General features: G+C 32.9%; 10 protein-coding genes, 1 long non-coding RNA gene and 2 other non-coding genes across 17 annotated transcripts; 8 read left to right on the top strand and 5 right to left on the bottom strand.

Moving 5' to 3' along the window:
• Positions 1–9,220: 9,220 nt before the first annotated feature.
• TRNAQ-UUG (transfer RNA glutamine (anticodon UUG)) lies at positions 9,221–9,292 on the top strand. Its single transcript has one exon. It is a non-coding gene; the product is annotated as a tRNA-Gln (tRNA).
• Positions 9,293–34,059: 24,767 nt separating this feature from the next.
• Positions 34,060–34,131, top strand: TRNAQ-UUG (transfer RNA glutamine (anticodon UUG)). Its single transcript has one exon. It is a non-coding gene; the product is annotated as a tRNA-Gln (tRNA).
• A 1,486-nt stretch (positions 34,132–35,617) lies between these two features.
• On the bottom strand, positions 35,618–39,221 carry LOC112784085 (early nodulin-like protein 20). Of its 2 annotated transcripts, XM_025827198.3 has the most exons (3): positions 39,140–39,221; positions 38,840–39,040; positions 35,618–36,151 (listed from the first exon to the last, which is right to left on the bottom strand). In XM_025827198.3, exons 2-3 carry the CDS (start codon positions 39,024–39,026, stop codon positions 35,793–35,795), a joined length of 546 nt encoding a protein of 181 aa, XP_025682983.1. In that variant the 5' UTR covers positions 39,027–39,040; positions 39,140–39,221; the 3' UTR covers positions 35,618–35,792. The 2 variants fall into 2 exon arrangements, with proteins under 2 accessions (XP_025682983.1, XP_029152342.1); XM_029296509.2 differs by lacking the exon at positions 39,140–39,221 and having other exon boundaries at positions 38,840–39,129.
• Positions 39,222–47,503: 8,282 nt separating this feature from the next.
• LOC112783105 (replication protein A 70 kDa DNA-binding subunit B) lies at positions 47,504–53,074 on the top strand. The gene is made up of 12 exons (XM_025825882.3): positions 47,504–50,121; positions 50,247–50,340; positions 50,496–50,763; positions 50,857–50,950; positions 51,066–51,193; positions 51,282–51,366; positions 51,458–51,590; positions 51,662–51,819; positions 51,908–52,031; positions 52,161–52,341; positions 52,418–52,483; positions 52,566–53,074. The coding sequence occupies exons 2-10, from the start codon at positions 50,329–50,331 to the stop codon at positions 52,248–52,250; spliced, it is 1,092 nt and encodes a 363-aa protein (XP_025681667.1). The 5' UTR covers positions 47,504–50,121; positions 50,247–50,328; the 3' UTR covers positions 52,251–52,341; positions 52,418–52,483; positions 52,566–53,074.
• Positions 53,075–53,722: 648 nt separating this feature from the next.
• Positions 53,723–54,484, top strand: LOC140182581 (uncharacterized). Its single transcript, XM_072229675.1, has 2 exons — positions 53,723–53,916; positions 54,035–54,484. The coding sequence occupies exons 1-2, from the start codon at positions 53,842–53,844 to the stop codon at positions 54,338–54,340; spliced, it is 381 nt and encodes a 126-aa protein (XP_072085776.1). The 5' UTR covers positions 53,723–53,841; the 3' UTR covers positions 54,341–54,484.
• Positions 54,485–54,679: 195 nt separating this feature from the next.
• Positions 54,680–55,458, top strand: LOC140182582 (uncharacterized). Its single transcript, XR_011878472.1, has 2 exons — positions 54,680–54,908; positions 55,012–55,458. It is a non-coding gene; the product is annotated as an uncharacterized lncRNA (long non-coding RNA).
• Positions 55,459–80,653: 25,195 nt separating this feature from the next.
• Positions 80,654–81,755, top strand: LOC112786433 (uncharacterized). Its single transcript, XM_025829809.1, has 2 exons — positions 80,654–81,025; positions 81,108–81,755. The coding sequence occupies exons 1-2, from the start codon at positions 80,654–80,656 to the stop codon at positions 81,753–81,755; spliced, it is 1,020 nt and encodes a 339-aa protein (XP_025685594.1).
• A 136-nt stretch (positions 81,756–81,891) lies between these two features.
• LOC112782897 (uncharacterized) lies at positions 81,892–86,308 on the top strand. 4 transcript variants are annotated; one of them, XM_072229801.1, is made up of 4 exons: positions 81,951–82,637; positions 83,933–84,266; positions 84,346–84,429; positions 84,909–86,308. In XM_072229801.1, the coding sequence occupies exons 1-3, from the start codon at positions 82,122–82,124 to the stop codon at positions 84,393–84,395; spliced, it is 900 nt and encodes a 299-aa protein (XP_072085902.1). In that variant the 5' UTR covers positions 81,951–82,121; the 3' UTR covers positions 84,396–84,429; positions 84,909–86,308. The 4 variants fall into 4 exon arrangements, 3 of the variants coding, with proteins under 3 accessions (XP_025681342.1, XP_072085902.1, XP_025681344.1); XR_011878599.1 differs by having other exon boundaries at positions 81,892–82,637; positions 83,933–84,429; XM_025825559.3 differs by having other exon boundaries at positions 84,346–86,308.
• Positions 84,763–86,117, bottom strand: LOC112782898 (early nodulin-like protein 17). Its single transcript, XM_025825560.2, has 2 exons — positions 85,931–86,117; positions 84,763–85,413 (listed from the first exon to the last, which is right to left on the bottom strand). Exons 1-2 carry the CDS (start codon positions 86,115–86,117, stop codon positions 84,902–84,904), a joined length of 699 nt encoding a protein of 232 aa, XP_025681345.1. The 3' UTR covers positions 84,763–84,901.
• An 897-nt stretch (positions 86,309–87,205) lies between the features above and the next one.
• LOC112782900 (early nodulin-like protein 17) lies at positions 87,206–89,904 on the bottom strand. Its single transcript, XM_025825561.3, has 2 exons — positions 89,373–89,904; positions 87,206–87,901 (listed from the first exon to the last, which is right to left on the bottom strand). Exons 1-2 carry the CDS (start codon positions 89,545–89,547, stop codon positions 87,561–87,563), a joined length of 516 nt encoding a protein of 171 aa, XP_025681346.1. The 5' UTR covers positions 89,548–89,904; the 3' UTR covers positions 87,206–87,560.
• Positions 89,905–95,642: 5,738 nt separating this feature from the next.
• On the top strand, positions 95,643–97,881 carry LOC112784589 (ferredoxin-dependent glutamate synthase, chloroplastic). Its single transcript, XM_025827852.2, has 4 exons — positions 95,643–95,881; positions 96,843–96,972; positions 97,276–97,334; positions 97,474–97,881. Exons 2-4 carry the CDS (start codon positions 96,913–96,915, stop codon positions 97,592–97,594), a joined length of 240 nt encoding a protein of 79 aa, XP_025683637.1. The 5' UTR covers positions 95,643–95,881; positions 96,843–96,912; the 3' UTR covers positions 97,595–97,881.
• Positions 97,882–99,419: 1,538 nt separating this feature from the next.
• On the bottom strand, positions 99,420–104,094 carry LOC112783825 (chorismate mutase 1, chloroplastic). The gene is made up of 6 exons (XM_025826896.3): positions 103,677–104,094; positions 103,046–103,271; positions 102,734–102,820; positions 100,770–100,913; positions 100,189–100,281; positions 99,420–99,862 (listed from the first exon to the last, which is right to left on the bottom strand). Exons 1-6 carry the CDS (start codon positions 103,859–103,861, stop codon positions 99,626–99,628), a joined length of 972 nt encoding a protein of 323 aa, XP_025682681.1. The 5' UTR covers positions 103,862–104,094; the 3' UTR covers positions 99,420–99,625.
• A 16,867-nt stretch (positions 104,095–120,961) lies between these two features.
• Positions 120,962–124,782, bottom strand: LOC112786434 (DEAD-box ATP-dependent RNA helicase 5-like). The gene is made up of 9 exons (XM_072231275.1): positions 124,693–124,782; positions 124,432–124,547; positions 122,898–122,974; positions 122,555–122,612; positions 122,230–122,298; positions 122,059–122,152; positions 121,313–121,477; positions 121,127–121,219; positions 120,962–120,973 (listed from the first exon to the last, which is right to left on the bottom strand). The coding sequence occupies exons 1-9, from the start codon at positions 124,780–124,782 to the stop codon at positions 120,962–120,964; spliced, it is 774 nt and encodes a 257-aa protein (XP_072087376.1).
• Positions 124,783–144,179: the final 19,397 nt, after the last annotated feature.

The following is a 144,179-nucleotide window of genomic DNA, read 5'->3' on the forward strand; positions in this document are numbered from 1 at the left end:
GAGCCACGAGCTTCACTTGGGCTTTAAGGGCCTCTTCAGTCATCAAGATGGTGCTCTTCCCCTACTTCACGGTCTCTTTGTACTTCTTCCTAAATTCTTCAGCTTCAGTTTGAGCGGTCTTGGCCAATGAAGCGGCCTCATCGCGTTCCTTCTCCAAAGCAACCACCCGACCCTGTGCAGCATTGAGCTGGCTCTCCAAAGTCATCTCCCGCTCGGTTAGCCGGGAGATGGTGGCATCAGAGGTCTTCAATTTTTCCTCAGCGGATGTGGCATTTTCCTCGGCAGCCTTAAGCTTCTCCTCCGCTTGGGACAACTGCTTTCGAAGTGTTTCAACTTGAGTCTTGAATTAATTGTTGGCCTTAACAGCATATTCGAGCTTCCTATGCATCGACTGCATTTTCGACAGCTCAAACTCGACCTTCCGAGCTATGGCGGCGCCGCGGAGGAGGGTACGGTACATCCACCTCGCCTGCCCCGCAAGGTCGGAGCCATGGAAATGTTTCTCCGTGCCGGGAAGCAGCTGGGAGTCTATAAAGTTTCCGGCTTCGAAGTTCCTCTCCATCATGGTGAGGGCTCCTTCAGGGCTGGAAGACGACTTCTGCCTCTTGGGGTTGTGGATAACCTTCAAGTCATCCTCCTCGACTTGTGGATTGGAGGTCGAGCCCCCAGTACCGACCACCTCCTCACGAATAGGAGAAACACGCGCCTCGTAAGCATTGCGGTCCGGCATCTCGACATCACGAGGTGGAGACACCACCTGGTTCTCCTTATTTTCAGGTGAGGCCTCCGGCTTCTCGTCAACAGTCTCTTCATTGCTGTCACCAGCCAGAAAGGTATTGTACAAATTCTCAAGACTTGTCACCTCGACAAACATTCCTACTACAACAAAATAGTAAAGCAGGTTAGTCGCGAAATCAGCATAACAAATCGAAGCAACAATAACGCAAGGAATGCAAGTTAAAGCTACTCACAAATATAATTTCTAGTGACCTCCCGGTCACCCATAAAGAGGTGGGAATTCACGTGGTTTCTCTCAAAGACGGCCAACAACATGTCGGCAATCTTTTTGTCCACAGCGGACATCTCCTTGTAGGTCACCTTAATAAAGATGTTGGACCCCGCCCCAAAACTCCAATACGTCGGGATGAGGCGTTGCCCTTCTAACGACAGCCAGAAGGGGTGGCGACCTTTGACTGGGCGCACTTTGAAGTACTTGTCCTTAAACCCATGGTAAGAGTCTTCGAACAAGCCAAAAATCTTCCGACCCGGGGCAGATCGGAAGGACATGAACCCCTTCTTCGCTTTTCCTTCTTTGGAAGGATTAGTGAGGTTGAAGAGATAAAGGAAAACGTCGACAGACACCGACAGCTCTAAGTATTCACACACCATCTCGAAATAGCGGATGAAAGCCCAGCTGTTCGAATGCAACTGAGACGGAGCCACGGAGACTCGGTTAAGGAGCACCATTTGAAAAGAAGAGAAAGGAATGCGAACCCCCAGCTGGGTAAACATTGCCTTGTAGAACCAGATCCAGTCGGCAACTCGGGGGGAGTGGAGGTTGAGTTCGTATAACCGTTCATTGGGAGCGGGGACGAAAACATCATAGTTTGACTCCTTGTCAGTCCCGCCGCACAAGTACTCGGCTTGTCAGAACTCAGTCAACTCCTCCTCGCCCATTTGATTTGGGGAGTCCTTCACGTCGGAGGTCACCCAGGCATATCGGTCATAACCCGCGCTCGAGATAGAGTATCGTGAGACGTGACGAGGTATACCTACAGTGGGGGCACCACTCGGTTAGTCTATGAGGTCGGAAATTCGGAAAAGGTCCTGAAACTACATTTTGCCCTTTCGACAATTGGAATCAAGCATGGCCGAAGCCAATCCTAAGACAAAGCCTAAAAAACTAACACCCTGGAATGGCAACCCCCCTAATGAATCTACCTAACGCTAGCAGTGTCTACTACGCAATCCAGCCCAGGAAAAATAACACACACGCACAGAAATGGCACAATTACAAAGCAAAACTAGACAAGTTGAAGAAGGGGAAATGAAACATACCTGGATACTTGCGTTGGAACGAAGGAGTCGAAGGGATTAGAGAGGCTGGAGAGAGGAAGGGAGACTGCAGCGGCAAATTGGAACTAACAAGGAGAGTGATGAGCAAATTGGAACTAACAAGGAGAGTGATAAGGGGATGTGATGGTAGCAAAACGAAAACCAAATACCAAATGATGAATGAAGGAAACTGAGGGGATAACTGACGCGTGAAGAAGCGCGAAAGACAGGGGTAAAATAGTCATTGCACGCGGGGTTTTGAATTTTCCATTATGAGCATTTAATGCTCAGCGCGAGAAACGAGGCGAGAAGCGGCGCACCCCTGCCACGAACAAGCCCACGCGGCCAGAAAACGCGCCCCTGTCACGATCACTCAACCAATCGACACCTCATGTGAAGAGGAACAGAACGCGCCACCCACGACACTCACGACCCCAACTGGCTCGTTGTAGGCACTGTTATGGCCCAGCCCAGCTAGACATAATGGCCGACCCGACCCGGAGACCTACCGGTCCGTTTGGGCGGGTCATCGCACCCGTTTGTCCGCGCGACCCGGCCACGTGCCCTCCTTGCCAGCTGCACAACAGTTGGGGAGAAGAAAACTTTATGGAAGGAGGCCTTCTCCTATGGGGGCCACTTTTCTGACAAGGTATATAAGGGGAGGGTCCTACCCCTTTTCCAAGGTACGTCACACACCATATTTCCCTACTTTTCGCCTGCACACCTGACTGACTAGAGCGTCGGAGTGTCTTTGCAGGTGACACCCCCCTCCACACAAAGAGCTCGCGTCGTTGGCTACTCCACCTCAAACCCCGCAACCCGGAACCAGGCGATTCCCCATCCTACCAACCGAAGTATCACCCCAAACCGTCCGGTACCCGAGCAACCGAACACAAACGCATCCTTAAATAACATCACAACACACACCTAGTAATCCTAATAGACTATTAACATAATTAATTTATAAAATTAGATCAAATCAATTGCAAATTGAGAGTTTCCAATACTTTAAGTTATTCTCTCAATTAGGTTTTGATTTGATATAATTTTATAAATTTATTATCTTAATAGTCAATTAAGATTAATAAGAGTTTGTTGTGGTGTCAGTTAACATGCTACGTTAGTAAATTTTGATACCTATCAACAAAAAAAGTCACGAAATAATTAATATAAATTATTTAAAATTTTTAAAATATGAATTTAATTGAAAAAAATTTAAAATTAATTTAAAGAACGAATTTTGGAGACTAATTTGATCATTATTTACTCATATGATCGAAGATCATAATTTACGGATGGGGAAGAACATGATGGGTTGGTAAAGGGAGACATGTATATGGAACACACAAAGTACATACATATCATGCGAGGAGGGTGGAAGGAGTTACCACTAACAGTTGTGTATTTTGTGTTTGCTGATGGTGGTGAATTTTGAGCTGCATTGTCTTGTGATCATTTTGTTAAAAAATAATGTTAAGTAATCAATTTTTTTAGTTAATATCAATTAATTTTTTTAAAATTATATTATTTATTTAAAATTATATATCTTAAATCATAAATATTTAATTGTAAATTTTAAATTATAAATTTAAATATTAAAATAGACTAATAATAACTAATTAAAAGTTGAGAAGTTTAATTGGGAGCAGTATTATTGTTAGTTTGTAACATCTTGGTTCTTGGTGCTGTAATGGCTGACAGCCAACTTTTATCTCTCAACCGAAATTCAGGAAGAAATTTTATGTAAACGAGTTTAGGTGTAGTTTATACATAAAAATTATTTAGATAAATTTTACCTTCTACTTTTACCTTCAACTAAACTTACATTTATTTGGTAATAGTAGTTTAATCATTCATAAAATAAGATGGCCTGAATTTATATTTAAATTTATAGAGAGAGAAAATAAGCCAAGAAGACAAAAATAAAAGAGAACAAATCATAATGTATGTAAATTAAACTTTTAATAAAACTTTAAACGCATAAATTCAAATGTCGTTTTTTTTTTATCACACAACTACTAGTTCCACCATATGCCATATAAAATTGTTTATGAACTTTTATGGACAAATTACGGATAAATTATTAGGTAAAATTACAATTTTTTGAATTTTATTAGGTTAAAAATTATTGAATTTAAATATTTAAAATTATATATTAAATTTTTAATAATTTTATTAATATTTTATTAAATCGGTTGAAATTCAGTTGAATTCTGATTGAACTATTAAACCAATAAATCAGTTACTTCACGATTTATTGATTGTTCCGGTTTTTGTAACTTTGAATTTAATCATTAGAAAAATAATATTGAAGAGTATTTTAGTTAAAAAATAATTTAATTATTACAAAATATTTTAAAAGATATTTTGGTAAAAATACTATTTAATCACTAGAAAAATAATTTGTTAAAGAATATTTTGGTATATAAAATTTAATCGCAAAAAATAAAATTTTTGTTAAAGAATATTTTTGTAAAAAATAATTTATTTTTTTAGAAAAATAGGTAAAATTAATATTAGTTAATATAAAAATTTTAAAATAAGTTAAAAAGGAGATTTTTTAAAATTAAATAAAAGAATATTTTTTAGCATGTTTTAAAAAAGAGAAATAAAATTTTCTCCACAAATTAAGGAGCAGGTAATTTGAAACGAAAATGTTTGGTAACCAAAGAAAATCAGCCAGTTATAACTTGTCTTATTTAGTATTTATTAATTGTTGTGATAATTAATTAATGTTAAATAAGACAAATTCTGGCTATTTTTTGTCTACCTAACATTACCCATTTAAAAATAGCAATGTAAAATTGGCACTTTGCACATAGTTTCTAAATAAAAATATGGTACCAAATTTTTTATTTTTACTGCGACAAATAAAAGTAGATATTAATGAAAGTAGAATATGAATAAGGTATTATGGAGATAGAAAGAATATAAAGACGAAAGATCACATGATAAAGTTTTTTTTTTGGAGCTTTTTTTTATGGAAAAAGTATCTTTTGGACTTTAAAGGATCAGATAATAAAAGAAGTTAATAAAAAAATATGGGGCGATTCACAAATAATAAAAAGTAACATTTAGAACAAATTTGGAAAAAAATAACCATGTTATTTACTATATTTTACTGTTAAACATGTTAATTCACATTTTTTGGAGATTATAGTCTTCTATTATAGCAGGTATTTTTAGTTCTTGCAATTATAAATTGATCTAAATAAATGTTGCTATCAGCAATGGCTGATGCCAGTTAATCACAAAAGTGATAGGAGCATCATGGGAGACAGTTGCCAAAGAAGTAGGAAACACTTTTGGCATGTGGTTAATAGTAAAGGTAAAGCCTTTGCGATTGAAAAATTCTAAAAAAAAGTGCGATTTGAATGGCTACCAGAAGATTCAAAGTGGGTCCGATTTGGCGGTGTTAGCGGCGGCGATGAGATATTCAAAGAAACTTTCGACAAACGCCAATTTCGAAAGCAAAGGTATTGAATAGGACTAACCGGAAGCTTGAACAAAAAAGCGAGGAAGGCAAAAAAAATGCAACACCAACATCTCCTTCATGTGGCGGTTTCATGGTGTCTCTTCATAAAAACTGAGTGACCCAAAGTCTAGGAGGGAAATGCAGAAAAGATATTTTAGAGAAATTTTAGGACAATATGCTCAATACGTCAAAGGAGATGGATTTACCATTGAAAGGAGTTTTGTAAACATAGTCATCGAGTATTTGAGTTACAGTGACTGTTGGGGATCTAGGTTGAGGGTATGGGTTAGAAATGGGTGTCTGATAGAAAATTAGGGTTGGTAGTAGCAACTTAAGTTTTTTTTTTAAATTATTATTATTATTATTATTATTATTATTATTATAGCTCTTTAAAACCCAAAACAAATAAATTACGTTTATTTGTGATGCTAGTTATCCTGTCAATGGTGCTCGAGTTGGTTTTGCTTGTGTTAGCAAAGATTGGAAGGGAAGGTGATAATTAGGCTGTCTGGGAACAATTGAGAGTCGTAACATTTTACAAGGAGAGTTGTTTGCTATTTGGAGAGGCTTTCTTTTAGCATTGGACTCGAGACAAAGAGACATTATTTGCGAGACAGACTGTGTGGAGGCTTTTACTATTGTCAATAATTTATAGGATTGCTTTGAGTTTATTGATCCTTTGGTGTTAAAAATTCGAGATATCATGTTTTGGAAATGGCGTACTGATCTTCGGTTGATTTTGAGAAATGCAAATACAGTAGCAGACATCATGGCAAAGACTGTAATGAGAACTCTTTCTCCCTAAGTGGAGCTTCCGTTACCTTAAAAGAAGTTTGAGAGTAGTATTCAACAGAATTGTCTTTCTTAAACAGTTTCTTGTTAATTTTTTTTTCTTAGTTACTTATTTTCTTTTAAGTCACCAAAAAAATTAAATTACGTTTAGATTATTAAAATTTTTTAAAGTCCAAAAGTCACTCAGCCCATTAAACTAAATACCAACATTTTCTTCCAAAAAAAAAAATTTAAACTAGTTATCATGTTATGTTATCAGTCCAACCAACCCATAATGTAGGTTTATAATTAGAATAAGTGTTGGGTCACATGTAATTATGGATAATTTATACACAGATTTAATTTGAGCCGCACATTAAAATTACTCTTATTTAGTCCTTATTCTTTTCCCATCAAAAACATTCCCATGTTTTCATGTTTGAAGGAGTTTTTTTTATGGCGGTGAAAGTATCTTTAAGATCTTAAAGAATTTGAGTATAAAAAAGAATCAGAAAAAATTAGAGGGATTAATTTATAGATATATTATTTTCATAAAAGTTTAAAATTCAAAAACAGTACCATACAAAAAATTTGATTTATTACTATATCGATATATCAGCATATCTTAGTATTATTTATCTATTTTTCAGTTATATTATTATTATTATTATTATTATTATTATTATTATTATTATCTAACTTATTAAAAATTTTTCTACTATAATATAAAATAAAGATTTTTTTTATTTCATTGTTTCAAAAATACGTGTATATTTTTTTTACAAAGACTAAAATAATTTATTAACTATTTTAACCACAAATAATTTTAATTATTGATTATTACTTATTTATCATTACTAAAAATTTACTAAATTGTAACAATTAAATATTATTTAATTTAAATTGATATGAACAATTTTAAATATAAATAATTAAAAAATCATAGTTAATAATCATAAATGTATTTAAATTCTAAAATTTATTAAATTTACATTATTGAATAAAAAAAATTTAGATTTTTTTTTTAAACTTAGGAGTTTGATTTGACCTCGAAATTTATAGGTAAGAATGGAGAGGCTTGCCGTATGAACTATAGTTCATTGGCAAATTTAGAATTTAGATTACTCATTATCAGTTGTAACTATTAATACAATAAAAAACTTTTAAATTTTATAAAAATATTTATAACAATTATAAATACACAACAGAATCTTGATTATTAATAAAATTAAAATAATGATTATAACTAAATATTTAATTTGTTTATAAAGTTCAAAAATTTTATTGTATTTGTTATTTTCAATCTTATTTATTATTTTAGTTGTATTCATTACAAAATATAACAAGTGCAATACAAATTTTGAAACTTTATACAAATAAGTACAATAGTTACAGAAAACAAATTCTTATAGCAAAAAATTTCAAATTTTATAAAAATATTTATGGTGATCGTTCTTTGCAATTTTTTCAATCCGTTTTAACTTAAACAAAGTTTCATTCATATATGATATTAAATTAGGCTAAATCTAACACCACCTACTTAAAATTCATGATACATACAGGATCAAATTTTCAATTACCAAATTTATGGTATGGACTCATATAAGCCACTAGTATAGAATTTGAAACATTAGTTTATAAAGGTTCAGTCTCTACATTTTTTGCCAAAGACAAAACCAATTTTAAAATTATTACATAAAGGATATTTTGGTATTTTTATGTTTAATGTGAAAAAATATTTACTTTTTAAAAATAAATCTGGAGTTCTAATATTTTAAAATTAAAAATTAAATTTTAATTTGTAATACAATTAAACAATTTTATAGGTAAAAGGGTATTTTTTATTTTTTATAATTTATAATATCAAATATTATTTATTTATGATTAACAAATTAAATTACTAACTATTTAATTTATCTAAATTACAAAAAAATTAAATTACTAACTTGATGGCACTAAATATTTGTATGTAAAACAGAACATTTTAAATTTAAATCTTTATTTTTCATTGTATGTATATGTATTTTTACGAAAATACAAATTTTATATTAAGAGTGTAGTTTTTGTTAATATATTATTTTTTATTAATTTTAAAAGAACTACGTAATCAATATATGTGTAACCTCTTTGTATTTAATTACTATATTAATTTAAATCAAGAAAAGATTGAAATTTTTCCATCTTAAATATATAAAAAAAATTAAAAGATTGACTATATTTACTTAATTAATAGAATTATATGAATAATAAATTAAATAATATCATTGTATTATTAATAATGGTATTACTCATGACATATGTAGTTACCAATATTTTATCTACTAATTAATTTGAATATTTATAAATTACATAGTTTGTAAATAACAATTTTAAATTTAATATTTATTTTTTGGTGATAATTTTGTTAAAAGATATGAATTAATTATATATTTTTTTGAAAGCAATAAAACAAAGTAAACAAAATTGATACCATTTTCTTTTCTTTTTATCAATATAAAAAATAAAGAGATAACTGATTTTTTTATTTAGATTTGATATTTACTTGTATATATATAATAAATTAATTTTATTAAATACATATTTGTCACAAATAAATTCATATTTTTCATTAAATTTATTCCTACAATTATTAACATAATTGAGCTATATTCTAATTCACTCATTATAATTTTATCAATTTAGAGGTCATTTACATAATATTAAAAATTAGTATAAAAAAATCATCGTAGCCAAGAAAATGGCATATTCTCTTTGATCCTTAAGAACTAATTTATATTTTCTCAACTATAGACAAATCCATGTTTAAAAGAGGGTTCTAGCATGGAGAAAGTATTTTCTGATTCTTATGGTTACATTTATTTTTTAAAATAGAACAAGACAAGATATTAAGAATAAGATATAAAAAACAGAAATACATTCGGTTCTATGGTGTAGTGGTTAGCACTCTGGACTTTGAATCCAGCGACTTGGGTTCGACTCCCGGTAGGACCTCCATATAATTTAAGGTGAAATTTCATGTTCTTCTAATAATAATAAGATTACTCAAAAATAAAACAATTTCTTTTTTATATTCAAAATTGGAAAAAATACTAAAGAAACGAAAAGAAAAATCGATTTGAAAAATAAGAAATGTTTCTTTTTTTATTTTAGTAAAAGCATAACATTACTTATGATAAAGTAGAAACTAGAATCATCTTTAGGTCAAACAAATTTGATCAATTAGAATATTTATATATTAAAAAAATATAAAATGAAAATTATATAAATAGAAATGTCTGTTCACAACACAAAACATGAATAGGAATAAATGAGATTTGTGGATGTGGATAAAGAAATGGTTATGATACTATAATTTACGTTTTATTGAATTGAGTATCTTTTTCCAGTTTTTGTGTTTATTCTGCAGAAGCAAATTAAATCAAAGGATGCTATATTATGTTTTTAAATAAAAAGCCTAATGGATATAAAAAAATAAAGTGCACAACTAGGGCATATCATTTTATGTAAAGTAGTGGAGAATTATGGGACAAAAAATAAATCCGCTTGGTTTTCGACTTGGTACAACTCAAAGTCATGATTCTCTTTGGTTTGCACAACCAATCAATTATTCAGAGAATCTACAAGAAGATAAAAAAATACGAGATTATATCAAGAATTATATAAAAATAAATATAAGAATATCTTCTGGTGTCGAGGGAATAGCAGGGATAAAGATTAAAAAAAGAATTGATTTGATTCAAGTCATAATCTCTATGGGATTTCAAAAGTTATTAATTGAGGGTAAGCCTGGAAGAATAGAAGAGTTACAGATGAATTTACAAAAAAAACTCAATTGTGTGAACTGAAAACTGAACATTGCTATTACAAGAATTGCAAACCCTTTTTGGACATCCTAATATTCTTGCAGAATTTATAGCCGGGCAATTAAGGAATAGAGTTTCATTTCGTAAAGCAATGAAAAAAGCTATTGAATTAACTGAACAGGCGGGGACAAAAGGAATTCAAGTACAAATTGCGGGACGTATCGACGGAAAAGAAATTGCACGTGTCGAATGGATCAGAGAGAGTAGAGTTCCTCTGCAAACCATTCGAGCTAAAATTGATTATTGTTCCTATACAGTTCGAACTATTTATGGCGTATTAGGGATCAAAGTTTGGATATTTGTAAACAAAGAATAATCCAATTCTCCTTTTCTTTTTCTTTAAGGTTTCTTGTTTCGGTAAAACAAAAAAATGATCATTTTCAAAATTTTATAAGATTGAATAAAAAATATCAATTAATTTTTTTATATAAATATAATTGCTATGCTTAGTGTGTGACTCGTTGATTTTTTAGAGTGGTTCGAGTTCGACAATAAAATAAATGACTTATAGGATGAATTCATTAATAACTAAGTACTAACCAACTCATCGCTTCGCATTATCTGGATTTAAAGAATTAATCTAAAAATTGAAATAAAATCAAGATATCATATTTTGGTAGTAGAATTATAACAACTGAGATATTGGATAAAAAAAACGAATCTGATTATAAGTTGTAAAGCAATAAGAATATACAGATAAAAATAAAGGGTGAAAGAAAGAAAAAAGATATATCAATGATATAGAATTCGAATATGTAAAGGTCTTATGGTTATCTCATAAAAAGGGAAAGTGTAATAAAGCATCAACATTAACTAAATCCATATATATATATATATATATATATATATATATATATATATATATATATATATATATATATATATTCCCAAAATAAACAAATCAAGAGTACCGAGTCAATAAAAACTGAGAAGGTTGATTCAAGAAAAAAAGAAATATATATATATAATTTGGAATTGTATTTGCGAGGCTCCTTTGTAGAATTCTAGACCTAATCATCAATCGCGATGGAAACGACGAAAACCGTGAATACCTAAGATTCATTTGACGGGAGGGATGGCGGAACAAACTAAGAACCAATTCATTTTTTTGAAGAGTCACAGGATAACCTTAGATTACATCTAAAATAAAATGAATAAGGAGTAAATATTCGTCCGCAAAATCTTTGTTTTTTTATTTCGAAATTGAACCAATCCAATACCACCAGAAATAAATAAAATAAGGATTTGTTAGAATCTTATGCTCTAATAGAACAACATTATCTAGTTATATATTTAACTATATATAGGGGGTAAATTTTCTAATAAATGTCTAGTTCTATATAAAAATCAAAACAAGATATACTGATTTCTAATTGATCAATCAATCCTATGAAATATTAAAATAAAAAAACCTCGTGATTCAATTATTCATTAAACATATGTATATACGGTATATTTTTTTATTGGTATTGGTTAAATCTATTTTTGTAATTGTTTTATTCGCGAGGAGCCGTATGAGGTGAAAATCTCATGTACGGTCCTGGAATAGTGATGGAATTTCTAAACAACCATCAACTATAACCCCAAAAGAACCAAATTCCATAAGCAACATAGAGGAAGAATGAAAGGAATATCCTATCGGGGTAATCATATTTTCAGACAAACCAGTTACGACCAACCGAAACGCGTATGGGTTCGGGAAAGGAATCTCCCGAATATTGGGTAGCTGTCGTTAAACCCAGAAGAATACTTTATGAAATGGGCGGAGTCACAGAAAATATAGCCAAAAGGGCTATCTCAATAGCCGCATCAAAAATAATATAAAAAGATAAATTAAATTTTTTATTTTCAATTTCTATTAATTTAATTATTTTATTAAATTATTTTTAGTAATAATATGCAAATAATTGTACCATCCTATAATTACCGTCTTTGCATTTACATTAAAATTCCGGCTAATAGAAAGAAAAAAAATACATGTAACTAGTTTTAACCATAAAATATATCTGTAGATTCCGTATAGACGAGTGAATTTTTATACTAGTTTTACCCACAAATAGAAAGAATATAAAGACCACATGATGATGTATGTTTGAAATATGTATTGTTGTTTTGATGGCTATGCCTAAAAATAAAGGAGAAATAATATATCATTAAAAGTAAATAGTGAAATTAATTTTTTAAAAATTATTTAATTTTTAAATTAGTTTTTTTTTTAAATTTAATTAAATTTATTCTTTAAATATTTTAAATTAGTTATGTTAGTTATTTTAAATTAAGCTGTGTTTGTTTCTGAAAACAGGATAACATAAGATACTGAAAACAAGACCTGAAGGACAAGACACAAAATTTTGTGTTGTATTCTATTTAGTGATAAACTAGAATAAATTATGAAAATCCAATTTATTCTCATTTTTTCATTCAAAAAATTTGAGATGAAAAATATAATAATAAAAAATATAATTATAAAAGATTAACAAGAATGATGAAAGAAAAAATAAAATATAAATTGTATCCCTTTTTAGTGTCTCTTGACACATTGTCTTTATCCATGTCTCATCTGTCAAATATAATTTAGTGTCTGTCTTAATCTTAATTGACTATTAACATAATTAATTTATAAAATTAGATCAAATCAATCGCAAATTGAGGGTTGATGGTTTCAGTGGCTAAGGGAAGGGGGGTTGAATCTTAGCCCCCTTTTGCTTGCTAACACTTACTGGACTTAGATGAGACTTTTCTATTTTTAGCTCGTTCCTAGCCACGAAACTTTTTTGTTTTGTCTCGTCATTTGGCACGAGACATTTTTGGTTTTTGCTCCTGTGCAGTAGAAAAAAGAAATGAAGTAGGAGATAAGAAAGATTACACCCAGATATATCCTGGTTCAGCTGCTAAGTGCAGTGCAGCCTACATTCAGTCTCCATCACAACAATGATGAAATTTCACTATAATCTTCCAGATTACAAACTGTAAAGTGCTAACCCAACTTACAAGAAGATTCCCACAGAATCATGAAACACAACATAGATGAACAAAGGAACTCTAAGACATCTATGGCTTTTTCTTTTAATTTTGCACTCTCTGCCTTTTTCCGCTCTATGGCTTTTTCATACAAACCTCACTGTTTGCCTTTTTCCATGAGACTCAAGACATGACAAAATTAAACAGAAAAATACAAAACAGAATACATTGAAGGAGAAGAAAATCTGTAAGCTTAGGTAGCTCTGAGAATCCTGTGCCTTGCACTCTCACTGCTTACTTCTAACTCCTTACTCCAAACAGTGGCTGTTCTCCCTTTTTATAGAAGAGAGAAGCCTCCACAATTGAAGCCAAAAACCCAAGCCAACTTCTTCTTCCTTCAAGAAATCGGTTCGGCCACACAGAGAGAGAAGAGATAACCATGCAATAACCAACATGCAATTACCTCTAGTCCTTCCTTGGTCATCACACTTCATCAATCCGAGCTCTCCATCCTTGACTTGCTCTCCAAGATGGATTTCTGGCCCTTGATGCTTCATGATGATGATGACTTCATCTGCTTCAATCTCTGCCTCTACCATCACTTCGCCACTTTAGCTACTTCCTGTGGTGGTTGAGCAGAATCAAAGACAAGCCATCCTCCAAAAATCTCACCCTGCTGGCCGAGATCTTCTTCTTCCTTTTTGAGCATGGAGAAGCCAAGATTACCTCACCAAATCTATCCAAATTTGGTGATAATCTCAGCCACAGCTCTTTTTTATTTTAGTATGTTTTCTTGCCATCATTGTGATGGTCTTTAGGCTTGCTCTCTCTTCCTTTCGGTAGCTCATTTTTGCTTCCATGGCTGTCAATGTTTTCTGTGTAATAACCGAAGAGAGAAAGAGATGAGAGAGAAGAACCAATCTTGAAAGAAAAGCAATTTTATGAGATAAACAAAATTAATTTGATAAAAGGTTGCTTTTACTTCCCTTTAGGTGGAGTAGCGTGAATCATAATGATTCCCTATCAAATCAAAGTCAAGTTCTCTCTCATGTTCCCAGTGCTAGTGAATTAAATTTCAAATCTTTCCAAAGAGTGAAATGAAATCCGTTGGAAGCATTGAGGCTTTTTCTTTGCTTCATGAATTCGGTCAAAGCACGAGGAACTCTCATCTCAAATGGAATTGGACTTGGTTGCTATAATTATTAAATTTCTGGCCCAATAGCAACATTTGCTTTCCTGATGAGTTTTGGAACGGATCAAGCATAGGAAAACATTCATCAAAATTAAATATAGGCTTGGTTGCAATAACATTGAGCTTGGCCCATTAATACAACAATTCAGCCACATAATTGGAAACATGTAGCAAGGCTGATTGTTGGTTTTAATTTGGGCTAGCAACATTTTTATTTTCCGGCCCAATTAAAAACCTGCATCACAAAATTATTAATTAACATATGTTATATGAAAATCAAATTAATAATTTTGTAATTTAAATATTTTAATAATGTTTGTTCATCATCAAAATTAAATTAGAATTTTCCAAACTCATCAAGGGTTTCCAATACCTTAAGTTTTTCTCTCAATTAGATTTTGATTTGATATAATTTCATAAATTTATTGTGTTAATAGTCAATTAAGATTAATATGAGTTTGTTGTGGTGTCACTTAACATGACACATTAACAAATTTTGATACCTATCAACAAAAAAATGATAGAAGGAGTAACATAACTCATTTAAAATTTTTAAAAGACAAATTTGATATAAAAAACTTTTGAAAACTAATTTAAAGAATGAATTTTAAAGACTAATTTGATGATTATTTACTCATATGATCCAAGATCATAATTTACGGATAGGGAAGAACATGATGAGTTGGTAAAGGGAGACATGTATATGGAACACACAAAGTACATACATATCATGTGAGGAGGAGGGTGGAAGAAGTTACCACTAATAGTTGTGTATTTTGTGTTTGCTGATGGTGGTGAATTTTGAGCTGCATTGTCTTGTGATCATTTTGTTAAAGAATAATGTTAAGTAATCAATTTTTTTTAGTTAATATCAATTAATTTTTTTAAAATTATATTATTTATTTAAAATTATATATCTTAAATCATAAATATTTAATTATAAATTTTAAATTATAAATTTAAATATTAAAATAGACTAATAATAACTAATTAAAAATTACTTATATTTTTTTTTTTTGAAAAGTTTAATTGGGAGTAGTATTGTTAGTTTGTAACATCTTGGTTCTTGGTGCTGTAATGGCGGCTGACAGCCAACTTTTATCTCTCAGCCGAAATTCAGGAAGAAATTTTATGTAAACGAGTTTAGGTGTAGTTTATACATAAAAATTATTTAGATAAATTTTACTTTCTACTTTTACCTTCAACTAAACTTACATTCACTACAAGAAAATAGAGTTATTTTAACACTTTATTTTTTAATACCATAATTAAATGTCAAAATTAATATATATTTTTGAAAAATATCACAAATGTCAAATTTTCTATCTTTTCTTGATGAATAATTTGACCGTAGAAAATTACTCCTCAATTTTGATACTCATTTGTTTTCAATTTACTCCACTATTTTTCTTCTTCTTTGAGCTTTGTTAATTTTGACATCACACTGCTTTCAGTTTAGAATTATACTACTCATTCTTTATCTTCAAAATCTCAATTTATTCTTTAGTTTCAAGATCTCATTTCATTCTTTGTTAAAATTTTTTGTTGAAAATATTTTATAGTCAATAAGTGTCAAAATAAATAATATTTTTGACAATTAATACGTATCACAGAAAATATGTTCTCATCAAAATTTTTTAACAAATTATTTTTGACAGCTAATATTTATCAAAATAAGATTTAAATTTTTTTCACAATCACTTATATGTTAAAAATACTATTTTTGACAAAATTTTTATTAATATATTTTCATAGTTAAAATAGTGTCAAAATTTATTTTTTTGACAAATTTTAATTTTCTTTTACACATTATAACCCTAAAAAATAATCTATATTGTTGTAGTGATTTATTTGGTAATAGTAGTTTAATCATTCATAAAATAAGATGGCCTGAATTTATATTTAAATTTATAGAGAGAGAAAATAAGCCAAGAAGACAAAAATAAAAGAGAACAAATCATAATGTATGTAAATTAAACTTTTAATAAAACTTTAAACGCATAAATTCAAATGTCGTTTTTCTTTATCACACAACTACTAGTTCCACCATATGCCATATAAAATTGTTTATGAACTTTTATGGACAAATTATGGATAAATTATTAGGTGAAATTACAATTTTTTTATTTTTATTAGGTTAAAAATTATTGAATTTAAATATTTAAAATTATATATTAAATTTTTAATAATTTTATTAATATTTTATTAAATCGGTTGAAATTCGGTTGAATCCTGATTGAATTATTAAACTAATAAATCAGTCATTTCACGATTTATTGATTGTTCTGGATTTTGTAACTTTGAATTTAATCATTAAAAAAATAATATTGAAGAGTATTTTAGTTAAAAAATAATGTAATTATTACAAAATATTTTAAAAGATATTTTGGTAAAAATACTATTTAATCACTAGAAAAATAATTTGTTAAAGGATATTTTGATATATAAAATTTAATCGCAAAAAATAAAATTTTTGTTAAAGAATATTTTTGTAAAAAATAATTTATTTTTTTAGAAAAATAGGTAAAATTAATATTAGTTAATATAAAAATTTAAAAATAAGTTAAAAAGGAGATTTTTTTAAAATTATAAAAAATATATATATTTTATAAATAAAAAAAGAATATTATTTTAGCATGTTTTAAAAAAGAGAAATAAAATTTTCTCCACAAATTAAGGAGCAGGTAATTTGAAACAAAAATGTTTGGTAACCAAAGAAAATCAGCCAGCTATAACTTATCTTATTTAGCATTTATTAATTATTGCGATAATTAATTAATGTTAAATAAGACAAGTTCTAGCTGTTTTTTTGATCTACCTAGCATTACCCATTTAAAAATGGCAATGTGAAATTGGCACTTCGCACATAGTTTCTAAATAAAAATATGGTACCAAACTTTTTATTTTTACTGCAACAAATAAAAGTAGAATATGAATAAGGTATTATGAAGATAGAAAGAATATAAAGACGAAAGATCACATGATGAAGTATGTTTTCAGGAGCTTTTTTTTATGGAAAAAGTATCTTTTGGACCTTAAAGGATCAGGTAATAAAAGAAGTTAATAAAAAAATATGGGGTCGATTCACAAATAATAAAAAGTAACATTTAGAACAAATTAAAAAAAAAATAACCATGTTATTTACTATATTTTACTGTTAAACATGTCAATTCACAATTTTTTTGGAGATTATAGTCTTCTATTATAGCAGGTATTTTTAGTTCTTGCAATTATAAATTGATCTAAATAAATGTTGCTATGAGCAATGGCTGATGCCAGTTAATCACAAAAGTGATAGGAGCACCATGGGAGACGGTTGCCAAAGAAGTAGGGAACACTTTTGGCATGTGGTTAGTAGTAAAGGTAAAACCTTTGCGATTGAAAAATTCTAAAAAAAGTGCGATTTAAATGGCTACCGGAAGATTCAAAGTGGGTCTGATTCGGCAGTGTTAGTGGCGGCAATGAGATATTGAAAGAAACTTCTGACAAACGCCAATTTCGAAAGCAAAGGTATTGAATAGGACTAACCGGAAGCTTGAACAGAAAAGCGAAGAAGGCAAAAAAAAAAAAAAAATGCAACACCAACATCTCCTTCATGTGGCGGTTTTATGGTGTTTCTTCATAAAAATTGAGTGACCCAAAACCTAGGAGGGGAATGCAGAGAAGATATTTTAGAGAAATTTTATGGACAATATACTTAATACGCCAAAGGAGATGGATTTGCCATTGAAAGGAGTTTTGTAAACATAGTCATCGAGTATTTGAGTTGCAGTGACTGTTGGGGATCTAGATTGAGGGTACAGGTTAGAAATGGGTGTCTAATAAAAAATTAGGAATGGGTAGTAGCAACTTAAGTTTTTTTTTTTTAAATTATTATTATTATTATTATTATTATTATTATTATTATTATTATTATTATTATAGCTCTTTAAAACCCAAAACAAATAAATTACGTTTATTTGTGATGTTAGCTATCCTGTCAATGGTGCTCGAGTTGGTTTTGCTTGTGTTAGCAGAGATTGGAAGGGAAGGTGACAATTAGGCTGTCTGGAAACAATTGAGAGTCGTAGCATTTTACAAGGAGAGTTGTTTGCTATTTGGAGATGCTTTCTTTTTGCATTGGACTCGAGACAAAGAGACATTATTTGCGAGACAGACTGTGTGGAGGCTTTTACTATTGTCAATAATTTACAGGATTGCTCTGAGTTTATTGATCCTTTGGTGTTAAAAATTTGAGATATCATGTTTTGGAAATGACGTGCTGATCTTCGGTTGATTTTGAAAAATGCAAATACAGTAGCAGACATCATGGCAAAGACTGTAATGAGAACCCTTTCTCTCCAAGTAGAACTTCCGTTGCCTTAGAAGGAATTTGAGAATAGTATTTAATGGAATTGTCTTTCTTAAACAGTTTCTTGTTAATTTTTTCTTTCTTAGTTGCTTATTTTCTTTTAAGTCACAAAAAAAAATAAATTACGTTTAGATTATTAAAATTTTTTAAAGTCCAAAAGTCACTCAGCCCATTAAACTAAATACCAACATTTTCTTCCAAAAAAAAATTTAAACTAGTTATCATGTTATGTTATCAGTCCAACCAAACCATAATGTAACGGTTTATAATTAGAATAAGTGTTGGGTCACATGTAATTATGGATAATTTATACACAGATTTAATTTGAGCCGCACATTAAAAATACTCTTATTTAGTCCTTAAAAAATTAGATTATTCTTTTCCCATAAAAAACATTCCCATGTTTTCATGTTTGAAGGAGTTTTTTTTATGGCGGTGAAAGTATCTTTAAGATCTTAAAGAATTTGAGTATAAAAAAAAAATCAGAAAAAATTAGAGGCGTTAATTTATAGATATATTATTTTCATAAAAGTTTAAAATTCAAAAACAGTACCATACAAAAAATTTGATTTATTACTATATCGATATATCAGCATATCTTAGTATTGTTTATCTATTTTTCAGTTATATTATTATTATTATTATTATTATTATTATTATTATCTAACTTATTAAAAATTTGTCTACTATAATATAAAATAAAGATTTTTTTTATTTCATTGTTTCAAAAATACGTGTATTTTTTTTTTACAAGACTAAAATAATTTATTAACTATTTTAACCACAAATAATTTTAATTATTGATTATTACTTATTTATCATTACTAAAAATTTACTAAATTATAACAATTAAATATTATTTAATTTAAATTGATATGAACAATTTTAAATATAAATAATTAAAAAATCATAGTTAATAATCATAAATGTATTTAAATTCTAAAATTTATTAAATTTACATTATTGAATAAAACAAATTTAGAATTTTTTTTTTAAGTTAGGAGTTTGATTTGACCTCGAAATTTATAGGTAAGAATGGAGAGACTTCGCCGTTTGAACTATAGTTCATTGGCAAATTTAGAATTTAGATTACTCATTATCAGTTGTAACTATTAATACAATAAAAAACTTTTAAATTTTATAAAAATATTTATAACAATTATAAATATACAACAGAATTTTGATTATTAATAAAATTAAAATAATGATTATAACTAAATATTTAATTTGTTTATAAAGTTCAAAAATTTTCTTGTATTTGTTATTTTCAATCTTATTCATTATTTTAGTTGTATTCATTACAAAATATAACAAGTGCAACACAAATTTTGAAACTTTATACAAATAAGTACAATAGTTACAGAAAACAAATTCTTATAGCAAAAAATTTCAAATTTTATAAAAATATTTATGGTGATCGTTCTTTGCAATTTTTTCAATCCGTTTTAACTTAAACAAAGTTTCATTCATATATGATATTAAATTAGGCTAAATCTAACACCACCTACTTAAAATTCATGATACATACAGGATCAAATTTTCAATTACCAAATTTATGGTATGGACTCATATAAGCCACTAGTATAGAATTTGAAACATTAGTTTATAAAGGTTCAGTCTCTACATTTTTTGCCAAAGACAAAACCAATTTTAAAATTATTACATAAACGATATTTTGGTATTTTTATGTTTAATGTGAAAAAATATTTACTTTTTAAAAATAAATCTGGAGTTCCAATATTTTAAAATTAAAAATTAAATTTTAATTTGTAATACAATTAAACAATTTTATAGGTAAAAGGGTATTTTTTATTTTTTATAATTTATAATATCAAATATTATTTATTTATGATTAACAAATTAAATTACTAACTATTTAATTTATCTAAATTACAAAAAAATTAAATTACTAACTTGATGGCACTAAATATTTGTATGTAAAACAGAACATTTTAAATTTAAATCTTTATTTTTCATTGTATGTATATGTATTTTTACGAAAATACAAATTTTATATTAAGAGTGTAGTTTTTGTTAATATATTATTTTTTATTAATTTTAAAAGAACTACGTAATCAATATATGTGTAACCTCTTTGTATTTAATTACTATATTAATTTAAATCAAGAAAAGATTGAAAATTTTCCATCTTAAATATATAAAAAAATTAAAAGATTGACTATATTTACTTAATTAATAGAATTATATGAATAATAAATTAAATAATATCATTATATTATTAATAATGGTATTACTCATGACATATGTAGTTACCAATATTTTATCTACTAATTAATTTGAATATTTATAAATTACATAGTTTGTAAATAACAATTTTAAATTTAATATTTATTTTTTGGTGATAATTTTGTTAAAAGATATGAATTAATTATATATTTTTTTGATAGCAATAAAACAAAGTAAACAAAATTGATACCATTTTCTTTTCTTTTTATCAATATAAAAAATAAAGAGATAACTGATTTTTTTATTTAGAATTGATATTTACTTGTATATATATAATAAATTAATTTTATTAAATACATATTTGTCACAAATAAATTCATATTTTTCGTTAAATTCATTCCTACAATTATTAGCATAATTGAGCTATATTCCAATTCACTCATTATAATTTTATCAATTTAGAGGTCATTTACATAATATTAAAAATTAGTATAAAAAAATCATCATAGCCACAAAAATCGCATATTCTCTTTGATCCTTAAGAATTAATTTATATTTTCTCTACTATAGACAAATCCATGTTTGAAAGAGGGTTCTAGCATGGAGAAAGTATTTTCTTATTCTTATGGTTACATTTATTTTTTAGAATAGGATAAGATAAGATATTAAAAACATGATATAAAAAACAAGACACATCCGGTTCTATGGTGTAGTGGTTAGCACTCTGGACTTTGAATCCAGCGCTCCAAACAATGGTTGTTCACTCTTTTTATAGAGAGGGAAGCCTCCACACTTGAAGCCAAAATCCAAGCTTAACTTCTTCTTCTTCAAGAAACAGAACCGGTTCGGCCACATAGAGAGAGAAGAGATAATCATGCAAAACCCAACATGCAATTACCTCTAGTCCTTTCTTGGTCACCACTCTTCATCAATCCGAGCTCTCCATCCTTGGCTTGCTCTCCAAGATGGATTTCTGGCCCTTGATGCTTCATGATGATGATGACTTCATCTGCTTCAATCTCTGCCTCTACCATCACTTCGCCACTCTAGCTACTTCCTGTGGTGGTTGAGCAGAATCAAAGACAAGTCACGCCTCCAAGAGTCTCCTTCATGCTGGCTGAATCTTATTCTTCCTTTTTGAGCATGAGGAGCTCAAGATTACTTCACCAAATCTAACCATATTTGGTGAATATCTTAGCCACAGCATGCTTTTATTTTGATATGTTTTCTTGTCATCATTGTGATGGTCTTTAAGCGTGCTCTTCCTTCATTTCGGTAGCTCAGTTTTACTTCCATGGCATCCATTGTTTTATGGTTAATGACCGAAAGAGAGAAAGAGATGAGAGAGAAGAAACAATTTTGGAAGAAAAGCAGTTTAATGAGATAAACAAAATTAAGTGAGAGAAGGTTGCTTTTACTTCCCAATGCTAGCAAATTAAATTTGAAGTCCATCCCTTAAGAAATGGAATCCGTTGGAAACCATGGAACCAATTTGCTTTCTTTCATTATGTATCGGACCAAGCATGAGGAACTCTCATCAAATGTAACATTGGGCTTTGTTGTAACAACATTTAATTTCTGGCCCAATAATAACATTTGCTTTCCCAATGAAATTTGGATCAAGCATTGGTTTACCAAACATGGAACATAGTTGGGCTTTGGAGCAATGAGATTCATTCTGGCCCAATTGATAAAACTTTTTTTTTTCAGCCAACAATCATATAACAAGAATTATGTAAGGCCCACATCGGTTGGAGAGGGGAACGAAGCATGCCTTATAAGGGTGTGGATACCTCTCCCTAGCATGACGCGTTTTGACGAGTGAGTGTGGGGGGCTTTGGCCATCATCCCTATCGTCAAAGACAAAACCGTGAGGCCTTGTGTGCTAAAGCGGACAATATCGTGCTAGCGGGTGGTCTGGGCTGTTACAAATTACATAGGGCTGAATTTAATTTTTTATTGGGCTTGGGATTTCTCTTTCTATTTCGGCCCAAATAAAAACCTGCATCACAAAATTATTAATTAACATATGTTAAATGAAAATCAAATTAATAATTTTGTAATTAATTATTTCAATAATTTTTGTTCATCATCAAAATTAAATTAGAGTTTTCCAAACTCATCAATCTCCCCCTTGATGATAAACATTATTAAAATTGAAATGGAAAGAAATTCTAAAGATTGGAGTATAGAGTACTCCCTTTGAATATTTGAATTTCTCCCCCTTTCTAATTGTCACATGGCTCCCCCTTAATATATGCTGTTTTTACCAAGGGAAGTACTAACCTGTAACAATTTTAATCAAACTTCAAGTAACAATGTTATTCAACATATTAATTTTGAAAATATTGAATGCTTGATTTATGAGCAGAATTGGATGATAATCAAAACTCATTTGTTATCAATAAATTGATTTTCTGCTCAAACTACACCATAATCAACCAAAATCTGTTTTTGGCAAAAGACTTGCTGTTCAAAAATATTTTTCAATTAATCAGAGCAATCTTTGTAGGAAAAATATTTTTCAATCATGATTTAATCTTTTCAAACACAGCAATTTTCATCATTAAGAACCAAAGGAACTGCCAAAAATAAATCCAACATAAATCAGTATTTTACCAAGATAAACATCAAACAATGGCAGTAATCAATATGAATCAAATGCATTATCATTTATCAAAAATAGTATACCAAATGCATTATCAACCAACATAAACTAAATGCATAAACCGAATGCATTATCAAGCAATCATTAACAGAGGTGATCATGAATTCTTTTCTCAAAGAATTTCATCCCTTGTTCCAGTTTCAATTTTTTTTGGATTATTTTCCTCCCCCTTTTGGCATCAAGGGGCACCTGCAAGAGATATTGAACATGGAAACATAATATGCAAAATATAACCCAGAACATAATCCAAAGGTGTTTAACAAAGTGTCACACAGTTATACGACTATCAGTTTGCAACCTAACATAACAAAATAACAAATTGAGGTAGATTGTGCCAATATCAAATAGTAACCAGAAAGTTAATCATCAGAAAGATTAAAGTCAGATCCCTCAGCTCCTGCAGCACTGCCAACTTCATCATCAAGGCTTTCAAGCATTAGACCGACCCTTTCTTGGCATTTCTTCCAGGCCGACTCATTTTCATATGCAAGTTTGCGAGCAGACTTGTGAAATTGAATCATGAGGTCGGATATGTTGGAGAATTCTGTGAGGATTTCTCTGAGGAAACCAGTCGTCTTTGAGGATTCTGGGCGGCCCTCAAAGTCGTCATCAGAAGCCATTAATTTCTTTCCCTTTTTAACAGCCCCGCCTCCTTTGATCATAGAGACCTTGTTCTCTACATCATCATTGGTTAAATTTACCTTAAAGTACTCAAAAATACACGTGAGAAACATTCCATAAGGTAGATTAGCCTTTTTTGTACTCTTCACAGACTCCCACATGTGTCTAATCATAATATAACTAAATGAAATGGAAGATGAAGTAACAAGAGCAAATATTATGAGACAGTCAGATACAGTTATCCTATTGTGAGAACCACTTTGAGGAGTGAGAATGTGAGTTATGATGCGGTGCAGCAGGGAGTTAGTTGGACCCAAGGCCTTGTGAGTAGGAACAGTTCCATCTAGGCCAGACAAATTTTCATAAATTTGATGAAGAACCTGCTTGTATGTAACCCCTACATGTGAATCCCATTTATCACTCATGTAAGCCTTTGGCCCTTCATCAATGTATCCAAGGGCAGAAGAAATGGTTTCATAGTTCAAGGTGATATGAACCCGTTTCACGTAAGAATGAAGGCTACCATCAATAAACCTCAGATTTGCATAAAACTGCCTCACCAAACTTGGGTACACCATTTTATGAATAAGGAGCAATGGTGCCCATTTGAGACTATCAAACAGGGGCTGGAGATTGATTCCTTTGGAGGCCAGGGACTCGAGATTCACGAGGTAAGAGGGGCACATGTGCCGTTTCTCCAAAACTTCTTTGTGAAATTCAAAGAAAGCGCACGTGGAGAACCTTGAAGGATCAAAGTGTGAGTGAGGTTTGTGAAACTTGTTCTTGAAATCCATTGAACCAAGGTTAGTGGGTTCTTTGATTTCATGAAGCACGAAACTCTTGCCCTTGTGAGAACTCTTTCCGGATGCATGGGGAGTTGATCTCTTCGGTGGTGATGGTGGAGGAGAAGGAATAGGTGATATATGAAACTCTTCTTCTTCTTCCACGGGAGCCGTTCCTTTCTTCTTTCTTGAGGAGGTTTTTGTGGCAATGACCTTTCTTCTCATTGTGTCTGTTTGTTTTGAGGGAGGTGAGGGTGATGATGATGATGTAGAGTGAATGTGAATGTGAGTGTGTGATTGTGGAGTAGACTATTTTTGAGAGAATAAGAGCCTTTCACTTTTCCTAGGAGCAGTTTTCTTTTTCATGGTTAGGAGATAAGAGAAGTTGAATATGAAAGAGAGAGGGAGGCCGAAACGGAGTGAGGGAGGAGGGAGGTTAGTGGTGCAATAAATGTGGAGTGGAGAGAGATAATGGAGGGAGTTATTAACCATTAATGGCGCAGTTATTAACCAAAGGGGGGTTTCAAAAACTGAAAAGAGCTTTCCTTGAATCAAGGGATTAGTTGGAAGGAAAGATTTGATTTGATAACATGCTTCTTCCAACAAGATTTGATAAGACAACCAAGAGATTTTGTGATTTTATTTTCCAAACAAAACGGAAAACTAACAAAACTGTCATGGTGGGGTCAAGAAATTTTGGTGGGGCCCATAAAATTTGAATTTTGCATTGCCTCCCCCTTGACCATAGCTCCATCATCATCCCTGCATTTTTATCTCGTCCAAACCTACGAGACAAAACTGAACAGAATCAACTTTTCACAAATTATCAATGAAACTTAAATCAAACATTCCCAAACTTTTTCTCAGGGTACAGAATCTGTCTTCACAGAGAGGTTTTATAAAAATATCAGCAATTTGATCTTCAGATTTTACAAATTGAATATCAATAGTACCTTTTTGCACATGTTCCCTAATAAAATGATATTTTATCTCAATGTGCTTGGTTCTTGAGTGCAGAATAGGATTTTTTGAAATGTTTATAGCACTCATATTATCACAAAATAAGGGTATACTATTGATCTTTAATTTGTAATCTTTCAATTGTGTTTTTAACCAAATTAATTGAGAGCAACATGCAGATGCGGATATGTATTCTGCTTCAGCTGTGGATAAAGCCACTGTGGCTTGCTTCTTGCTTGACCACATGTTGAGTGAGCTTCCAAGGAAGCAACACATGCCCGATGTGCTCCGTCTATCCACTCTATCTCCTGCATAATCTGCATCACAAAACCCTACTGCACAAAATTCATCAGATTTAGGATACCACAAGCCATAATCACAAGTTCCCTTAATGTATCTAATGATGCGTTTAACAGCCGTAAGATGGGATTCTTTTGGGTGAGATTGAAATCTTGAGCATACACCCACACTTTGAACAATATCCGGTCTAGAGGAGGTAAGGTACATGAGTGAACCTATCATTCCTCTATACCTTGTTTTGTCCACATCTTGCCCATCATCATCCTTTTCAAGTTTTGTGTTAGGATGCATTGGTGTACCCATTGATTTGGAATTTTCTAGGCCAAACTTTTTAATAAGTTCTTTTGCATATTTTCCTTGGTGAATAAAGGTACCACTAGGAGTTTGTTTAATTTGGAGGCCAAGAAAGAAAGTAAGCTATCCCATTAAACTCATCTCAAACTCACTAGTCATGAGTTTTCCAAACTCTTCACACAAGGATACATTGGCCGATCCAAATACAATATCATCAACATAAACTTGAACAAGGAGTATATCATCATTAGATGCTTTAATAAATAAAGTAGTGTCGGTGGTACACCTTTGAAAATGGTTTTTCAATAAGAAGGCACTAAGCCATACCAAGCTCTTGGAGCTTGTCTAAGACCATAAAGAGCCTTAGATAGTTTAAAAACATGATTTGGAAATTCTTTATCTTCAAAACCGGGGGGTTGTGCCACATACACTTCTCTATCAATAAATCCATTAAGGAAAGCACATTTAACATCCATTTGAAACATTTTGAAACATTTATGGACAGCATAGGCAAGAAGCAACCTAATTGCTTCCATTCTAGCTACCGGAGCAAAAGACTCATCAAAATCTATACCCTCTTCTTGATCGTAACCTTGGGCCACTAATCTAGCCTTGTTACGAACAACTTGTCCATCCTCACCAAGTTTATTTTTAAAAACCCACTTAGTACCCGTTACCTTCTTACCATCCGGATGAGGTACTAGTGTCCAAACCTCATTCTTGTCAAATTGAGCAAGCTCCTCTTGCATGGCCTTGACCCAAGATGGATCTTCAAGAGCTTGTTTGACATTGTTGGGCTCTATTTGTGACAAGAGAGCAAAGTTGTTAGGTTCGGTTTGCCTTTTGGTGGAGGATCTTGTTGTTACACCTTGAGAAAGGTCACCAATGATGAAGTCATGAGGATAACCCCTCATAGACTTCCATTCTCTAGGCTTTCGGACAGGTGTTGAGCTTTGATGAACTTCTGGTTGTCTCACTGTTTCAGTTTCTCGTGCCTGCTCAGGAGACAAAATGGAAATGTCTCCTCCAATCTGACAAGACAAAACTGGGCTGACAGATTCCTCATGTTGAACAGATTTAGGATTTTATTTACTTGTTCCAGCTTCTTCACCATCTGAATCATTATCTATCACAGTACTGGGAATTAAGTTAGAATCACAAAAAGTAACATGTATGAATTCCTCTATAGTTCTATGCTCTTTGAGATAAACTCTATAGGCCTTTCTTGTGGTGGAATATCCAACAAACATTCCTTCATAGGATTTTGGATCAAACTTTCCGAGGTTTTCCTTATTGTTAAGTACAAAGCATTTGCATCCAAAAACATGAAAGTACTTAAGATTTGGAGGGGTTCCTTTCCATAACTCATAAGGGGTTTTCTTCAACCCTTTTCTAATGATTGTCCTATTCAAAATGTAACAAGCTGTATTTACAGCTTCAGCCCATAAAAATTTAGGAATCTCATTCTCATAAAGCATAGCCCTAGTCATCTCTTGAAGGCTTCTATTCCTTCTCTCAACCACCCCATTTTGTTGGGGGGGGAGGGGGTTCTAGGGCATGAAAAGTTATGAGAAATTCCTAAGTCATCACATAATTTTTCAAAATCTTGGTTTTCAAATTCTCTTCCGTGATCACTTCTTAAATGGGCAATTTTTAAATCCTTTTCATTTTGAATTTTCTTGCAAAGAGTGGAGAAGGCATGGAAAGCATCATTTTTATGAGTAAGAAAAAGTACCCAACCGAATCTAGAGTAATCATCTACCACTACAAGACCATAGTATTTACCTCCTAAACTTTGAGTTCTTGTTGGTCCAAAAAGATCAATATGTAACATCTCTAATGGCCTTTTGGTTGAGATTCCATCTTTAGGTTTAAAAGAGGATTTTACTTGTTTGCTCAATTGGCAAGCATCACAAGTAAGATCCTTATCAAATTTGATGTTTGGAATTCCTCTAACCAGATTTTTCTTAACTAGCTTAGAAATTTGGTACATGCTTGCATGACCCAACTTTCTATGCCATAGCCACTTTTCAGATTCAAGAGATGTAAAGCATGTTACATTTTGTTCTTTTAGGTCCTCAAGAGTCAATCCATACACATTATTGCATCTTTTAGCTTCAAATAAAATATCCCCTGTTTTCTCACAAACAACTAAACAAACAAACTTCCTAAAAATAACCTCAAAGCCTAAATCACACAGTTGACTAACACTAAGTAAATTATGTTTCAAGCCATTCACAAGAAGAACATCATTTATATAAGATGAAAAGTTTTTACCAACTTTTCCAACAGCCACTATTTTTCCTTTTGCATCATCACCAAAAGTGACAAGTCCTCCATCATATTCATCAAGCTTTATGAAGAAGGTTATCTTTCCGGTCATATGCCTAGAGCATCCGCTATCCATATACCACATATTTTCTTTCCGTTTGGATGCTAGGCACACCTACAAAACAAGCTCAAGTAACCTTAGGTATCCAAATCTTCTTGGATCCTTTCACGTTAAACCATCTCCTATGTCCCAAACCATTGTAATCAAAAACAACTTTGTAAACTTTATTACCAACCATTCTTTCACCAAAAAAGCATTGAATGGGGAAATGACCATTTTGGTTGCATAGCCTACAAAACCTTGGAGTTGCTGTTTTGTTAAAGTAGGTGAGTTCTTGAAATCTTGTATCATTAGAAGATGAAGCAATGTTTTCAAAATGAGATTTTTCTACAGATTTATAAAATCCTAACCCAGCTTTATCATAAAGAGGTTTTTGACTAGCCAAAATTTGATTAAGATTTTCAGAACTTTGAGTAAACTTGGCTAAGTCTTCCTTAAGCCTTTTAACCTATTTAAGCAACTCTTCGTTTCTTTTAAAGCAATCTACATATGCAAGAACGGAATGATCACTTTCACAGCTCTTGATTTGGGCTCTTAACTGCTTATTTTCTTCAACAAGATTACAAGCAGTTTCGGCCTCCCTTACTTTTTCTTTAAGAAAACTGTTTTCAGCTTTAAGAATGGTGATTTGTTGTTTAAGATCTTGGTTATCAAGCAGAAAACATCTTATTTTTTCAGAAAGGTGGTCTATCATAAGATGAAGATCTTCAGTATTAGGGTTATGAAAGACTACATGATCTATGTGATCTGCCATGAGACATGGTTGGGACTTGGTCTCGGTTTCCTCATCATCATCATCTGAGTCATTTTCCAAATCTTCCCATGAAACCATCAGTCCCTTCTTCTTTCCTTTTTTCGGCTTCTCCTCCTTTTTCAACTTGGGACAATCAGATTTGAAATGTCCCAATTCTTTGCAGTTATAACAGGTTACTTTGCTGAGGTCTTTCTTCATTTTTCTTGAGCTGCTGCCTTTGCCTTTGAGCTTCATCATTTTCCTGAATTTTTTGGCAAATAACACAAATTCATGTTGAGAGGAGTTATCACTGGATTCATCATCCAGAGGGTTAGTCATAGAAGAAAAAGCAATTCCTTTCTTTTTTGAATCTTTTTTCAAATAGGTGTTTTCAAAAGCAAGAAGATTTCCTCTCAAATCATCACAAGTCATGGAGTCTAAGCTACTGCTCTCAGAGATAATTAAAGCTTTTGTTTCCCACTCTTTTGTGAGGCATCTCAGCACTCTCCTCACAAGCATAGAATCAGGATATGTAATTCCCAGAGCATCTAAGCCAACAATGATGATGTTGAAATGTTCAAATAGCTCATCAATAGATTCTCCTTCCTTCATTGCAAACATTTCATATTCTCTGTTCAACATATCTGTCTGAGTCTTCTTTACAATGGAGGTTCCTTCATGAGTGATTTGCAATTTGTCCCAGATTTCCTTTGCCGTTGTGCATCGTGATACCCGCCGGTATTCCTCGAAGCTGATAGCACAATTGGGTAGGTTTACAGCCTTGGAATTTAGCTCCACCTTCTTCCTATCTTCCTCAGTCCACCTTGCTTCTGGCTTAAAAGAGACTACTCCTTCAGCACTGGTGGTAGTTGGAAATTGAGGACCATCAAGAATGAATGAATGATCTTCCAGAGTTTGTAGTCTACTGCTTGCACAAAGATTTTCATTCTCTCTTTCTAATAGGTATAGTTTTTCCCATTGAAAAGAGGCGGTCTGTTGCTTGACTGCCCTTCTGTAAGGTTGTAGGACACCAGATTAGAGCCACTGCTTTCTGCCATCTGGATCTTTTCTCCAAGCTGCAAAGCTTGAGACCAAGCTCTGATACCAATTAATGGTTTCAGTGGCTAAGAGAATGGGGGTTGAATCTTAGCCCTCTTTTTGCTTAGTAACACTTGCTGGCCTTTGAATTAACTTCAGAAGACTTTTTGAGTTTTGTCTTGTCCCTAGCCACGAGACTTTTATTTTTGTCTCGTCACTTGGCACGAGATTTTTCTTTTTGTTTCGTCACTTGGCGTGAGATAATTTTCAGTTCTAGCCTCTGAGTAGTAGAAACATAAATGGAGTAGAGAAGAGAGAAAATTACACCCAGATATATCCTGGTTCGGCTGCTAAGTGCAGTGCAGCCTACATCCAGTCTCCAACACAACTATGATGGAATTTCACTATAATCTTCCTGATTACAAACTGTAAAGTGCTAACCCAACTTACAAGGGGATTCCCACAGAATCATGAAACACAACATAGATGAACAAAGAAACTCTAAGGACATCTATGGATTTTTCTTTTAATTTTGCACTCTCTGCCTTTTTCCGCTCAATGGCTTTTTCATATAAACCTCACTGTTTGCCTTTTTTCATGAGACTCAAGACATGACAAAATTAAACAGAAAAATACTAAACAAAATACTTTGAAGGAGAAGAAAATCTGTAAGCTTAGGTAGCTCTGAGAATCATGTGCCTTGCACTCTCACTGCTTACTTCTAACTCCTTGCTCCAAACAGTGGTTGTTCACTCTTTTTATAGAAGAGGGAAGCCTCCACACTTGAAGCCAAAACCTAAGCTTAACTTCTTCTTCTTCAAGAAACAGAACCGGTTCGGCCACATAGAGAGAGAAGAGATAATCATGCAAAACCCAACATGCAATTACCTCTAGTCCTTTCTTGGTCACCACTCTTCATCAATCCGAGCTCTCCATCCTTGGCTTGCTCTCCAAGATGGATTTCTGGCCCTTGATGCTTCATGATGATGATGACTTCATCTGCTTCAATCTCTGCCTCTACCATCACTTCGCCACTCTAGCTACTTCCTGTGGTGGTTGAGCAGAATCAAAGACAAGTCACGCCTCCAAGAGTCTCCTTCATCTGGCCGAATCTTCTTCTTCCTTTTTGAGCATGAGGAGCTCAAGATTACTTCACCAAATCTAACCATATTTGGTAAATATCTTAGCCACATCATGCTTTTATTTTGATATGTTTTCTTGCCATCATTGTGATAGTCTTTAGGCGTGCTCTTCCTTCATTTCGGTAGCTCAGTTTTGCTTACATGGCATCCATTGTTTTCTAGTTAATGACCGAAAGAGAGAAAGAGATGAGAGAGAAGAAACAATTTTGTAAGAAAAGCAGTTTAATGAGATAAACAAAATTAAGTGAGAGAAGGTTGCTTTTACTTCCCTTAGGTGGAGTAGCGTGAATCATAATGATTCCCATCAAATCAAAGTCAAGTTCTCTCTCATGTTTCCAATGCTAGCAAATTAAATTTGAAGTCCATCTCTTAACAAGAAATGGAATCGGTTGGAAACCATGGAACCAATTTGCTTTTTTTCATTATGTATCGGACCAAGCATGAGGAACTCTCATCAAATGTAACATTGGGCTTTGTTGTAACAACATTTAATTTCTAGCCCAATAATAACATTTGCTTTCCTGATAAAATTTGGATCAAGCATTGGTTTACCAAATATGGAACATAGTTGGGCTTTGGAGCAATGAGATTCATTCTGGCCCAATTGATAAAAATTTTTTTTTCAGCCAACAATCATATAACAAGAATTACATAGGGCTGAATTTAATTTTTTATTGGGCTTGAGATTTCTCTTTCTATTTCGGCCCAAATAAAAACCTGCATCACAAAATTATTAATTAACATATGTTAAATGAAAATCAAATTAATAATTTTATAATTAATTATTTTAATAATGTTTGTTCATCGTCAAAATTAATTTTTTCAATCCGTTTTAACTTAAACAAAGTTTCATTCATATATGATATTAAATTAGGCTAAATCTAACACCACCTACTTAAAATTCATGATACATACAGGATCAAATTTTCAATTACCAAATTTATGGTATGGACTCATATAAGCCACTAGTATAGAATTTGAAACATTAGTTTATAAAGGTTCAGTCTCTACATTTTTTGCCAAAGACAAAACCAATTTTAAAATTATTACATAAAGGATATTTTGGTATTTTTATGTTTAATGTGAAAAAATATTTACTTTTTAAAAATAAATCTGGAGTTCCAATATTTTAAAATTAAAAATTAAATTTTAATTTGTAATACAATTAAACAATTTTATAGGTAAAAGGGTATTTTTTATTTTTTATAATTTATAATATCAAATATTATTTATTTATGATTAACAAATTAAATTACTAACTATTTAATTTATCTAAATTACAAAAAAATTAAATTACTAACTTGATGGCACTAAATATTTGTATGTAAAACAGAACATTTTAAATTTAAATCTTTATTTTTCATTGTATGTATATGTATTTTTACGAAAATACAAATTTTATATTAAGAGTGTAGTTTTTGTTAATATATTATTTTTTATTAATTTTAAAAGAACTACGTAATCAATATATGTGTAACCTCTTTGTATTTAATTACTATATTAATTTAAATCAAGAAAAGATTGAAAATTTTCCATCTTAAATATATAAAAAAAATTAAAAGATTGACTATATTTACTTAATTAATAGAATTATATGAATAATAAATTAAATAATATCATTGTATTATTAATAATGGTATTACTCATGACATATGTAGTTACCAATATTTTATCTACTAATTAATTTGAATATTTATAAATTACATAGTTTGTAAATAACAATTTTAAATTTAATATTTATTTTTTGGTGATAATTTTGTTAAAAGATATGAATTAATTATATATTTTTTGATAGCAATAAAACAAAGTAAACAAAATTGATACCATTTTCTTTTCTTTTTATCAATATAAAAAATAAAGAGATAACTGATTTTTTTATTTAGAATTGATATTTACTTGTATATATATAATAAATTAATTTTATTAAATACATATTTGTCACAAATAAATTCATATTTTTTCATTAAATTTATTCCTACAATTATTAGCATAATTGAGCTATATTCCAATTCAGTTATTATAATTTTATCAATTTAGAGGTCATTTACATAATATTAAAAATTAGTATAAAAAAATCATCATAGCCCCAAAAATCGCATATTCTCTTTGATCCTTAAGAACTAATTTATATTTTCTCTACTACAGACAAATCCATGTTAGAAAGAGGGTTCTAGCATGGAGAAAGTATTTTCTGATTCTTATGGTTACATCTATTTTTTAGAATAGGACAAGACAAGATATTAAGAACAAGATATAAAAAATAAAAACACATTCAGTTCTATGGTGTAGTGGTTAGCACTCTGGACTTTGAATCCAACGACCTGGGTTCGACTCCCGGTAGGACCTCTACTTTATATAGTCACAAAATTTAGTGTAAAGTAATAACAAATTATAAAAATTTAATTTTTTTTTTCATCAAAAAATTTGACAACAAAAATATAATAATAAAATTATAATTATAAAAAATAAATTGTATACGTTGTTAATATTTTTTTAAAAATTTTTGTATTATCTTATAAAAATGGACATAAAATATATTAATTTAGTATCATTAAATACAATATTTTTATCTATATCTTTGGATCCGATAAAATTAAGACAAAGTAAGAGTGACATAGCTTTTATCAAGCTGTTCATATTCATCACCATCACTTATTCGAGAACTTCAAAATTTTTTGGAAATTAAACAATAGTACAATAAATTATGCCTAATTATTCATATCAATTTCTAAATTTTGGTGAGACAAAATTAAAAAAAATATCAATGCTAACACAAATTCATTTAAACCACTAGTTTGACATTTTCAATGTTGGTTCTTGAAGGACCAAGTTTTACATTTTTTACCATAGATATATCCATGTTTAAAACATGTATTATTATTCTTTTGATGGCTATGCCTAAATAAAAGGAGAAATAATACATCATTGAGAGTAAATAGTCAAATTAATTCTTAAAAAATTATTCATTTTTTAAATTAATCTTTAAAAAAATTAATTAAATTCATTTTTGAAATATTTTAAATTAGTTAAATTAGTTTTTTGGTTACTGCTTTTGTTATTAATAGGGTCAAAGTTTGTTGATGTGGTATATTAAATAACATCATAATATACACCTAGTAATTCTAATTGACTATTAACATCATTAATTTATGAAATTAGATCAAATTAATTCTAAATTAAAAGTTTCCAATACCTCAAGTTATCCCCTCAATTAAATTTTGATTTAATTTCATAAATATATTACGTTAATATTCAATTAAGATTTATAAGAGTGTATTGTAGTGTCACTTAAGACTTAACATGTCACATTAGTAAATTTTGACGAAAAGAATAAGATAATAAATTAAAATTTTTTTAGGACTAATTTAAAGAACGAATAATCTTTCAAAAACTAATTTGATCATTTACTTATATCATGGAAGATCATAACTTACGGATGGGGAAGAACATGATGGGTTGGTAAAGGGAGACATGTATATGGAACACATAAAGTACATACATATCATGTGAGGAGCAGGGTGGAAGAAGTTACCACTAACAGTTGTGTGTTTTGTGTTTGCTGATGGTGGTGAATTTTGAGTTACATTGTCTTGTGATCATTTTGTTAAAAAATAATGTTAAGTAATCATTTTTTTAGTTAATATCAATTATTTTTTTAAAATTATATTATTTATTTAAAATTATATATCTTAAATCATAGATATTTAATTATAAATTTTAAATTATAAATTTAAATACTAAAATAGACTAATAACAACTAATTAAAAATATTTATATTTATAGAGAGAGAAAATAAACCAAGAAGAGAAAAATAGAAGAGAACAAATCATAATGTAAGTAAATTAAATTTTTAATAAAACTTTAAACCCATAAATTCAAATCTCGCTTCTTTTTTATCACACTACTACTAGTTCCACCATATGCTATATAAATTTTTGGGCTAGCATACACAAACATGTGGCTAATAATAATGAGCCCATAAAAAATTACATAAAACAATGTTTGCACTAATAATTCTCACTAAACAAACTCACATAAACCACATTAACAAGAACAATCCAAATGCATGTGAACATAATAGTGGAAGAGGCAGAGTACTGAGAAGGTGCTGATGGGGATGCAGTTGCAAGAATGGGGGCAGGTTGGTCTTTTCGCTCATCTTTGGCAACAACGTTGATGGCAACTCTCATTTGATGGAAGCAGTATCCTCCGCTGGAGAGGAAGTAGTAGTCCCTCGGCTCCGTCAAATGGACCACGTCGCGGCCGCCACGTGTCACGTTCTTAATGAAATCTCTGTCTATGCATTTCTCGTAGCTTGTCTTGTTCACTTCCAGAACGTTGTAGTATCGCTTGTCAAAATAGAATACTTAAAAGATATTAATAAAAAAAATGGTTAGTTAATATTTAATAACAATGCTTAATTAGTTGAATGTTAATAATGCAAGACAAATTAACTAGTGTATAATGTATTAAAATAAGGGGATGCTCCAAAACGTTTTTTTTAAAGATATTTTTTAATAATTAAAATTTAATACATATAATCATTTAAATTATATTATTTTTGTTAAAATTAAGTCAGACAAATTAATTTGACTAAAAAATAGTGAATCAAATTTTGAATTCGTCTAAATTAATATTATTTTTTTATAAAAAATAACTACAATATCCCTATTATATAAAATTACTAAAATACACTTATTATATATATTAATTTTGAGAATTCTAAATTCTAGCCCTTTTCTTCTCTATTGTTATAGGGTTAGAATTTAAAGTTTTCAATATATATATATATGATAGGGATATTTTAGTTGTATTTTATAATAGGGATATTGTAGTAATTTTTTATAAAAAATATTAATTTATACTGGTTTAAAAATTTAATTTATTAATTTCTTGCTAAACTGATTTGTCCAGTCAAATTTTAATAAAAATAATACAATTTAATTGATTATATGTATTAAATTTTAATTTTTAAAAATATCTTTAAAAAAAGACATTTTTGACATCTTTATCTAAGTGTCTCCCTTAAAATAATTATAATTAGCATGTCAGACGCATAAAATATATCAAGTTCTTTGTTCTATTGATCCCAATTATATATGAATAAAAAGTCTACTTATATCATCTTGAAATATTATAACATATAGAAAAAATAATAAATAGGTTCTTGATCTTTTGATCTGCCGACATTTAAGTTTTTGAAGATTTGAAAATATAGTTAAGTTCCTGATCTTTTCAAAATTTGGACATATCAATTTCTCGTGTTCATTTGGGTCTGTTAGATTTAATAGAAAAATAAAACGTAACTCCCGTTGTACTGATCTGATTGATACGGATGCATACATGAGAAAATTTTTAAAATTAGACAAATTAAATTCAGGGATCGATATGTTCAGATTTTGAAGAGGTCAGGATTTAAATGTATTTTAAAATCTTTAAAAATTTAAATGTTCACGAACCAAAAAGTTAGAGATCGATTTATCATTTTCTCTAACATATGTAATTCTTCAAATATTTAATAAAAAAGTGTTTAAACTTTTTCTTATTTAACAATTAAGATGAATCTTTAGGATGAAATTGCAAAATACCATTTATTATTTAGATTAATTGTTAGTGTTAAAAGAATATAGATCCAAGTTTTGTAGACCACCTTAATGAAGCTTATAATTGCATGTTGGGTTGTGTTTTATGTTAATGTGTTCAATTCATATATACTACACCAAAAAGGAGCTGTGGCGATTTGGTTCCTCCTTTTATGACAGTTTTCAAAGGCTCAAAAATAATTTTGCAACAGTTAAAAAAAGAAGAGTCAGTAAAAATATTTTGTGTGTATCTCATGCAATTTTTTTTTTGTTATGGAAAGTTAAAGTAGCATTATTCTTATCGTTTTCAAAGGGAGATTCTTATTTTTCCTTATATTCATCCTTCTTCTGTTGTGATTTTGTGTTTCTCTTGACTCAATGACTTTAACCTTTTTCTTTTTGAATAAAGTGATAAATAAATTATTAAAAAAAATACTAATATATTTTTTTAAGATAACAAATGTGATTATATTATTTTTAAATTAATTTTTATGATTAAGATAGAAGGTCTTAATTTAAATTAATTTATTCATGTTTGTTATCGTAGAAAACTTTATTAATATTTTTTTTTTTTAAATTTGTTCAAAGTGCACAAATCTTCATGATCTTATTGTTATTTATTTATTTTTTTACTAAGCTATGAATGTAGTTTGAATAAGGGATTAATACTATGTTTCATTGGAATGTAGAACGCATTATACTATTATAGGCTTTTCATCTAATCATTAATTCTTCAATTTTAGTTTTAATTTCTTGATCAGGAGTTACCTAATTTCTTGCATATATGCAACACCACTTAAATAGCAATGTTTTCCGAATATACCAAAAAGTAAAAGGGTAACCTATTTTTCTTTTTCTTCTCCCTTTAATAAATATGAGTGGCAGCCTTAATTAGCTTGGCCAATACTCCAGTCTCAAAGTTCATGAAATTATTATATATTAAAAATTATATATAATAGTAAATATTTAATAAGATTATTATTTTCATTGTATTATTGTGCTAAAGAAAACTCATTTTCCATGTATTATAAGAAGCAAATAAATTTTTTTAAACAAATAATTTTTTTCTAATGTCACAAGTCACAACTCACAAGCTATTTTTGGTTTAAACAAACAAACTAGGCAAGTATAACTAGCACAAACAAAATGGGGGAAATTAAAGGAATTTGTTTTTCTCTAAAAAAGAAAAATATATGTTCTCTCTTATGAAGAAATGAAGAAATTAAATTTATACGATTATACATTTTAGAAGAGGATATATGATTGAGGTGAAATTAAATTTGTGATACAAGGATTAGAAGAGGCAACATCAAATTTAACTTCTTGTTAATTAATTACTCTTGTAACCCTCAAATTTCATGAAATACCCACATGACATACACAAGAAATTAAACATATTAATTAAAGGACTGGAAAATAAATAAATAATTAAGAGAGAAACAGAGAAATTAAATGTTAATTTAATTACTTACTAAGCCAATCACCAACATAAACAGTCTTCTCATGAGCAAACCAATCAGTGTAGTTGACATCAGGACGCCATCCTTTAGAACCTCCAACCCTATGGAGGTCTTCTCCCATCACAGCCATCACCGTCACCGCCACCACCGCAGCCACCGCCACTGCCGCCATCTTATCAAACCGCAACTTCTCCATCATTTCCTCTAGACTTCCTAAACAAACCAAAATTCCAATTGTGAAAGTGTATATATATGTGTGTGTAGAGTGAACAAAAAGGGTAATATGAGAATATAAGAGTGCAAGGGACATACATAGACACATATAAGGCGTTTTGTAACTGAAATTAACATGTGATATTCCTGAGTGTCTAATTGGAGAGACAGTCAGCATTACATTTACACCTCATGAAAAGTGTTTAGATCTTTTGTCCCTTATATCTAGTGATCAATTGGGTTACATGGTCTACTCCTATTTCTTAACTCTTGAATATTTTATTACTCCTTTTTTATCTATGCATAGTATTTAACTTCATACATTTAGTGTTAAATAAGTAAGTATGACTTTTGAATAAAAATAAACGTACATTTTAATAATAATTCTCCACATACAAGTGTTTTTTTTATACAAGTTATAACGCGCTTCGAACCATACTGCACGTTTTCATTGTACTTTTTTCTTCTTCTTTCTGTATATTCTTCTTCCTCTTCCTCTTCTTCTTCGTTTCTTTTGTTTCTTGTCTTCTCTTTCTCCTTCTTCATTTACGTGCTTTTCTCTCTGTTTTCTTTCTTCGTTATTCTCGATTTTTATTGTTTTTTTCACTGCACCTTCTTCTTATTTTTGCTGCACGTTCTTCTTCCTCTTCCTCTTCCTCTTCCTCTTCCTCTTCTTCTTCTTCTTTTCTTTCGTTTCTTACCTTCTCTTTCTCCTTCTTCATTTACGTGCTTTTCTCTCTGTTTTCTTTTTTCGTTATTCTCGATTTCCATTGTTTTTTGACATCAAGCTCTGAAATCGTTTTTAAAGAAGAAGAAGAAGCAGCAGAAGATGAGGAGGAAAAAGAGAAAGAGTTCTGAATTATGCATAAGGTGTACTTCAACGAATTTTGAGTGTATTTCTTAAATCTTTTAGGTGTAGTTTTGTAATCCCTTGGGTGTATTTCTGTAATCCTTCAGGTGTATTTCTATAATCGTTTGGGTGTATTTCTGTAATCGTTTGGGTATATTTCTGAAGTTCCATTATCTTCAAATTTGGCAAGAAACTCGTTTTCATGGAGGAGGAAGAAGAAGAGTCGTTCATAACGCATGGTGAGTAGTGCGTTTTGAAAACAGGAAGTGGTTGAATAACGTGCATTTATTTACTCTTGAATGTAGGAGTGTAATGCGTGTGTTTTGTTGGACTTGTGCCAACTTATAAGACTTGTAAGCCAAAAAGACTTGTATGTGTAACAGTCCTCAAATTTTAAATAAAAGATATTTGTATAAAAATAAATAGATAACTAGACACTAATTTTTGTACAAATGAATAAACATAAAAGTAAACATGGATTTTGAAAAATGATAAATATACTTTTTCTATTTGTATTTTTACAAATTAAACTAATAAACAAGAAATACATACATAGAGAGTAAAGACAAGGTTCTAAATCTAAAAATCGAATCGGTTATTGAATAATTCTATTTATTAGTTTATGAAAGAAGTTTAATTATGGCTCAATTGAAATAATTAAACTTTTATAAAATAATATATAAAATTATAAATAAACACAAAATATATAAATATATTCTAATGGCTGTACTCCTCTTTTCGTGGAAAATAGAAACAACAGCCGCAACAACATCAATGTGACTCCCTCAAAACATCAACCAATGTTCAGCTCCAGCAGCAATGGGCGACAACGTGACTCCCTCACTCCCTTGCCTTTGCTTTTGCTAACTCTCTCTCTCTTCTTCATCACTCTCGATATTATGGGACCGTTTGAAAAGATTAAGGTTCAGTTTATATAAATAATTTAATTAAGTTATTTTTGAAGAAATAGTTTAAATAATAAATATTTATATTAAAAATAGTTACTTATTTTAAAGTACTTAAATAAACTACTTTGTATTTAATTTTTTAGTTTTAAAAGTACTTATTTTAAGAGAAAAGTGATAAAAACTTTTTATTATGAGAGAAGTCATTTTTTTAACTTCTCCTTAAATACCAAAATAACTTTTTAAAAAGTTACAATTTTGTTTTGAAAATTGTACCAGACATTAATACTACACATTTTTATAAGTTAAAAGTTAAAAAAAAGTCACTTATGACCTATCCAAACGGACCCTAAAAGTAACTTTTTTGAATTTTTAACTTATAAAAAGTAGTAGTATTAATGACTGATGCAATTTTCAAAATCAAATTGCAGCTTTCTAAAAAGTTAGGATTTTTTATTTAAATAAAATATTTGGGCTCCTATATTACCTGATTCCCCTAAATAGTTTTTTTGAACGTGAATCCCCTAAACCATATAATATATAAATCGTCCTAGGGTTGTGTGTTTTAGTGAATATATTGTACCCTGGAACGATTTATGCATGAATTGCATAGGTGAATAAGGCATAAATCGTCCCAGCTCACTGTGTGTTACGAATAACACGTAAATCGTTCTAGTCTAGGATGATTTATGCATTTTAACCTAAAACACTCTACCCTGGCACGATTTACGTGCTTCTTCCTAACCTTCTACCCCTAACACGATTTACGTGCAAATCCCAAACCCACATGTCCCTAGGACGATTTGTATTTGTATTTAACAATAATTTTTTTAATTTAAAAATTAATTTCTAATCAACATTTAACACTTGATTATTAGTAAAAATTATATATTAATTTTATAAAAAATATAAAATAATATATACCATTTTTAAAAATTAATCATTTAATCTTTAATTTTTCATAACAAATAATTAATTAATACAAATAATATTTTAAAAACTTAAATTTTGGAAACAAAATAAAATTATTTTAAATATTTTAACATTTTAAAATAATTTTTTAGTTACAAAAATTCTTATATTTTGTGACAAACAAATAATTTGTTACAAACACTATTGAATTTTGTGACAAATTAATTTTTTATTACAAAATATTTTGAACATTTACAACAACACACCGATTCGTTACAAAAGCCAAAATAATTTGTAACAAAAAAAATAAATTATTACAAAATATCAAAACGTTTTGTAACAAATTGTATTGTTACAAAATATTATTATTATGTAACAATCACTAATTTTTGTTACAAAAATTAATTTTTTGTAACAATTTTAAATTTGTTACAAAATTTTTGTTACAAATATTTCATTTTCTTATATTATATATATAATCAAGCCCATAATGTGATTTACATAAATATTTGTGTAGTAGAATATTCTAGAACAAATAAATAAGTCAACACAATATAAATTTGATGAATAAATATATGAAAATTAACTTTAATTAATATTAGTTTATTTTTTATTGTAAATTAATTTTTTATTTTTATTTTTTTTAAATTTAAAATTTAAAATTTAAAATAAAAATAAATTAAAAAAAAATTGTAACTTAAAAAATTAACTTCTTAATTGAACTCAAATTTGATATAGTAGTAAATATGGTGTGATTGCATCAAAAAATGGTTATCATATAAAGAAACACATGTCTTTTTACTCTAGATGAGTTAGAATTCGAATTACACATAAAAGTTTTCACATAAATCGTCCTAGGGGCTTGTGGGTTTGGAATTTGTACGTAAATCGTGTTAGGGGGTAGAGGGTTAGGAAGAAGCACGTAAATCGTGCCAGAGTAGAGTGTTTTAAGTTAAAATGCATAAATCATCCTAGGCTAGGACGATTTCCGTGTTACTCGTAACACACAGTGGGCTATGACGATTTATGCCTTATTCACCTATGTAATTCATGCATAAATCGTCCTAGGGTACAATGATTTATATATTCATTAAAACACACAACCCTAGAATGATTTATATATTATATGATTTAGGGATTCACGTTCAAAAAAATCATTTAGGGGAATCAGGTAATATAGAAGTCCAAATATTTTATTTAAATAAAAAACCCAAAAAGTTATTTAAGAATGGACTTTACTAGGTAGACAATAGCATTTGTGAATAATGGGATATAAAATTGGTCCAATAAAGTAAAAACATACTAAACTTTTAAATTATCCACCTAAATTTTAATATTAGGATAACCATTCACACACCTAGTGAATTGAACATCTTATATATTCATTATTCATATTGTTTAATATTTTCATTATCTACCTATACTTTTCCATTAAAAAAATACTAAAAATCATTCATAGCAAGAAAAAAAAAAGAAAAAATAAATAATATTGAGAGACGGATCTAATCATCAAATGCAAGAGCAATGAGGGATGATATAGGCCCAATTTGGATAAATAACTTAATTAAACTCATTTTGAAAAAATAGCTTAAACAATAAATAGCTCTATTAAAAGTAATTTACAAATAAGTTATTTTTTGTTTGGATTTTAGTTCTAAAAGTGCTTATTTTATATAAATATGATAAAAAGTAGTAATATTATGAGAGAAGTAATTTTTTTTAACTTCTTTATAAATTCTTAAACAAGAATGCTAGGGAACCAAGAGATGTTTCTGAATGAATCCAAAATCTCTACGTGGATGATGCTTATGCTAGGTATTAGGATGTTTCTTCTACTAAGTATCAGAATGTTTCTTTTTAATAATACTAAATGGATGTTCTTTTATATATTTTATAAATTTTTTTATATACTAAGAATTGGGATTGTTGAAAATTCCGTGATTTCCGCCCCTATTTCTCCAACATATCATTTAGAATTTTAATTTGGGGTGAGAAGCAATTAATATCAAATATTATAAATTAAAAATAAATAAAATTAATTAAATATAATTATAAATTAGTTAAGTTGGTTACTTTTTGACTGATCACCTTTTGATTCTATATACTTTTTCATTTTATATATATATAAATGCGTCAGTTTAATCAAAGCCATCCGGATTCGATTTCATCGGCTTCTAGACGATTTTGTAATTTTTTGTCTATCTAAAAAGTAAAAGATTTATCTTATAAATCATCCGTCCCCGATTAAAAATATAAAAATTAAAAAAGAAAAATATTTAGTTTTTTATATCATAAAAAAATTAATTTTAATATACTATTTGTTCCGACCCAGTCCATTAGTAACCCGAGTATGTATATGAGCGACCGACCCAACAGATCGCTCGATCCGAGTTAGGAGGTGACCCGCCCCTTTCCACAGATATGTCACCTACTCCAACTCTAAACGCCGCCTTTTGTATGAATACTGACTTAAGCGTCGGAATTTTTGCAGGTGGTCCCACCACATCGCCTTCTCGTAGATCCCAGCACACAACCTCCTCCTGTCTCGCAACTCATGCCTAGATCCCAACCCTCTCGAACCCCTGCTCCAGCACCTGTTTGTCCCGATCCACCATACACCCGAGCATACGAACACTATTGATGTAAATCAGTTTTATCTATATATTTAATTATATATTATTATATCATTAAAAATGATTATTATTATTTTATTAATTACATGAATAATCCTATAACAATCCTTGAAAACAAGGTTTCTTCGATAGTGGACTCTGCTACGTGACACTCACCCAGGTCTTCTATTCTTTCAAACAACGCGTGTTTTATCATATCACTTATTAACAATTGATTCATGGTATATCATATCATATATCATATCATGTATTCATGTATCATATGATCATATCATAAATCATCATATATACCATATATCATATATATCTATACATAAAGGATCTACATCTACATAAAGGCATATTATTCTCACCAGTATGTAATATATTGAGTAAGTTATTAATTATCTAAGTCTTCAAGCCAGATTAAATGTACTTACTTTATGAGTCGGTTTGTATCGGGACCAACAAACCCTCTGACATCATCATCGTAGTGTTGTTGTTGTCTTTTCAAATTTAAAATCAGATTAAAATCTAATTATTATTATTATAAATAGCACAGAAGAGATTACCATTGCACTGGATGGCGATCTCATGAATTGATTGTTTTGTATTTATTTTAATTATTTTTTTCACATTCTGAAAATATATATCTATATATATAAATGCATTCTTTGTTAAAACTATATTGGTCATATAATTTTATTGAAACTTATATAAATGCATTATTTAATTTAATGTAATTGTGATGATATTTATCTTATGGTCAACAAGTATAACTATTACATTATATAAAAAGTGTGTCCGTACTGTAACCATGATCAGAGATGGCTATAAGATATGCTCAGCTATGTGCATATACCCTCACATCCAACTCTGTTTCCAACCCCCCATTTCAAAGGCCACCATTCTAAACATTTGCTTCCTTCTAACCCAACGTCGTTCTTCAAGTTCTCTCCCTTAGGTAAGTCTTGCCCGTGGTCTTATATTTTTTAATTACAATCGACATATATCTTTAAGTTCCATGACCACCATATTTGTGTTGTGATCAAATTCATTGGAATTGTTACTACCTACCATTATTTAACATCAACTTTGTTTTGTCATCAGGCCATATATTGTTGTTCATGTCAAATGGATAGCTTGAATTCTTACTATCAAGGGCGATACTTTTACATGGAGATAAACTCATATTTGGTAAGCACTTTATCCAATTCATGTGCTATTTTTTCTAGCAATGTCCGATAATCTTTCAGTATGTCACATGATAGTCTATTATACATTTGACTTATCATTGTTTTTGTCTTGAAGGGGATGGGTGAACTTCTATACACATTCTTTCGGAGATTCAAAGATGTCATTCCAAGCTCCATGACATTTTGTGATTTTGCTGGTAATGAGGTTGATGTGGTTATCGACAAGTGTCACCGAACAGGTATAGTTGTTATGGCTATAATAATCTTGCTGCACTTTATGGCCTAAAAGAAGGAGGTTGGTTGAGTGTTTGTTATGTTGGTCAAGACAAGTTCTTGGTTGTTGACGTCAAGGACCATTACATGCGCTCTAAAGAGCTGTGTTCCCCACCATTGAAACTCACTGTTGAGGTCAGGCCATCTGTTCCTATTGAGGAAGTAATCAACATATCTGATGACATATGTAATGAAAGTCCCGTCGTTGATCCAGTTGAATTTGTAACAATTCCTGAAATCCTGCATCAACAAGATAATTCTACTCCCTTTAATCCAAATTCGGCTGACACAATTAACGAGCATCATATTCTTCCACAATCTGTTGTCGACACATTGACTTGCGTTGATCCCACCGTTTATGCCGGTCTTGAACCTTATTCAGGTAAAGTCATTTTCTCCCCTAACAAGCATGTCCAACAGGAACAATGTGATCCAATACCACAGTTACTATCTTTTTCTGGTGTTCCTTCCTCGCCCAGTCTAACATTTCCACCAACTGGTACCGTATCTGCCCCGCTAGAGCAGACTATTCACCATTCAAACACTAGTCCTGATGTTGTTACCAATCATAATATAGTGTCTCCCAATAGCCGTAGCCCCACACCACCACCACCTCATAATAGCCACGTCGTCCTGCCATCGCACTTTCCTCTACGACTAGAGTATTATTCTGTGGTTAGGATGATATCCAAGTATCAGTCAACTCACTACTCTATGGTAAGTTTTATCAAATTGATATACCATGTTGTCCATGTTTAACGTTATTAAAAACTATTTAGTTGCATTGAAGGGTTCAACAAGCTGATAAATTCATTTTGCAGCTTCTTCCTTCTGCTTTTTCGTCGCAAGCATTTCCTTCGAGACTCGATTTTGTTCGTGTTAGGGAACTCCGCAACCCACCTATAGTAATGAAGCTTCGCTGGTGGAGTCTGAAGTCATCAGAAGCCTTCCTTACTAGGGGATGGAGAAGATTTTCCATTGACCATGGACTAAAGTGTGGAAGTGTTGTTAGATTTTTAGTGCCCACTAATGATGAAACCACCATCTTTGTCTCTATATTACGTCTGTGAAGACCAAATCACTTAATTATGTCTGATGGCTAAGCAATGGATCTGACTTTTAACGTATTTTGTTAGTGCTATATGTTAGCATTATATGTTATGATATTAGTTGTACTGATCCCAAAAATAATATTAATGAAGTTGGCTTTTTAATGCTTGAAAGAATGGTTGCCAACCTTCATGGATTGCAACTTTGGCATGCATTTTTTTATAACATATTTCATGCATACCATGTACAATTAAGTATATAGCCACATGTGCTAATGGAGAATTAAGTATTCTTCTAAGTCCCACATTCATTCGAAGAAGACTTACTCAAAGTTTAGTGTTCCTGGCTTTTTGACCTCCTAAAACAGCCATTCTAAAACAGCCAGTATTTCCTTAGGGATTCAATATTAACATAAACTGATGGTTTTGAAGAAAGTGAATGTTTTAACCAATATTCACAATTAACGTGAGTACATGTTTTTTTTATACTAACCGGTTCAGTCGGTTCAAGCGTTTAAATAACTGCCAATCGCTATATTGAGTGGGTTGAAACAAAAAGGGTGTGAGAAACCCTTTGTGACTTCTTGATCGAGCCCGTCATAGACCGCGAAACGAGTTGAACCAACCGGTCTTCCTTAAAAAATTTCCCTTTTTTTAAATTTGTTTACCGAAAAAAGGGTTCACCATCCTCTAACCCTAACCCACTCGCCAAATCAGATTTAACGCAAAACCTCATTACCGAGCCCCTGTCATGATCGAAACTACCAGCCGCCACCGTCGCCGTAGTAATCTCCTCGGTCGACAATACCGTCGCCGTTGGCAACATCACAGCTGTAGGGTACCGTGCCAAACCAAAGGTCTCTCCCATTGACGTTCTTCATCTCGTCGTGAACCACTTGATCGGAGAACTCCTCTTGCCATCACGAGGGGCTCTTGGTCGGTCATCATCTTCTTGCCGTCGCGAACTCTCTGCACAGCGTCACTGTCTTCCAACGCTTTGTACCCCAACACGCTCCTTTCTCTACATTTCTCTCAATTATGTTGTGGAGTATTCACCTCGCCGGTGCCTTACTTTGTCCCTCACTGTCAGTAAAAATGGCTTCATCATTTTATTCATGATTTTTTATTTTTTTTATTTATCCTGATTTGTGAGTTGCTGGTTCATGTTTTCTCTCAACCTAAATTGTTGATGGTCCTCTGATTCTGATTTTAAGTTGTTGAATCTGGATGCTGATTATTCTGATTGTCATTTTAATACTCAATTGCTCGCATTCTGGGTCTTTCTTCTGCTAAAACTGGGGTAATTGTGTTTTTTTTTCTCCATCATTTAGTCGAACAAAAAAGTGGAACAAACTTAGGGGTACCATCAACACATCACCTTTGTTGCTCCCAAATCAAATGACGAAAGTTTCATTTTTATTTTAACTCGATTACATTATTTTGTTCTTCTATGTGTGCTAAATTTTTAACAACTGGACCTAATTCTTCCTTTCCCTGCAGAAGCAATCTTTTAATGTGGAAAAATCTTTTTGGAAATTAATAAGAAATGAAATGTGGGCAGTTTTAGCATAAATTCAATTTGATTTATTCAAGCAGCAACATGTGACTTAGTAGAGACTAAAACATAACCACTGTTTTAATTTTCTTCAGGATAAATCTAATGAGAATTAATTGGCCGGATTTGAGTTTATCTAAATTATACAGTCAATTTTTGAAAAACTTATTTTATATTTGATTGAGTCAGTTAAATCCCGATTGAAATGCAATTAACCTCTGAATCGAATATGCATTTTTAAGCAATTCAGTGATGCTACCTCTCAAAGACAACAACTCCAATGTTATACTTAGTTACATCCATAGGTGGTTGTTTAGTTACGGTCATTAGTGATTGCCCCGTGCACAACACAAATCATGATTCAAGGTTCTGGACAGAAGTTACCCTGTTCATATATTCTCATTCTTTCAAAAGTCAAGATATGCCCAACTTTTTTGGAAATACATGCATGTAGATATGACTATAGATAGATAGATACATAAGGGTAGCCCTTAATGCTCCGTTCGCCTCAAGATGTCATTCAAAATTAACTTATGTTAATTGGTGTCCCATAGTCAAATCTTATATTCTTATATATATATATATACATATACTTTATCAGTTGTTTATTTTGCTTTGTGTTCTGTTTATTTCTTATTAGGCTGTGCCTATATTTTTTATACTACTATCTCTCCTTTTTGTTTTGAGTGATGAATTATTATGAGTCACGTGATGCCTCCTAAGAACATCTAATTGTATGTTATGGTATCGCCTATTATTAAAAGTAAAGATAGGAGTAACCTTTTCGGCAATAGAAGCATATGAATATAACAAGACATACCTAGACATGTGTAACCATGCATGCCCTGTGCGTGTGCACATGCCATTATCATGAACCAATCTTATGCTGTGTTCTAATGTACAAGTATACACCCTTATTTATTTATGTATTTATTTATTTATTTATTTAATACTTGATTGAGTTATATATATAAATAAAAGTGATGTTTGTGTTTTGTTAGTATTTCATTTAATTTAATTGCAGATCACTTATTGCTCATATATTTTGTTTCATATGTTCTCTTTTTTAATGGTTTCTAGAACTGAAAAGTTATAATTATAAGACAAGTAATATAATATATTTTTTTATTAAAGGTAAAAGATAAGCGTAACCTTTTTTTGCAACTTATGCCACGTGAAAATGCCATTCGTGATAACCCCATCTTTTTTTATGATCTATCATACAAGTCTACATTCTTATATTTATGTGTTTATTTGTAGTTGTTGTAGGTCTTTTTTTTTATATTTTTATTTCTATTTATGTTATATATATTTAATCTTTATTTTTAATTTATTTAATCATCAATAATACTGGGTAATTATTACAAGAAATGCATTCCTTTTGTTGTTATCTCATTTAAATTAATTTTAATTTACTTATTGCTCATATATTTTGTATATCGCGTTCACTTTTTCTCTTATTGAAAATGTTATGCTTGATATCACCAGGTCGTATGAGTCATACTAATTAACATTATTAACTCATGTTAATCAATAACCAATACTTAAGTTATGAAATTATCACATCATGCTACTACGTGTGTACATTTAGAACAGCTCTCTGAAGTGCAGCAAACACTTTTTGGGCACTTAGAGTTTCCAATTTTGTTTCGACCTCATGACAACAACCTCATTCACCATCTTCATCTACAAGCGCCACAAGTGGTTATAAATACATCACCAAGACCAGGTAGTCCAACATCTTTTGCTTGACACCTAAACTAGAATTTGTTGCAACTAAAACCATTTTGAAATGGCAAGCACCTACAACTACCTGAAGGATGTGGATGCATCTAATGACAATTTGATCTATAGGATCAAGCTGAGGGTATTGAAAATATGGTCACTGTCCCCTGCCCAGCAGAAATACGTAAGACTAACTTTGGAGTTTGTGGCAATGGACCAGCTGGTGAGCTATCTAACACAATGTTGCTTTTTAGTTTTATTTATTTATGTGTTGGTTTTATTAGCAAACCAGGGCTATGAAAAAATCAGCTGACTTAATGAATTACCACGTGAATTGTACGTTCATATGCATCATGTACTGCCATGATTTGCATACAGGGAGATCGCATCCAATGTTCCATTAGGAATCCACAGCGGAGGCTGTTTGAGGATGAGTTGGTGGAGGGAAAAATATATACCATCTGCAACTTTTCAGTTGCCATTAATGATAAAAAATACAAGGCCACTAATCATGCTAGCAGGATTTACTTTAAGAGGGATACTCAACTTCGACTGGTTGATGATCCATCCTTTTCTGAGAATGTCTTCCGATTTGTTCCCAACGAAGTCATACTCAACCACACCAACGCTCAGTCGCATCTTATAGGTAACATGTAATTGCTAAGATATTCTATTTATATAGCATTGTTAATGATGTCAAATAATCTGATGGGAAAATGTAATCACCTTTACTTTTCAGATGTCATTGGTCTTCTGACAGCCAAGGGTGACATAATTGAATTTACTAAAAATGGAAAGAAGAGCAACTACATCGTTCTGGAGCTTGACGACATGTAGTTAGGGCTAAAGCTGATCCCATCTAATATTTATTCCAATTTTTGTCATAGGCTAGCCTCATGTTATTAGGAAGTTTTTTTAAAGGTATATGACTTACAGTATCTAAACCAGGGGAAAAGGAAAAATTCGCTGTACACTTTGGGAGGAGTTCGCAAGTAAGTTGGTCAAACATATTCAAGAGCAGCTGACGTCTGAGTATATCCTAATTGTACAATTCGCTAAGTTCAATCTATTTAAAGGTTTGTCACCCATGTGTTCTTGGAATTGTAAGTCATCGACATCTCCTTGCTCATGTACTGAATTGAGGGAATGCCATGTTTGTGGCAGGTACAATGGGGATATCAAACATCACCTATAATTCAAATCTTTACATCAATGCGGACTTTCAGGCGGTAAAGGATTTTCGTAAAAGGTACTACATTTCATCCTGTTATTTTGTTCAATAACTGTTTCATCAGCTTCGTCAAACGAATGACGTGTATGTATATCTAAAATACTACCAGTGTCATCATGTCCGGTGTTCCACCTCTAAATCAACTCTCCCAAATAACGACTGAACCTGTATACTCCATTGAGGAAGATCTCATTGACAAGTCAATATATAAATCCATTTCTGAGCTCAAGGAATGCATTGAGGTTAGTCATTAAATAACATAATTGTTTTTATTTCTGCAAATTCCTAGAACTTATGAGTTATTACTTTTAAGAATGGGAGCTTTGTTACAATTGGAACTGTTGTTGCAATCGATCCTAAGAACGGTTGGTGGTACAAAAGTTGCAAACATTGTTTCCATTCTCTGAAGGAGGCTGAGAACTCATACCACTGCGCTAAATGCGACACGTATCCCACCATTCACACTCCACGGTATGCATCAAAACCTTTTGATAAAAATTTTACTGAACAAGCATGCCTAAAGTTACATTCATCCTTGCTAACGTATTTTCTTAAACAGGTATAGCATTAATATTAAGGTTGTTGATGACACTGATTCGGCTGCATTTCTGCTGTATGACAAAGAAGCTTCCAAATTTCTTGGGATCTCAGCTTTTGATCTCAGACTTGCACAACTGACCAGGGTATTGTATACTATATGCATATACTATAGATACTCTAGATGCACGTAAGATGATACGTTGCTATCGTTTTGTGTTAATATGAACTTCATTATTCAGCACATCATATCTAATTTTTCATCCTAACTCTAGGGTGGCACCAATGAGGAATACCCGATAGAGCTTAATTCTTTTAGGGGGAAAAATTATCTTCAAAGTCTCCGTGAAGATGGAGGATCTTAACTCATTCCAACCGTGCAAGATAATTGTCATGAAGCTTTGTGGAGACATGTCTGTCATATCAAAATTTATTCAGAAGCATGATATATATCAGGTGTCTAATTGCATTGAATTATTTCATTTCAATGAAGTTTGTTTTCAATTGAACTAATGCAATCTCCATGATTCAGCAAAATCTGGCATTAGAGCACTCACAACTGCTCAGCATGCAATCTGGGTCTGCAGAGACGCCTAAGGTTACCGTCATTCTCAACAGATCACATATTTTTTTACTAAATCCAACGAAAATCTATTTTTATAAATACCTTCAAATTTCAGGACACATGTTCACCCTCTGTTGAGATTTTGGTCGGCGACACTAATGAGGGTTACTCAACTCCAAAGAGAAACATTGTTAGTGGCGGATGGACTAAACAACTTATTGATCTCTGTCCGAATTCTGCCGAAGGATCATCCACAAAGTGTAGGAAATTGAAGGATGGCCAGGTTGCTGGTGTTGATAAACCCCATCAGGATTAGTGCGCCAAAGCCTGCAAGAGAAATTACGCATAGATTAATGATCCACCTATAAGATCACACTATGTTTCGTACTGTTAATGCTGCTTTCGGTTAAGGTCTTGTGTGCTGTCCTGAACTTAGGGAATTTTATAGGTTCCCCTTTACCTATGTTTTCCAAATAACGCATGGTTATATACAGTTAAACCATGCATGTTGTTGTGTTTGTTTAATGCTTACTACCCTGTATGTGCGGAAGGAGCAGTATCCATGATATGCACCTGCTTACTGTGATGTTGCTTTTAATGCTATCTTAGTATTTAATGTGGTCACCCCTTCTAAATATCACTCAAATTACTATATGTTGATTTTCATGTGTTGGGAAAAAGAATGAGACAATTCTAATGCATGTATAGTACCCTTATGCATCTTTTGGTGGTTTCAAAGCCATAAGATATTTACGTTGGAATTTTTAATTTATGATGTATTCGCAAAGCATGTTTTTTTCCTGAGACTATCATCTCTTTAAGATCCCAATTAGTTCCACCATTCAATGAGGTGCATAAATTACAGGATGAATCCTCATGAATAAAAGCACCCACAACAGAACTAGAACTTATTATTGCGCAACCTGCTTGAAGGGCACACTCGTGTGTACTTTTTCTCTTTTTTTGATATTAAGATATTAGTATTTAAATTTTGATACAGCAAAACACCATCCAACCTGAATGAGTTTTACTCGGCACAATTTTTTAATACTCTACATATTTAAATTTTTTTTGTACCTTTATAGCCAAAGCTTTCCTTCTTTACCCCCTCATGCATAGGTGTCATTTTTACCAGTGTTTCCCCTTTCTATAAACCCCACTACAAGTACATTTGTTCTCACCGTTTCACGCCACCGCCCTATACTCTTTACATATACTGATATTCCTGTTTTCAATGGAAATGTTCATTTTCATTCACCTGTGTTTATCACTTCCCTTGGGTCTATTTTAGCCCTGGCATTGTTTCCTTCAATTTGTTTAACAGTTGAATAACATACTTCTGAACCATACCAATATTTTTACACATTTCTATCCATTCAAGACATCCAAACATGGGGAGAGACAGGCTCATTCCGTCGGATTTTGACGATGATCGCATATTCTATCTTCATGTAGACCCTGTTGCCGTAAGTTGTTTCATTCAGACCCCAAACATAGTTATCCTTCCCAAATTCCGTATGTTGTGCTTTGCTTTGGTTTCTTAATTACTGGGACACTCATTATTATTATATTATGTATTTGCAGGTTACCCATGAGTTACCGTCCCTGTTTTACAGGAAATATAACCATCTCCTTCGTGATAGAATGATTGTTATAGACACCAACAACAATCAAATCGAGCTATCATTGGGCAGAGGTTTCTCTACTGGGTATATTATCAATGGATTTCATAATTTGGTGGCGTGTTACGGGCTTACTCATGGTGGTTGGATGAAGTTATTGTATGTTGGGAAGGATATATTTGTTGTGATGAAAGTTAAGGATAGCTGCATGACCACTAAAGAGTTCTCATGTCCCCCAAGCATTTCACTCACCGCAGTCAAATCGTAGGGTCCTCTTAATAATAGCCAACAACGAACCACTGGTCCTCCTCCCTCCTCTTTTGTTAATTCAAACCGTGATGATATAGTCATTTCCCAACATAACTTGCAATGCACCGTTAGCCAAGAAACTCTTCATTATCCACTTGCGGTGTTCTCTTCGAGTGTGTCAACTTGCTACACACCTGAGGTGCAAACTGTTTATATGCAAGATGTTATAAGTGTCAATTTTCAAAGAGATTATGGCTTTATGAGTGCTCCATCTTTGAAAGAATCTTATGTTCTGTCTGACCCAAACTACCCTTGCATTATCGATTCAAATGGTATGTCTAACCAAGGAAATGCTTTTATGGAGAATCAACATCAACTTCCTAATCAGGCGTTGCTCAATTGCAAAACTCTTAACAATCATGTTTCTTCTGCGAGCTATCCAACCACTCAAACCGAAAAAAAAAAATGCAGGCAACAATATCATGTCTCCGTTAATCAGCTCAGACCCTGGTACAGCCATTCAAGGAGCCCAGCCGTTGACTTGCCTGAAACTTCTCACATCCACCCAAGTCCAAAGCAGTGCAGTGGTAACTCTATGGTCATATTTTAACTTTACACAATCATGTATTCCATCACAGATTAATTGACATTATTTTATTTATTTCTTTGTTTGTTACATTCAATCGGAAGGTAATACCGCTTAGATTTTCCGAGAGTGCATTCCCCAGCAGGCATAACCATGTTAACGTGATACTAGACAATGGCTCTTGCTACCGAATGGGGTTGAGATGGAGCAAGAAAAGGAAGGTGCAGTTATATCTGACGCGTGGATGGAAGACATTTGCTAAGTACAATGGGTTTAGAGCCGGCACCGTTCTGGAGTTCTCTGTTTTACCATCTGATGAGACCACCCTGCATGTCAAAATTCTCAAGATCTGAAGGAGCTCGGACATGGTAGACGCTCAGCAACTGATAAATGCTCTTTGTTGATGTTCTTTGTTATCTTTCTTTCCACAAGACTAATTTATTTTTCTTTTAAATTATGTAACCAAGTAGTCAGCATTAATATTTCCCTATGTAAAACCTGAAAACTTTAATTTCCTAATGTTAGTTGTTTTAAAAAAAAATTCTCAAGTATAGAGTCTTTATTCCACTTAATTAGTTGTATTTTTTAACATTAAAATAGTCAAATACTATTACAAGACCCAACTCAACTGGATGCTCGACAAACATATTTTTTACTCACATTTATATTAGTGCCGGATCTTCAAGGAAAGTGTTCAATGATCATGCTTAAGCTGCATCATTACAGGTATGTATGTATAACAATACACAACATTGTACTACCTCCATCAAATTGGCGCGGCAAAATGGCTTACTTACCAGGCCACTCCATTTTTGCACCTCCCATTCTTCAGTATGAAAAAAAATGTCAAACACAAATGCATCAGATCCTTTCTAAATCCTAGCAATGGATAACACATAAACAACACTACCCCTCTCTTCTATTTTGTCCTTCTATGTGATCTGCATAAAAAGTGCTCATTTGTACGTGTGCAGCGTGAATCCATTCATCCTTCATTTTCACGCAAACCATGGAAGTATATCCAAAAAATCACTCTCATCCATGGATTTTTATTAGTTATATGCTCCATCTGTAAATAAGTCACACTCCTTTTATCATTCAACTTTCATTTTAGTACTTGATGGTTTTAGTGGCTAAGAGAAGGGGGGTTGAATCTTAGCCCCCTTTTTCGTTGCTAACACTTGCTGAACTCAGAGGAGACTTTTCTGTTTTTGCTCGTCTCTAGACACGAGACTTTTTGTTTTGTCTCGTCACTTGCCACAAGATTTTTTTGTTTTGGCTCGTTACTTGGCACGAGACATTTTAGTTTTTGCTCCTGTGTAGTAGAAAACAGAAATAGAGTAGAAGAGAGGAAAGATTACACCCAGATATATCCTGGTTCAGCTGCTAAGTGCAGTGCAGCCTACATCCAGTCTCCATCACAGCCATGATGGAATTTCACTATAATCATCCTGATTACAAACTGTAAAGTGCTAACCCAACTTACAAGGAGATTCCCACAGAATCATGAAACACAACATAGATGAACAAAGGAACTCTAAGACATCTATGGCTTTTTCTTTTAATTTTGCACTCTCTGCCTTTTTCCGCTCTATGGCTTTTTCATACAAACCTCACTGTTTGCCTTTTTCCATGAGACTCAAGACATGACAAAATTAAACAGAAAAATACAAAACAGAATACATTGAAGGAGAAGAGAAAACTGTTAGCTCAGGTAGCTCTGAGAACTCTGTGTCTTGCACTCTCTAATTTTCTCCTTGCTCCAAATAGTGGCTGTTCTCTCTTCATATAGAAGAGGGAAGCCTCCACTTATTGAAGCCAACACCCAAACCAACTTCTTCCTCCTTTAACAAACAAAATCGGTTCGGCCACATAGAGAGAAAAGAGATAACCATGTAAAACCCAACATGCAATTACCTCTGGTTCTTTCTTGATCATCACCCTTCATCAATCCGAGCTCTCCATCCTTGGCTTGCTCTCCAAGATGGATTTCTGGCCCTTGATGCTTCATGATGATAATGACTTCATCTGCTTCAATCTCTGCCTTAACCATCACTTCGCCACTCTAGCTACTCCCTGTGGTGGTTAAACAGAATCAAAGACAAGCCATGCTTCAAGAATCTCCTCCATGCTGGCCGAATCTTCAACGTCCATTTTTGAGCATGAAAGGCTCAAGATACCTCACCAAATCTAACCAAATATGGTGAATATCTCAGTCACAGCTCATTTTTATTTTAATATGTTTTCTTGCCATCATTAGCTTGATGGTCTTGATGCATGCAACTTCTTCCTTTTCTTGGTTGATGAGCATAGCATCCATAGCTTCCTGGACAAGGACCGATGGAAGAAGAAGAAAGAGATGAGAGAGAATGTGAAGTTAAAGTAAAAGCAATTAAATGAAATTAAAACATATTGATAGATTGCTTTTACTTCCCTTGCTTTGAGTAGCGTATAGCATTAATCATAATGATTCCCTATCAAATCAAAGTCAAGTTCTCTCTCATGTTTCCAAGGCTAGCTTATTAAGTTTTGAAATCTATTCTTAGCAAGCAATGGAATCCGTTGGAAAGCATGAAGCCTATTTGCTTCCTTAGTTTCGGACCAGGCTTGGAACCATTCATCAAAATAATGTTGGGCTTGGTAGCATTAAGATTTAATCTGGCCCAAATGATAACATTTGCTTTCCTGATGAATATTGGATTCGGATCATGCATGGAAACATTCATCAAAATTCAAGTTGGGCTTGGTAGCAATAAAGCTTAATCTGACCCAATAAAATTTTGATTCCTTCAAACTAATTGGGCTTAAACCAGAAACTCATTTTTTCGGCCCAACATAAAATCTGCACAATAAAATTATTAATTTAGTAAATATGAGTAAAAATCAAATTAATAATTTTGTAATTAAATATTTTAATAATGTTTGTTCATCATCAAAATTAAATAAGAGTTTTCCAAACTCATCAGTACTCTTTTGGGAGTCAGAATTATTTCAGTTGTTTTGTGCGGTGGGGTACCAACACTAATGCAAACAATGAGATAATTAATTAGTTTCTTCAAAATATGTGGAATTTATTAGGTCTGATAGTGTTGTGAAGGAATGAAATCTACTCATCAATTTTCTTTACTATGGCGCTAAATCAAACATGGATATTTGAGTATATGCATGTTGAATCTTACACAACCTATTATTGAATATTGCAGGCCACCGCATCAATATTTGTAGCAAGTTATCACCCTGTGTTCAGAAGTACTCTCTGACTACAGTCTTCACCTGCTTTGATCCATTTTGTCGTCGCCTCATTAATACATGGTGTATCATATATATCTTAATAACATTATCTGCACACGCTATTCAAAAGTTGAACTAATATTATATTGTTGCTTAATTACCACCATTTACACCATGATCACGTCTACACACATTCCAACACTGCTTTTATAGAGTTTTCCAGACTTTACACATTGGGTTGTGATGTACTGATCAACAAGCTACACCGTTAATGATGAGGTCTATGACTGACTCATCACCGTCAAAAAAGATTTTATTAAATTAAAATTCCATGTGTATAGATTGGGCTTTATCAAAAGTTAATTACTAGAGTCTTTCTTCAACTTATCAATTCTAAATAACATGCCTGATCTATAAATGAGTACGACAATGAATAAAAAACATAGTTAGTGTGAAACGCACAGGCACATCTTCTTTCTCATTCTTCACATGCCCTCATATACCCTTTGTAAAAGTGGGGTCTTTCCATTCATTAATGGAGATCCTCTGTTGTATGTTGGAAGTTGTTGTCCACTCCATCCACTCAGCGACTTAATTCCCATGGAGGACCTTTTTGGCAAATACTTCAATCACTGCATTAACGCTACCCCATTAATCAACTGGCGTCTTTGTTGATCCTAAAATGGAAAGTAGTACAAAGGCATCTGACATTGATCAACAATGTCGTGTATTTTATCTCACTATCGATCCAATGGCGGTATGATATCATGACCTTTTCTTTTTATATCACGATTAATTAATAGTTAATGGATTCTTGCTGAAAGTAACACTAGACATACTTCCATGCATGTGACTATTTTGTATTAATCCATTTTCATTATGCGTAGAGGATGCATGCTATTCCTACACTGTTCTTTAGAAAATACAGCCACTCCTTGGATAACAAGATGAAAGTTGTGGACACCAATCGAAACCTGATTTCCTTGAAAATTCTTAGGGGCCACAACATTGGTTATATTGTTGAAGGGTTTGATAAGTTGGTGCAACTTTATCGCCTCACAAACGGGGGTTCGATAAAGCTGTGTTACCTTTTCAATGATATCTTCTATGTACTAAAGGTGAAGGATGATAAGATGGTAAGCATCCCAATCGTCTTCCATTATGTCAAGGATCGTTTTGTATCTAATAGCTCGGATAAAGGGAAACAAGTTATGCCAAATGACCCCTTTTTTGACCAGATAGAGAGTTTCCACTATGCATCGTACAAGGTTAACAAGAAGAGGAAACGAGGTCAATCGGGTCAAGGCCAGATGAAGACTAATTATCCTTACCGTGAGCATGCAAGAAGCATGGATGCAAAGACTGCCATCAACAACCTTACCATTAAACCGCCACCTGCTCCTGCCATTTTAGAGTTCGAGAATTCTCATCCTGTTTCGAAGCCTCTAGACATAGACATCAACGTTGTGCCTGACACTGACGAGGAAGACACCACTATACAGGAACAATTTATTGTGAAAATGAACCACCAGGATGTCGAGATTACCAAGGAGCAACCTATGGTACCATTGTACAAATTCCCACCAACATATCCTACCAGTCAGCTTCTCAATGGTACTCCGCATGTTTTTTCCTTTGCTGGATTCAACAATCCGTGCATCATTCCATTCTTCCTAAGCAAATGGTCAGATAATGCACCTTATTACTCATTCATGTCCATCCTTACTAATCAAGAGGTCCGATGCTCCTACATGGTAACTTATGTTAACATCGATGCAATATATACAGTGCAGCAATTGATACCTTATAAATTTATTACTTTCTATGAGCATAACTTTTGCTACTTTGTGATGCAGACTATTCCTACTAATTTTGCCATCCATGCCTTTCCGTCTAGATTCAATGATGTTCATGTTATCCTATCTAGCGGATTGCAGTACCACATGCGTCTCAACTGGAATATTGCCTATGGGTTCGTTGAGGTCATAATGGATAGAGGATGGAGAGCTTTTGTGAGGAAACACTTTCTAAGGTCTGGCAGTATGTTGAGATTCATAGCATCACCCTTTAATGAGTATTTCATGTATGTAGAAGTCTTGCATGTTTGATGGACTCACTACCACATTAGTATGTATTAGTTATTCCATGTTTTGGTGGTATATGGGCTAGCGTGTAACGTTTTTGTTGAGTAACTCTGTGAACCATTATGCATAGATTTTCTCATGTTGTTCCATTGGCATATTATGAACAATTAGGATACATGAGGACAAGAAAAATGGTTCATCAAGTTACTTTTCCTGCACCAGTGCTTGGACTATGTGATGTAGCTATCAACTCAACACGCTATGTATCTTATTAATCTTATCTTATTAATCTTATTAATCTTATTATCTTATTAATCTTACTAATCTTATTATCTTATTAATTTTAATTAAAATATAGACTTTGTGAATTCTAAGTATGAAAGGATCCATTGATTCTCTTTGTAAGATTATCCTCCTTTCTTGATCATAAATTATATATTTGGTTTCATTGGAAGACCGTGCTTTCAATTTTTTGAAAATTATTAAAAATTACTAATAATATATAGAGAGCTATATTAAAAAGATAACTTTATGTCAAACAAGAGAGGAAGAAGTTACAAATCAGGGGATGCCAATAAATCTTCAGAGATGGCATCTCATGTGTTAAGCGTTAATTAACTTAGACAGACCAGCACCTCTCACCAAGTTCACTTCAATTTATCATCATGTCTTTTGTTTAATATTTAGTCTTAATTTAATCTTAATTATTAAATTATATGACCGTGGAAAGTTATCAGATTTGGATTTAGATCACTAAACAAGCTTCAAACACGCACACACACATGTCAAGTTGGCCGATAATCCATAAGTAAATTTGCAAAGTTACATCCAAAAATATAAGGAAAAATTTGTACAATTCATAATCTCCCTCCTGAAAATTTCATCTCCATTTACAATATAAATACACAATCATCAGATATTAGCTGTCATAAGTTTTAGTTTATTTTTTCTATCATGGATTATAATGATTATATACTGAGACCCAAATTAGCCAGATTAAGGAGGAAAATGATACTGCATGAGAAAAGAGGAAGGAGACAACAATCATTACCCCAAATCCATGCCACGACTGGTTAGTTTATTGCTCGCTATCCTTATTAGCCCATTCATGGTTTAAATATATACATTGCCCCCTGTCCAAAAAAAAAAATACATATATACATTGTCCTGCTCCTTCATATACTTCTTCTAACATATTCATTACCCGTCATAGCCTCAAGTGCGGCATCAATTCTTCCTCTTAAGAGGCACTCAAATATGGTGTTCAGGGGTTCATCTTCAACGCAACCATTAGTGAGCCCAACGGATCCAACCATACAAAGTTATTCGTTAAATCCTTTTGAGTTGCATGTGATCGGTCTCAAAGATGTTGCTCGCAAGAAAAATAAGTCTGTGGCCCAACCAGATTGTTTGCGCAGTCCTCTGGCAAACATCTCAAATGGTATCACTCCATCCGCTTACAGCTTCGATTCCTTCTACAACCGAACTTGGTCTATACATTCATTAGAATTCTTATATTAAAATGGTGCTTTTCAGTTTACCAGAGAAACCAATATGCACATGAATCCAGCAATGGAAGAATTAGAATTATCGATCCATGCTCCTTCATCATTCAATGCATGCAAGACTTTCGACACACGTCTGCAATGAACTGTACCCCTTCCACTTCACAGGATAATTTGGTTAATAACCAAATGCGACGGTGAGCAACTTTGGTGCATTAGATTTAGTTCTAATGACATATTCATTGTCCATTAATGGTTTGTAATTTTTAAAATTAATAATGGAAAGATTTTACCCGATTCCCAGTCATGCGGTTCCATCACCTAAAGCCCAAGTTCAACTAATCAACTTGGAAGCCATGAACATAACACCTCACATGTACTATATTTTTCACTGAACAGGCCCCTTCCGCACAATGATAGGAACAAAGTCGTCGCTCACGGTCAAGGTTTGTTTTTCAAAAACTGATTCTGGCTAAAAAAATTTTGATATGGAAGTAAAATGAGTGATATACTTTAACATTGTAATTTTTTGGGTGTTTTTTAAAATTGTGGGAGTACACAAATCGGACCCTCCGATTTGTGTTTAAAAAGTTGAAAAAATTCAGAGTACACAAATCAGACTTTCCGATTTGTGTTTAAAAAATTTAAAAATTTCAGGATACACAAATCGGACGCTCCGATTACTGTAACCGAACCGTCCGATTACTCTCCGTCCCATCGGACCGTCCGATTTGCTTGACGCAATCATCACAGCCTGGTGAAACACCCTATATCCCCATAACTATGCCATACACCATTACTTACTCCATATCAAAATTAAAAAAGTGTACAATTCTAAATTCATTGTTTTTTAACATATACATAGATGCCAGAGCATTGCCTAACTGGATACTTATTAGAGAAAATACCATTCCTCTCCCCTGCAAGATATATAAATGATACTCCCTTCCCATCTATTTATAAAATGTATATTTTCCTCCTTTATATCTTTCAAAAAACTTCCTCTTTAATCTGTTTTAAATTTTTTGTGTTAATTAATATTAACTTTATCCATTTTTCAAGAAAAATAAATTATTTTTTATAAAAATATCCTTTAGCAAGAATTTGATTTTTTATCATTAAATTTTACTAACTAAGACACTCTTTAATAATTTATTTTTTTATTCATTAAATTGTACTTTTATCAAAATATTTTTTAAACAATTTGATAATTAAACTTTTTTCCTAAGGTACCCTTCAATATTTACCAAAATTTTTCTTAATTTTTTTTTATATTTTACTATTAATTTTTGATATCAATAAATTAAATAAAAAAATCTTAGTAAGATTATTTTCAATATAAATATATATTAATTGTTAAACATACTAACAATAGTAAGATTTTTTATTTAATGTTAAAATAATACATATTGATATCAAAAAATTAATAGTAAAATATAAAAATAATTGTTAACAAACATTGTGATAGAATTATAATTTATTAATTTCAAAATTATTGAAAGATATATTAAAAAAAATAATTTAATTATTATTTTTTTTAAAAAAATATTATGGTGAAAGTACAATTTAATTATTAAAAAATAATTTATTAAAGAGTATTTTGCTAAGTAAAATTTAATGACATAAAAATAAAATTTTTGCCAAAAGGTATTTTTGTAAAAAATAATTTATTTTTTCGTGAAAATAAAGAAAGTTAACATTAGTTAACACTAAAAAATTTAAAATATTTTAAAGATGAGGTTTTTTAAAAGTTATAGAGAAGGGAAATATATATTTTATAAATAGAGGGGATGGAAGTGTCATTTTATCATCTCACATGCGAGGGGAGTGGTATTCTCTCTACTTATTATATGGCAAGTGTTATCACGGTTTATACGCCATATCATGAATCAAACTAATTAATCATTGTTTAATTCGTAGGGCGGATGCAACATGGCTCAGCTATAGAGCATTCACAGCATCCTTATGCGGTACAAGCGTTCTTTCTTACCGTTGATTCGACCGAAAATACCAATGGTTTCATCGAGGATGATGAAGGTTCGCCTTCGGAAATAATCGTTAAATTTTTATTTCAAGTTAGCATTCAGAGCCAAAAAACTTGACTCACTTATAACCTATGAGAGCAATAGTGTCTAGGTTAATTGTCTTAAGTAATGTAGTATTTTATATATAACAAATTTGAGTTTACACAGTGATAGATGCCTTTGACGACGCCGCCATGGATTCTGACTATGTAGAATATTGTTACACCGACGGACAACAAGGTACACTTATAACCAACACATTACCTAAATAACAAAATTTATATTTAGTATGTTCGCCATGAAATTTATCTTTGTGCTCAATGCCATTTTTTACTGCTCTTCCCCTAATAAAATAGCAAAGTATCTACAAAAAGAAAAATAATCAGAATACAAAATAGTAAAAAACCATCACTCAAATTTTTTGTATCACTAATTCATGTCTTATGGCTAGAAATTCTACTTCTCTTTTGAAGCACATGTTATGACAACATGAAATAACTTAGAACTAGGAACAATAAGTGGCATGGAGTCTCCACATAATCTAGACTAACTCTTTTGTATAATGCAAGAGTAAATAATCATACCAAAAAAGACTAGAACAAAACACAGAGAATTACTTAAAATTCAAGTGAAAAGAGAATGAAAGAGCTTGAATTAAAAAAACTAAATTAGTTGAATCTAATAAGAAATTATAACTCAAATTTTACACCGTTTAATATTCAAATCTAATTTGCAAAAAAAAATAGTATAAATTTAGAGAGACAGCAGAGCAACTTTTTAGAGGACTCTTTTACCTTTGAGGCGTATGGAAAAAATGTAATACCGGTGGAAGAGAATGGAAGAGATCTAGCATTAAGTACGCAATCAATAGAGGACTTATTAGTAACGTAATCAGCGGTTAATAGAGGAAACGGAAGTGGTGCTTTTAGAACTCAAATTTTAGACAATTTTAGAATTCCAATTTAAAAAAATATAGCAAAAATTTTGAACGAAACGGAAAAAGAAAGTTTCAAATATATCCTTTCTCTTTAAACAGTACTGAGAGAATGGAAAAGCTAAGAGAAGACACTACGAGAGAGCTTCTAGAGTTGGAAGAACTACTGGTAAAACCATTGGAAGAGAGTGGAAATAGAGTTGGGGGCGTTGGCTTTATATTGTTTCACGAACCCCATGGTAAAAGAAAGTTTCAAAGATATCCTTTGTCTTTAAATGGTACTGAGAGAATGGAAAACCTAAGGTAAGATAATGGAGGAGAGCTTCCAGAGTTGGAAGAGCTACTGGAAGAACCGTTGGAAGAGAGTGGACATAGAGTTGGAGGCGTTGGCTTCATATTTTTCCCGATACGTCAGTTATGATTTGGTTCTGCCGGGTCAGAGACAAACGGATGGGTGAATGATCGAACAAGGTAAGTCATGGAATCTCAACTGAAAAAATCGTGTTTTGGCTTACAAATAATTTTCATCGTTTTAAATTGAAAAACTTGAAAACGAGAAAATATTATGTTCAATTATGTGCTCCTTTTGATAATATTGTCACTAAAAATAATATTAAAATATTAAACAAAATCATTTTTTATATTCCCATTATTTTTGTTTATCCAAATTATGATTTTTTTGGTTATCAATTTTTTGGTTCATTTTCAGGATTTAATTTGCTTTGATTTGATTTTGGAAACCCCTATTAATTATATTTAACCCATGCAATAGCTTTGCCATCAGATCCAAACCATCAGTCATTTGACACAAACATTGAATCAATTATGGAACAAGGTCTGTACATACATTAAATTTTTATGTGCAATTATAATTAACGTATACTATATATATTACGGGATTGATCATTACATTTTTTAATTGAAAGAACAGAGATTCGGAATGTTGGTGATGCGATCCATTGTTGTATATACTGTAATGCATGCATGTGGGAGGGTGAGAGACTATCGAAAAGCAAGAGGAATAGAGTCCCCAGATTTGGCCTTTGTTGCATGGATGGTAAAGTCGAGCTGCCACTGCTAAACACGGTACCACAAGTTCTACAAGATTTGCACAGTTTGAATGATGACAAAGGGAGATATTTCAAAAAGAATATAAAAAAATTTAACTCCATGTTTGCATTTACATCCATGGCCGGAAAAGTCAATCGGGTTATTAATAATGGCTCAGCACCACCATGTTTTTCAATAAGCGGTCAAAACTATCATTCAATTGGGAGTTTGCTTCCTACCATCGATGAAAGGCCGAGGTTTGCACAGTTGTACATATACGACACCGAGAATGAAGCTAACAATAGAATAACTGCTGTAAAGTATTTCTTCTAATTTGTTATTCACAGGAATGGATACTCTAAATTTTTTTCAGAATTGAGGGGTATAGTGTGATTTGTCACTATTAATTTTATAAGTAGAACAAGAGTGAAAGTATTGATGCGTTAGCGATCACACTATACTCCTCAATTGTTAAAAAAATTGAGAGGATCCATTCCTGTTATTCAGGACCATTTTCAATGTAATTATTAGTGGCACGATTAAAAACTATTTATATTTCCCCATGAAAATGTATAATTTACGGTGTAGTTCATTTGTGTGATTTCAGTTCTGAAACAAAATCCAACATAATTGAGGCGCAGATTGTGTATGAACTAAAAGAGATGTTAGATCTTCACAACCCTTTTGCAAAGAATTTCCGTTTTGCTAGAGATAGGTTCGTTGAGGGTTCTAATCCAGAAATCAAATTGAAGCTAATTAGAAAGCGTGAGAAGGACGGAAGAGTATATAACTTACCAACTGTGTCTGAGGTTGCCATTCTAATTGTAGGTGACATTGATGACTCCATTCTTGAAAGAGATATTATAATAGAATCAACGTCAAACAGATTGCAAAGAATAGATGTTTTACACCCGTTATACTTGGCTCTTCAATACCCCTTATTGTTTCCTTATGGAGAAGATGATTTTAGATTGGGCATTGAGACATCTATTCGTTACGGGTTTGACCGTACTAAGAAAAGGAAGACCATTAGCATGAGATAGTTTTTTGCCTACCGACTGCAAATGCGGTTCAATGAGTCACCTATCCTTTTCCAATCAAGGAGGTTATTTCAGCAATTCTTGGTTGATGCATATACCATGAGAGTCTGAACGACTTAGCTTCATTAGGAACAATCAACCAAAACTGAGGGTGGACAAATATAGTGCACTCCATGAGTCATTCATCATGGGAGAAGCTAATGCTGTGTCAATTAGATAGAGGATAATCCTTCCAAGTAGTTTCACTGGTGGACCCAGATACATGTTTAACCATTGTAAAGATGCCTTCGCAATATGCAGGTATGCTGGCTACCCGAGTTACTTTATCACCATAACATGCAATTCCGAATGGGATGAGATTAAACGTCTACTGAAAGACACCAAATTAAAAGCAGAGGACAGGCCAGACATAGTTTCACGGATTTTTAACATAAAGCTAAGTGAGTTAATTGCAGACTTCAAGCAAGGAAGGTTCTTCGGGAAAATAACTGGCTGTATGTATATCTTAATTTATGTATATTCATAAATTTATTGAACTCCCATAATTGTGTATTACCATGTCCAGATGTCTGCACAGTGGAATTCCAGAAACGAGGGTTACCACATGCTCATATATTGTTATTCATGCACCCACTGTATAAGCCTAAATCACCCGAGGATATAGACAAGCTCATATCAGCCGAAATCCCCGACAAGCGCAAGAGACCTAGACTCTACGCAGCTATTGAGAAGTTCATGATTCATGGTCCATGTGAAAGATACAACAATATCAGCCCATGCATGTCCAATGGGTGGTGCTCAAAGTTTTTTCCAAAACAATTTAGATCACGGACTGTAATTGATGAAGCCGGGTTCCCCAAATACAGACGGCTAGACAACGGTAGAACAATCATGAAGAAGAACACAGTTCTCGATAATGCATACATAGTTCCGTACAACCCATCTCTATTGCTAAAGTATGCTTGCCACATTAACGTTGAGCATACATGTCAGACATCTGCCATAAAATATTTGTTTAAATACGTTCACAAGGGAAATGATAGAGTCACGGCTTCTTTCTTCCAGAGCAATGGCGAAGGACAGCTCGAAAAGGTAATTGATGAGATCAGAAATTACTACGATTGTAGGTACATATCTGCATGTGAAGCTGCATGGAGAATATTTGGGTATGAGATACAACTTAAGGAACCATCGGTTGTCAGACTCCCTTTTCACTTACCAACGAACATCCCGTGATTTTTAAAGACTATGAGAACATAGTTGATGTCATCGACAGGGTTGACGGCAAGCCAACAAAGATCCTAGCATGGATGCTTGCAAATAGACTGTTTGCATCTGGTCGCGTGCTTACCTATAGTCAGTTTCCAACCAAATTTGTTTGGAAAGAAGATATGTCCATGTGGATGCCTAGGAAACAAGGCTTCTCAATTGGCAGATTAACTCATGTCCCACGTGGCAATGGTGAAGACTATTACCTCAGGCTTCTACTTAATATTCAAAAAGGTTGTTTGAGTTTTGTTGACTTGCGGACGGTTGAGAGCGTGGTGTATACTACGTTCAAGGAAGCATGCTATGCATTGGGGCTTCTACAAGAAGATAAAGAATTTATTGATGCAATCTTAGAAGCGAGTTCTTGGGCATCTGCAGCTTACATGCGCAACCTTTTTGTCGTCCTCTTATTGTCAAACAACATTGGTAGACCTGAAATCGTTTGGCAACAGTGTTATGGTGTGCTATCTGAGGACATCTTATATAATCGTAGAAAAAAATTGCATTCTGCAGGTGAGTTTAACACTTATATCTTTGTTGTTTGGTTCCAAATTATCTTTTCGTTAACTTAAATTCACATATCTGACAACTCTATCTTTGTATATCGGTGATAGACTTGCAACTTTCCGAGGACCAAATCATGAATCTCTCACCCTTTCAAAGATAGGGAAAAAACTCCAGGCTAATGGTAGATCGCTTAAAGAATTCTGTCAAATGCCTTTTCCAAGTATTACCTCTGTAGAAGGGTTAGACGATCGTTTGATCATGGATGAACTGAACTTTGACCGTGGTGTTCTACACGATGAGTTTACTAAAAACTTCACAGAAATGAATGTAGATCAAAGGAAAGCATTCGAAGTGATTATGAAGGCCGTAGATGTGAATGATGGAGGTTTTTTTTTATTTATGGTTATGGAGGTACTGGAAAGATGTATCTCTATAAGACTTTATCAGCAGCAATACGAAGTAGAGATGAAATTGTTCTAAACGTGGCATCTAGCGTGATGAGTTTGGAAAACTCTAAATTAAATTGATGATGATCAAACATTATTAACAGCAAAATTATTAATCTAATCTATATATGTTAATTAAATTAATTTTGCTGTGCAGGGTTTACTTGGGCCAAAAAAATAATTCTGGTGCAAGCCCAATCACATTCAGCCTTTAGTTTTGATAATATATGATGAATATGGCTGAATTGATTTTGTTATGTTACTTGGGCCAACTTAATCAAACTGAAAATGCTTTCCTATGTGTTTTATGCATGATCCAAAAATTCATCAGGAAAGCAAATGTTACCAATTGGGCCAGATTAAATTTTGTTGCTACTAAACCCAATATTATTTTTGATGAATGTTTCCAAGCTTGGTCCGAAACCAAGTTAAAAAGAAAACAATTTGGCTCCATGCTTTCAACGGATTCCATTTCCTTATTAGAGATGGACTTCAAAACTTAATTGCTAGCATTGGAAACATGAGAGAGAATTTGACATTGATTTGATTGAGGGCATCATTGCTACACACCACTCTAAGGGAAGTAAAAGCAAGTTATTTTTAATTAATTTGTTTAATCACTTTGAATTGCTTTTCTTCAGATTCTCTCTTCTCTCTCATTCTTTCTTCTTCTTCGGTCATTGTCCAGGAAATAATGGAAGCTATGTTCAGCTACCAAAAGAAAGAAGGAGCTGCATGCATCAAGACCATCAAGCTAATGATGGCAAGAAAACATACTAAAATAAAAATGAGCTGTGGCTGAGATTGTCACCAAATATGGATAGATTTGGTGAGGTAATCTTGGGTTCTTCATGCTCAAAAAGGAAGAAGAAGATCTCGGCCAGCAAGGTGAGATTCTTGGAGGAGATGGCTTGTCTTTGATTCTGCTCAACCACCACAGGAAGTAGCTAGAGTGGCAAAGTGATGGAAGAGGCAGAGATTGGAGCAGATGAAGCCATCATCATCATGAAGCATCAAGGGCCAGAAATCCATCTTGGAGAACAAGCCAAGGATGGAGAGCTCGGATTGATGAAGAGTGATGACCAAGGAAGGACTAGAGGTAATTGCATGTTGGTTATTGCATGGTTATCTCTTCTCTCTCTGTGTGGCCGAACCGGTTTCTTGAAGGAAGAAGAAGTTGGCTTGGGTTTTTGGCTTCAAGTGTGGAGGCTTCTCTCTTCTATAAAAAAGGGAGAACATCCACTGTTTGGAGCAAGGAGTTAGAAGTAAGCAGTGAGAGTGCAAGGCACAGGATTCTCAGAGCTACCTAAGCTTACAGATTTTCTTCTCCTTCAATGTATTCTATTTAGTATTTTTCTGTTTAATTTTGTCATGTCTTGAGTCTCATGGAAAAAGACAAACAGTGAGGTTTGTATGAAAAAGCCATAGAGCGAAAAAAGGCAGAGAGTGAAAAATTAAAAGAAAAAGCCATAGATGTCTTAGAGTTCCTTTGTTCATCTATGTTGTGTTTCATGATTCTATGGGAATCCCCTTGTAAGTTGGGTTAGCACTTTACAGTTTGTAATCAAGTTGATTATAGTGAAATTTCATCATTGTTGTGATGGAGACTGGATGTAGGCTGCACTGCACTTAACAGCTGAACCAGGATATATCTGGGTGTAATCTTCCTTCTCTCCTACTCCATTTTTGTTTTCTACTGCACAGGAGCAAAAACCAAAAATGTCTCGTTCCAAGTGACGAGACAAAATGAAAAAGTCTCGTGGCTAGGGACGAGCTAAAAACAAAAAAGTCTCCTCTAAGTTCAGCAAGTGTTAGCAAGCAAAAAAGGGGCTAAGATTCAACCCCCCCTTCTCTTAGCCACTGAAACCATCAATTGGTATCAGAGCTTGGTCTCAAAGAGATCAAGCTTTGCAGCTTGGAGTAAAGATCCTCATGGCAGAAAACAGTGGCGCAAATGTGGTGTCCTATAATCTGACTGAAGGTCAATCAAGCAACAGACCTCCTCTTTTCAATGGGAAAAATTATACCTATTGGAAGGAAAGGATGAAGATATTTGTACAAGCAGTGGATTACAGACTTTGGAAGATTATCCTGGAAGGGCCTCAATTTCCAACTACCACAAGTGCTGAAGGAGTAGTCTCTCTCAAACCAGAAGCAAGATGGACTGAGGAAGATAGGAAGAAGGTAGAATTAAATGCCAAGGCAGTAAACCTGCTCAACTGTGCTATCAGCTTTGAGGAGTACCAACGGGTATCACGATGCACAACGGCAAAGGAAATCTGGGACAAGCTATAAATCACTCATGAAGGAACCACCATTGTTAAGAAGACTCGGACAGACATGTTGAACAGAGAATATGAAATGTTTGCAATGAAGGAAGGAGAATCCATTGATGAACTGTTCGAACGGTTCAACACCATCATTGTTGGCTTAGATGCTCTGGGAATTACACATTCAGAATATGTGCTAGTGAGAAGAGTGTTGAGATGTCTTACAAAAGAGTGGGAAACAAAAGCTTTAATTATTTATGAGAGTAGTGGCTTAGATTCCATGACAGTTGATGATTTGAGAGGAAATCTTCTTGCTTTTGAAAACACCTATTTGAAAAAAGATTCAAAAAAGAAAGGAATTGCTTTTTCTTCTGTGACTAACCCTCTGGATGATGAATCCAGTGATAACTCTTCTGAAAATGAGTTTATGTTGTTTGCAAAAAAATTCAGGAAAATGGTGAAGCTCAAAGGTAAAGGCAGCAGCTCAAAGAAGATGAAGAAAGACCTTAGCAAAGTAACCTGTTACAATTGCAAGGAAATGGGGCATTTCAGATCTGATTGTCCCAAGTTAAAGAAGGAGGAGAAGCCGAAAAGAGTAAAGAAGAAGGGACTGAGGGCCTCATGAGAAGACTTGGAAAATGACTTGGAAACCGAGACCAAGTCACAATCATGTCTCATGGCACATCACATAGATCAGGTAGTCTTTCATAACCCTAACACTGAAGATCTTCATCTTATGATAGACCACCTTTCTGAAAAAATAAGATGTTTTCTGCTGGAAAATCAAGAGCTTGAACAACAAATCACCATTCTTAAAGCTGAAAATAGTTTTCTTAAAGAGAAAGTAAGAGAGGCCGAAACTGCTTGTGATTTTGTTGAGGAAAATAAGCAGTTAAGAGCCCAAATTAAGAGCTGTGAAAGTAATCATTCCATTCTTGCATATGTAGATTGTTTTAAGCAAAATGAAGAGTTGCTTAAAGAGGTTAAAAGGCTTAAGGAAGACTTAGCCAAATTCACCCAAAGTTCTGAAAATCTGAATCAAATCTTGGCTAGTCAAAAACCTCTTTATGACAAGGCTGGGTTGGGGTTTTATAAATCTGAAAAATCTCACTTTGAAAACATTGCTTCATCTTCAAATGATACAAGGTATCAAGACCCCACCTACTTTAACAAAACAGCAACTCCAAGATTTTGTAGGCTATGTAAACGAAATGGACACTTTCCTATTCAATGTTTCTTTGGTGAAAGAATGATTGGTGATAAAGTTTGTAAAGTTGTTTTTGATTACAATGGCTTAGGACATAGGAGATGGTTTAACGTGAAAGGATCCAAGAAAATTTGGATACCTAAGGTCACTTAAGTTTGTTTTGTAGGTGTGCCTAGCATCCAAACGGAAAGAAAATATGTGGTTTATGGACAGCGGATGTTCTAGGCATATGACCGGAAAGACAACCTTCTTCATAAAGCTTGATGAATATGATGGAGGCCTTGTCACTTTTGGTGATGATGCAAAAGGAAAAATAGTGGCTGTTGGAAAAGTTGGTAAAAATTTTTCTTCTTGTATAAATGATATTCTCCTTGTACATGGTTTGAAACATAATTTGCTTAGTGTTAGTCAATTATGTGATTTGGGTTTTGAAGTTGTTTTTAAGAAGTTTGTTTGTTTAGTTGTTTGTGAGAAAACTGGGGATATTTTATTTGAAGCTGAAAGGTGTAACAATGTGTATGGATTAACTCTTGAGGATTTAACGGAACAAAATGTAACATGCTTTACATCTCTTGAATCTGAAAAATGGCTTTGGCATAGAAAATTGGGCCATGCTAGCATGTACCAAATTTCTAAGCTAGTCAAAAAGAACTTGGTTAGAGGAATTCCAAACATCAAGTTTGATAAGGATCTTACTTGTGATGCTTGCCAATTGGGCAAACAAGTAAAATCCTCTTTTAAATCAAAAGATGGAATCTCAACCAAAAGGCCATTGGAGATGTTACATATTGATCTTTTTGGTCCTACTAGAACTCAAAGTTTAGGAGGAAAACACTATGGTCTTGTGGTGGTAAATGATTACTCTAGATTTGGTTAGGTACTTTTTCTTGCTCATAAGATTGATGCTTTTCATGTCTTTTCCACTCTTTGCAAGAAAATTCAAACTGAAAAGGATTTGAAAATTGCTCATTTGAGAAGTGATCATGGAAGAGAATTTGAAAATCAATACTTTGAAAAATTCTGTGATGACTTAGGAATTTCTCATAATTTCTCATGCCCTAGAACCCCCCCCCCCCAACAAAATGGGGTGGTTGAAAGAAGGAATAGAAGCCTTCAAGAGATGACCAGGGCTATGCTATGTGAGAATGAGATTCCTAAATTTTTATGGGCTGAAGCTGTGAACACAGCATGTTATATTTTGAATAGAACGATCATTAGAAAAGGGTTAAAGAAAACCCCTTATGAGCTATGGAAAGGAACCCCTCCAAATCTTAAGTACTTTCATGTTTTTGGATGCAAATGTTTTGTGCTTAATAATAAAGAAAATCTTGGAAAGTTTGATCCAAAATCCTATGAAGGAATATTTGTTGGATATTCTACCACGAGCAAGGCCTATAGAATTTATCTTAAGGAGCATAGGACTATAGAGGAATCCATACATGTTACTTTTTGTGATTCTAACTTAATTCCCAATACTGTGATAGATAATGATTCAGATGGTGAAGAAGCTGGAACAAGCAAAGAAAATCCCAAATCTGTTCAGAATGAAGAATCTGCCAGTCCAGTTTTGTCTTGTCAGATTGGAGGAGACATTTCCATTTTGTTTCCTGAGCAGGCACGAGCAACTGAAACAGTGAGACCACCAGAAGTTCATCAAAGCTCTACACCTGTCCGAAAGCCTAGAGAATGGAAGTCCATGAGGGGTTATCCTCATGACTTCATCATTGGTAATCCCTCCCAAGGAGTAACAACAAGATCATCCACCAAAAGGCAAACCGAACCTAGCAATCTTGCTCTCTTGTCACAAATAGAGCCCAACAATGTTAAACAAGCTCTTGAGGACCCATTATGGGTTAAAGCAATGCAAGAGGAGCTTGCTCAATTTGACAAGAATGAGGTTTGGACACTAGTACCTCATCCGGACGGTAAGAAAGTTACCGGTACTAAGTGGGTATTTAAAAATAAGCTTGGTGAGGATGGACAAGTTGTTCATAACAAGGCTAGATTAGTGGCCCAAGGTTACGATCAAGAAGAGGGTATAGATTTTGATGAGTCTTTTGCTCCGGTAGCTAGAATAGAAGCAATTAGATTGCTTCTTGCCTATGCCGCCCATAAAGGTTTCAAAAGGTTTCAAATGGATGTTAAGTGTGCTTTCCTTAATGGCTTTATTGATAGAGAAGTGTATGTGGCACAACCCCCCGGTTTTGAACAAAAAGAGTTTCCAAATCATGTTTTCAAATTAACTAAGGCTCTTTATGGTCTTAGACAAGCTCCAAGAGCTTGGTATGAAAGGCTTAGTGCCTTCTTGTTGGAAAATCAATTTCAAAGGGGTACCACCGACACTACTTTATTTATTAAAGCATCTAATGATGATATACTCCTTATTCAAGTTTATGTTGATGACATTATATTTGGATCGACCAACATTTCCTTGTGTGAAGAGTTTGGAAAACTCATGACTAGTGAGTTTGAAATGAGTTTAATGGGAGAGCTTACTTTCTTTCTTGGCCTCCAAATTAAACAAACTCCTAGCGGTACTTTTATTTACCAAAGAAAGTATGCAAAAGAACTTATTAAAAAGTTTGGCCTAGAAAATTCCAAATCAATGGGTACACCGATGCATCCCAACACAAAACTTGAAAAGGATGATGATGGTCAAGATGTGGATGAAACAAGGTATAGGGGAATGATAGGTTCACTCATGTACCTTACCTCCTCTAGACCGGACATTGTCCAAAGTGTGGGTGTATGTTCAAGGTTCCAATCTCACCCAAAAGAATCCCATCTCACGGCTGTTAAACGCATCATTAGATACATTAAGGGAACTTGTGATTATGGATTATGGTATCCTAAATCTGATGACTTTTGTGCAGTAGGGTTTTGTGATGCAGATTTTGCGGGAGATAGAGTGGATAGACGAAGCACATCCGGTATGTGTTGCTTCCTTGGAAGCTCACTCAATATGTGGTCAAGCAAAAAGCAAGCCACAGTGGCTTTATCCACAGCTGAAGTAGAATACATTTCCGCATCCGCATGTTGCACTCAATTAATTTGGTTAAAAACACAATTAGAAGATTACAAATTAAAAATCAATAGTATACCCTTATTTTGTGATAATATGAGTGCTGTAAACATTTCAAAAAATTCTGTTTTGCACTCAAGAACAAAGCACATTGAAATTAAATATCATTTCATTAGAGAACATGTGCAAAAGGGAACTATTGATATTCAATTTGTAAAATCTGAAGATCAAATTGCTGATATTTTTACAAAACCCCTCTGTGAAGACAGATTCTGCACCTTGAGAAAAAGTTTGGGAATGTTTGATTTAAGTTTCATTGAAAATCTGTGAACTTTTAACTCTGTTCAGTTTTGTCTCGTAGGTTAGGACGAGATAAAAATGCAGGCTTGATAGATGAGCTATGATCAAGGGGGAGGCAACGCAGATTTAAATTTTCATGGGCCCCACCTAATAATTCCTGACCCCACCATGGCAATTTAGTTAGTTATTCTTTCTTTGAAAAATAAAATCACAAAATCCCTTGGATTGTCTTTTCATATATTGTTGGAAGAAGCATGTTGTCAAATCATATCTTTTCCTTCCAACTAATCCCTTGATTCAAGGAAACTCCCTTTTTATCATTTTTTGAAACTCCTATTTGGTTAATAACCGCGCCATTATGGTCATTAACTTCCCCATCATCTCTCTCCAATCCACATTTAATGCACCACTAACCTCCTTCCACCCTCACTCTCTTTCGACATTCACCCTTTCATATTCAACTTCTCCATTCATCTTATCATGAAAAAGAAAACTGCACTTAGGAGAAGTAACCGAACCCCCATTCCAAAAAAACCACCTTTTTCATCACCTCCAACCCATACGTATATCCATCTCCATTCAACCTCCTCTTCTACTTATTCCCCTCCTTCCAAAAAGACCGAAACCATGCGACGTAAGGTAGTTGCTCAGAAAACTTCAGGGAGAGGCAAAACTGGAAAGACCAAGGAACCTAGTGTTGAAGAGGATGAAGACGAGTCACATACCTCGCCCCCTCAATCACCTCCGAAAAGATCCACCCCACATGCAAGAAGCTCTCGAAAGAAGCAGAAAAGCTTTGTGTTACATGATACTAAGGAACCTGCGAATTTGGAGTAACTTGAATTCAAGAACAAGCATCACAAAAATCACTCACATTTTGATCCTTCTCGGTTCTACTCATGTGCTTTCTATGAGTTTCACAAAGATGTTCTGATGAAACGTCATCTCTGCCCCTCTTACTTGGTGAATCTTGAAAACCTGGCCAACAAAAGAATCAACTTTTCTTCTCTGTTTGATGCTCTAAAATGGACCCCCTTGGTTCAGATTCAGAAACTTGTTTACCCGGGGCTGGTCCGGGAGTTCTATGCAAACATGCGTTTAATTGATGGCTCGATCCATTCTTACGTCAAGCGTGTTTATATGACCCTCACCCCTCAAATCATAGGTGCTGCTCTTGGGTATGAAGATGAAGGACCAAAAGTTTACATGATTGATAAGTGGGATGATCAAGTTGGCGTTGCACAGCAAACAGTCTTGCAACACATCTGTGCAAATCTTTCAGGTTTAGATGGACTAATCCCAACTCATCAAGCACTCGGCCCTGAAAACTCTCTATTGCACCGTATCATCACTCACATCCTCACTCCACAAAGTGGCTCTCATCATAAAGTAATAGTTTCTGATTCTATCATTCTCTTTGCTCTTATCACTTCTACTCCAATTTCATTTGCGTATATTATGATACGTCATATGTGGGAAGCAGTTAAAAGTACTAAAAAGGCTAATCTTCCATATAGCATGTTCCTCACGTGTATATTTGAGTATTTTAAGGTTGATTTGTCTAATGAATCTGTTGAGAACAAGGTTTCAATGATTAAAGGAGGAGGAGTTTCGAGCAAGAAAGGCAAGCAGTCTGTTCACTCTGAACCATCTCTCAGCGATCTGGAGAGCCGTCCTGAACTCTCAAATGTCACTGCATCAATCCGGGAGGTGCTCAGTGAGTTCCGCAACATGTCCAAGTTGATGTTCAAATCCCACAAGACTGCCCGAAAATTGGAATATGAACAGGAAAGGGCTTGGAAGAAGTGTCACGAAAGGGTTGGCTTCATGATTAAGAGCTTTGATGATGAAATGGGGACAGGGGATTACGAAGATGATTCCGATTCAGAGTTCAATCTTTCTGATGATTAATGACTGTTTCCTTACTTTTATTTGATATTGGCTCCATTAGGCTCAATCTGTTTTTTGTAGGAGCATGACTCGATACTCACTGCTCTATGGTACTTTGATACACTCTTGTTACTTTATTATGGATATTTTGTTGTGTTGTTCATATTTTGTGCAGGTGCCCCTTGATGACAAAAGGGGGAAGAAAATTAGTTTCCAAAATTGAAATTGAAACTAATAAAATAGGGGAGGATTTGCTGAAACAGGGGATGAAATTTTCAATTGAAAATTCATGATCACCCTTGTTCAAAGAATGCATGTTGTTATTGCATTTGTTTCACTATGGTTACTGCTGTTGGAAATACATTTGGCATTTGGTTTATGATGATGTTTGACAAAATATTTGTATTGATCATATGAATGCCTGGTTGTTGATTTATCTTGATGAACATGCTTGTATTGAAATAGGAATATTCTTATTCATCTTGGTAAACATGTTGGTTTGAAAATTTATTTTTGGCAGTTCCTTTAAACTGTGATATCTAACAGCTGTAATGTTTTTGATGTGATCATGAGTGATTCAAAAATATCTTCCTTACTTGAATAATATTGCTCTGATATCTTGATTGAAAATATTTGAAAATTTTTTCAAATACATTGTTTTGGAATCAGTTGATGTGTGTAAAGTTTGAGCAGTAAATCAGTTTATGATATCAAATGAGTTTTGGTTATCAATTTAAAACTGCTCATAAATCAAGCATTTAGCATCATATAATATGCTAAATAACATTGTTCTTGAAGCTTGATTAAAATGTTACAGGTTAGTGCTTCCCTTGGTAAAATAAGCATACATCAAGGGGGAGCCATGTGACATTTAGAAAGGGGGAGAAATTCAACCTTCAAAGGGAGTACTCATACTCAATTTTTTTTAAAAAAAAATTTTCCATTTCAATTTTAATAATGTTTGTCATCAAGGAGGAGATTGATGAGTTTGGAAAACTCTAAATTAAATTGATGATGATCAAACATTATTAACAGCAAAATTATTAATCTAATCTATATATGTTAATTAAATTAATTTTGCTGTGCAGGATTTACTTGGGCCGAAAAAATAATTCTGGTGCAAGCCCAATCACATTCAGCCTTTAGTTTTGATAATATATGATGAATATGGCTGAATTGATTTTGTTATGTTACTTGGGCCAACTTAATCAAACTAAAAATGCTTTCTTATGTGTTTTATGCATGATCCAAAAATTCATCAGGAAAGCAAATGTTACCAATTGGGCCAGATTAAATTTTGTTACTACCAAGCCCAATATTATTTTTGATGAATGTTTCCAAGCTTGGTCCGAAACCAAGTTAAAAAGAAAATAATTTGGCTCCATGCTTTCAACGGATTCCATTTCCTTATTAGAGATGGACTTCAAAACTTAATTGCTAGCATTGGAAACATGAGAGAGAATTTGACATTGATTTGATTGAGGGCATCATTGCTACACACCACTCTAAGGGAAGTAAAAGCAAGTTATTTTCAATTAATTTGTTTAATCACTTTGAATTGCTTTTCTTCAGATTCTCTCTTCTCTCTCCTTCTTTCTTCTTCTTCAGTCATTGTCCAGGAAATAATGGAAGCTATGTTCAGCTACCAAAAGAAAGAAGGAGCTGCATGCATCAAGACCATCAAGCTAATGATGGCAAGAAAACATACTAAAATAAAAATGAGCTGTGGCTGAGATTGTTACCAAATATGGATAGATTTGGTGAGGTAATCTTGGGTTCTTCATGCTCAAAAAGGAAGAAGAAGATCTCAGCCAGCAAGGTGAGATTCTTGGAGGAGATGGCTTGTCTTTGATTCTGCTCAACCACCACAGGAAGTAGCTAGAGTGGCGAAGTGATGGAAGAGGCAGAGATTGGAGCAGATGAAGCCATCATCATCATGAAGCATCAAGGGCCAGAAATCCATCTTGGAGAGCAAGCCAAGGATGGAGAGCTCGGATTGATGAATAGTGATGACCAAGGAAGGACTAGAGGTAATTGCATGTTGGTTATTGCATGGTTATCTCTTCTCTCTTTGTGTGGCCGAACCGGTTTCTTGAAGGAAGAAGAAGTTGGCTTGGGTTTTTGGCTTCAAGTGTGGAGGCTTCTCTCTTCTATAAAAAAAGGGAGAACAACCACTGTTTGGAGCAAGGAGTTAGAAGTAAGCAGTGAGAGTGCAAGGCACAGGATTCTCAGAGCTACCTAAGCTTACAGATTTTCTTCTCCTTCAATGTATTCTGTTTAGTATTTTTCTGTTTAATTTTGTCATGTCTTGAGTCTCATGGAAAAAGGCAAACAGTGAGGTTTGTATGAAAAAGCCATAGAGCGAAAAAAGGTAGAGAGTGCAAAATTAAAAGAAAAAGCCATAGATGTCTTAGAGTTCCTTTGTTCATCTATGTTGTGTTTCATGATTCTGTGGGAATCCCCTTGTAAGTTGGGTTAGCACTTTATAGTTTGTAATCAAGTTGATTATAGTGAAATTCCATCATTGTTGTGATGGAGACTGGATGTAGGCTGCACTGCACTTAGCAGCTGAACCAGGATATATCTGGGTGTAATCTTCCTTCTCTCCTACTCCATTTCTTTTTTCTACTGCACAGGAGCAAAAACCAAAAATGTCTCGTTCCAAGTGACGAGACAAAATGAAAAAGTCTCGTGGCTAGGGACGAGCTAAAAACAGAAAAGTCTCCTCTAAGTTCAGCAAGTGTTAGCAAGCAAAAAAGGGGCTAAGATTCAACCCCCCCTTCTCTTAGCCACTGAAACCATCATAGCGGTATTGCTTCTTTGTTGCTTCCAAATGGACGAACAGGACATTCAAGGTTTAAAATACCCATTGACTTGAACGAAGACTCGGTTTGTTGCATTAAACAAGGCACTTCGTTGTGCAAGCTGGTTTGCAAGGCAAAGCTTATTATATAGGATGAGGCACCCATGCTAAATAAATTGTGCTATAAGGTTCTTGACAAATGCTTGAGGGACATTCTTAGGTTTGAACCTTACTATAACGCAGAACTGCCATTCGGAGGAAAGGTGGTTGTTTTAAGGGGGGACTTTAGGCAGATATTGCCTGTAATACCAGTGGGTTCCAGACAAGATATTGTGCAGGCATCCATAAACTCATCCTATTTGTGGCAACACTGTACTGTGTTGAGGCTCACGATGAACATGCGTTTAACTGTTGGCCTAAATACTACCACACTGAAAGACATTGATGAATTTGCCACGTGGTTGTTGGGGATAGGTGACGGCCTTGCTGGAGATTCAATTGATGGTGAGTCGATTGTGCTTATGCATGACGAAATTGTAATTGATGCATTTCGAGAAACTGGTGGAATTCGTTTATCCCAACCTATTGTCTAACATCCAGATAACATCTTTTTTCAAGGACAGATCAATCTTGGCCCCAACATTGGAAGTTGTAAATGAGGTTGATGCTTTCATTATGCAACATGTAAACGCTGATGAGAAAACTTATTTGAGCTCTGACACTTTATGTGTGGAAGAAGGAAACATGGAATCTGAATTGGATACGTTATCACAGGATGTCTGTAATGCTATCAATTGCTCTGGTTTACTACCTCACGAATTGACTCTGAAAGTTGGTGTTCCCGTCATGCTACTGCGTAACATTGATCAGTCGAATGGGTTATGTAACGGAACAAGATTGCAAGTCAGAAGATTGGGTAACCACGTGATCGAATGCATTACACTAACAGGTGACAAGGTAGGTCAAGTGGTTCTAATATCCCGCATGAATATGATTCCCAATAACCAAGCTTTACCTTTCAGGTTCCAACGTAGACAGTTTCCTATTATTGTCTCTTTTGCTATGACGATTAACAAATCACAGGGACAGACACTAAGTATTGTTAGATTATACTTACTGAGACCAGTATTTACACATGGACAACTATATATAGCATTATCAAGAGTCAACTCGAAGGCTGGATTGCGAGTACTTATTCAAAACAGTGGATACATGTTATCAAAGTCAACAATAAATGTATATAGAGAAATCTTTCAGAACATATAATTTTATAAATGTGTTGTATAATATATGTGGTATTTTCAACAATTTAATTCTTCAAATACATACCGCTGCACTAGTTATTTTAAAAAACAAATAATGATTAGGACTGTGTAAATAACGTATCAAAATAAAATTCAGTGTAACTTGTTGAGTTGTTGTAACTATGGAAAGAGCATTTTCCAAAAAAATCGCCCAAGAGTCCAAGACACAGAAAAACAAAGAAAGCCCGCCAAACCACCGCAAAACCCGCGGGCCGGCAAAAAGGGAGGGAAAACCAAGCAGCAAAAATTGAAGTTCCCTTCTCTCAAGTTTGAACTCTGAAGTCTTATTATCCCATCCCCTTTCTCGGGCGCAATTCACTGCCTCTCCATGAAGTTCAAGGCATTCCTAACCGACAACGGCGTCTATCTCCTCGAGAAGCGCTTCCTCCCTGCACTCGACAAACTCGGCAAGACCTGCCACGTGTACCTCACGCGCGACCATGCCGCCTTCCTCCACAACCTCCTCAACGGCCACGGTCTCCACTCCGTCGCGCAGTTCCGCCGCGAAGCCCTCTTCGACGACTACCGCATCTCCAGCCAGAACGACGACCGCATCGCCTTCGCCGTCGACGTCTCCCTCCTCCACCGCGCTGTCCGCAGCGCCGCCACCGTCTGCTGCGGCTCCTCCTCCGACGGCAGCAATAATCGCCTCCAGATCAAGCTCGTCAAGAAGCTTCCACCGAATTGCACGCAGCAGATGCCGTTCTTGACGTTTGAGACGCGCGGGTACAAGTCGGCGGTTATTCAGGACGTTCCGATCTCGAAGCCGCTGTCGAGGACTCAGGTTTTGGAGCTTCAGAGTGCACTTGAAACAGCGCAGGATCTGCCTCAGACTCTTGTTCAGGTAGTTATGAGTGAAATCTCTTTGTTTTGTGGTTCTTTAATTTGTATTCGCGATTCAGTCTAGTACATGAAATCTGTAAAATTCATGTGATGACTTCAGTTATGAATGGGTTAATGATCATGTACGAACCGGTAGATACACTTGTGAATCATTTTAGTCTCTGTTAAGTTTTGACGAGTCAAAATAGTCTTGTAAGTAACAAATGTGAGGCCTAAGGGACTATTTTGACTTCTTAAAACTTCGGAAACCAAAATTACTTACACATTTACTTATAGAGAATAGAGACCAAATATAATCAATTGTGAAACTGTGATTGCATACTCTTATTTAGGTAGTGATGAGTAAGATCTCTTTGGTTCATACACTCATGGCTGACGTTTGTAAAAGGCTAGTTGAGCTAGCTTGATGAGTTAAATATTAGTTATTAGTTTAGTCTGACTTTAGTTAGTTAAGTGTTAGCTAGCTTCAATTTTCATGTCAGTCTTTGATAATTTTAAGACATTTACAAGCTCTCAGTATTTGATTTCTTAGTCAAGTTAATCTTTGACATTATATTCAGTAAGTCGAATTAGTTCCCTAAAGTGAAGGGTAATTTGATGCAGAAGAAAGTGTCAGAGACTTCAAAAGAGCTAGTATTCTAACAGATGATTACAATTTCAGAGAATAGTGTGAGAAGCTGTTATGTATATAAGCCATCTATTCATCTTCTTATGGATTTGAGTTCCCAAAAACTCGGGCACAGAGGCAAATCTAATATCCATAGTTAAATTAAAATTTGGTTAGTATTAGTTAGATATTAATTCAGTTTATTGACTCTTAATAGTTAGTTATTTTCTGGTTTTGGTACAAATCTTGTTTATTTATGCACCTTTACTCATCTTTTTTGCCTTGATTGGCATTAGTTAGAAGTTAGTTAATTCTAGTTAGTTATAGTTACTACTTTTAAATATTTATTGTAAACATTTTTAATCATTCAGTGAGTTTAGGATTTCATATAAATAAATAAGAAAAAAAAAAAAGAAAAGACTCTGCATTTTGCCTGAACTGTTTTTTAATCATCTCTATACAATGCTATCATATTTGTAACTATCACCAGTAGCGGCAGCATCCTTAGAGCACAGTTAGAATGTTTTGATGAGTTTGTTTAGCATTAGTTAGAGTTAGCTACTTGAGATGGTTTATTTGGACACACGTAAGTAGTTAGTTACTTCCTCTTATTCCATGTAAGTCAGGCCATTTCAGTTCTCATTTTATCTCAGTGCCCTATGTCACTCATGCCATGTTTGATAACATAGGCACCGGATTTGGTTCAATTGCAAAACTTTGTGGATCGGATGAAGTATTTGGGTGATTCACTGAATGTCTTCATTAGTAAGTATGGTGATCTGCATGTTGAAGTTTCGGCAACACTGATCAGTCTAGGTGCTGAGTTCCGGAAATTGATGGTCATTGGAGAGAAAGCAGATGCTCCAGCTGAAGATCAAAACCTCAGTGCTCAGTCAAGGTCATCAAGGTCGATTTTGAGAGGTGATGGTCAATCCGTGCAAGTGAGTGTAAAGCACTTTGCCAAGAGTCTCCAGTGTCACTTGGCCAAACCAGATTGCGCCTTCTATGGGATTGCACCGCAGGGTAGTTGTTTGACAGTGATATTCCAATTCTTTATTCCGGGTACTCACCAGACTGATAAATCAATCAGTTTGCATTGCAGGCTTCCTGTACTTGACCCTGGTTCCAGTTGAACAACAGTTTTCATGCTGAGCGTAATTACTTGTTTCTGAGCTTAGGTATTCAGGTAAACCATTTTTTATATTCAACATATGCTTGTGACTGCTACAAATCTTTTTTTGTGTATTTTGTCTATTTTGTCTATGATTTAGTACTATCTGAGATTCTGAGCTGCACTTTGCATTACATTAGGAAAAGTTGATTAGATGAGTGTGTACATAACAATTGCTGTTGTAAGCTTTTAACTGGAATATCTTCTTGATGTCTTGTGTCTAGATGTTTATGTTAAATCTAGTAATACGATGGATTGACAATCTAGATATCGGAGGAAATTTTGGGAGCTAAATTGGAATTCTAACAGATTTTAAGGAACAGATTATTTCTCTATGCACAATTAAAATTGGACAATTATTTCTATTAGAATGCAGGAATATATTTTCAGCAATGAAACAACTAATGAACCACTTATTTTGAGGTCAACAACTATTATCCCCGTGAAAGCCAAAAATTACCATTATGAAAGACAACTTATTTGATTTCTAACAGAAATGAATGAATGTATCCCAAGTTGCCCCAATGGCAAAGACAACAGCCATAACAAGAACCTGGGTTCTTGAGGACAATGTTGGTGCTCCACCCCTTTCTGGGGAAAATGTTGGTGCTCCAGTCTCTGCTGGGGGCTGTGCCGGACTTGTTGCCTTGGCTATTGTTGGGGGTAATGCTGATGCTGGTGCTCTGATCTCTACCGGGGGCTGTGCCAGTGTTGGTGCTTCAGCTATTGCTGGGGGTAATGCTGGTGCATCAGCCATTTGTGAGTCATCCTCCTTTGGTGGAGGTGGCAGGTTCTCAACATGGATAGCTACCTTCATGCCTTTAAAGCAGAACCCTCCTTTGCCACTGATGAAGTAGTAGTTTCGAGTCATGTTTAATGGAACATCATCTCTTCCGGCACCGGTGGTCCAATTGTGAAGAGGGTGATCAGAATTGCATTTTTCATAGTCTTTCTTGTTCACCTCTAGTACATCTATCTGGTTCCTATCATACACAAAAACTTGAAAGCAAAATAATTTAATGAGGTGCAAGACGAACGTAAATTGGAAAAAGAAAGGGAAGTTACAACCACTAGAAAAAAAGATTAGAAGTTAGTAAGACCTTTAATTAGACTAATCAAATTTTTTCTTTTAATTACTTTTCATGTTATAATGACTAATTACTTTTCATAGTCTTTCCTTTTTTCTTCCTTAGTCAACAACATAGATTTGATGCAAGGTTCAAAGATTTAAAATAAGAAACCAAAAAAGCTCGAGATACAACCAACTTGGTCAGTGACATTAGCAACTTACCATTATCATGCTTGAATTCAGATCAAGCCCATAGAGAAGCAAAAAGTTTCAAAACTTCAAATCCACGCTCACCAAGTTCGTGACATGTATTGTGCATTAAGGTAATCAAAGCAAATGGTTGGATTTAAATCATGAAATAGTAGCTTCTATTATGATTCAAATTTGTACTACTATTGGATTTTCAATTCATATAGACACACACTATAAAGAGAGTTTGAGTCTTACATAGCCAGTCACCATTGTAGAAATGCTTTCCCTTCACCCAAGTACTGTAATTGACATTAGAGTTCCAACCCATGTTGTCTCCTACTAACCACCGTTTTGCGGAGGCCTCCGGCAACATGACAAGCACAGCAAAGACCATAAACAGCAGCACCATGACTGGTGAGCTAGATGCTAACATCCTCTTCATATCTCTCCAAGGCTTTGTTGTAGAAATTATTAGAATTTAGAAACCTCTCACTTTATTAACACAGTCTGGAATACATGCATATATACTTCTTATTTAGCCTTTGATTAACCCATTGACTTTGTACATATACATAATTAAATCTCAACTTGTGGCACTTCATTAATGGCACCAAGGTATTTATTTATTTTATGATAAATGGCCTCTTGTCTAAGTCAAATGCTTGTTTGTCTTTGAGAGGAAGAGTTTGGGTTGGAAGCAATTAATCTAGTGATCCTATAAGTTATTACTATGACTATGACTATGACTATCATTCTCATAGATGGTGGCTAAATATCAACCAGCCACATTACTGTTTTGAAACTTGTTAGATTCTTCTTCTACTTGTCTCTTTTTCTTTTCTTTTTTTTTCTCGTTATTTTGCATGCTATTTGAGTGCAGATGCTATTAACATTTATGAGACAATAGAATTGAGTTGCACAAGATCAGATGAATAAATATAAAGAACCACGAAATATTTTTCTTTGATCCAGAAATATATATATAAAATCACCACAAGAATGAGACTAACCTCTTTTCTTTTGATTTCATGACATCATATAAAGCTTATAGAAATTAAAAGTTTTAAAGTTTAATCCTTGTTGATCCCAAAAGAAATAATTTTAGTATAACACAAATAAAAAGAAAAAAAAAAGTCTATGCTAAAAATTCACATAAATCCAAAAGAGATTCTTGAGCGAAAAAATGTATTAAGGTACTATATCATAATTTTTTAACTAAAGATCTTAGATTTAAGTCCTTAAAAAATATAGCAAGTATGGACTTATGGTATAGTAAATTGGGATAAACGCATTCATCTTTTTGAAGTTCAATTGAGGTACACTTTTGAATTGGAGGAACTTCTCCATTAATATAATCTCGAGAATTCACTCATGATGGGTTCAAAAGCCTAAAATTGATGGTTGGTAAAACGTAAGGATGCTGTTTCAACTTTCAACATGGTCCCTTCATTTCAGACAAAAAAGAAATACACACCCACATGGATCCACATAACATAAGGTCCTATTATCAATTATTATTGGTCCTAGACAAGAAAAAAAATCATTCATTCCCGCAATTTCCGCATTTGAATTCTCCAAATTAGTTAAAAATGCCACCAGTTTCTGCCTTCTGCTGGACAACACATGAACATAGCACAAATACAATATAATGCCTTCTTTTTTCTCTTTTTTGAAAATTAAGAAAACACCAAACACTACCTAACAATTGAAACAAAAACAATCACCCTTCCTTGAAAGTTGAACCCCATTTTAAGGTCAAACTACTAATTTCACCAAGTAACCAACAATACTTCTTGGTAAAAAAATAACAAAGATTAATTTTTTTTAAAAAATGGTGGAACACAAAGTTCTTGTCGGATTTTGACTATACCATTCACCAAGTTAGCTACCAAAGATGAATGAATGTGTCCCATGCCGCCCCAACGGCGAAGACAACGGGCAACAGAACAACCTGGCTTCTCGAGTACAACGCCGGTGGTGCTCCAGCTACTTCTGGGGAAGCCTTTGGTGGCGGCGGCAGGTTTTCGACATGGACAGCTAGCTTCATGCCGCCAAAGCAGAATCCCTTGCCACTGATGAAGTAGTAGTTTCGAGTCACGTTTAATGGAACGACATCTCTTCCGGCACCGGTGGTCCAATTGTGAAGAGGGTGATCAGAATTGCATTTTTCGTAGTCTGTCTTGTTCACCTCTAGAACATTCATTTGGTTTCTATCATACACAAAGACTGTGAAAAAGTAAAATAATCAAGTTAGTATCATGTTAAAGGTAGATCAAGCTATGATATAGCATCTTTAAAAAAAAAGTCTAGATAATTCTCCTAAATATTAAATATACCCTAAAAATTTGTCTTTTTTTTTGTCATTTGGTATTATTAATATGGACACACATTAGCTAACCCCTATAATATCTTTAGCAATTTAGAGGATAATAAGTTAGGAAGAATCAATAATGTTTGGGAGACAATAAAAAATCAGCCTAAATAATCCAAAGTTACCTTATTTAGCATTCATTAATTATCGCTAGAATAATTGTATAATTTTAAAGGTGATAAGTGTGTAATTATGGATGTTATAAGCATGAAATTGTGAATGATAAGTTAAATAAAGTAACTTTGGTTATTGTCTCCCTATCATTATAGGGAAGAATTATAAGATGTCATAATATATCATTACTAAGACAACAACTAAGGCATAACTACAACCACATTCTAGGATTGGAACTTGAAATTAGAGAGTTCATTGCATTTGCAAACAAGTGTTTGGTGTGCGTGTGCTTACATTTGTATAAATCTAACCGAAATTAAGACCCAAATGAGTAATGACAAATCAATCTTACATAACTTTCAAGAATGTATTAATAATTTAAGAGACAAGAGACAATGAAAAATCTTTGTTTTGAATTGTGCTTTCCACCTCACTTACAAAGTGAATTAATAAATTGGGAAGCCTTTTTTACTTTATTTTTGGTTGGCATGATAGTAACTAATAATAATAATCCAAAAATAGCAAAAGTTGCTTTGAACTAAAACAGATCTGTGATGTGAATTTCTTTTTTATTTATTTATGTTACACAATTCAGAAACTTCATGGATTAAGTTAAAATAACAAGAATTGAAAAAATGAACAAGCAAGCAGAGTTTTCAGATCTGAGTATGCAGAACAAATCAGCTAAAGGGAAAAGAAAGATCTAAACACTGTTCTTTTCATTTCCTCTTCTTTTTTTCCCCTTCCATTCTCAATTACATTCCTTGAAAGAAAAAGGGCAAGTAAGAAGAATGTAGAAAGAGAAATCACAATGGCATTACCTTCAAAACTCAAATTCTCATTGCAAATTCACATAGCTAAAACAATTATCAATCCTTGAATTTCATAGTCAAGTAAGTAACACACAGATTTGATACATACAACATAAGGCTCAAATATGAATCAAAAGAAATAATAACAACAATAAAACAGAAAAACCCAAAATCTCAAAAAGATTATCCAATAAAACTACTTGGGTCCACAACACTATCCAAAAAAAATTAAGTAGCAAAATGAAGCAAAAGCTGAAAACTTTAGCATATACCAAGCTCAAATTGGTTCAGATCCAGTCCATACAGGAAACAAAGATTGAAACTTTGAAATCAAACACACAAACTCAACAACACACACATATATATAGAGAGAGAAAAGTTTGATTCTTTTTGTTCTTACATAGCCAATCACCATTGTAGAAATGCTTTCCCTTGGCCCAATTAGTGTAGTTGACACCATAGCTAGAGGACCAACCCATGTTATCACCAACAAGCCATCTCTTAGCAGAAGCTTCAGGAACCATAACAATGAAAGCAAAAGCAACAAACACAAGAAGCAACAGAACCCTCTTCATCTTCTTTGTTCTTCTTTGCTCTTTGTTCTTCAGTGTTCTGAAGACACCCACCCAAGAAAGAAGCAGAAACAATAGTGGTTTTGTTTCTACAATGTTCTTCTTTTTGGCCTTTTAAGGAAAACGATTTTGGTTCTTTTTACTGTTTTTTTGTTTTTATTTAATATATTGTCACTGTGGGATACTCACTTTGGTTTTGTTTATTTAATTTATTTATTTGAATTGCAAAATTTAAAGGGTGGTTGCTTACAACTTACAAGATCTACTTACACATTTCCGCGGCCATTAATATTTTATCCCAATAATATATGGAGAAAATTTCGCCACTTTCTAAGTTAGCTTCTTTTATTTGAGTAGAACAACATTTTATTTTCCTACAAATTACCTTATATATTTTTTTAAAAAGAATGTAGATTTTTTATTCAAAATTTTCATCATTATACTATTTCTGATGGTCATGGTTTAAATCTTCTAGAGTACTAGACACTCTACTTCTCATTATTAGGCTCATATTTTTTTAACATGTTATTTTTTAAACATAAATATCAAACTTGCAACAAAACATATAATGTCTAATTGTACTTAAACTAATCATATATATATAAATAAAGTGTTCAATACTTCAATGTTATTATTTTTTCATAATAGTAAAATATATTTTTTATTTTTAAAATTTATCAAAAATTTTAAAAATATTTTTAAGTTTTTTTGTTTTAAAATCTCTTATACCTAAATTTTTAAAAAATTTAAAACCAATCTAGTAATAATATATGACAATTATATCTGATTTACTTGCATTGAAATTTATTTTTATAAAATTATTGCTAAATTCATCTTAAATTTTTTGAAATATTAATTATCAAAAATATATTTAATACAAATAAAATAATTTTTTTAAAACAAAATAAAATAAAATAAAACTTAAAAATATTTTAAAAATTTTTAACAAATTTTAAAAACAAAAAATATACTTTACTCTTTTTTTTTAACTAAGTTAGCAATCACTATTAAGTATATCTAAAATGATGAAATATTAGTGGAAGAAGTTAAGTGCAGTTGTTCCTAACTAGATCTAGAATGTCTCAATTGCTCATTTTTTTCATCCTAGCATGTTGGGAAAATATGGGCGATGTCTTAGTTACTTGTTTCAAAAGAAAGTTGGAATTTTAATTAAATGTTCTTTTTTTTTTTTCGTACAATTAAATGATTCAACGTAGTCATTATTATAAAGTAATTATTTTGGTATCCTTTAAAAGTTAATTATACATTTAACACATGAAATAACTCATTACATATTTTATTTGGATCCAACTCTAATTAATTGATTTAAATAAGTATTTATTTTATTTTTTATTATTTTTTTGTGCTTTGTTTTTTAAAAAATGAGAAATAAAAGATAAGTAATTTTTCTAGAAATGAAAGAGAAAAATATATCATTAATTTTAAAAAGACTAGTTTACTAATTTAACCCATTTTTTCTGAAAAAGAGAAGTGTCTCCCTTTGATAAAATGTATACCTTTAAAATATAGTGCTATATATGTAAAATGTAATTTCAATATTTTTTATTAAAATGTGTTAAATCTAAAAAATACAATTTCAAAATTTTTTTATTAAAATGTGTTAGTGTGTGTACACACAGGTACGCCTGTATAAATTTATATTACTATTTTTCAATTAAAATATAAAATATAATATAGTTATATTTTTATTAATGATTTATTTAATTATCATTTTAGGTAAATAAATAAATAATATAATATAATAAATATTTACAAAAAATATCATATAATATAAAAAATTTTATTCATAATGATCATATTAGTAATTTTATTAAAAGGAGTTCTAATATATTTTTTATATCCAATAAACTTAACTTTTTTTCCTAATAAAACATACTCCTGTAAAAAAAAAATTCGTAGATACTCATATTTAAACGTAAAATAACTTTTTGCTTTTACTTTTACTTTTACTTAAAAATACTTCTTTCAAGTTTCAACTATACAAACAAACGACTCTCGTTATAAAATAAATAACTAAATAAATAAATAAAAGCATTATTTTTTTATAAGTATACTTTTATAGAGATTAACATCATGGGACCTAAAAAGGAGAGAAGAAAAGTGGGTATCCTAGAACATTTTAATATTTTATACTCAACTTAATTAAGTGTAATCCTAACTGTTTAGCCTGGATTTTGCGCTTTATCAAAGTTATTAGTTAGATTGTACAACCACTATCCATTAAAAAATTTGTCAAAAACCATGAACAAATCTACATTTTTAAATTGTTTGGTTTGGAAGATGGGAATTGTTTGGCAGAAGAAATACACTCATAAATCCCACCATATCAATGTATCATGAGGTTATTAGACACAATAATGCAATGGTAACAATCTTATAATATATATATATATATATATATATATATATATCACGTGCATACCAAAAAATTAAGAAAAAAAAAAGAATTAATGAAAAAAAATAGACTCATTTAAGATTTGTTTAGACGCTATTTTTAAAAAAAATCTTTTTATAATGATATTTTTTTTAAAAAAATTTATAAAAATAAAATAATTTTATATTTAAATATCTCATATAAAATAATTTTTTATTTATCAATTATATTTAGGTAAAATAAGATAAAAGTAATTTTTTTATTTATTATATAAAAAATATTTTTTTAAAAAAACAATCTTTTAAAAAAATAATAAATTGTAGCTTATAAAAAAAATTATTTTTAATATTTTTATTTTTACTATTAAAAATTTGTCAAACACACTAAAAAATAAAAAAAAATTCATTAAACTTTTTTTTTAATCAATTTAATGACGTCCAAATAAACACTACATGTTTCACTATACTTAAAATAGAGTATCTTAAAGCAATGGAAGAAAAAAGAAATTTAGTGTTGGTATTCATTTGAAAAGCCGGCTGTCGAATAAATGAAGATATGGTTTTTAATGATAAACAGGTAGGCATATTATATCTGACAGATAGATCACTATATTAATATCATATATTTGATACTTTAAAATAATTTTATCTTTTGTATGTGTTTGTTCTGTTTGGGAAGGGAGCCATTTTAAGGACCACATTTGCTCTTCACTTGTTCTATCAGCAGTTCAGCACCATTATATATTCTTGAAAAGTTTTGGACATAATTTTGGATCAATGCTCAATTTAATCTTTGTATTCATGCAGATAAGTAACTTAGGCTTTGTAGATTTAAATGACTTTTTTTAGTCAATATTTAAAATGTTTTATCAAATTTTACTTATAGAATAGTCTCTTAAATTTTTCTATGATTAAATTAAACAAGTATAGAAACCAACTTTTAATTAATGAAACATTAGTTAACTTTTTATTGTAAAATTATTTATTTATTTTATTTTCTGAAAAATTTAAAATTTTGAATAAAAAATAATTTTTTATGTTGACCAAAAAAAATAGTTCTCTAATTAAATTCGTTAAATTATTTCTCCAATTTTGATAACAAGAAACAAAAGATAAATGGGTGATTATTAAAAACAAAAACAACCATACTACATACTAGATATAGAATATATATTAAAATATAATATATATTAAAAATAAATTAAATTACATATATATTTATATATAAATATATAATGACTAATTTTAATGACTGATTTTGATGTATAAATAAATATAAACTTTTTTATTAAATAAAAAAATTTTATTTACCAATTTAAATCAAAATATAAAAATTTATCAATTTGTGCATTTAATTTTATTTTCGCAGTCAAAGACTACAAAAACTATATTTGTATGATTTTTTGTAACTGTACTAACAAAAATAAGAAGAATTTAGTTTTTCAATTTCACACATACGAAAATAGATCAATTTTTTTTAATATTTTTTCAATCACTGCCAGCGAAAATAACAAAAAAAAAAGAGGAGAGAGATTTAAGGTAGACAAAAACTAAAAGAACAATTTTTTTTTTTTCATTTTTACTCGCAGTGGTTCAGAAAATGTGAGAGATAAAAAATTGAATTATTAAATCTTTTTTATTTTTGCTGGCATAATCACAAAAAATAATACAAATATGATTTTTATCGTCTTAGACGGTAAAAATAAAACTAAATGTACAAATTGATAAATTTCTATATCTCAATTTAAATTGACAAAAAAAATTTTAAATAAAAAAAAAACAAATAGAAAAGATCCTTTTTTTTTTGGTGACTGAAAAGATCTCTTTTGAATGGTCATACTTTGACCGCATCCATGTGCATTTCCTTTTACAAAATAGAAACAATTTGGGTGTTGTGAGTTGTGAGAAAAGATGAGAAACATGTATTCACTAAATCACCCTTTTATTGTTTGTTCCTACTTCCTACCAATGAGCGTGGTCCACTCTTTCCTAAAGTCACAATATAATCCAACTACTACTTTGAAAAAAAGAAATTGTCTCAAGGTCCCTTACTCTATCTCCTCATATTTTGCTTGTATGAATTATGATACGTGTATATAGTATATACTAATTAATTAGAAAAATGTTTGGTAACCAAAGAAAATCAGTCAAAAACAGTCATAACTTATTTTATTTAGCATTTATTAATTGTTACGATAATTAATTAATACTAAATAAGGCAAGTTCTGACTGTTTTTTTTTTCCCAATTAATTATAAGAAGAGTGCAAATTTATACAAATATAAATATGGTGTGTCAATGTTATGGCAATGTCTTTTGTGTCTTCCTTTCATGGCATGTTTTCTTTTCTTGTTTATGGTAATGAATATTAATTATTGCTATGCATGGTGCAATTGGGCTAGAGCTAATCTTTCTAGAAGTTCATAATTTTTTTAAAATCGATGTATTTTTCTAAAAAATGACCTATATAAATGATTTAACATGCAAACGCATTATATACATATTTCAAAAAATGTCTTTTTTTTTTTTAAATATGCATTAAGATAATCCAACAACATACATACAACTACAAGTATTTCTCTTGCATCCTTAACTGTAGAATCAATGTATTAATTGAGATGTACCAAAAAACAAGCATGAAAAGTTCATGACAGTGCTAGTCCTAGTCAGTAGTCACTTTGCTATAAGATACTATGCTTCATGCTAAAATTGCTTGCATCTATCTCAAAAGAAGAAAGAATGCACTTTACGTACGTGCTCTTATAATGCATTTAATTTAATGCATTCTTATATGCTCTTGTTAATTTGTGGCTGATTTTTTTTTTATATAGAAAAAATATTAGTATTTTTTTTAGAAATAGAATTATTTGGTGTAATTACATATGGGTGAATTTTGTAGGTGAGAAGTCAATACGTGAGGGTATTGCAACACGTGGGGACGTGTTGGACACGTAGCAACATCCTGGCCAAAACGTGGCAATATCCTGGCCAACACGTGGTAACATATTGGCAAATACGTGGAGGGCGTGTTGAAACACGTGGGGAACGTGTTAATAATTTTCACAATACTGTAATACACTTTAATTGTCAATATTCAACCAAAACATCATCTCCATTTCCATATTAAAAATAATTTTTGTTAATTTGTTATATAAAATTTACAAAATTATATATACTAATTATATGTTGAGTCGTCCGGGTTTAATTCAATTTATTTTAAATTAAAATCTTTAAAATAGATTAGATAAAATATTTAGAAAAGATCCGGATATAATTAAATCTGGCCCACTCCACTAAGGCACTACTCTTATTTATATAGGGTAAAGTATTATTTTGGTTCCAATATTTAGGTCGAATCTTAGTTTGGTCCATAACGTTTCAAACGTCTTATTTCATTCCCAAAAATTTTTACACGTCCTATTTCAATCACAAAAAAGTTTTAAACGGATTCAATATTATCCTACCATTAAATTTGGAGATAAGCCTAAATGTAGTCCCTGAAGTTGCACTCGAGTCTCATAATAGTCCCTGAACTTAAAAGTTTCTCAAAGTCATCCCCGAACTTGCACTCCGGGACTCAAAGTTATCCTTCCGGCAATTTCTGGACATCTGGCACAACCGGAAAGCTGAGTTGGCAGCCTTCGTGACACGTGGGCCTTACTGAAACGACGCCGTTTTGGCTGTAGCGCCAAAATGAGATGAAACGATGTCGTTTCATGCTGAAAGCCTCCTTCCTCCTTCCTCCTTCCTCCTTCCTCCCTCCTCTCAAAACACAAAACAAATACAACAGAGAGTGAGGTTTCTTCCTCTCCGAGACAGTCACCAATGGCGCATGTGCGATTGCATTAACCGCACCGATTTCAGTCGAAAACTCAGGCCCTGAAGCATCGCTGTTGTCATCTCCTTCATACACAGAGTTGGGAAGGCTAGTTTCTCTGACACAGGTAAGCCGAAAATGAAAAAATATGTGCTTTCTCTGTGTTTTGATGTTGTTGTTAATTTAACATTCACCAAAGTTCAGGCCGTTTCTTTCGAATGCAATCTGTGGCTATGAACGCCTCTGTTTTGGGCTCTGTGCTAGGGTTTGATCAGTTACTAGGTTTGTTACGGTGGAAAAAAAAAGGAAAAATTCAAATCAGAAATGATACCTGATGTTATTTCTCAGTCTTCTGCAGTGCAGCTCATGGAAACTTTCATCAATTTTCCTTTTTCTCGTTTTTATTCTGATTACTGTTGATTTGTGCTGGTTTTGTTTCTTAATTGTAGAAGTTTACCTGATTCTTCAATCAAATTGATGGTCGTACTTGTTGCTATGTTTTGAAAATTTGTTTAATGAAAAAAATTATTGGTGAAAAACTGTCTGAATTTTAGTGATGTTCTCATGCCTTTACTTCGAAAGAGCAATTTGATGGGTTGTCCTGATCAAGCCATTTGTGTATTATTAAGTTCTGTTTAAATCATACAAACTATTAAATCGGATCCTTAAAGGTCACCAGATGGATGAAATCTTTAGCTTGTATTTACTTACAATGGGTATCATTTTTGTTTCTTACTTATCCTCACAATTTTTCGTCATCCGCATTGCATTCAAGACATTTTTTAAGTTAGGATTAGCTAGTGTTCTTAAATTGGACTAGTGTTCTATTATCTATTTTTCATTTTTTGTCTTAGCTTATTAGTTTGCCAATTATAGCACAGTTGTATTCTCACCCTTGTCAAGAAGCCAATTCTCATTTAAACTGGAACAAAACTGAGTTTTTGGTTTTCCCATGAACCACTGTTTGCTGGTGTGACTATAGATAGGTCCACCTTGCGTGAGTTGTTGGGAGCAGTGAAAACTGTGAACCATTTCGCTTGCCTCTATCTTATTGAGCACTTCATGATGTTTCTAATTTCATTTTTTAGTGCTGTCTGTCCATACTTGGCATTGGAGACATGTCGACAGTGGCATTTGAGTAACAAAACTGTAAACCTGATGAGGAATGGAAAGATGCCTACTGTCTCAATTGAGCAGGCCCAGAATAATTACACCAAGGTTAGTGATCATCTTCAAACTGAAAGACTACTTAAGATATGATGTGGGTTGATACAACATTGTCCTAATACACTTATATATACCAATAATCTAGGTCAAGTATAGTACCAACTTCCATTAGCCAGTCAAGGTTGCTAACATAATGAGTCTCAAAAAACAAGAATATCAAAATTCTAACCTTGATGTTTAAGAGAAGAAATTTTGTTCTGCTTCATGGTGACATTTCCTTCTTTCTGTTAATTAGTCTTAATAAAAGAATGTGATCTCTGATAGCAAATTATCTTGCATTTGTATGAATTTTAGGCTGTAAAAGCGGGTCTTCTTAAAATCCTTTCCAAAATGGGGATCTCATTGCTTTCAAGGTATGTGATTTATGTTAAAGAGCTTAAGGGTCAAAAGAAAATAATATTTTCTTGTGTTTTGATTCTTTTCCTTCCTTAAGGATGTCATGCTTATGCTTTTTTTGACAAGTCAATTTGTTAATTACTTCCATGTATGCAGTTACTGCGGTGCACAGATTTTTGAAATCTATGGATTAGGAAAGGAAGTTGTCGATCTTGCATTCAAAGGAAGTATGTCAAAAATTGGGGGATTAAATGGCACTTCTTCATTCTGGAAATGAAGATATGTAGGCAGATAGCTATTGAAGATACAAAAGCTAACTTTGCTCCGTTGAAAGGCTTTACATTCTATATTCTGTGAAAAGCATGGTTTCCTCAAGATTTATGTTTAACGCAATGCCATATACTAACATCATTAGGCACCCTTTTAAGAGTTACAGTGGAAAAATAAATAAATTGCTCGAGTGGTTTTCAGCTTTGTCATCGAAGTTCCTCTGCTACATAATTACATAATTTTTGTATTGTGGCACTATTTCTATCCAATATACACTGCCTAGTTTCATAACAATTAGGTAAATCCTATGCCACAATTATGTGATATCTATGTACTTATGCCATAGCTCGTGGTTGCCATAACCGTTGGGCTTTAAAGATGGAGAAGACAAGAACACAGAACCGAGGAGAAGAGAACAGAGTGAGCACTGTGGCCTTCAAATTTGGGGATTAGGGTTTTAACTTCAACTGAGGGACCAAATTGATGCGGGAGAGTTTACTCTGCCACATCAGCTAGCCGGTGTAAAGCCCACGTGTCACGAAGGCTGCCAGCTCAGCTTTCCGGTTGCGTCAGGTGTCCAGAAATTGCCGGAAGGACAACTTTGAGTCCCGGAGTGCAAGTTCGGGGATGACTTTGAGGAACTTTTAAGTTCAGGGACTACTATGAGGCTCGGGTGCAACTTTAAGGACTACATTGAGACTTATCTCTTAAATTTGACACAAACAATTTGCATATAGCATTCGATTTATGTAAGTTAAGAACGGATTTAATATTGTCCCACCATTAATGTTGACTAATATAAAAATTTTAAACGGATTGATTGTTACAATTTTAAACGGATTCAATTTGCATATAGCATTCGATTTATGTAAGTTTTAAACGGGTTTAATATTGTCACACTATTAACGTACGATTTAGAGTTATGAATAAAAAGAAAATTGAGGAGAAAAAAAGTATTACAAAAAGATTTTGGTTATGTTTTTCTAATACATAGAATATGACTTAACTAATAACGTTATTAACATCCACGTCACTTATTCCGTTAATTATTATTGCCAAATTTAACGGTTGAACAGCATTAAACCTGTTTAAAATTTTTTAAAACAAAAATAGAATGTTTAAAACATTAGAGACCAAATTAAAATTTTACCCCGTCACTAGAACCAAAAAAATCTCTTACCCTATTTATATATGTTCTAAGAGCGTGCTAATATTTCTTTTGATGTAAAGGACATAGGTCTTCCATTTAGGCCTACTTATAAAATGAAGGCAGAAATTAAAATTCAAAACCCTAAATGACCATAGTCATAATTACATGGTCCTAAAAGCCTTCTTTCATTAGGAGTGGCAACGGAGTGGATATGGGCGAATTTTTGCTCTACTTGACCCCGCTCCGCCGTATAACAACCCGTATAAAACCCGCTCTACTTTTACTCGCGGGTAGTAAAACGTTGAACCCTAACCGCCCCTACCCGCCCCACTTCTATAATTATTAAAATCCAATAAATAAAATTAAATTTCAAAATTTATATAACCATCATCACATACATAACATAAATTAAAGTAAAAATTTAAATATGATACAATATTATTAATCATTTACTAATTATTTTACATATATTATACATATTATATATTAAAATTGTATATATTATATATAGCGGGGCAGGTATTACCTAAACCCGACCCCACCCCTCCCAAGAACCCGTCTTGCTAAAAACCCGCCCCGGTATAGAGCCCGTCCCGAGCAGGTAGGGACAGAGTGGGTACCCGCGGATTCGGGTGGTATTGCCATCCCTATCTTTCATGCATGAAATTGTTGAAGAATGAGATACTAAGAACTTCACTACTCACTCGTTTTACTCATATCAAAATAATGAAAATCGTTGTCCATGAATAAGACAACACCACTAACTTCCTCACACTTTAATTTAAAAATGCTAGAACTATATTGTCATATTGAAAAGAAACCAATCCAAATTAAGCATACCATTAATTGGATAATAAGATCCATAAAAAGATGGGTGTTATATATGTTTCAATCTAGCTTCCTCAATAAATATGCAACTTGAACTTCCTTTGTCAATGGCATGATCCAATCACTATATAGATCAGCAATTAATCTTGGCTTAATCTTGTAAACTGGCTCAGTTTTATGTTCCTTCATATTTACAACTACTTCCTGACCATAAGTCTTGGCCTTCATCTCCACTCTCCTTTTAATTGCCTCTTCGACTTCGGGATACGTTAGCAATTCCATCAACTTGTCCTTGTCCTGCAAAGTAACCACAACAACATCAAATTTCATTCCGTGAAAAATCCAGTTAGTATAAAAATGGTTAAAACAGCTAAGCATGTCCAACAAAATTGGCATCATCTACCACTAAAAAAATCGATTTATATACGATGATGAACTTCACTTTATGGCAGTGATAGAATTGGTTCACAATATGCAAGAAAACCAAAGGAACTCTGCACTATTTGAAATGTTGGCAGACCTAGAGGTCACAATGTTGGCAGTTGAAAACATGTATACCACTGATAAGAAAGAAGAAAGATAACACGAATCGCATCAAAGTCCAGCCCTTTGACAAGTATTACCTGTGCAATAATGGCAGCTTTATATTCATCCGGGGCAGCTTGAAATTTAGCCTCGGCTACAAATTTGCCATAATGAATCCTCTTTGAAAGCGCCTAGAGACACAAGAAAAAGACAGTTCTGAGCAATAAGAATCAGAATTGTGAACAATCCCATTTAGAGGGAGAGAAATTTCTGAACTCTCTAAAATAAGGAATGACAGAAGTACCAGTTTGCAACAGATTGTATGTCACCTAACTATTGTGAGGGGAATGATTTTCGCTAAACAATCTCCCGATTGTATATATGAAAATTTAGAAAGTCTGATATGAAACTTAGCAGAAGTACTTAGGTAGGCATGCATGCATGCCTAATCCAAAAATTATATGGTTTGAGGAGCCATCTTGTGGAGAGAGATATTGTAGGTATCTTTACAATTTCTTTTAAAAGGTGAGATCCTACTAAAACCAATCCTACTGACTATACAAATGTTTCAGCGGTATTAAACCAATTGTTCTCCACATTGAACATGTAAAAAGTTAAATACAAAAAAGAAAGAGAAAGGTGAAAGAGAAACAGATCAATTCAAAGCTACAATGTGTACCTGCAAGCACATTGTGTCGCAAACAGCAGTGGATCCACAATTACCATCATCACCTTCTTTTACTAGTTGCGGGATAAGAACTCTGAAGTATACACTCCAGACTTGATCGTTTATATTGATAGAATCAGCAATAGGATGCAATACCTAGTCATGTATACAGGCAAGTTAAGTGAACATGAAGCAATAAGCACAATACCCATTAATAAATTACAGCAAAAACTTAGTAAGGAAGCAATCAAAAGATTTACCAAAATGGAAGAACTCCAAGAAATATCTTATCATCTAATTAAACTGGTAAATGAATATGAGCATGTTCTCAAGCGAAAGAAATTTTAAATGAGAGGACTAACTTGTTTGAAATTAAGCTAGATCCTTTCACTCTCAAACTTACTGTTCATCGTTACTGTGTTCAATGTTTTTGGTTGAAATGATAAGATAATAAATACTACCATAGAAAAGGCATCCCCCTATTTGGAAGCCAATTAGTCACACAACAATGACAAATCATTTTCTCACCATGTAGCCAATGAAGTAAATGAATTGATTTTATTATGTCCTAGTATAAACCATACCTAGTATAAACAAGTCTTTCTCTCTCTACCTTTAAAAAATGAGTTATTCTCAATTTGATCTACTATTCTTACTGAATACTGATGCTCTGAGTCTCCTCCTCATATAACCAACTTTCTCTCTAATGCATGAATTTCTAAACATATTTGTTTGATGTGGTCCCTCGCCCAGCACAACATTCTCATATCGTTATGCAATAACGAGATTTTTTTTTTTTTTTTTTGAAATGTTAACTAACATTTAGTTTCAACAACATTGCACGTCTTATTGTTCTGCACAATTTTCTAAAAAGCTTGAGTGACACTTCTCTATCACAAACAACATCCAAAACACTGATTCATATCATCCATTTCCCATGGGTCACATCACCTATTTTTCCATCATTTTGGATAATGGACTTAAGACAGTTAAATTCCCTAACTTGGTATCCAACGTTTCCTTTTCATAAAACACCAACTTCCAATTTACCATGAGAAATTCTTGGGAGCCAATAATTTATAGTATTTTTTGTCATCATTTGACCAGCACAAATACTAAATTATCTTTAACAAGTAAATTTTACTAATTCATGTGTGCAAACTCTGAAAAATATGGGTGCAAACTGTATTGATTCATGTGTGCAAATTCTGGTAAATATAGGTGCAAATTATATGTTTCTTGTGTGCAAATTACTGGCCAAGTGCTGGCTAAAATTGATAATATTTGCTGGCCATGAAGCACTGCTCATTTACTATATTAGGAAAGAGAAAACTATCATTTCAAATTAATCACAAAGGTCTCCGGTCCAACACTTAACACTTTCGTGGATTATTACTTCAAAATTGGCCTCTCATGTATTATAACTTTTAAGCCAAGTTTTTAATTCAGCTTTTATAATCTACAAAGATAACCAAAAATAAATAAAAGAAAAAATCTACAAAGATAATTGTCAATGCCATCCATAGGCCTAAACGAGCAGTGTCAAACTGTCATTACTAGTGTTTTAATGCCAATTCCCTGACCTACCTTGCTCTAAACTTCTAAATACTGCCAGCTTCTGCATAGCAAGGATGGACTTATTATATTTGTCAATAATGTTGCTGAATACAACGAATTTAGATCAAAGTGCTGTAACTGAATTTGGTATTCTAGAAAATAAAATTCAACTTGACAATCATTGATGAGAAAACAAATGGATTGAAAACTCACAAAATACGGGGTAACATAATAACAAATCATGGATAAGCATGAATCTAATCCAGCAATCCCTCAATTTTCCCATAAATGGTTATTATTTAGAATTTTATTCTCTAAAGTGCCTCCTTCACTTAAGAAGGTCTAGATCGAGTCAATTCAGTGGCAAAACGAAATTTTAAGGGAACTACCTTGATTATTTGTTAAGGCAAGCTCTTTACCTTAGGATATTGCAAAGGCGGTAACAATGGTTCGGGTAGGCCATCTGGAAAGAAAGGATGTTCATCAGGGCTCTTGTATCTGCCTACCTTCAATGCAATAAAATCAGGAATTAGAATTTTCACTTCTTTTTTTTTTAATCAAAAAACTTTATTTCATTACTTCAGGCTTAGGTTAACTCCGTCTATGTTACACTTGCGGTACATAGCCGGTCCCAAGCCCGGATAAAGGAGGAGGGTTGTGTTAGGTCTTCGACAACCAACATAAAAACTTAGTCGAATCTTCATGACATGACTTCAGGCTTAGGTTAATACCTTGGCATGAAGTTTCTCTGTTTCCCTGACCATGTATTCCACTAATGAGCCATGAAATCCATCCATGGAGAAGGCATCAGGGTCATATGTATCTTCATTGTAACAATATTGTGCTCGCTCCAGGAGGCCAAAGATTATACTATCCTCTTGACGAATTAATGAATGTCTTATATGATCAAGGGTCAGGTTTTCACTTTCATCAATCCTTTTCTTTGTTGGCATTGATCTGGAAAAAGGGTAAAAGTTAAGAGCCTTACATATAGATGTAAGAGCAGCAATAATAGTCTCCTTCATATAAAGACCTATTATGCACTTGTAATTTTTAAGGATGGAAGCATTCAATTCAATTACAGGAGAATTATGCAAAACTTATGAAATGATTGTTGAAATTGATTTTAAAAGACTGAAGGTATTAAGTTGGCAAACATAGTATCTTATGAGAATGCTATCCACCACTGATTCTACCTTAAAGGGAAAGAACACAAGACATGAACAAAATTCAGTAGTTAATTCAACACAAATTGCAACTACAAGCACCAAATCATCAAACTAAAACAGATTAAACAAAACAAACGGAAATTCAACATATGTCTATATTTTAATTGAAAAGTGAAATTCAGAATGCACTCACTCGGTGAAAGCGGCATTTGGTCGAATAGAAAGGGTGCATTTTTGGGAGAAATCTGAAAAGGGGTTGAAGGGAAAGGAAGGCCTTGGAGTTGTGAGAGGAAAAGAAGAAATGGGTCTTGAAGGATCACAGAGAGAACAAGGTGCAGCGAAGGTGGTTGAAGCTTTCAAAAGAAGCTTGGCCTCCATTGAAGAACAAAAAAAGAGTGAATTTTGGGAGGGAAGTTGGCAAAGAAAGAAGAAGAATAAGAAGCATTAACAAAATTACTATTCTTATTCTTCTTATTATTCTTCTTTGCGGGTTTGTTTTGTGGGTTGTTGAGCGTGGTAGGTGAGAAGAGAACGTAGAGACTGTTCTTCGGTGCTTCCACAGCCACAAGACAGTGACACTGACGCTGATTCCAAATTTCCAAATTTAGTTCAAAATGTTAAAAAAAAAAATAAAAAAATTTAAACATAGTTAATTTTATGTAAAATTGACTATCGAAAAAAAGAAGTTAAATAATTTAATTAATTTGACTAAATTTTTATTTAATAATTTTCAGTTATTAATTTTATGTGAAGTTTACTGTACTGAATTTAAAAAAAAAAAATATTGCTATATTTTAGATAAAATTTAAAACTAATAAAATGCATCTCACCGTTTTCTATTTTTAATTTTAAGTAATTTAGGAAAAAAAATCATAGGTATCAAAGAATTTCCCTATGTATAAACACTCATAACTCATCATTGAAGTTTAAACACGCTCTTTATAATTATGAGTTAAGTGTGTGTTGGAAACTTGTAATGTAATTAAGTGGTAAGAAAAAAATTTTCTTCTATATGTATCCCATGGTAACACATGTTATCCACGTCAGAAGGTTTGTTGAAGATTCATTTCTAAATTTAAATATAAAAAACTTTTAAAAATTTGAACCAACTATCTTACTTATTAATGTGTTAACAAATTAATAGAAAATTAATTACTATTTTAGATAACACATATCTTAAGAGAAGATAATCAAAATATAGATAACTAATTTAATGTATACCTAACTCAACTAACTTTCTAAAAATTTAATTTTAAAATTTTTAAAAATTAATTTTGCCTTCAAAAAGTAAGCACCTTGCTACTACAATTTATAATGCGGTGACGCTCCTCTTTTTTTTTTTCTCTGCCGTGATACTGGGTTTTTCTCACTATTCACACCATCGTTCTCTGATGGTTTTTCACTGGTCATCACGTCGCTACACTCTCGCATACTCTCTTTCAAACGCTTCATACCAGAGTGTTGTGTCCTCTCCTCTAAACCTTCGCAAACTATTCCTTCTCATCTATACTTGCATGTCGCGGAGCCATCATCTCTGCGCCCATCTCATGTCGCCTCATCGTGCACTGCCCTTCTTTTTCTTCTTCTAAGTTTTGAATGATTCTTTTTATTAGTTTTAAATGTTTCTTTTTCTTTGGCTTCAGATGTATTTTTGTTATATGTTTTGGATGTTTTTTCTTTTTAGGCTTTGGATAATTTTTTATAAAAGTTTAAAATATTTTTTTTTCTTAATTTTCAGATATTTTTCAATAATTTTAGATATCTCGTTTTGTTAAGTTTTGGATTTTTTAAAATGATTTTGAATATCTCTTTTGTTAGGTTTTAGATGTTCCTATATTCGAAAGTGTTGCGTTCTTCTTACCATAATTGAAAGAATTTTGGATAATCATTTTATAATGATTTTGGATGTTTCTTTTTGTTACGTTTTGGATGTTTCTTTTCATTTTTTATTTTTTTTATTTACTGTAAAGGGGAATGAAAGTGAAATTACGACTATTCTTAAGTTGGAGTACTATTTTTTTGGTTAATAGACTCTTTTTTTTTTCACTAATTAACTACCATTGGTTGTATCTCTAATTGGTTATCTAGCAGAGTTGATATCTTAATTATAAGTAACATGTTCAACGGTAAATATTATGCATATATGAACAAAAATAATCTTTATAACTGAATATAGTAATATTTTATTTTGTCGATATAAAATATCAAGAATGTTAAATAACCAAACCTTTTTTCAATTAAGGTTAACTAAGTCAAATTTATATATGCGCATTTATTAAGTTTTCGTTCTCGTTTTCATTCTCATTCTTCTTCCTTTTCCTTCTCTTCCTTCACCTTCATTATCCTGGTCACCATCTCTTTCACTTTCTCCTCTTTCTCCTACTCCTTCTTCTTCTTTCTCCTCTTCCTCTCCCTTCTTTTTTTTTTTTCCGTTTGATTTCTTCTTCTTTAGTTTAATATCATAAAATTAACTTAACGATTATAAAAACGACACAAGAATTTTAGTTAATGACACAATAAATCTGTTAAAAATAACACCAAAATTTTTGTAAATGACACAAAAACCTTAAAAGACCATAAATTTAAAATCTTAATTCACTCGACTAACAAAATATATTCAAATATGTTTTGGAAAAAAAATACATAAATTTATTACTAATAACACAAGAATGGATATACCTCTTATATATGAGTTCAATGATAATACAAATTAATTAAAATTTTGTGTCATAGTTAAAAAATTTTGATACTAAAATTAAAAAACTTTCTGCGTCACGATTAAAAAATTTTGATATTATTTTTCTAATAAATTTTACACAATTCAAATTTTTCTTCTTCTTCTGCTTCTTTTTCTTCTTTTACCTTCTCATAATTCTTCTTGTTTTACTCTCTTTAATAACGTGTCGCATTTAAGAAATTTTGATATCAAAATTAAAAAACTCCCTATGTTACAATTAGAAAGTTTTGGTTTCACCATTTTGACAAGAACTTTTGACATAATTAAAAAATTTTAAGTGTTATAGTTAAAAAATTTCAATGTTATTTTTTTAATAAATTATGCACAATTTAAAACACTCTCTCCTCGTCATCTTCTTCTTCACAATCAACACATATTTTTTTTTGTTTTATTTTTTCAAATTTTTTGTATATTTTACCCTCTTAATAAAAATAAAAATAAAAAATAAAAAAATAAAAAAATCAAATAAAAAAAAGAAATAAAAAATATTACAATAATTATCAGGAGAAAGAGAAAGAAAAAAAAAAAAAAAAAAAAACACAATAACAACGATAACAATAAAAGAATGATAATAAGGTAAAAATGTGCGAAGAAGAAGAAATATATAATTTGCACACACGTTATATAAGTGATTTTTGTTGAATTTGAACTAATTTGATTGGATTTGATTGACAAAAATGTTTAAATGTGTAAGAAAATCGATAAAATATTTGAGAAAAATCTCAACATAGTTAACATCATGGAATTGATTAGCTACGGATAATAACAATTAATCTTTTTAGGGAAGATAAAATGATTGATAAATAGGTTTTTTTAGTATGTGGTATTTTGTTGGAAATTAACCTAAGATTATTAATCATAATCATTAAGTTATTAAAAGATTATAAAAGTTTTAATATAACAATTCATTTCTAAGTGTTTAAGAGAAGTGCAAATTGCCAATGAGTTATAGTTCAAATGGCAGAATTTTTTCATACTCACCTAAGAGGTCGCGAGTTCGAATTTCCCTATCTTTGATAAAAAAAAAAGTGCAAATTGAATTTATCAATATTGATAAAAACAAGAAGATTATAGAAGAAAAGTTGTATAACTTGACAAATCAAAATTAGTCAAATTACAAAAAAAAAAGGGTTAAAGTTTGTGATTAAAATTTATCACAATTATATCATCATATGTTAGCATGTTTATCAAGTAGTAAAATAAGTTACCAACTTGTTATGTTACAATCTTATAGAGATATTAGTTGGAGTTGATTAGAAATAATTTGTGAATAAGAAAATTAGCATATTTAAGTCTATAAATAGACATTAAATATAATGATATTATTCAAGTAAAGTATACGAGAAATGAGTTTAGATTGAGAGTTTTCACTTTTTTTTTCTATTTGAAAAATTAATAAAGAATAGAAATATGTTTTATTGTTGTAGTATTTTTTTTTCAATATATTATTATGTTATTATTGAAAAAAAATTATAGAAGTTATGTTGAATTGTTACGTTGTTGAGGTGTTTATGTGAGTGAGTAGTGAGCCAACTACTCAATTTGTCTAATTTGGTTTAGCATCTTTAATACTCAGTTTCAATTCAATTTATTTTGGAAAAGTATATGGAACCAAGAGGTTATCAGCCAAAAACTAAACAAAATCACATTAATTTATATTAATAATTAATTTTAAATTTTTTAAATTCAAAATTTAAAAAATTTAAAATTGATTAAGTAAACCTAATTAAAACCTATAAAAACCTTCTTTTTCTCTCTCACATTAACCTACCCACCTCTAACAATCAAATACACAGACCTCTCTCTCTCACCATCAGGTCCTCTCTACCTCCCCACCGCAACCCACTCCTCTTCTATCAGCGAGTCGTCAGAACCAACTCGGTTCCTGCCAGCCTCCGCACTCCCCATCACCGCCGCCACAACCTGCTTGTAACCGAAGAAAAATCTCTTCATCGCTGCCTCTATTCCCTGCATCGCTTGCAACACCTCCACCACACTCTCCTTCTTTTTCGCATAGACCCTCATCGCGCCCTCCACTATCCCCGACCCTCCCTTCGGATCAAACTCCACCTCCAATATCTTCGGCACCATCCTCTTCATCTCTCTACACATCTTCGTCACCTCCACTAGCTCCTTCGACCAGAAGCAATTACAGAGACTGTATATGGCTTCACCTGTTCAAGGCCAAGGTACCCCTCCTATTCCAACAGCAGCCGATTTATAATCCCAATCAACAACCTGGCCCAATTAACCACCGTCCTACCATGCAACCATTTCAACAAAGTTTGGCTCAGCAACCTTTCGCACACATGCCCATGTCTTCTATCACCGACATCTGCGTTTTAGGATATTAGGTACCGTTTTAATGATTAAAGGGACTGCAAATTACACACTTGATCTTAGCCAAAAGGAGTCTTTGAACAATTACAGAAATATAAAAAAAATATTCATTTAATATGAAAAAAAACATCCTAATACTTAATAAAAGAAATATCCAGTTATATTTTAGCAAAAATAATTAAATATCTATAAAATTTAAAAAAAATTATGAAATTCTTAAAGAAATAGAGACATTCACATTTGTAATACAAAAAAGTTCGAAAAATATATAAAAGAACATCCATTTAGTATGAAAAAGAAACATTTTGATACTTAGCAGAAGAAACATCCATATATATTAACTCGTAGAGATTTTGAATTCACCCAGAGATATTTAGCTGGTTTTTTACTAATACCCTTTTGGTTTCCTAGTATTTTTCATTTATTTTTTGTCCCACTGGTTATCTCTCACCATTTATAAGATCACATATCATAAATAGCTATTTGAGACTAAATATGACATTTATCACTTTAATATTTTATGTCCATTTATTTAAAATTTTATATAAAGTAATAAAATTTAATGAATTTTCTACCAAAATAAAATTGTTTCTATAAAGTTATCAATTTTATTTCATCAATTATTTTTAATGTAAAATAAAGTTTAAAATCAAATCACGTGATGTACATGTTAGATTTAAAATTCCAAAATACTTCTATTTAAAATTAGAGTAAATTATCATTTTTATCCACGAAAATTTTAAACATTGACAAATCTACTCACAAAAAAAAAAAGAAGTTACAATTTTACCCATAAAAAAATAGGTTTCACAGAACACAATTATCCAAATATTGAAAAATCACCTAAAAATTTTAAATTACTCTTTTTCTAACCCTAATCTTAACACCTCTTTTCTAAATCTCAATCCTCCTTTTATTCTTTTCATAAATTTTACCACAGTTCCTGATAGTTATGCAAGCAACATATCGAGGTGCATTGACTTAGATACTCTTAAGTTGAGTAGAATGCTAAAAAATATGATTATCATATACTTAGGGAGTAATTATTACTTTTAGCCATGCGAACAGGACTGCCTGATGAGGTCTTTACAGTGCTAATTGAGATGTGTTCATTCATTAGATGATTATGTGGCAAAGCATTAAGTGTCCCATGTCTGAAAAAGTTGCAAGATAAAATTGTCCTCACGTTATGCCACATGAAAAAGCTATTCCCTCTTTTATTCTTCATAGTTATGATTCACTTGATGGTGCACCTTGTAGAGAAAGCTAAACTTGATGCGTGGCTCTGTCAATTATAGATGGATGTACCCTATAGAGAGGTAAAATTATTTGCTTAGATCATAATTTATTAGTTTGTTGGATAGTATTTAATCTTTATTTATTGATAGGTATTTAGGATACTTGAAGTCATATGTGCATAACAAAGTACAATCAGAAGGATCTATAGCGCAAGGGTACTTAATGGAAGAAATTCTTACATTTTGTTCTAGATATTTGGAGAAAATTGAGACTAGATAGAATCGCCCTCGCCGAGTTGATGATGAACCAAACCATGTAGAATCAAACTCTTGGTTAAATATTTTGTTTTCTCAAGTAGGTAAACCACTTGGTGTTTCTTCATATTTCACTTTAACAGCCATTGAGAAGTTACAAGGTGATAGACATGTGTTAGCTAACTGCTTCATAGTTGACAACTATCTCTAGTGAGTATTTCATAATTTTCTAATTCATATAATTAAGATTCTTTGAATGTCCTTTAATCCTAATATTAAGACATCTATAGAGAGTTTAGAAGCATTATATAAAAATAATTAAGAAGTCATATAAAAAATACATCAGAGATAAACAAAAAAGTTTATAGAGTTTGCAAATTAGTTCTCTATTCGTGTGAGTTAAATTTTTCTTCTTTGAGGATATTTTTTTTCATTTTTCAGTATATGGACTTGATAAAATATTTGTCATGCTTTCTTAGATTGTTCAAGATCTTGATAAATTTGAAGAATCTAAGAGAACAGTATTTTTTAGTCTTGCCAAAGGACCGATTGACTAAGTAAGAAGATTTTATGCATATAATGTCAATGGATACAAGTTTAGGACTTTAGAACATGAAAAAAGTTTAAAAACTCAAAACAATAATATTTTCGGCACATTTAGAACAAGAAGCTACTTCCGCAATAGTGATCCCCATATGTGGTTTGGAGCGTAACCTTGTTTAAATGTGAATGGACTAATACCACTAACCCAAAGGCTATGAAATTAGATAAGTTAAGTTTTATCTCCATCAACTTTAGCAGATTACAGTGGCGGAGCTTAGTTCAGACAAGGGGGGGCCATGGCCCCCCCAAACTTTTTATAAAAAATTTAGTAGTATTTTTTCAGAAGATAAAAAATAGTTCAATTGACTTAAATACTTTACTATGACTTAAAGTATCTAATAAATTCAATAAACAACACTCTCTCTATCTTTAAGTTCAAATATAAAAAATAGATATTTTTATTTATTTAATTTAATATTATTTTATATTTTACTATTTATTTAATTTAATTTTTTATATAATAAAAAATAATAGAATATTCAATAAGTATTAATATTATTGTATTTGTATAAATTGATAAAAAAAATTCAATAAATATTATAAATTTTAATATTTGTCCTTCTAAATTCTTCTTTACATATTTTACAAATTTTTATATAAAATAATAATGAAAAATCAAAGAATTGATACATTTTTTAAGAGAAAGACTAATATTTAAGAAGGAGAACATATAACTTTTACAATATCAACACCTGTAGATAGTTCTTCTACTTTAATGAATCACAAAGAAAGTGAGATATAACTTTCAAAAGTTCAAAAAATTACATCTGATGACTTTAACTGACGCATGAGCAAGTAGAGTTAGTAGGTTAATTATATTAGTTAATTGTAATAAGGGAATATAAGTCCCATATTGTTTAGGATAGTGAACTTTGTGTTATATTTTAGTCCCACATCGTCCGAGTCATGAAGGCTTTTCCTTCCCCTACTAGTATAAATAACTCATGTACCTTTTATTTATGAAATTGAGTTGAAGTTGATTTTCGAATATGAAATAAGCTGTGTGTTTATTTTTCTCTAGACTCTTTGAGAGTAAGAGGTGCATCATTGGCTTGGCCGACCAATGTGAGTTTATGGCTATTTTCACCATAGTGGGGTTACTAACCTCGCCAAGATTGGTGAATCTAAACTATGTCACCATAGTGGGGTTGTTAACCTCGCTAAGATTGGTATTCCAAGCGACGTTAACCTCGCCAAGATTGGTATCCCAAGCAACATCTCGGCGTCAGTTTGGTATCAGAGCAAGGTCGGTCCTTGTGGCCTTCACCTTGCTTTAGTGAAATTTTATTTGATTTGTGGGTGTAGGTTTTTGGCATGGATTCGTCAATGAAATCTTTTTGGTGTGGATAGTAGAGTTAGTAGGTTAATTATATTAGTTAATTGTAATAAGGGAATACAAGTCCCATATTGTTTAAGATAGTGAATTTTGTGTTATGAATTAGTCCCACATCGTCCAAGTTATGAAGGCTTTTCCTTCTCCCACTAGTATAAATAACTCATGTACCTTTTATTTATGAAATAGAGTTGAAGTTGATTTTTGAATATGAAATAAGCTGTGTGCTTATTTTCCTCTAGACTCTTTGAGAGTAAGAGGTGCATCCTTGGCTTGGCCAACTAAAATGGGTTTATGGCTATTTTCACCATAGTGGGATTGCTAACCTCGCCAAGATTGGTGAATCTAAACTATGTCACCATAGTGGGGTTGTTAACCTTTGGTGATCCAAGCGACGTCCTGGCGTCATTAACCTTAACTTTTTGGAACGAGATCTTGAAAAACGGCTTTAAATTTGGCAATATCACCCAAACCAGAGAGATGAGATTAGACGAGCTTATCTTAAATGGGGTTCATATTAAAAATATTTTGACAATTATTTTCTATCTGGCCCCCCCAAAATTTTGTTTCAAGTTCCGCCACTGGCAGATTAATACATACCGGTGAGCATGAGGATGATGAGTCATATATTAAGGTTTACGAAGTTTAAATGATTTATTATGTGGAGGATGGAAAAAAAAATGGTTGGAACATACCTATTCAAGTAAAGCCAAAAGACTTATATAATATGGATAATGAAGATGAAGAGATAATTTATGACAATGTAGATTATCCATCACAAGATTTGGAATAATTTTTTTCAGATAACATTTCACATATAACATAAGCTAGAGAAATTATACAGTGATGTAAATATTTTATTGCAAGTATTAGAGTGCTACATATTGTTTTCTTTCATAATTTTATATTTTATTATATATATTTAATATAATTTAATTTAATAGTTTTTTATTTTTTGGTTGTTAGTTGATTAAATTAAATATTATTATTTTATTTTTATTCTCTCATTTATATATTAATTATAAGTAATAGATATGTCTAAGAAAAAGATTATTTCTTTAAATAAAAATACATCTACTCATGAGTTTAATGATTCATCGTCCGTTCATCAAAATAAAGCCTCTCTCAATTCATAGAATTTGAAACTACTTTATCTACTGATTCAGAAGTTCCACATATTCAATTAATACAAGAAAAAAGTCCAATAAATACTAGACAATTGAATTTGAATATACGTTATAAACTTTTGTTTAATTATAGCACTATATATTTATAGATGTACAAAAAAAAAGTATAATAATGCATGGTATACCATTTGAATGATTTGATAGATGCAAATGGAATGATTAAAGAAGGTTACTTAAGATTGAAAGATGCGTGGGTACTATTTCGTAAGACTAAAATTGTTGTACATTAGAATAAGAATGACCAATTAATTGGTGAATCTGGTGGCCTTTTTAGACTTATTTTTGGGAGGTGTTGCTGGAAATTTTAAAAACTTTTCTATAAGTTATGAGAAATGGCTTTTGGTTCCAATAAAGCCATACAAAAATAAAACATATAAAGATATTATTCATGTTCTTCTCTCTTATCTAATTATTTAACAATAAATAAATTGTTATTAAATTTTATTTTGTAAACTACTATTTTTTTATATATCATTCTTTTATCTATTTACTTCTCGCAATCGACTTGTACGCATAAATGATAAAAAAAAAAAGGAAAATTAAAGAATTTTAAATTTAATAAATATTTAAAAAGAGACCCCTAACTGAAAAATAAGAATCGTTTGGGAGTGTAATATTAGATGTGTAAGCAAGGTCGGTGGTACGTAAGAGATAGATATGGTGAGTAGTAGTGAGTGGGTTTGTTGCTTGTCCATCGTATCATCTTTTATCTTTTCTTTTATCTATTTGCTACTCTATAGTTTATTGGATCATTTGAGTTTGATTCTATTAGTAGCGGGGCCTAGTAGAACTCTATGCTTGCATTGTATTCCTTTCAATTCATTTATTTCAATTTTGTCAAAGTTAACATCCATAAAATATTATTACTCACATAATAATGTTGGCTAATTAATAATCCACAACTAGAAAATAGATTAATACAGACAAATTTATAGGTAGATTTAGTCTTTTTTACAGACAAATTTTTGGTTACCGACGAAATTACCGACAGATTTTGTCCTTCCATAAAAGCCTCGTCGAAAATTATTTACCGACGGATTTTTTTCGTCAGAAAATTACCGACGGATTTTTACCAGTTACCAATGGATTTTTCCTCTATAAATTCTCCATCCATTTTTCTGAAACGTCGAATTTTCTGACAAATTTTTCGTCGGTAATTACAGACGAATTTTCCGATGAATTTTCTGTCGATAATTATAGACGGATTTTTCGACGGATTTTTCGTCGGTAATTGGCAACAGATTTTCTATTTGTAATTTGAACCTTGGAAAATTATCTCACACTTTGAATACAGACAGAAAATCTGTCTATAAATCCGTCAATAAGGTAAAATGGAATTTTTTTAGATTTTTCCAATTACAAAATAAACTTGTTTTCATACAAAATAAATATAAATTTAATACAAATTTTTATCTAATTTGTATTCGAATATTTATAATATTTTAAAAAATAAACAAATTCATTGTATTATCAAACTAAAAGAAAAGTACTATAAAAAAACAAGTCAATATAATTCAAAACATAAACAAAGTGTATTGATCATCAACTATTGTAAAACCCGGTCAAACCGTAATTAATTAAATAATAAATTAAATAGGAACGAATATGGTTAGAAAGTTTAGCAATTGGAAATTGATAATTTAAATGTGATATTTGGATTCAGTGAATTTTTCGGAGTCGGAAAACAGTTTTCTGTGTAAAAACGCGCACTGAAATTTTGACCGGCAGTACCAGCTGAGATCTGTCTAGTACTGCAGCTGAGAAAAGTGATTATAAGTAAATAAGGTTAATAAAATTAGGATTTGTAATTAGGGAAGGTAGAAATATTTAAAATATGATTTAAAGCGCTAATCTTAAAGATTTTGGCCCAAAGTTGAGCCAACGGACTAAACCAAGTGGATCCAAGCCCAGCATATATAAGCCTTAACTTAAAGCCATTCAGCCACCACAACCCTCATTTAGTGTGGTTGTTGCTGAAATGAAAAGAGAGAGATGAGAAGAGAGAAACCCTAACTCTCTTTGATCTTTAAATCATCATAACTTTCTCTCCAGAACTTCGATTGACGAGCCATTTATGGCCACGCATCGCTCTTCTCCTCCTCTTTGAGTCTATCTAAGTTTTGTGGTGAGTATCTAACTCTCCACTGCCTAGTTTTGATTTTTCTCTTATATTTCAAATTTGGTTTGGGTTTTGAGGAAATCTTGTGATTTTGGTTGTTTAGGAGTACTCTAGTATGAGCCATTGGTGATATTCATCACAAAATTTCGTGGGTTAAGGTAAAAAATCCTATAACCCTTGTGATTTCTCATTTTTATGAACCCTAGGTTGATGTATATATGTGAAATTGGTTATGTTAGTGCATTTGGTGATTTTGGTGCACAATTGGGAGGTTGGTGTTGCTTGTGGAGCCTTGGTGAGACTTGGAGCTAAGGTTGGTGGAGACTCTCAAGAAGAAGCTCAATTATTTTGGCTACAAGAGGTACGGTTTAAGTTTCATTTAAGTACTGTGTGGTGTGATGAGAATTCCTAGGCTAGATGCGCTTAGGATTAAGTTTGGATTGTGTAAATGGTTGGTAATAATATGCATAATTGATATGTAATGTAAATTAATGACTGGATTTAGAATTGTGTGAATTGTATGTTTGGTGTGTTGAGAATTTGATGAATTGGATAGTGAGTATTGGTTTGTGGAATATGCATTTAAATTGTGAATTTGGGCTAGAGGCCGTAAATTTTGGGCCGGGGGCTGGGAAGAGGTAAGGAAGGTAAGTTGATGTGTGTATTGTGTGATGATATAAGAGATTGGATGGATTTTAGATATTAAATGTGTGAATAATTGGTTTGATTATTGAATAATAAGGTTTGAGGAATTGAGGTGTGGAAATTGATAGTTTTGGGTGAAATTGTATAGATGAGGTAGGTTTGATTTTGGTTGAGTGTATTTATGTGGATGTGGTTGGGTTGTGGCCATTTGGATGAGTGAAAATGAATTTGGCTTCTGAACATTGAAAAAATTGGTGATTTCTATTTTTGGGTAGAAACTAATTTTTGACCAACTTTGGCGGTCCGTAACTCGATCCACAGAGTTTGGAATTCTTTAAAATTGGATTTTTATGAAAGTTTATTCAACAATCTTTCCAACGGTTCAGAAATAGATGAAAAAAGAATTTTGTAGAAGAAGTTATGTGTGTTTGAAGTTTGGGGTTTGAAAATGTAATTCTGCAGCTTTTTAACTTAGTAACAATTTTGGAATATCGTGCTGCCACGTGCACGCGTGGCCGAAGTGCACGCGTCAATCTCAATTTTTACTCACCCACGCGTGCGCCTGGCCAACGCGTATGCGTCGCTACACTGATGCGAATGCCTCGTAGAAAATCCAGAGAGTTGCGCGGGTACTGTGCTGGTTTTGTGTGAGAAGCACAAAACGCACCCACGCGTACGCGTGGCTGACGCGCACGCGGTACTCTGCTTTTCTGACTCCCACGCATGCGCATGGGCGACGCTCACGCGTCACTCTACTTTTCGGACTTCCACGCATACGCGTGGGTGACGTGCACGTTGATACAAGAATTATTGTCAGTCTAGAATTTCTCTTAATAGAAATAGAACTTCGTTGTAAGCATAGTTCCAAACTAACTAATAACTCTCAATTAAATTTTAAAGAATTGGTTGTCATAAAGTTCAACCCCAATAAAAATAAACCGAAGTATTCAAACCTCAGGTCGTCTCACAAGGAATGAGCAAACATGTGCATCAACATTAGTTAGAATTCCGGGATTGGGAGTCATGATCAAGAAATTAAACTACTAGACTTACCATGCAAGAAATCTTAAAGTGCAAGAAACTAAATCAAGTAACTAAGGCAAGGTATGAGCAATTTCAAACTAACAAAAGAAAATCTAATATAATTCTATTCTAGAACTAAGCAATTGACTATAACTAGAATTAAGCAATTGAAATTTTTGGGTTTCAAATATGAATAATAAAAGGAACTCTTGGCTAGGCATAGGAATTGGGGTCACCATCCTTGTCTAATAACCATATCTTGACAATTATGAGGAACCAAACTCACTAAGTCTACCTCCAAGAGCTTTAAGTACGTAATATCTACTCCTAAGCTTGAGGTACATCAAGTGGCTTGATCAATCTCAACTCATAAGTCCCAATCCAACTACCAATTGACTTAGTAGTGGATTAGTATCAATGTGTATCAACTTGACCACTAAGGGTTCTCAAATCACCAAATCAATTAAACCCAATGACTCAAGTTTACCCAATTTTCTTAGTCTAGGCCAAGAGTAAAGAAAACTACTCCATAATCAAAGGAAACATTTCATCAAACACATGGTATGCATTAATAGAAGATATAATCAAATTGCAAATAAATTGAAAATTGAAAGTACCCACTAACAATTATCAATGGAAAACTACTCAAATAACACTATTAATCATGGAAAACATCAATGTATCATTAACAATTCAAGATCCATAAGGTTCATAAAATGAATAGAAAATGGGAAATAACAAGAGAACACCAATCTAACATAAGATCTAAACAAAATTATATTAGAGAATTCAGATTAAGTAATCAAAACTAGAAATCAACAAAATCCAATTCAGAATTCAATAAGGGAAGATCAAATCAAACTAGATCTAGAGAGGAATAAGAGCTTCTCTCTTTAGAAGAACAAGAACAAAAAACTAGCCAAAATTATGTCTAAGTGTGTAATGAATGATCCCCCCTCTCCCCCTAGAGTTCCTGGGTCTTTTCCATGCAGAATCCAGCTGAATTTGGGCCTACAGAGTCTCAGAAATCGCCAGCCACAATTTTATTAATGAGGTCACATGCTGCTCGTCACACATATGCGTGAAGCATACGTACGCGTCGATGGGAAATTCGCCAATCCACGCGGATGCGTCACTCTCGCACGCCATGCCTAGCTCCTTGCACCCACGCGTGCGCGTTGCAGCCGATTCTCTAAAGCCTAATTCTTCATGTTCCTTCCACTTGTGCATGCTTCCTTTCTCTCTTCTAGGTCATTCTTGCCCTACAAACTCTGAAATCACTCAACAAACATATCACGGCATCGAATGGTAATAGAAGAGGATCAAAATATGGCATTTTTAAGGCAAAAGAAGCATGTTTTCCATCATGAAGCAGAATTAGAAAGAGAACACAAAACCATGCAATTTCTATGAATAAGTGTGGAAAATATTGACAAAACTCCCCCAAATTCTACACAATATAAACCACAAAATTAGGGTTTATCACACGCGTGATCCTGTTTTCACCCCAAATCTGATTTTGAGTTTTCAAAGCCAAATTTCAGACTTTTAAGCCTCCATTCTCATCCTCTAAGTCCTAAATCTTTATAGTATGCCTAGTAATGAAAAGAAGCTAGCATATGTGATAACTTGTGGATGAAGTAAAGTGAGAATCCATGATGAATGATGAGTAATGATGATTGTATGAGTTACTGAGGGTGATGATGGAAGTGCGGTGTATGCCGTGAATCGAAAGGCTGTATTTAATGATGATTATTGGCTGGTTATGGGTTATGTTATGAGCCGGATGGCTATGATAAATATTGAATTATGGCTGGAAATGAAAATATGATTTTGAATGATTATTTTATCTTGAGCTCTCTTTCTCGAAAGTGCGACCCCAGAGAAATGAAGGAAGGTGAGGATCCCCTTCCTTGTTCTTCCTGGTATTGTAAAATCGCCCACAGCGAGATGGTGGGAGGTTAGGATCCCCTCCTTGGTTCCTCCTGGGCATATGAGAACGTACCTCTTGGGTAGATACAAGGGTTGTGGTTGTGCCCCACTTGCTCCAGGTTGGTTAGTATAGAGGCTCCCCGGGTAGATGCAAGGGTTGTGGTTCCGCCCCACTTGCTCCGGGATGTGGTGAGATATACCTGCATGGATAGATGCAGTGGCATTGATCCACTTGCTCCGGGATGTGGTGAGACATACCTGCCTGGGTAGATGCAGTGGAGTGATTCCACTTGCTCCGGATTTGGTTTTGAGACTCCTAGGGTAGATGCAGTGGTTAGCCTCCACTTGCTCCCAGTTGAGTATGATTTATGATTGAAACTATCTGAGTCTCAGATTTCTTTGGGTAGATGCAGTGGGTCGACTCCACTTGCTCTAGGTTGAGATCCAAAACTCTGCTGATCCTATGTCGTAAGTGTGGCCGGACACTACGAAAGTTCCGGATGAGCTCGCCCTCGTGAATAAACACTAGTGTGGGTGTTGTGTGATTATGATTATGATTGTGAATAACTCTAGTTGGGGATGCACGACAGAGGGACAGTCCAATAGTTAGCTACCAGGACTTGTCGGGTTGGCTTTATAACCGACATATGAGACTCATCAGCCATAGGATAGGCATACATCATTTGCATATGTTTGAATTGTTTGAGTTTGCCTATTTGTTTGGATTGCTATATCATATATGCTATGTTACCTGACTATATGCTATCTGTTCTACTTGTTCCTTATTTGTGTATTACTTGTCTGTATTGATTGTGTTTGTACAACTGAGAGGTCCCTCATGCGGTGTCAGTTGACGCTGATGGCTATTCTTGTTGAAATGGAATAATGATATGATTAATTTAAAATGATGATTATTGAATGAGATAATATGAGTTCCCTGGGTAGACGCAGTGAAGTAATTTCACTTGCTCTACATTGATAATGAGATCATATGAGTTTCCTGGGTAGACGAAGTGAAGTGATTTCACTTGCTCCAGATGAGAATATGAAGTATTGATATAGAATTGCTGAGACAAAATAACTGGTGATGGTTTGGTTTATGATTCTGATTCTGATTTGTTGGAGAGTTAGAAAGTTGGGAAGCATGAGGAATGTGAATTAGATTTAGCATTCCCTTATGACAGTTGCCTATTTACGGATGAGTGAGAACATAGGATGAATATTTGGTGAAAGGAAGTTTAGGATGCTTAAATTGTATTTATTTGGCACTTTTACCGTACTCGAAACCCATGGGTCGGGGGTTCTCATTCCGTATATATCTCTTGTTTTTAGATACAAGTCCAGGTGCTCAGAAGTGAGCTGTGGTTCATCTGAGAGATGGCAAAGATCTTTATATTCTCTACTTTATATTTTGTTTAGAATCTCTGCACCTTTACTTTGAAAAACTTATATTATGTATTGAACTCTTTTGAACTTGCCTATAGAGGCTCTTATGTTTCTTTTGGGAGAGATTAGGAGATATTGTTGTCAACTACTTTCTTACTGTACCCTAGCCGGCCCAAACTTCGCGGGTCGCGACTAGTGGCTAATTACTTATGTCATATATCTATATACTGTCCTTCTCTTATTCTCTTTTGTGACTTTATCTGTATATCGTTTTCGGCTTCACGCTTTATCTTTTAGTTGTCGATGCGTGAGTGATACGACTTCGTGATTTTATTTTTACTCTCTTTCAGGCTTCTCGTTTAATATTTTCTTTCAATATATATATATATATATATATATATATATATATATATATATATATGGTTATGTATAAAAAAAATTCACCTTGAGAGTCGTACCACCTTATTATCATTGACTTATGACTCGAGCATAAGGATTTGGATATTAGGGTGTTACAACTATAATTCCTAGTATATTGTTCAACCATACTAAAACTATCAGCTATAGTCTTCAGTGTCATCTTCATCCTCATCATCATCATAGTCCTCATCCAAAAGCGATTGAGGGTGGCGGCAGTGGCGGTGGCGGTGGTAGTGAAACTGCACTAGAACTACTTGACTTCACTTGGACTCCTAATATAACAGAAAATGATAGTTTAAACATCAATAGAATATCTTGCACAAATTCTAAAGAATTACAATCCAAAGCAAAATTTGTCGCAACAGTCATAAACCATCAGAAACGAAACCTGATCAGGTGCATAGAGAGAAGTGAAGAAAATATACCTTTTTCTTTACATGTGTGCCAAATTTTAAAAGGGCATCTGGCACAATTTGTCCAGCTTCTCTTGATACATTCACAAGCTCCCCAGTAAGACCCTGAATATTTCCATTCAATAGTGGCAAAAAAAAGTTGAGAAACAGCATGACAGACAAATGAAGAACCTCAAATACATCGGGCATGGATACCACCTTATTCTGCTGTGTGAAGAATGTATAGGCAACACCCTTTTTATTAGCTCGTCTAGTCCGACCAATTCTATGAACATAATCTTCTGTAGTTAAAGGAAAACTATAGTTGATAACAGCTTCAACATCTGGAATATCCAATCCACGTGCAGTCACATCAGTAGCAATCTGCCCAATAAATTATAAATTAGGTCAAATAAATGACCGAACAAAGCCACACACACTGTGCAGAACAATTGAAAGACCTCAAACCCTATTTATGGACACTCTCCACAACAGACATTCAGGGGAGACAAAAAACATATAGCTAAAAAAAAGAAAACAAGAATAAAAATAGAAGGGAACGCTCAGTTGATAATCTCTTTGCCTTCTATTCAGTTTGGATGAAGATCAGTGGAAATAACAAAGTGAATTTATGTCCATTCACTAGTGATGTAAAAGATGGACTTTAGGTTTATGACAGAACCTGAACTAGTTTATCCAACAGTATAGTATATCGTAACATATGGCAGTCACAAAGCTAACCTTGCAAAACTAAATGTTGACTCTTATCACAAACGAAAGTTGGATGTAAAGCATTATATGAATAAGGCAGGAAGATAAATTACTGCTAAAAAGAAATTTACATGGTGAAAATGATGAAAGGAAAATAATCAACCCCCCAACATGTCAGTATTTCAAAGAAAGGAATACCAAATCTTGCTGGTATTACCAATTCATAATCATAATCGCAGTTTGAAGCAGCATACCATTAAAGGGCAGCTCCCATTCTTGAATAATGAAAGTGCCTTTGTACGATCATGTTGTGCTTTGTCTCCATGTATGGACACAACCTTCCAACCTCTGAAAAGAATTTATCATGTCACAAGTAGCTAATGTCAACAACAAACACTACATGTGTACACACACACACAGCATACCCTTGTTGAAGCATCCTTTCAACTCGTGTGGTTTCCATTTTGTACAAAACAAAGATCAATACTCGGTTCCTGATAAAAGATACACACTCTTATCAACATGTAGAACAAAATAGTTAAGTCTAAAGATATCAACTATCAATATGCTTCATGATAACTCGTCCTTTTTAGGCTACAAAAATACATGTATATGTTCATTGAAAACCAAATGAACACTGAAAAATGTTAGGAATTAAGGATAGCAACAACTTGATCCAATATATTAACTATTCACTGCTTCCTGGGAAGATATCTCTAGTTTTAAGGATTAATTATCATGGAGAGAGACCTCTGAGATTTGTGGTATTTTTCCAGTAAAGCAACCAGTCGCTTATCACGCGCACAATCTAGATTTGGTCAATACAGACCTCAACTATCTGCATGACATCATGATTCACAGCTAAGTCTTCTGAATCTACAACAACCTATCACAAGTTCAAAAATCAGTTTCCACAACAACTAAATAAAAAACTAGTTGAAAGCCACTTCTAAAATCTAGATACAGACCTTTACAGGGTTGGGATCCATAAACTCCTATGCTAACTAATGAACTGGTAAGGGCCAAGTAGCGCTAAACATCACCATTTGGCAAACTGCAAATTATTAGAATTCCTTCAATAAAATCCATTAACATCTGTACCCATTAAGTCGAAGATCCAAGTTAAATTTACCAGAGGTTATATCCTTAACAAACAAGGAAACTTTTTTACTGTATGAGAAAGGAAAATCATGACACCCATCTCACTAATATATCACGAGTCAAGATTACGGTCATAATCAAATGATAGGAAATTATAGCATTCCAAAAAAGAGGGATATATGCTAATAGCTAAGGACATGTACTTTGCATACTATTGAAATAGGAGGTTGAAGTCCATCACGCCTCATGGTTTCTGTGTTTGTGTACAAATATATAAAATTATATGTGAATAACAAGGAGGTAATGTTCATTTTAGTCCTTTGACTAAGTAGGAATAACTCCATTTAGGCAGACACTTAATCAAAGCTACCACACACATTGAAATATCTATTATTGTCAAAACAGATTTGAATGTAATGCTGCATCTCAATGAACTAAGCAATAGGCAAAGTGCGACACAATGGTTTTGAAAGATAAAGAGACTAAAATCAATGAAACAACAACCTATGCATTAGAAGATAAGAAGCATACTTGTTTTGCAATATGATCCCCGGATAGAAGCAATATTTCATTTATCATACAATACTCAATGCAATACAAGCAACAACACAACACAAGCAATATTTTATTTATCATACAATACTCAATGCAATACAAGCAACAACACAACACAAGCAATATTTCCTTTATCATACAATACCCTAGAAATCAATGAAGTTTACAACACAAGAATTACACTAACCTAAACTCGAAGCAAAAAGTTGAAGGGATTAGACCAAAAAGCTCTGAGCGAACACACAAATTAGTCTTCTAACAATCAACTACTGTGCAATGAGAGAGAGAGAGAGAGAGAGAGAGAGAGAGAGAGTTAGAGTTAGAGTTGTGGTTATATAATAAATACTAATTATGGAACGCACATTTAGCAAAGAAAAAACATGAAATTTGATATAACAAAGTACACTCTTTAAGAGCATGTTTATTCTCAACAATCTGAAACTAAATATTTAGGCAAAATTGAATTTACTATTCTCATCAATCATCAAACAAGAATGCATTATTAAAGAGAAAACTAGAAATCAATACTGCAGCTAGCATCAAGTTGGATTTCACCAGCTGGTATTGAGCTTCTGGATTCAATCAATGCTAATAGTAGCAATAGATAATGGACAATGATCAAAACAGAACTTTTATATATATATATTTGTATTATAATAGTAGCAATTCTAATAGTAGTAATAAAATCTCGGCATTCTACACCTAATATGTATATATATTTGTATCATAATAAATATATATTGGGACTTATTAAAAAAAAAGAAGAAGATGAAGAAAATAATATCTTAACTATTGGATGAAGAGGGAAGTGAAGGAGGGTGGTGCATGACAAGATCCATTGGAGATAACTGTCTTCTTCTCTTGTAAGAGTATTCTGCTTTAGTTTTATTCTATTTTAGTATTTGTGGATTGTGAGGCAGGCCTGTGCTAGTTTCGATCTCTGAGAGTAATATATAACTAGTAGATAATACCTTGAAAACTGAATCAATTGAGTAATTATCTCCAAGCCTAAATTATCCCCAATCCTAGGATCCACCAGTTCTTTAAGACCACCTCTAGGATCTGGTTGATAAAAAACTTGATGAAACTGTCACAAAAATCACCAAAAAAATTAGAAAAGAAGGAACATAAAGATAATCTGAATTACTTATGTATAGCCACTAAGCCATCTAATGTTATCAATTATCACACACAAAAGAAGAAGTAATGCATAGTAGGGTATCAAAATTCACCAAAGCTATAAGTCCCTTGATTTCAGCACCACCATTGATCACAGCTTCTTTAGCAGAAATAAGCTCATAAAGCTCCAAAAGCAAAGACATCTAATTTAGGAAAAACTCTGCCATATATATACTTGCAAATAAGAGAATAAAATGGTTCAATGGTATAATTAAATTTGATCCCTTAAGTGCATGTTCTGTTTTGCCATGTGAATGTGTCAATTTAAAGTAACAAATATGATTCATCATACTCTGGTGGCAGGTACATAGTGGGAGCTGATGAACTTCCAATATCAATCAGCTTTGCTTAGTCCGAAATTCGCAACTTGCAGATTAATTAATACACAGTATCTCACAGAATTATAGCACAAAGAAAAGAGTAACAAGATCACATAAGTCATCAAAATGTTTCATACCTTTCCATGGAAGATAGAAACTCAAGCTCAATCAGCATTATGTGAGATTATACCTGAAATTCACTAAATTGATAAAATAATTGATAAACCTACAACAATCTTAATCAGTATCAACAGCAACAAGAGGATAGAAACTACGGAAAAAAATTGATAAACCTAAAATTGGCACAGAAAAATTGAGCCCTAAGCACCAAAATCACAAAATCATATTATACTTGAAATTCACTAAGGGAGCGAATGCGACAAGAGCAGTGGTGGAGAGAGCTATGCGATGACGGCGATGAAGGAAGCAGACGCGATGAGAGCGGCGGAGGGAGCTCTGTAACGATGGCGACCAAGGGAGCAGACGCGACGAGAGCGGCGGCGGAAGGAGTTCGTGCGACACAAGGGATGACAGAGAGATCGTGCAATGCGAACGGCGGCAACGATGGAAGAAGCTCGTGCGACCAGAGAAGAAGCAGCTCGTGAGGAAGAAGCTCGTGTGTGAAGTGTGAATGAACGTGTGTGAATTGTGAATGAAGCTCGAGACACTAGGGTTAAGTTAGGCTTACATCAATATTTTCCGACGGTAAATTTTAAATTACAGACGGATTTTCCGTCTGTAATAATTTAATAAAATACAGCATTTTTGTCTATTTAATTACAGACAAATTTTCCGTCTGTAACCATTTCCCACAAAAAAATTAATTTTTCTGACAGAATTATCGACAGATTTTCTTTTTCATTTGTAATTTATATTAATTCATTTTTTTTCCGACAAAAAATTCCTCTGAAATTCCGTCTATATTTCTGTGGGATAAAATCTGTCGAAAATATCCATCTGTAATAACTAGTTTTCTAGTAGTGATCAAACCCATGTTTCGAATCAAAACTTGTGTCTCTTGTTTCTCTGCTCATGTTTTGAAAGAGGAGAAAATTAAAGAATTAATTTAATAGTGTAGCGAAGATTTTCATAGATAAATTACAATGATTTTGTTTTTTTATATTTATAATGATGCATTCAGTATCTTACTGTATGTCCTGCTCAACGGAAAATAATCAGTTTTAAACTATATTTCCTACATCTCAATTTGGCAATGGGCATAGCATAAGTTTATGAACATTCCTTTGAATTATGTTTCAATTTTATTTATCAACAAGTTCAAATAATTTTATATGTATATCTATGTTACAATTATTTAAGTTAATTATTTTTATGTTTATAATATGTAGAGATTTTTTTAAGTTGGTGATAGAAAGCAAAAGAAGTACATACTACAAAATCTTGGCAAGAAGTGGAAAAATGATAGATGTAAATTGTTTAATGACAATTATAATTAAAATTTTATTAGAGAGCAAAATCTAGCCTTGTGTCCAAAGGGAATTGGAGTCAGCTTGGAGCAATGGACAACTTTTATTGATTATAAATTAAAGTCAAGAACTCAGGTAATTGTATGAACACACACATTGTATATTTCACTTTATATGTGACAAGTTGTTAATTGAATATGCATGTGTACGAAATGCGTGAGAAAAATGCAGTTAATAAAAAAAAAAACAATTCCTCATACACTTGGATCCGAGACGCTTGTTAGGAAGAAACACGAGTTTGTTGTGATTGAGTCCTAATCAAAATAATATTTTGTTATTTAATTTTTGTATGCGTTGAAATTGAATTTCTATTTATTGATTTGATAAAAAACTGCAAACAAGAGAAGTTTTACTAGAGCAGCTGAAATGTATCCAATTAGTTACAAGAAGAATGATGGATCTTTTGTTAATGATGAGGCTAGAGAGAAAAGTGTAAGCACTTTCATAATGATGATGGAGATTATCCTAATGATGATGCCTTTCTCAAATTTTTATCATAGGAACAATTAGCTTTGTTTCAAGCTAATAAGAGTTCTCCTAATGATGATGCCTATATCAAGTTATTTGGAAAAGAACATCTGGATCGCGTTAAAGGTGTGAAATTTGGTGTTTGTCCATCCCAAGTGATGAATTCTACTAATAGTTTTTGAGGGGTATATTCTTCATGCAATCGTAACTTTGATATGACTAAAATTCGCTCTATGGAAGTAGGATTACAAGAGAATAAAGCAACAATTTTCTTATTACAAGCCCAAGTGATATATTTTATTAATCATTGTATGAATGGAAAAGTGTCACATGACTTTTCTACAGCTATAAACAATGGGATAAATATTATATCTTCTTTTTTTTTGCCTGAATCTTTTATTGTCAATGATTTTATAAACAATGATTTAGTTATTGTTGTTCATTATCCTAATTTGTGCGGATGGTTTATGTGTAACACCCTGACTATCAAAATATCACGCTTCCGATTGCGTCACTTTGATAGCTCAGGTATTACGACGACTCTTAAAATATTTAATACTAACATAGGAGCCTGTTTAAAACTTAAACCGTATATTTCAAAAGACCGTTTAAAATAAAACATAAATTCATAATTACAACCATATACATACATATACACAGTATTAACTTACAAGCTTTATATAAAACAAAATCCTATCCCTCTTACAAATTGTGAAAAGTTAAAGGCGAGGGAAACATAATATCTAAAACAATACAAGGTAATCATATAAACAGAAAAGTAACAAGCTCTTTCGAACTTCTTTGTCCATATCCTGAAAAAGAAAAAACCTGTAGGGGAGTGAGAACATCGTCCTCGCTGGTTCTCACTATGGGGTTAAAGAATTGCTATAATAAGACACGTAAAAATAAAACTTTTTAAAGTACAGTGATCGATAGCCGCCTTATGGATCTTTTCAAAACCAAAGATTTATATTCCAAAATCTGAAATCAATTTTAAAAGAGAAATCTGTTAATTCTTCAAAAATCCAAGACCTTTTTAAAAGTTTTTCCTAGACAGCATGAATAACCAAGCTGTTCCAAGCATATGCTCAGTAAGTCTATGCTGAATCAGTTTAGTTTTTCATACTTTACTAAACCAGAAACGCAAACCAAACACGGCTTTCGGCTCAAACAATTCAATCAACGTCTAATTCATAACAATCCACTCAATTTCAGTCACAAACACAAGTAAGAAGATTCAACACAATCAAGCAGTTACATCAAGTAGAGCAATTAGCAGTTAAACATAATTATTCACATAGGCAAACCAATTACAATATGCACATCCAAACAATGTCACATAGATGCACATGATGAATGCCTGCCCTATGGCTGATGAGTCTCATCTGTCGGTTATAAAGCCAAAACCCGACATGTCCTGTAGTTATCCCTGTACAGAACACCAAATACAGAGCAAGTGGGACAACGCCGCAACCCTTGCATCTTATCCATGTACCCAGAGCAGGGGACAACTTCACCATGCCTCTTACCCAGGTGGTGTTACAGTTCTCAACCCAGAGCAAGCGGCGATAGAATTCCACCCTTGTATCTTACCCAGAGTTTCGAACTCTCAATCGGAGCAAGTGGATAACACCATTGCATCTTACCCGAAAGCCTATTACAATCAAATTCAACTTATTTTCATTATCATTCCAATTCATTCATAACCATTCATAATCATTTCCGCACTTCCTTCACAATCCATCTCAAATCAAATCTTCATTCATGCCATATAACGTTTTTTCTCAAATCACTTTTCTTTGAAAACAACGATCAAATTCATCTTTGACTCAATTCAAAATCCTTCTCACATGTCAAGCTATTTCAAACTCCCAAGCCACTTTTTCCTCAAAATCAATTCTTTTTTTTTTTTTAAATAAAGTCACTTTATGTAACATTTTCTCAAAACTTCCAAAAGACTTTCAAATATCATATCAAATGGGAATTCTCTTTGAAAAGACTCAAATCCTTCACTTTCAAATAATTCATTTAACTATTTTAAATCAAAGTTATTAATTAACAACCTTGGCAAAGTCTCAAGACTCTAGGGAAGGATAACCTACCTCATCTCTTAAATTCTTTAGAAATCCTTGGAATCATAGTTACTTAAATTGAAATCAATTAAAATGGAGATTTAAAACCAAAACCAAGGCATGTAAGTTAAAAGTTCCGAACCAATTTCAAAACCAAAATTATTTAAGCCCAAAAAAACCAATTTTTATTTCATTCTTAAATCAGAAATATTCCCAAAGGCTCGGAATTGTTTAGTCTTGCAAAATCAGAATTTAAAAAATACTTCAATAAGCATAACGAATTTAATTAATCAAAGTTCAGTTTCTTTTAAAATCCACTAAGATGCCTCCAAAGGTACTTCTTTAATCGAACTTCAAACATAGATCCTTTCATATTTAAATCAATCTTAAAAACATAAACTTTCCTTAAACAGATTAAACTCAAAAGACCTATTTCTTAATAAATCAAGAACCAAATAATAGAACCTCTCAAATCCAATCCTTTTCTAAATCACATTTGAAAACAGAATCTTAAAGCTCATAAAAATTTGGCAATATCTCTCCTAAAACTTGGACTTTGCCACCCTTTTTGGGTCCCAACGAAACCATTCTGCAACCCCTTCCACGAGTTCAAAACCAAATTAGTTTAAAATCAGACAAATTTCAAAGATTCAGATCATTCTCATATTTCAAGAAAAATAGATTCAAACTCAATTCAGTTTCAAGGAAGCAAACTCGTTTCCAAAACTTTAAAGAAATAATGCAGCATCCATCCATCTAACAAAACCAAACCGCAATCCAATCAAACAACAATCATATTCATCTTAAAACAACCCAACAATACATAAGACTTATACAATCAGTAAAAGCACATTTATCACATTAATATCCATTTATAATAATTCTAAACTATAAAATTGAGATATTTGAAAAAGCCTCTACCTTGATTGCGATTTAACCACGTGACCAAAATTCTTTTTCTCACAGCCCGCAACAACACAGCCTCAACCACAGTTCCTTACTGCTTCCGCAACAATAGCCACAACTTTAGATGCAATGAAAAATAACCAAAACTCACCCTAAAGCAATAACGCCACACATTCCTCAATAATGTAAAGCAGAAAAGCGACTAAATTAGTTTTCGGAGTAAAGCAACTTACTGAAATCGAAGATAAGTGGGGGAACAAAACCGCAGCGGCTTCGAGGAGCCCCAGCAATGATCAGAACTTCGGTGACGGCAGCTGTAACAACATGCAACGACAATAAAACTCTCGGAATCTTAAAAGGATGTAAACCAAACTCAAAGCCCTTACTGGCAGTGTTTTTGACAACGGCAGCGGCGTTCCCTGGTGGCAGAAGTGACGGTGGCTGGGCGCGAGTCTCCCCTCTCTCTCCTCAGCTCCCCGTGCTTTCTCTCTCTCTCTCTCTCTCTTCTTTGTGCGACCCGACGACTTCCCTCTCGACGGCACAACGGCGGCAATGACGACTGGGAACCAAGGACAGCAACGGCGAGCGAGACGTGATGGCGCGAGATGTCGGCAACAGCTCCTCAACTCGCGCTCATCCTTCCCTCGGTGGCGTCAGCGGCGACAGTTCAGCGGCTCCAGCGCATCTCCCTCTTCTTTTCTCCGTCAACAGCGGCCGGATCTCCTCTCTTCTTTGTCAGCAGTGGCGGCGACGGTGGCAATGACACCCACCGCGCCGCCTTCCCTTCTTCGCCCTCTCCTTGCTCTCCGCGGCCCCCTTCCCTCTTTCCCTTTCTTTCTTTTTCTTCTCTTCTTTTCTTTCTTTCTGCCGCTGGGTAAAGGGTAAAGGTGGCTAGGGTTTTGGTAGTGTGTGTGAGGGAGTGTGCTGTGTCACATGTGAGAGGGGTGGGGCGTGAGAGAGGTGAGTGAAGTGTGTTAGGGTTTGGGATGGTATGGGTTAGTCTAGATATTTTTATTAAAAATAGGAATAATAGTATAATTTTATAAAATAAATAAAAAGATAAATAATAATAAAAAATAAAATCATTTATTAAATTTTCATCTTTAAAATACCTTTCAATTACAATTTATAAATTATTTTTATTCAAATGCTAATTTAATAAAAATTGGAAATAAGTAAATTAGTTCTCCTTTATTTATAAGATAAGGTTAAAAATATCAAAATTAAAATATATAAAATATTTATTATTTTTTAATTATAAAAACTCTAAATAATAAATAAAAATTTACTCAACTTTTATATATATATATATATATTTCTAAAAAAATAATTTTAAATAAATATAATAGATCATAAATAATTTATTAATAACTTTTTAAAATTTGGGTGTTACATTATGCCTATTAATATTAGACTTAAATTATTAGTTGGACGGATCATATGATGGATGCATGTGAATAACCACAAAGCAAACTCCCATGACTTGTTTTAATATAGATTTGCATGCTCTTATTTGGTATTCATGTTTTTCTTGTGCAAGTTTTGTTGTTATGGAATCATAGCACTTGAAGCCTGTTGTATGAGTTTCTCTCTACTTGGTCACAACTACTGTTTTGGTCTTTTTGTACTATTTATAACTAATTTGTTCATGGGTTATGCTATTATTGCCACTTAAGTAAAAAAGTCTTTATTTAATAAAATAATTTGTTGGTTTTTGTTTTATTTTAACATATTTTTATTTTATTTCAATCTTAGGTTGCAGAATCTATCACTAATGGAGATAAAGCTATCTTCTACTATTTTATGAAGTGATTATAGATTTTTATGATTAAAGTGATTAAAGATTTTTATGATAAAAACGATTGCTTATTTTAGGCTTTTAACATAGTTAAATATTAGAAGTAAAACTCTTTTCTAATTCAATTTTAGAATTGTGTTATTTAAATTTACATATTATGTAAATATAGTTGCTAAACATTTATTGTGTTGGATTTATAATTATGTAAGACTTATTAAATATATATTATATTTTGAAATGCAATGTTCGTATTATTTTAGTAGATTTTTTTACTTTATTTTGAGGTGTAGATTTTAATGTTGTAGTAGTTATATATATCAGGATTAAAGCATTAGGAAATAGTTTTATATATAAATTTGTTTATTTTATAAAAAAAACATGCTGCAAGTATTGCGGCAGTTACAAAAATGCCACAAAAATCAGCTTTAATTTTCGTTATTTTTTTGGGACAGTTCAAAACCGCCGTGACTGTCCAACATAAACTTTCAAAATCGTGTTTTGCGGTGGTTGCCTAAACCACCGCCAAACATCCGCACTTCCTGCTTCAAGCACATAGTGGTGGTTCAAAACCGCCACGATTTGCCGAGTGTCTCTTGCGGTGGTTATTCCAGTGGTTCTTCAAAACCACCGCCGCTGCTGTGAAAACGGTTGACCTGACCACGTTTTGGGCATCGCCGCGACCCGAACATAGCGGCAGTTTAAACCGCTGCTAACCACCCAAAAAACCGCCGCCGCTTCTCTATTTTGTTGTAGTGTAAATATAATTGTTAACTGATCAGATTAAAATCAATATATATACATAAATATCAAAGAAAAATACTAAAATAATTTAAAAATATGATCTATTAGCGCACATATGAGATAATTTAAAAATATATAGCTTAAAATTGGATAATATTAATTATAAAAATATATTAAGTATGGACATTATATGTATAAAATTATAGATATTATGTATGTGAAATTGGATGTTAAGTTAAAATATTTTTACAAATTTTATTATACAATTCATATTTTTACATATTAATGTAATTGTTATAAATATAAAATAGAATATGAAATATAAAAAAATGATGAAACAAATTTCAATTCAGATGATCAAATTCTAATGTTATAAAATAGAAAAAAATAATGAAATGGTTGATATGAACTTAATAAGTATTATAATAAAGAGTTTAATTTTGGTGTATTGATAATATAAAATATTTTATACAATTATGCGATTATATCTATTTTTTTAGATAATTATTTACCCGGTGAAAAAAATAATAATTATTTTTATGATGTGATATTACGTACGTACGTGATTAAATACACGTGTAAAATTATTTTACATGGTAGTACGTAAAATTAAATTTTTATAATAAAAAGGAAACAAATTAAAAAATATAAAATAAAAAATAAAGGCAATACTCAAAAAAATATATTTTACCGTGAAGGGAAATTGAACACTTACAAAATTGCGATAAATAAAAATTTTCTTCATTAAAATAGAAAGCTTTGTGCTGTTTGAAAATCTTAGTGGTAAAAATTATTTTGTAAACAAACATAAAGAGTTAGCAAATTATATTAAAAAGAAAATAAAGTCATGAGCAATTAACACCTTACTTTTATTAGTTGGGACTTTGGGAGAAAATCCAATTTTAGTATATTAAGTAGATTATTTTATATAATTATAATAAAGATATTTTTCTAAATTAGTATAATCATACATTATTCATTAAATACTAATTGTAATAAAGATATTTTTCTAAAAAGAATAGTGCTTTCATTACATGAGAATAGTACTTTCTAAAAATAAAGATATTTTCCTAAATTAGTATAATCATGCATTATTCATTAAATGCTAATTACAATATAATTATAATAAAGATATTTTTCTAAAAATAATTTTAAAAAGAGAATAGTGCTTTTATTACATGAGAATAGTACTTTCTAAAAATAAAGATATTTTTCTAAATTAGTATAATAATGCATTATTACTTAAATGCTAATTATAGTATAATTATAATATTAATAAAGATATTTTTATAAAATAAACTTAGAAGAGAAAATATAGTGCATTCATTTTGGCGGAAAAATGGATTCATGAGAAATCGACACCTCACATCCATTAGCTGGGGAAAAACCCAGTTTTAGTATATTAAGTAGATTTTAATTGAGTTCCGCTAGGGAGACAATGAAGTATCTATACAATATGTACAATGGGCTGTTTATTTAGCCCAATATGTATTAATAATGTAAATTAAACATCATTATCCCTAATTTCTAGTTGCCATTTTGTGATATCTACCCCCAATTTACCCCAAATTCTTTCACGTTAACCCTTCATCACCCACCATTACCTATCCTCCAAAAAACTCCATTGTTTGATCCGCACAAAATCCCCCTTTCTCCGTCGCCCCGCCGTGTGCGTAGTAACTTGTGTCCTACCGCTCTGTTTCTGCACGACGTGTAGCCTCCGTTCCTGCCGATCGAAACTGTCACGCTCCGTCTCCTCGCGCCAACGCCCTTGCCGGAAGAACCTCCGTCAATCCTCACGCGGTCGAACATCCGTGACCTGCAACTATCAGCGTCGCCGACGTGAGTTGCAGCCCCGAACCCCCGCGCTCGCATCATCCCAGCGCTGTTGCCTGGGTCTTGTTGAATTACTCGAAGAATAAACATCTACGAAAACTGAGAAAGTGAATATCCAAAATCATACAAAAACGAACATCCAACGTGAACGTGTATAAATCATAACCAGCAATCATCGTCTACAACTAAGCACCCAAGAATAACCATCCACGTTCACAGAGAAAGTGAACATCTGGCGACAGGAAGAAGGCACAAACCAACTGCGACGAAGGCGCTGGACGTCTGGGTTGCTGCGGTGCTGCGAGCTCGACTCACACAATATGCGCGTCCTCCCTACATATGGTGGCCTGTGCGAACGACGACGCTAGTCGGAAGAGTGTCGGCGAGATATCCGACGGCGACTGGTAACCGACTAACCGTGGCGGCACTGTATCGGCTTTTGCTTCGAGGAGAGAGTGAGAGAAGAGTTTACACCGTATTGAGAGAGGGAGATAATCCTAATTTGATTCTAACGGGAATTATGATTTGATTCAAATTTTAAATGGAAAACTACTCAAAATTAATTAATTGCCATAACTAACGGGAATCGTGATTTGATTCAAATTTTAAATTGGAAACTACTCAAAATTAATCAATTGCCTCTAATTTAATTCTAATTTTAATTTAACTCCATTGTACACATTGTATAAAACATATATTGGATCCTCATACTTTTCCATTTTAATATTAGGATAACCATCTGCACACCTAGTGAATTGGGTATCCGATATATCTATTGACTATTGTTCACATTATTTAGTATTTTCATTATCTACCTATACTTTTCTAAATTAAACGATATAATAATGTCTGTAAGTAATATAAACGACGTCAAAATTAAAAACTTTTAACTGTTTTGGGCTAAAAATTTTTGTCTTCCAAATATTTTTGTGCAAAATTGCTCACACTGCAAAAATTGGTATAAAAATGTGAGATTTTTTCCCAATCTAAAATGTTGATAGTGCTTTTTCTTGATTAAATTAAGCGGATTCGACTTTTATTTAGCTACATTATGCCAGATTGAGCTTAACTCATGTATCACGTTTAAGAGAGTGAAAATCGATATTTTACATAAAATTAAGAGTGTAAATTAGACACACATAAAATATTAAATAAATTATAATATAATCTAAATAGTAAAATTTATAATTTAAAATAAGTAGAATCGAATGACTTTTTAATACCGTAATATTGGGAGATTTGATTTAAATCAAAATTTTAATACCTTGATCATAGGTTAAAAAAATGGATATTAAATTATTCATGACACAAATAAAAACAAAAGAAAAGAAAAATGACAATATTACTACAACTAATTAAACATAAAAAATGACAAAAAATTATCAATTTAGATTGATCTAGTAGTTAATTTATTAGTATGTTTAAGTAAGTATTTAATTCAAAATTTTAAATACTGTCTTATGCATATAATAATTTATTGACCAATAAATTTTTAAATATAACTTAAACTTACAGTGAATTAGTATTTGATTTACTGAATTAGAGAATACCAGAAAAAAATAACCAAAAGAAAAAAGCTTTGATTTTTATTGGATTTAATATATAGAAGCAAAGGGAAAAAGTCCCCAATTCAAAGCTTTGAACACTTTTTGGTCCTGCTAGGTATACATGCGTTGATGATAATGGTTATTGGTTTATGACCATTCAATTCCAAGTGTAATTAAATTCATACTTTCCGGTTTGTGGATTCAGCATCTTTCCACCATCACGATATATTTTCCATGAACAAAAAATACAAGCATCTCGATCTTCATGATAAACATCTAAATAGTGATTGTTGTATTTTTCTCCTGGCCAATCAAAACTGCAAAAGAATAGTGTTGTAATGAAACGAATAAGACTTGGTTTAAATCCAAATTGGTAGGACTTGTTAGGGGGGACTGTGTGAATCCCCAAATCATCGTCCTTAGATTTGCAATGAATTGTGAGATCCACGTCTAAGCTGTTGATTAATTCCACTGTTACCCTGTGACCGATATTTATGCTTTGGTTTGCATCTGATACTAATGGTATGATGCATGATGATAAGATGAGTGTAAGTGATATAAAGGTGGAGGTAATCATATTCTTTGAAGTCATAGATTAGATTTAAGATGATACTAGTATATATATTTGTGTCCTGCATAAGATATAATATACAAAAAAAAAAATTTAAATAAAACTACGTATATATAGTAATTTTTGTTTTATACAATTCATTAAATTTAAAGTTTAACTATTTTTAAATATAACAATTATTCATTAGAAGAAGAGAATACGAATACTTTTATCGAATTAGATAAAAATTGAGACCGATTAAATAATTTAATTAATTTAATTAAATTTTTATCTAATAATTTTTAGTTATAACTTTATATAAAATTAACTGCATCTAAATTTTTAAAAAACAATAAACACGCTCTATTTTAGACAGAATTTGAAACTAATAAAATGCATCTCACCTTTTTCTATTTTTATTTTTAAGTAATTTAGGAAAAAAATCTTAGGTATCAAAGAATTTCCCCATATATAAACACTCATCATTAAGTTTAAACACGCTCTTTATAATTATGAGTTAAGTGTGTGTTGGAATGTATTTAAGTGGTAAGAAAAAAATTTTCTTCTATATGTATCCCATGGTAACACATGTTATCCACGTCAGAAGGTTTGTTGAAGATTCATTTCTAAATTTAATATAAAAAACTTTTAAAATTTTGAACCCACTATCTTACTTATTAATGTGTTAATAAATTAATAAAAAATTAATTACTATTTTAGATAACACATATCTTAAGAGAAGATAATCAAAATATAGATAACTAATTTAATGTATACCCAACTCAACTAACTTTCTAAAAATTTAATTTTAAAATTTTTAAAAATTAATTTTGTCTTAAAAAAAATAAGCCCCTTGCTACTGCACTCTACAACGTTGTCATGCCCCTCCTTTTTTTCTCTGTCGTGATGTTGCGTTTCTCTCACTATCCACACTATCGTTTCTGGATGGCTTTTCACTGGTCATCACGTCGCTACATTCCCGCGCATTCTCTTTCAAACGCTTCTTACCACAGCGCCGTGTTCTCTCCTCTAAACCTTCGCAAACCATCCCTTCTCATTTATACCTACGCGTTGTGGAGCCATCATCTCCGCACCCATCTCATGTCGCCTCATCGCGTGACGTCCTTCTTCTTCTTCTTCTTCTTCTTCTTCTTCTTCTTTTTCTAAATTTTGAATGATTCTTTTTAGAGAAAAGGACAAATAGGTTCCTTACCTTTTGCCCCGTGGACATTTTCGTTCCTGAGCATTTGAAAATACTTTTAAATCTCCGATCTTAGCAAATATTGGATGGATGAGTCCCTCCGTGGAATTGCCTCCGCCGGACCCGTCGGAAAAGTCTGATCTGACTCCCGTGAGGATGACGTGGGACGCCTGGTTGACAGCTGGACTGCTGAGTGGAAAGTTCCATTCGAAAATTGGACAATGAAGTCCCTGCACCACTAAACTACGTCGTTTTGCCATCCTACCCTAATTTTTAAATTGATTGTCCTTCTTGCTCGAGGCCAGTGGTGAGGAGCTCAACGTTCATCAACCATGGGTGCTAATGGAGCATCAACAACGTCGAGAAGAAGCCACAGGGGAGTAAGAGAGGAAGATTCTGCTTCAAGCTCAGACCCTTATGTTCTTTACGACAGAGACCTGAAGGATGATGTCGCCCGGAGATGCTTCTGTGGAGTTTATGCGATAATGTATATGTCGAGGAGGATTAGGAACCCAAAGAGAGTCTTCCTGGGTTGCCCATTCTATAAGGTAAGATAAGAAACCTGTGAATTTTGTTCTGTTGGAATGATTTTATATGGTGCCTTATTTTTGGAAATTTGACAGGGTAACCAACCGCACTGCAAGTTTTTTCTTTGGGTGGATGAGCATCTTGCTAGAATTGGTCACAGTGGTTGCGTCCTCGATAAAAGACCTCTGGTTGAGAAAAAGCCAGAAGTTGTTGAAGAGGATGAGGGATTTCATCATAGGATTGCTATTCTGGAGGAGAAGGTTACTGTGCTGGAGAAGAAAAAAACTCCCTTAGCTTGTTGTGTTGTTATTGTTGTATGTGCTGTTGTGGCTGCATTTTATGTATGTAGTCACTGAGCAATGAATTGTAGAAATTAGAGTTGGAAAATGTCTTGATCCTGATTTTTTTTGTGTATTGAAACATGGTCTTTAGGGAAGATTTGTATCCTATTATCTATCTAAATGCAGTTAAAGCTATGATATCAATAGGGTGTTGAAATTATGTTGTCAATATGTGAAGAAGCCTTGAATGATTGAGTGAAGTAGGCATAAAAGTTGTATACTTAACCACATAACATATATTGAAAGTCTGGTAAACATCTTTGCGACAGGCACATTTTCTAAAAGCTGTCCAAAGAGAACAAATCTGCTCAAGTGTATAGTATTATGAAGCTTAACATCACAAAAGTAAGCCTCAAACACCTAACAAGATTGCAACAGTTTATAAAAGCCTAAGAGCTTCTTCAAAAAGACACTAATTCTCCAAAAAAAAAAATATTGTTGTCACATTCAACTTTCCTAAATGCTATTACAAGGCATAGTGGGTTGTCCAAGATGTCATATTTCTTCATGTCTTTGGATTGATGGATGGTGGATTAGGAATGAATTTTAACAGTCTTGTTGTTGCTGTGCTTGCTGCTGCCATTGTCTCCTTGGAAGCTACTGTACTCGGTCCTGGCCTGACTTGAGATGGTTGAGGCTGTGGTGGTGCAGGCTGACTTGGAGGTGGTAGTGAAGTGGCGCAAATTGGGGCAGGCGGCCTGAATATCTTCTGTTTGGGCCTGATCTTCGAAGTTTTTGGTTGAACTGTTTCGTGAGTTGTGGATGGAACTTGGAGTGGAGGCCTAAATAGTGTACGTCTAGTTACACGACCTGGCTGGGGTTGGTCTGCCACGGGAGTTGGTGTTACAGGGTTTGGTGTTGCTGGCACAGTAGTTGGAACCTGGTTCTGATACATAAGACAGTATTCATGAGACTTAGGATAAATAACAGTTTAAAGGGTTAATGTAAGACCCAAAACCTTTGAAAAAGGGCTATCATTAGCTAATTTCAAATTCAGTGTTTCTGTAGCTTTAATTTCAGAAATTTCTTTATTAAAGAAAATTAAAGCGAGTTTTGATTTATTGAATTTGAGATAAGTTATGATTATTATCCAATTTGATAATTATTGGATTATTTGCTATAATTATATTATAAAGTTGATAGTTGTGAAATAATAAGGATTTTTATATGATTTGGATTAAATAATTAATATTTTAAATATTAATACTGTTACTTTGGAAAATAAAGGGTTTAATTATATTATTTCTAATTATTTTGATTTGGGCATTTTATGGAAAATAATTTGTACAATTGATGATCAAATAGTATTTTTCTATATGTAATTAGTATGGGATTTAATTTGGGTTTCAATTACTATATTACCCCATAATTTTATTAAAAAATTACCTAAACTACCCCTAACCCTAAAAACCCTAACCCAGTTAACCTTTCCCTCTAACCCTACAGCCACAAAACCCTCCCCCAACAACCAGCAGCAGCAACGCTGCAATGGAAAAGGAAAACAGAGGCAAAATCAGGGATAGGGGAAGAAGGGGGAAGCAGGGAAGGGAGATCCGAGAGGGGAGGAGGCCGACGCAGCCGCCGAGCCCGTCACTGTGCCGATTCGTCGCGCGAGGAGCTCGTGCCGTCGCCGATCATCCTTGCGCAGCATCAGAGGAAGAACCGCGACCTGAAGAGAGCGCGAGCCATAACCACCGATGGAGAAGGAGGAGCGAGCGCGGAGAAGGTGAAGTCGCCGCTGTCGCCGGCACCTCCAGCCCGCGTCACCGCCGAACGCGCCGTGACCTCTGCCGTCGCCAGTCTGGTTTGCTCTGCCGTCGTGCCGTTGAGGAGAAGGCTGTCCAGACACACCGAACAGGAGAGACAGAGAGATCTGAGGCTGAGCTGGGGTTCAACCACCATGCCCAGCCGTGCTTGCGTCGCCGGCGCCGCCTCGGTTGGAACTGTCGCCGTCAAAAAGGGGTTCAGGACGCCGGAGGTGTCACTGCGGGAGAAGAAAGCTGCATCTCTGTGATTCTGACCCCTAGGGATGGTTCTGTGACTTCCGGGACCACCGCTGGAGCTCCGGGCTGAGCTTCTGCCACTTGAGACACTGCTGCCGTCGCCGAAAAAGTATGCCGGTAAGGGTTTCGAACTTGGTTTTCGTTTCTTGTGGGATTATGGGAGTTTTATTGTCGCGGCATGTTGGTTTCAGTCACTATCGCTGGAGTCCGGTCGCCGCTGCTGCTTGAGGTGGCTGCCGGGGCTACCGCCAAACCGGTTCAGAGGCCGTTGCTATTTTTGTTTTCGTATTACAGTAAGTATTTTACGTTTCGAAAACCTCCGCGTTAATGTCCTGTTATGTATATTAAGGTCTTTGCGGTATTAATGTGTTAGGAGTTAGAATCCGGTTTGCTTATGCCGCTTGTAGCTGTTTCTGCTTTTGAGAGAGCAAGCAGAGCCAAGGTTTTGATTGCCGGTGATTTCGGGCCGAGCAAAAAGGAGTCAGTTAACGAGTTTGGGATGTAGTTTCAATGTGTTGAGGTAGGGGCGCTTTCCAAAAACTATATTTTGTGTATTGGAATTATTACATATGGATACTGGTGCGAGATATTGTGTATTTGGTGATTGTATCTGCCTTATGTATTATTTGATTGACTCGAATGACTATGGATGTTGGTTTGGTTGAATTGTTGTGCGGCTTTGTGAAATGTAATGTCTGAAGTTGATTCTTTAAAGATTTGAGATATGAGTTTAATCCGTTGAGGATTGGTTTGAATTGATTCAATTATTTTGATGATGTGAAAGATAGAATACTCTTGAAATTCAGCCTAGGTTGCTTAAATTGATTTGGTTTTGATAAATGATTTAATGCTGAACCGATTCTTTAAAGCTTTGGAAAGGAGTTGATTCAGTTGATATTGGTGTGATTTTGAAACGGTTTTCTTGAGATATGCCAATGAGGCGACTGTTGGATTTAGCTTGATTTTGAATTGATTTTGGATTCTGGACTGTTGAAAAGGATTGTGGAACGGTTTAGTGGGGACCCGAACCGGGTGGCAAAGTCCAAGTTTTAGGGGAGGTGCTGCCGAAATTTCTATAAAATCCGAGTCTTTATTGAATGTTGTCTGGAAAAATGATGAGTTAAAGACTTCTACTATTTTACTTGAATTATCAAGAAAAGAATGATTCATGCTTTTGAAATGAATTATTAAAGAGAAAATTGTGATTCAGTCTTGCTTCTTAAGAAAGGCATTGTATCTCTTTCAGAAAAAAGTTATTTAGATGAGACTTGTGTTTTAAAGCTGTTTGGATGTGAAAAGGGTTTATGCCTTTGAATTTGACTTGGGGGTTTTAATTAAAGAAGTTTCAATGACTTTGAAAGAACCTGAGTGTCTATTGACAAGTTTCATTTTGAAATGTTTTGAGAAAGGTTTTGAGTACTCTTTGAATTCTGAATTCTTGCAAGACTAAAACAATTTTTAACAGTTGAAACGTTTTAGAATTTGTCATGGGGGTTAAAGCTGGTTTTGCCTAAGTAAAGGAAACGGCTTTGAAGGAAGTAAATAATTACGTGTTTGGCTTAGATCTTATTTTATTACTCAAATCGGAAAGCCAAGGTTTTAATGATTTTAAATGAATTTGGCGAAATGAGTTATGCTATTCTCCCCTAAGGACTTGGGACTCTGCCGAGGAACTTTTGTTACAAAAATCCCATTGTTGGATGGGTGATTTTGAATGATTCAAAAGGAATCTTTAACTTTCCATGGTTTTGGAAGTTTTGGAAAGAGGAAGCCGAGAGTGGCTTATTTCAAAAAGGAAATTTTCCTTGAGTAAAATTGGCTTATGAGCCTAAGATAATTTGAGAAATGAGATCTTTAAAGCCAAGGCTGAAAAGAGTTGAAACTTGATTTCAAAGTGAAATGAATTGAGAAAATGATTTATGGCTTAAATGCCGATTTCATGAATTTGATGATTTTGAATGTGGAAGTGCTGTTTTATTATGAGCCGGAATGGCTATGTATGATTATGAATATTGACTGGTTCTGGATTGAACCGTGAGCCGGAATGGCTGTGTGTGATTATCAATATTGGCTGGTTCTGGACTGAACCGTAAGCCGGATGGCTGAGATGGATGTTGATCCATGGATGAGAATGAATACATGTATATGCTGAATTATTGATAATTGTGATTTTTGCACTTCCACTATTGGAGATGAGGGTTTCCCTGGGTAGTAGCAATGGCTAGCCACCATGTGCTCCAGGTTGAGACTCGAAGCTCTGTTAACCCAATGTCGTAAGTGTGGCCGGGCACTGTGAAAGGCCCGGATGAGCTCGCCCCCATAAATATTCACCAGTGATGGTGATGGATAAATATTCACCAGTGAAGGTGATGGATATGGATCATGATTATGATCAAGTTTATGATGAGTATAACTCGAGTTGGGGATGCACGACAGAGGGACAGTCCAATGGTTAGCTACCAGGACTTGTCGGGTTGGCTCTATAACCGACAGATGATATCATCAGCCACTAGGGACAGGCATGCATCATATGCATTTGTGTGACATTGGTTGGGTGTGCATATTATACTTGGTTTGCCTATGTGATTAATTGCTAACTGTTCTACTTGTAATAACTGTTTGTTTGTGCTTGAACTTCCTATCTGTGTTTGCATCTGGAACTCTGTTGGATTGTGGTGATTGGTTGTTGGTTGGATTGTTTGGGCCTAGGGCCGTGGTTGGAAAGAGATGAACTGACGGTTGATTTCGGTTTTGTGTTTCTGGTTTGGAATAAAATTATGAAAGGCTATTTTGGTTCCGCATAGATAAACCGTTTTGAAAGGCTTTTGAGTTTTGAGAATTGAACGGTTCTTCTTTCCGAAAAGATTTCCGACTTTACTTTCATTGTAAACCGTTGTTTTTGAAAAGAGGCATAAGACGGTTATGAATCACTGGTGCGATTATCTTCATGTATCCTATTACAGTAATTCCCAAAAATCCTCTACTGAGAACCCTTTCGAGGATGATGTTCTCACCCCCCTACATTTTTCCCCTTTCAGGATATGGGCGCAGAAGTTACGAAGAGCTTATTTAATTGTTGTTGTGATGCCCTGTATCGTTTTAGTTATGGTTTATTGTACCCTCGCCTTTATCTTGATATATTCTGTAAGAGGGATAGGAAATTGTATTGGATTATGCTTGTAATAATATTTATATATATGTATGTATATATATATATATATATATATATATATATATATATATATATATGTATGTACTCTTTATGAGTTTCTGTAAGTTGTATGGATGTACGTTGTATATCAAAAGTATTTTTGGGAGCGGTATTGCGGTTTAAAATTTCAAACAGGCTCATATTTTAATATTAATTAGTATAAGTGTCATCGTAATATCCGAGCTATCAGAGTTGCGCAGCCGGAAGCGTTGTCTTTGGTAGTCAGGGTGTTACAGTTAACATAACACAATTATATATTATACTTACATCTGGAGCCTGGCTAGATGCAGCATGGCTAGTAGCTGCCTCGCTAGATGGAGCACTTTGGGTGTTAGGGGCATCCTGTAAGTTTAAGTTGACCACTGTTACTCATTACTATATGAATCCTGAAATATCTAACTAAACATAGACATACACCAATATAGCAGATTACTAAGAATAAATACAATACTAACATCATCCTGTGGTGCTGACTGTGATAGTGGAAGGACAACTAATGACTGACTTGTCCCACCTTTCTTCGACTTCTTG

Source organism: Arachis hypogaea, chromosome 20, assembly GCF_003086295.3.
Source record: "Arachis hypogaea cultivar Tifrunner chromosome 20, arahy.Tifrunner.gnm2.J5K5, whole genome shotgun sequence".
Classification (NCBI taxonomy): domain Eukaryota; kingdom Viridiplantae; phylum Streptophyta; class Magnoliopsida; order Fabales; family Fabaceae; genus Arachis; species Arachis hypogaea.

What these genes read in the sequence shown, in the direction of transcription:
- LOC112784085 (XM_025827198.3), bottom strand. Translation starts at nt 39,026, where the DNA reads ATGATGGAGAAGTTGCGGTTTGATAAGATGGCGGCAGTGGCGGTGGCT. An exon ending in TTATGTTGGTGATTGGCTTA is followed by an intron (nt 36,152 to 38,839) that starts GTAAGTAATTAA and finishes ATATCTTTTAAG; the next exon opens with TATTCTATTTTGACAAGCGA.
- LOC112783105 (XM_025825882.3), top strand. An exon ending in GTTCTGGAGCTTGACGACAT is followed by an intron (nt 50,951 to 51,065) that starts GTAGTTAGGGCT and finishes TATCTAAACCAG; the next exon opens with GGGAAAAGGAAAAATTCGCT. An exon ending in GTAAAGGATTTTCGTAAAAG is followed by an intron (nt 51,367 to 51,457) that starts GTACTACATTTC and finishes AAATACTACCAG; the next exon opens with TGTCATCATGTCCGGTGTTC.
- LOC140182581 (XM_072229675.1), top strand. Translation starts at nt 53,842, where the DNA reads ATGGGGAGAGACAGGCTCATTCCGTCGGATTTTGACGATGATCGCATA. An exon ending in TTCATGTAGACCCTGTTGCC is followed by an intron (nt 53,917 to 54,034) that starts GTAAGTTGTTTC and finishes ATGTATTTGCAG; the next exon opens with GTTACCCATGAGTTACCGTC.
- LOC112786433 (XM_025829809.1), top strand. Translation starts at nt 80,654, where the DNA reads ATGCTAAATAAATTGTGCTATAAGGTTCTTGACAAATGCTTGAGGGAC. An exon ending in TGCTTATGCATGACGAAATT is followed by an intron (nt 81,026 to 81,107) that starts GTAATTGATGCA and finishes TCTTTTTTCAAG; the next exon opens with GACAGATCAATCTTGGCCCC.
- LOC112782897 (XM_025825557.3), top strand. Translation starts at nt 82,122, where the DNA reads ATGAAGTTCAAGGCATTCCTAACCGACAACGGCGTCTATCTCCTCGAG. An exon ending in TGCCTCAGACTCTTGTTCAG is followed by an intron (nt 82,638 to 83,932) that starts GTAGTTATGAGT and finishes TTGATAACATAG; the next exon opens with GCACCGGATTTGGTTCAATT.
- LOC112782898 (XM_025825560.2), bottom strand. Translation starts at nt 86,117, where the DNA reads ATGAAGAGGATGTTAGCATCTAGCTCACCAGTCATGGTGCTGCTGTTT. An exon ending in CTACAATGGTGACTGGCTAT is followed by an intron (nt 85,414 to 85,930) that starts GTAAGACTCAAA and finishes TTTGCTTTCAAG; the next exon opens with TTTTTGTGTATGATAGGAAC.
- LOC112782900 (XM_025825561.3), bottom strand. Translation starts at nt 89,547, where the DNA reads ATGAAGAGGGTTCTGTTGCTTCTTGTGTTTGTTGCTTTTGCTTTCATT. An exon ending in CTACAATGGTGATTGGCTAT is followed by an intron (nt 87,902 to 89,372) that starts GTAAGAACAAAA and finishes ACTTTTTCACAG; the next exon opens with TCTTTGTGTATGATAGAAAC.
- LOC112784589 (XM_025827852.2), top strand. Translation starts at nt 96,913, where the DNA reads ATGAGGAATGGAAAGATGCCTACTGTCTCAATTGAGCAGGCCCAGAAT. An exon ending in CCCAGAATAATTACACCAAG is followed by an intron (nt 96,973 to 97,275) that starts GTTAGTGATCAT and finishes TATGAATTTTAG; the next exon opens with GCTGTAAAAGCGGGTCTTCT. An exon ending in GGGATCTCATTGCTTTCAAG is followed by an intron (nt 97,335 to 97,473) that starts GTATGTGATTTA and finishes CCATGTATGCAG; the next exon opens with TTACTGCGGTGCACAGATTT.
- LOC112783825 (XM_025826896.3), bottom strand. Translation starts at nt 103,861, where the DNA reads ATGGAGGCCAAGCTTCTTTTGAAAGCTTCAACCACCTTCGCTGCACCT. An exon ending in CAGAGAAACTTCATGCCAAG is followed by an intron (nt 102,821 to 103,045) that starts GTATTAACCTAA and finishes ATTGCATTGAAG; the next exon opens with GTAGGCAGATACAAGAGCCC. An exon ending in GCGACACAATGTGCTTGCAG is followed by an intron (nt 100,282 to 100,769) that starts GTACACATTGTA and finishes TTGTGTCTCTAG; the next exon opens with GCGCTTTCAAAGAGGATTCA.
- LOC112786434 (XM_072231275.1), bottom strand. Translation starts at nt 124,782, where the DNA reads ATGTCTTTGCTTTTGGAGCTTTATGAGCTTATTTCTGCTAAAGAAGCT. An exon ending in TCGACTTAATGGGTACAGAT is followed by an intron (nt 122,613 to 122,897) that starts GTTAATGGATTT and finishes GACCAAATCTAG; the next exon opens with ATTGTGCGCGTGATAAGCGA. An exon ending in TCTTCACACAGCAGAATAAG is followed by an intron (nt 121,220 to 121,312) that starts GTGGTATCCATG and finishes GGAAATATTCAG; the next exon opens with GGTCTTACTGGGGAGCTTGT.